Source organism: Telmatherina bonti (genome assembly GCF_933228915.1).
Source record: "Telmatherina bonti genome assembly, chromosome: 13".
Classification (NCBI taxonomy): Eukaryota; Metazoa; Chordata; class Actinopteri; order Atheriniformes; family Telmatherinidae; genus Telmatherina; species Telmatherina bonti.
Genome location: NC_136611.1, coordinates 27,033,699 through 27,177,877, shown reverse-complemented (window position 1 = coordinate 27,177,877; position 144,179 = coordinate 27,033,699). Strand labels below are relative to the sequence as shown.

The 144,179-nt window shown below is 40.7% G+C and overlaps 2 protein-coding genes across 3 annotated transcripts; one reads left to right on the top strand and one right to left on the bottom strand.

The window, feature by feature from the left end:
• Positions 1 to 29,521: 29,521 nt before the first annotated feature.
• ncor2 (nuclear receptor corepressor 2) lies at positions 29,522 to 97,082 on the top strand. Of its 2 annotated transcripts, none has more exons than XM_079251084.1 (45): positions 29,522 to 29,628; positions 30,489 to 30,604; positions 35,096 to 35,273; positions 42,472 to 42,654; positions 45,113 to 45,226; positions 48,702 to 48,758; positions 49,029 to 49,081; positions 52,688 to 52,754; positions 54,402 to 54,574; positions 54,735 to 54,834; positions 57,225 to 57,403; positions 57,944 to 57,998; positions 58,117 to 58,215; positions 61,624 to 61,784; positions 63,237 to 63,397; positions 64,411 to 64,473; positions 70,128 to 70,270; positions 70,443 to 70,581; positions 72,949 to 73,378; positions 75,723 to 75,843; positions 76,289 to 76,559; positions 77,486 to 77,647; positions 77,795 to 77,931; positions 78,082 to 78,178; positions 78,338 to 78,448; positions 78,957 to 79,060; positions 82,784 to 82,934; positions 83,116 to 83,259; positions 83,385 to 83,477; positions 83,560 to 83,762; positions 83,845 to 84,190; positions 84,424 to 84,627; positions 84,766 to 85,017; positions 87,866 to 88,018; positions 88,124 to 88,351; positions 88,455 to 88,632; positions 88,748 to 89,130; positions 91,192 to 91,310; positions 91,474 to 91,649; positions 91,761 to 91,898; positions 92,750 to 92,883; positions 92,978 to 93,031; positions 93,173 to 93,355; positions 93,753 to 93,932; positions 94,040 to 97,082. In XM_079251084.1, exons 1-45 carry the CDS (start codon positions 29,524 to 29,526, stop codon positions 94,234 to 94,236), a joined length of 7,095 nt encoding a protein of 2,364 aa, XP_079107210.1. In that variant the 5' UTR covers positions 29,522 to 29,523; the 3' UTR covers positions 94,237 to 97,082. The 2 variants fall into 2 exon arrangements, with proteins under 2 accessions (XP_079107210.1, XP_079107209.1); XM_079251083.1 differs by having other exon boundaries at positions 92,750 to 92,892.
• A 3,051-nt stretch (positions 97,083 to 100,133) lies between these two features.
• On the bottom strand, positions 100,134 to 106,676 carry rflna (refilin A). Its single transcript, XM_079250888.1, has 4 exons — positions 106,473 to 106,676; positions 105,976 to 106,351; positions 102,066 to 102,175; positions 100,134 to 101,966 (listed from the first exon to the last, which is right to left on the bottom strand). The coding sequence occupies exons 2-4, from the start codon at positions 106,192 to 106,194 to the stop codon at positions 101,633 to 101,635; spliced, it is 663 nt and encodes a 220-aa protein (XP_079107014.1). The 5' UTR covers positions 106,195 to 106,351; positions 106,473 to 106,676; the 3' UTR covers positions 100,134 to 101,632.
• Positions 106,677 to 144,179: the final 37,503 nt, after the last annotated feature.

Below are 144,179 nucleotides of genomic sequence, written 5' to 3'. Positions count from 1 at the left end.
ACAGGACAGAATGTCCTGCAAGTGAGTAAGGCTGGAAAGACTGATATTATGTCTAACCAGTAACATTTAGTCTACATATGATCTTGATAAAAAGGAAGGAAGGAGGGAAGGGGGGAGGGCAATAGGTTGGCGGTCGGCCAGGTGTGGACAGACTCGGGAAGTTAAGCTGGAATTCCAACAATGCAGGCAGCCACTGGGCTCTTCAGTGAGATGCTGCCATTTCTGCTCACAGCGCTGTCTTTGTTGTGGCGGGGAGGCAGCAGCTTGGTGAAGCTCTGCCACCAAGCCTTGGTTCTTGCACTGGTGTGAGAATGAGGAAACGGGGAAACTGTCACTAGATATGTAAAACAAACAAACAAAAAAGAAAACGTGCTGATCTCTTACGTTCTGTTTCCTCTCCTGCCTCTGATATGAACTACAGAAAATTACACACCATGACAAACCTGGCGCTTGTCAGTCTTTTAAATATTAGATAACATATTGTATCCGCAAAAATAAATAGAAATAACTTTATAATACAAACACACAGTTTCTTTTTTTTTAATTTAAACATATATTTGTTGAATCTTGTTGCATTACAATACATAACAACAAAGTCAACAAGACTGTATCATCCAAACTAATTATACCTCCATCCCCACCCACCCTGTATCTCATCCATCCAGGTTTACAGACAAAAAATAAATCAATAAAAACAAACAAACAAAACAAAATAAGAACATGGAAAACATCAAAATTCTTACAGAATGTCAAAGTAAATGCATAGTGCACTGTTGTTCAAATTAAAATGTATACAGACAATAGAGCAACACCAACCAAAGGAATATAAGGTCAGTGTTGCTCATAGCATATGCATTATTGCACTGTAACTGGTGGCATTTACGTTAATGGCACACACATGTACTGACTGTTAATCATGGAAACCCACAGTTTAATTTGAAAATATGATATGACTTGCAAAACATTTCTGCATTAACTCTGCTTGAATCTTATCAGTTTAAGTCTAAGTGATGAAACGCAAGAGATTAATAATCTGATCTTAATCAGCCATAATGTTACACGGATACGAGAATTTGAAATCAAAGCAGCCGCAGTTTATCTTTTAGGAGAGCCGTTCGGATAAGGATGTCTGTTCTGAGAAAATTTCTGCTGCTCTTTCGTCTAATTTCCAATCATGAAATCCTAATGATTATCTAAAAGCTCTTTGAGATCGCCACAGTGTGTGGAAGTGTCACTCACTGGTAGCATTGATGTGAGCCATGGATCTGTTTAAACTATCATCTCCAATTATTTTAGTAATTTGTTGAGGAGATATTTGGGCTGTTGCTAGTGTAATCATAACACTTATCTTTGTTTGGATCTTAGGTATTTATTACGTGTGAGAATTTCAGCTCTCTGGACAGTTTTTCTGTCCATTTGGCCAATGAAGCTTTAAGTCAATGTGGAATCTGGCTGCAGATAAACCACAGCTGTGGACATCAAAAACTGGCAAGTGGGAAACCCTTGTGTTTTATCGCAATACTGAGAAATTGGGCATTGCAGAGATAGAGGAGGACATTATTCAGACAGTTATCTTTGCTGAACTGTGATCACTGACTGAGGAGTTGGTGGTGGTTATACAGATGGTTGGAGGGTCTCTCAAACCACAGAGCTGAAAGAAAAACACAGGGCGGAAAAACAAACCCATCTGGCGGCACAAAAAAATAGGCTATTGCTTAGATTTAGGTCAAGATATTCCCCCACCTGAAGTGTGGTAAATGGTTAAAGAGCAAACACCAGTCTTGGCTGAGTGGAATAATGCACAACCCAAGTTATAGTGTGAGATGAAGTGTCACCTTGTTCAGCGAGCTTTGCTGATTTCACATGAAAAGACAGAAATTGCGTTTGGAATGATTTATTTGAACACAAAACTATCTACATAAGCCATGGTTTTAGTAGCTTCTACAGCTGCGTGAGGCGGAAAGAAAGGTTTCAGACCATTAACAGGGTACTGGCTTCAGCCCAGTCATCAACTATTTACACAGTATGAGATGTTGTGATCTCCCAAATACTATCCTTCAATGTTAAGGCAGTGTATTCACAGCTTGTACTTCTCCATGGGAAACAAGCAGCACAGATGTAGACTTCCTGGAGAGTCGATGCTTGAGTTGACCCTGAGTTCAGCTTGAAGCAGGGCTGTTGCTGTATTAGGAAAGGGACAATGTAACATTAAAATGGCAATGTGCTATCCATCTATCTATTCTTTAAACTGTTGACTCCATTCATCGTTGTGGTACTAAAAGCTGAAGCACAAGTCTTGCTGTTTCCAGCAACTTTTGCTGAACTTCCCAGATTACTCTTGTGAGGGGTACTATAGTGGCAAAAGTGAGGTACCCTTTTCAGGAGTCCAAAGTACCCAAACTGGCTGTGTCAGTCTACTCTTAGCTCTTCATAGTATTTACATTTTTTTAATATATAATTTTGGAGGATAATCTAAGTCACTGAGATATTTTCTGGTGTTTGTTTGAGTCACTTTGATTATATTGTAATTACTAAAGCTTATGGTCATAGTGAGAGTAAGATGTAGACTGACTAGTAAACGCACACATTTGCCTTATGCCTTACTTTCCTTTCAAAAATTAAAAATAAAATTCATTGGGCGATTACTGGTGAGTCTCTAGGTACTTTTTCCTCTCACCTTGAATCACTAGACATTAGATTTTTATTTATTTGAAATGATTTGCCCAAAATAAACTTGGTTTAACTTGAGAAACCACTATGCTATGCCTTTAAAAAAAATCTATAATTTAAAAAAAAAAAAAAAATCTATAATTTTTTTAGAGAGGTAACTGTAGCCTCAGCTTTGGAAATTATGACTCAGATTTAATTTCCAAACCTTTTGAAACTAACTTTGAACCCCCCCCCCCCCAAATCATCATCATGATCATCATCATCCTCAAGAAGAAATGAAAATCTATTTGTTCTCATGCTTGTGTGAGGTATTATTAAACTTCTTTAAGATGCACCAAAGTCTAATCAATCTACTTATGTGGTTTAAATACATTATGTAACTTAGGTAATATGTGTTGCCATTTTTTCATATGTACGCATGTAGAAATATAGGGCATTGCAGATTTTTGCACTCTGTTGTTACATTATGTTATTGAATACATAGCACACACACTCATATATGAAACGCACATGTTGAGATAGACACAATGGGCAACAAGTTGTTTGCAAGGTAAAAATGACATGCTGAATACAGACAAAACAGAAAAGAACCAAATAATCAGAATTTTGAATGGGTCCTTCGTGTAAATCACTGATTTTAACAAGACATCCGTTTAACAGTGAGTTTGTTCTGGGCATGGGGAATGTGTAGTGATTGACTAAAGAGGAGGGGCAGGGAGCGCGCGGACCTATGGAAAGCCAGAGAAGCGGTTCAGCCCCGCGTTGGTCTCAACAGCAGCGGTGGTTCAGGGAGTAAAATCAGACCGCTGTGTTGTGCAGGAACTGGCACGGCATCACCGAAAACCGCCAGTACAACAAATGAAAACGAAAACTACACTTCTTTGTGGATTAATTCTGGGGCGAGACATCCAGTCGAAGCGAGAAGAGCGTTAAGCAGAAACAGGATCGACTGACGAGCATCGGGACATTGACTATTATTCGTTTTTTACCACCGAGTGGTTTCTCCTGCCCCTCCGCTAAGGTTAGTTAGCTTCCATTACTAGCTGTGTGTTGGTTTGGTGGGGTCTGCTCTGTTGTTGGATGACGGGGTCCGGCTATTCTTTGGAAGAGAAACACATTGCAGTATTGACCTTTTCGAGTATTTGTTACGATACAATCAGAGGGTTAATCAAACCTATTGAAAATAAAACATCGGGAGAACTGTACAACTCAGTAGTCACATACCTCATTACACTACTCATAGTTGGCTGGCTATAGTCAGCTAGTTAATTATTTTATAAATCAGAAACACGTGCTACATCGGTAGGCTAAACTAGCAAATAGCTAACGCGGCTAGCTAAGCTAGCTGTCATAGCTGTCGAATAGCTAACCTCTGTTCTTTTTGGGAAATAATTTGACATTGGTCTTTTCTCTTTACAATGCCATGTTACACACATTATCATAAGTATTTACTATTAATAATTAATGTCAACTTTCCAAGGTGTTAAAGGGTGTTTTATTTGCTGTTTAAGGCACGTCGCTTGCTAACTTGGCTATATCCATAAGAATCCAGTTTACGTTTGTAAACACAGTTTTACATTACGTAAACTAAAAACGTTTTAGTAATAGTAAACATGAATTGCTCAAAAGTGATTTTGTTGTTAGGTGGGTGATAAATAGTTATTATTGATGATGATCAATCAAGTAATAACAGAAGTACACGGGGACGTCAGGGAGTTAGCATTGTGATTGGTTGTCTCAGACCGTATACATGCTGGAGCAAAACTGGTTGTGAATCACAGATAAGTGATTCAGAAAAATGTTTAAAGTTACGTTGCTTTACCATAGTTATTCATCTAACTTTAATTGTTTAAAAAAAAATTTTTTTTTGGTTTTAATAATGTCTTTAGTTCTTGGGTTATTATTGAAGAGTAGGTTGTTTTTCACTCTGTATTCATTTTAATCTGTTATGCTTTACTGCTGATAACTTGACACTGTCAGATAATTTATTTCTTTGTCAATTTCTGTTGATATAAAAGTCGCCATGAGGAATTTGTATCAAACCCTTTTGCAGAATTAGCACCAACAGGTTTCATTCAAGCATTGAATGAATACCGTTAAACTCTGGATTTGCAAGTTTGAGTAAAAAGACACATACATAATATTAATGCACAAAGTGAGTCCTTATGCTGAGCTGTGTGCTTTTGTTACTGCGTTGATATTATTATGTTTAAAAGGATATTTCAGAGAAGATGCTGACAATGTTTATGTGGAAGGGACATTTGGCATCCACGACAGCTGAATATGTATAGTACAACTGCATTTCAGTCATATCAAAGCACATTTGATCCAATTCTGTCCAATTCGTTTAATGTAATTAAAACAAATATACATTGCTCCCCATTTATAATAACTTGTTTACATAAACTAATTATATAAAAAAATGAAAACTTTTCAGAGGAAACAAACAGATTAAATATTCGTTTTAATACCCCGTTCTAAGTATATAATAGTTGATGGATGGCAGTGGAAAGGTAAAACTTACTTTTAATACAAAAAAAAGCCTCCATTAGAGCCAAACTCTGGAAAAGTGGCCATCTGCCTCAACTAATTGGAGTGTAGAGGACAGGGAATAGGGGTAAACAAGCACCTTAACTCTAACATATCTGTAGAAAAAGAAAAAGGGAAGCACAAATAAATGAGAATATCCTACAGCATTAATGGGAAGTAAAGAGTGGAGAGAAAAATCCAAGGAGGTTTCTCGGCGCATCACAGGACATCCTTCCAGCAGTCTAATCCTACAGCTGCATGTCTAAAGGAACGACTCAAGCCCACCCTAACTGTTAGCTTTATCAAAAAGGAAAGTTTTAAGCCTAATCTTAAAGGTAGGGAGGGAGGGTGTCTCCTTCCACGAACTGGCAACAGGTTACATAACAGGGCCTGATAACTAAAGGCTCTGCCTCCTATTCCACTTATGCAAACTCAAGAAACCACAAAAACCCTGTCGTCTAAGAATAAAGGGCTCTGTTGGGAAGATATGAAACTCTGAGATCTTTAAGATTTGACAGAGCTTGGTTATTAAGCCAACGCAGCAGTTGTTTGAAACCACAGTTAGATTCGTTCTAGCTGTTTGGGCACCCAGAGATTAAAAGGTAAATAGTGAAAACTGCCTTCCAATTGATGGAAACTAACAGGGTATGAAATGAAATGTGAGGGATGAATACTTAATTACTCGCTTAAGAGGAATTGGGATGGTTAACAGTAAAGCTGTCGTGATTATGACACTTTTAATAAACGATTATTTGCTTGACAAACGATTGTGATTAAGGATTTGTCACTGTTTATATGTAACTCTAACAGCCTCTCAGTCTTGGACATTAAATATGCTATGCAAGTAAACCTGCCTTGCTCAAGCCTGATCAATATTTCATCATACACAGGCAAAGGTGGTGTGTATTATTAAGCTTCTGTTTTTCTTTATACAAATAAATGTCAGTTTCTTGAAGATTTTAGGTTTTTAACCCTTTGTTTTTCCAAGGTGATTCCTACTGCTTATTAAACTCGTGTAGCATTTATTTAAATGCTCTTTTCTGTTTACTTTTAATGGTTGCGTTTCTTGATACCGTCAGGTGTAGTGTAGTGTCAGATACTGTTGCATTTTCATTCAGTCACCTCTCTGAAAGCTGTGGCAATAGCCAGTTACAAAGAGGGACATGTAGCTGTTTGTTTTCTTCCAAAATGGACACTAGCTGGGGTGGTGGATGGGAAGAATATTTTTGAGGTTGGTGGTGTTACATCTCACTGCCACCTTTGTGTTCAAATCTGTCATATAAACTCTTTCAAGAAAATTGGCTTTCTTTTTTGTGTGACTCAAAGCAAACTGTTTCCACACTTGTCCTGTGGCGTTTGGCTGTGAAATGAGGTCTGTACCATTAAATGCCACTGAGTGCTTATCAGATTGCAGTTGATCTTATGCAAATGAGATACACTGAAATAAACGATGGGTGGGTGTAAAATCTCCTTCACTGCAGAAGTCAGGCGTGCTGAGATATTATTGAAAAAATGCCAGTTCACTTTGAATAATAATGATTATAAACAATAATTGTAATTTTCTCAAATGACCGATCAGATGATTATGAAGGAACAAGTCTCAGGTGACGCTTTTGGTCTCTGGCATCAAAAAGGAAACCTCGTGAAAGTTTCTCCCATGCCTGAGTAATGATGTAATGGCCTGAATGAATAAGGATAGCTGAATATAACTGGAAATTAGGTTAGTTTCTACATAATACAACATTACCACATGGATATGTTAAAAAAAAAAAAAAAAAAAAAAAAAAAAAAGGGTTGGGACCCAATTAAAATAATTTATTTAATTAATTACAGGCTTTGTAATTAATTAATCGCATTTTAATCACATAATAAAATTTGTCCCAAAAAGCAACATTTTTTCATTTAAATGGATTTTAAAGGATGATTAAATCAAATAATAGAAAAAGATTAATATTGTAAGCTCAAGCTCTATACATGTCTGGAAAAATGCATTTAACTTTTAAAAGTAATAAGGAAATAGAAAACATCCCTGGTCAAAACTGAACTGACCCAAAGTTAAAATGTCATTTTAAATACTTTAATTTACAGCTGCAGCTCCAGTTATTCTCTAATTAAGAGTCTACAACTTGTTACAGTAATTTGAACTTTTTATATATTTTATTCACATTAATAGACATTAATATCTGACAGTAAACCAGGACGGGATCACTTAGTGGGAACTTCAGAGTCTGATCATGCAGCAGAGGTGATCACTTCCCTGCTATGACAGCAGTGTGGAGCCGTCTGAGGACCGAGCTACATGTGGAGGGCAGAGGCGTTGCTTGCGGAGAAAAGAAAATTACTTGTTTTTTTAGTGTTACTCACCAAAAGTCCTCCATATGACCAGAAAGACGCTGAACCTGTAGATGCTTGCTGTGTCTTTCCGTAATCTCACTGAAGGGTCTGAAATGGCACCAAATGTAGTGCCAGTGTGGCTAAGTTAGTAGCGAAGGTATCGTGTGCATTAGTGTAATTGGCATACCTAGAATTTGTGCAATGACAAAGGTTCTGCAATTAAAATGCGTTTTTTAATGCGTTAATGTTTCTGTAATGAATTAATCCCCAGTAAAAAAAAAAAAAAAGCATGCCAAATACATGGGTGTCTGTTAAATAAATTGTCAGAGCAACACTGTTCATGATAAACTGATGAGTCCATAATGAAATGTCCAGTGTAATCGTATTGGTGCTGTTACAAGTACAGAGTTGGATGTCCAACCCTCATAAGAGCTCTGTTATGCAACAGGTGAATTGTTACCCCTTGACAACAAAGGTAACTACTGAGACTGAGAGCAGCTGCTCCTGTTTCGGTATCTGTGCTCGTCCTGCAGTATATAGTGTTATGTTGGTAGCAGATCAGAACGATGGGAGATAGTAAGTATTACACCATGCAGCTTTGCATGTGGAAAGTCAGTGCTTAAATTCATACAAGCCAAACACAAAAAGACAATTTTACATTCTACATAGGTATGTTTCACTTGAATAGATAAACTAAGGCTGAATTTATACTTCTGCAGTGTCTGCGTATGTACGCATTGTCATCCATACCTGACTCTCAACGCGCTTACACGGAAGACCTCTCTTGTGATTGGTCAGTTTGTGATTCTGTGTTTCTGGATCTTGGATTCTTGCTGAAGTTGTGTGATAACTGTCTTAAAAAAACAAAAACAAACCCAACACACAGTTGATGAGACTATTTGAGGAGGTTAGGAACTTTGCCTGCAATACTGCACCATGTTGGCCAGCAGTGTTTTAAAAGAGGAAATCCCTGGCAGAACTCAAGAGAAGCATCAAAAATATCCACCCTGTGGAGTTTTTCCAGCCAATACCAACCTTAGTGCCACCTTTAGATTCAGAAGAAATGCTTCAACACAACACCATAAACCTATACTTGAGTGCTAGAACACATTTCTCCAGCGTCAGCTCTGTCGGCTCTACTGTATGCAGACGGCACATAAAAATAATCCATCTTAACAATCTGATCACAAAGCTGATGTAGTTTTTGATTATGTGCTGTTTACATTCACTCAAGATATGAAAGAGTTTGTGTCAGGCTTACATAAAGCATTGATGCATAGAGTGCCGAACACAGTTCATGTATTTACTAGGGCAGTCCAGAGAGCATAACATCTGATAATGCATTACACTACAACATTATTGACTCAAGAACTCAAATCAGAGCTGTACAGTGTTTATCTGAGCAATAACGCTTGTAAAGAATTAACTGTGTGTGAGGAGATATCCCTGCCTTATCTAAGAGGGTAATGGGAGCAGAGATTATTGTTTTCTATGTGTGCTGCCTCTGGGAGACTGGTTGACAGCTTTTTCAATATCTGCTCCTATTTGGAGAAAAAAGATGGCTATGACACTGGAACGGAGGAAGCTCTTGTTTGTTTTTTTTGTGAAAAATGAATTAATTTATTCCACCATTACCTTAAATCTGTAGCTGCTTTTGATAATTGTCTTGATGTTGAATAGGTTTTAAAATGGTTTGTGTTTGTTGATAACTATTTATCAGCAAATAAGTACAGGCATATGAATGCACCAGTGGTGTTATAGTTTGTCTTTGTGCTCACAGCATGTCTGTTATAAAAACCAGTGGTAGTACTTAGAAAAGATCATATGAAGTCATTAACTTCAAAAACCTTTTATGAGTTATCCTTGTATATGTAACTTTTTAATTTTTTTTTTTTTTTTTTTTTAACAGGAAATTGTCTGCTTAAACTGCAAACACACATTACCTTACAAAACAGCAAGTTATGACAGTGATCCAGTTAAAGCTATGGCTTACAGTGATTACATTATTGTCTGATTGCATTTATATGAGATAATCACTATTAGATTTTATAGTTATCTTTATTTATCTGCAAAGAAACAGCTGAGTGGAACAAAAAGGAAATATATTTTCAATCCGTTTCTTGCCATTCAATAGATGGGCAGACTGGTACTCTTTCAATGATGTTGACTCATCACGTATGTCCTCTGCATTGTGTGAGAGAGGTATGGGGTGTGAATCCAGAATGCAGTTTTACAGCTATGTATTTTAGCTGTAAAACTGCATGTTTTGTCCCAGTGAGCTGTTATTGTATGCCTTTGTGGAAGAATAGGCAATAAACATTAAGTATAAGTGCAGGATTTAACAGTACAACAAACAGTTTTTTCCCCCTTTGCTCTACTTTTCCTAGGCCAGAGCTTGACTTTTAACTGTATTTTAGTGTTCTTAGAAAAGAGAACTCTGTAGTCTTATTAGTAATTTCTAGTTGATTATTTCCAATGATCAAAATGATAATTATCTTAGAAACGAGCAATTAGATGTCTGTTCTTGAGGTCTTAGCTGGCTCTACCTAATACAGTTTAAATGGTCTCTATTATACTGGCTGTGACTGTTGTGTAATGATGGCAAGAAGTAAATTATGATCAGCATTTTACCATGTTAAAAACTATTAAATTTCAACTGAAACTAAAATGAACAAAATGACACAGACAGGAGGAAGATTATTTAACAGTAATGGGATTAGAGATGTATAGGTTGATTTATCTTTAACTTAATTGTTTTTCTTTCTTTTTTAAACCAGACTTTGTGGTAGTTGAGCAACTTGCATTTTGTTTCCTTATAACTATAGGTTGAGAAATGGCAGATATGTTGATGAGGCTCTATGTGCTCATGCTTCCTAGTCACAAGCTTGGATTTGCTTACAGTGGGTGGGCGCTTGGATCTTAGGGCCTGTAATCCTGTCTGGTTGCAAAGCATGCTTGTCTGGTGTAATTTTTTTTTTTGACAGAAGTTAAAATACTTCACACAAAATGACAGTACCGTGACTTCATATATGGAAACTAAATGCAAAATGCTAATGTGTGTTTGTGTGTGATTGGTGAAATTGACAGTACTACCATCTGCCATAAATTCCACAGATTTGGATAGTTTGTGCAGAATACAAACATACAAAATAATCACGGCCAACGGGTGCCAGCAGCATTTCACTGCGTTCAACACGGATCAACCTTTCTGTTTGTGGGCCAAACAAATTTGAATGTTAATTGGTATTACACATAGTCTGGTAGTTTACATACTTGGACGTTTTCTTCAGTATATGATTATTTTAGGATTATAACCAGATGTAAGTGTTCCGGCAGTTGAAAATGTATATCTACTATAATTCCAGCACACGCAATGGTGAGTTTTTGGACATAAATGACACTGTAGGTAGGTGGTGCACCTAAAGAAACCTTAGAAGGAAATATGAGGCAGCCACTGCCTCCTTGCTTGTTTCCCTCCTCCCTCTTGGTTTCCCTTGCACTGAATAACAGCAGCTGTCTTACATTTCTTCTTCGCTAGTGGACTGCACCTGGTAGGTTTTGTTTGTAGGGAATGTTATGTGTGACTCAGTGTGGCAGAATATTATGATCAAACACGGCTGGTCTGTTGCGTTACCTCCAATAACACATAGAACCTTTGAACTGGACACAGTGCCAGCTCAGATCTAGTGGTGACTACTTATTGAAGTCAAGCAGTGTCACTATTTTCTGAGAATGCCAAATGAAAAAGCTGTGGTAGTGTCATGCTCAAGAAAATGTCTCATATTGGCTCTTGCGGAACCCACACAGACCCTGCAAGTAACCAGGCTTACAGGCTCAAGATTTGGCCGTCTTCTTAAATACACTCCTGTTTTTATAGTTACAATGCAGTCATCAAAAAGGAAGGGGGATGGGGTATGTTGGGCCTGCTGGCCAAGGGGTTTATGGGGTCTAGAGGTCAGACAGATTTTACATATGTCACAGTCTAGATCTCAAAAGGAGTGCAAGATTTATCATTCCCTCCAGGAAATTTCTTTATGTAAATATGTAAGACCTCTTAAATTGGCCTAGCTTTTGGATATAAGGATGTTTTGTTTATTTACTATGATTCTGGACTTCACTGTGTGTGTGAGCTTCTCCAGAGGCACCTCAAAAACCTTTCATATGGCAGAAGTTTCTCTGAGGTGCTGATTACAAGTCCTTCTGTCTAACAACCTAAACAACTGTGAAGTCGTAGTTTTGGAAGTGGTGTGTATTAGTATTGTTCTGCGTTTGTGCATGTGTGGCAAAAAGATCAGCAATGGTCTATTAAGCTGCTATGTTAGTCTTATATAATTCAATGATAAAACAAGAGGATAAATGATTATTCAAATGAGATGCTGTTAATGGACAACACAGTTATGAGTCATTACTGTTTTCCAAAAGACTATTAAATAAAAAAACTCAACCCTTCATTTGCATGTGGCGTTACATCATTGGCAACTGATTGTAAATCCCCCCCCCCGTTTTTTTTCTTTTTAAATAATAATAATTTATAATTTATTGAATTTTGATTTGCCTGGCTAAGAGGTGAAGTTGCTGTTAAAACCAGTAATCCGTGTTCAAAGCAAATAAATGAGAGGCAGCCAGCCAAGAGCTTAGCAGAGATTAGAAATGTCTCTGTGGTAAGTGATTCACTTGGCTCTGTTACGTAACGTAGATGACAGCGTGTTATATGACATTGCTCTTGTTTGTGTGTAGGATACAGATGTGAGTGGCATTTATCTTATTGATAAGTCTAACATTTTTACTCATACTGTTTGTGTGCGCTATTTTCTTCCCTTCATAATATATCAGTAGTGACAGCTAAGGGCTGTTGATCTTACAGTGAAAATATGGCAGTGAAAGGTATGAAGGTTTAATTACAGACTATTTCGGAGGATCGCACACAAGTCTTGACATGCTCACTAGACCCATGAGTTAAGTTTAACCCTATGAATGTAATTAACGTCAAACCAGTGATGCTATGTCTGGTCTGTTTGGATCTTTCTCCAGGAAAATCTTTTTCTGTTCATTATTCAAACAAGATTTATCATATAATTGTATCAGATTTGTGTGTATGTAATAACATTGGAATGTATTTGTCCATTCATTTCTAAGAATAAACTGGCATGCACACTGTCCAAGTGTACACACACTTTGGCATCCTGTCAGGCATAAATGGGAGATCTGTGTGAGGCTGCTGCCATGAGCTGCAAACAGAGGCTCTTGGGTTGCATGCTGCCATACAGAGGAACATTTCAAAGCTCTTGAATAATTAAATAGAAGTGCGGAGGAAGTAGGTCACCTCAGTAGACAAGTGCAATCCTCAGTTTTATTTCCTGGTACTCCGAATAAACAGCTTAATGTCAGGTGGGCCACAGAGCCAACAGATAAAAAGGTGCATTGGCTATGGCCTTATACAGTTTGTTCCATGAATATTTGGACTCTGATGCAATAGACAAAATATTGTTACCACTGTCATTTGTTCACTCACTTCATACACCCAAGGTCACATTGTTTAACTCTACTCCACCATTATTAATTTATTTATTTTTAATATAAAACAGATATGGCAAAAATGAGAAATTAGTTATTTATGTTATTCTACCCATTCAGATAATCTGTCTCTCACCTACACAAACTGCTAGGAATATCCACAATTAGGTCAGTTTTGCAACAACTTTTCTAAAGCAGTGGTGACATTTTATAACATGTTAGTCAGTTCTGGTCCCCGCAGGATCTGGTGCCCTGCATGTTTTAGATGGTTGTCTTATTAAACACACCTGGTTGAAATGACCGGCCCATAAGCAGGCTTGATGATGAGGTCCATAAATCTGAACCAGGTGTGTTTAAGCAGGAAAACATCTAAAACATGCACATCCGTTTTAAGGATTAGGATTGAGAAACATAGTTATAATGCACTGCTCCAGTACGACTTGGTAAACTACAACTAAATATTGTGGTAAAGACAGATTTTTACAGTTTTGGAAATTCAGGGTCACTACACTGCAAATTAACTTCTGCTGCAGCAGTAGCTGTTGCATCGAATAACATTAAAATATTAAAAATAAAATTGAAAGGGAAAAAAAACCAATTTATTTATTTCAAAGACAAAGAGTAAAGTTTTAGTTGTTTTTCTTTTTTTTCCCTCCATTTTTTAAATTAAAAAAAAATAAAAAAAATAAAATGAACAAATATCTAGTCTCCTTTTTCTGGAGGCTAATAGCTGCTGGCAGGAAGGCTCTCCGGTGTCTCTGTCTTGCAGTGAACTTGAAGAAGCCTCTCTCTGAACAAACTACTTGTCCTCAGTGTTTGTCCTACATTGATTCAGCCATGGAGGGTCACCACGGCTATATTGTTAGCATGTCTTCAAAATAGAAAAAATAAATCCTTTCACATGGACGTAGTTAGTTTCTTAATTGAACCTGCATTGCTGTCTCCAGAAGCATCGCAGTGGTAGGCTACTCAGCTGACAGACATCTGCTCTACACACAGCATCTAGAGTGTGGCAATGGGGAGAGGGATGGGGCCTAATTAAACATAATTAGTTAAGCCCACAAGCAGGGTTAATCTCAGTATCTGACAAGCTTTTTGCATGTGGAATGCGGAGCTACTTATATTAAGTTGAATAGACATTTCAGTAAAGATATTTGATGTTCAAATCAAATCAAAATTCATTTGTATAGCACCTTTCATATGCGAAGGAGTGCAAATACACAGGAATACAGATATATGGACACATAATCATTCACAAAGACATACAGACCTTGTTAACCAGTAGAAGGTAACCAATCACCGAACCTTATCCCCCAGGACGTCACAAGGATTTCGAAGTAGAAAAAACTCTCTATAACGACGCGTTTTTCATCACCATGGAAACCGAACGGAGAGCGTGCTGGAACTCAAACTCAAACAGGCGTTTAGGTGATAAAAAAAACAGTGCCGTTCACATGTCTGATGAGGATTCAACACTGTAACACTGTAGAAAGCTCAGAAAACCTGAAATACCGTAATAGGACCCCTTTAGGTTATCCCGATTGCAGAACCAGCCTTCTTGATAATCTTTTTTGTTATTTGAAGTCTCTGATTCTGATTCTCTTGTCCCAGTAGATGGCTGCAAAGCTGATTTGCACTTTCCACAACAGATTTCTCAAAGATGTGCAAACAGTGAATTCTCTTGGCTTCCTTACTAAGCAAAGTTTTCTTGTTGATGCACTAATGCCATTCTGTAAAAACCAAAACAGACCCAAACCGTGTGAATGGAATCTAAATAAGAGTTTATGGAATTAAAAACAAAGAGACGTGTCTGGTTAGTTTTGTGATAGCAGAAGCATCTTTATGCATAAAATGTCCTCTTTATATCCTGCCTGAGGTCTGAAACCTGTGGTTTGCACCAAAGAATTTCCTCTTCTGTGTTAATGTAAAAAGCCTTCTCTGCAGATGTCTTTGGTTTGGTTTACTCCCATGAAGTCTATTCTCAACAGTAGACTTGGATGATGAAGTTTCTACCTTTTTAAAGGGTCATTTTTCACCGTTGTCCAGTGATTTTTCTGCATCATAGAATGATCCTACGATCATTTACAGCCCCTTTTATGTGTAACTCACAAGTACATTTAACTTTCTTCTTTTCGATTCCTAAAAATGTCATTTGATTACTCCTAATGATCATGTAGTTATTTATTTTAGAGGACTATCCTGTCTTGTCTGTACTACAGAGAATACTATTACTTTGTATCCCATAGAGATGAGGAGTTGGGTATCCTTTGAGTTTTCTTAATCTTTAAGATCTTAATTTGATTTTTCTCATTCTCATTTACCTTAAGTGTGTGAACTGCTACTTAAAAATGACTCTAGTCTTGTTAACTCTCTTTTGTTAACATCAAATGTACATTTTTAGAGCTGCTGTGAAGATACAATACCATAAGAAAGTGGGAAATAATGGTGTTGATTCTGTCATCCAGGTCATGGTCATCTTAAACTCTCGGCTTTTTTCCTTGTGTGAGAAATAACTACTAATGTGAAAATATTTATAAAGCCTTTAAAATGTACATATCTTTATGATCGTTCACAATCTTAACATTAGCTGAGATGCTCGTAAGAATAAGAGCTAAAAGGAGAGGCAAGGTTTGTAAGGAGAAAACTATTAACCAGTCTTTCATAAAATGCAGTAAAGACAATTCTTAATATTTTAATTAATGCATTTTGGAAACAAGGAGATTATTTGTAAATCAATGCATTACATTTTTATTTTTTTAAATTTTTTTTTACTAGATTTGCGTATGTGTACAAAAGCACTGAACGGTTTCTGAAGTCAGTGGCTGATGGGTAAACAAAAATATATGTATTTAGGTTTTTGTTTAATTAACCTAATCTGCATAATGAGACTCATGAAGAGATTATGGAGTTTAAAACTTTCTGGGAATTGTAGCTGGGATTACTTGCAGACTCAGAGTGAATTGACAGTCTATGTGTAGCTGCTGAAAATGTTTTGAGCGAGCTGACAAAATATGCAGAGCGTAGGGTTCATTATGGGTTCACTGCAGAGATAAAAGAAAAATCTGAAAAAACTTCATTACTAAGTGAAATGTGTGCTGTATTAATTGGGCAAGATTGACATTTTTCTTTGTAATTTTCCTAATTGCTATTTATATAAATTAGAGATGATGACTTAGCTGTTTTCTTTGTCTAGATATTTAAGAGGAACACTACAGAGGATGTCGTGATCACCACTTGTTACCAGTCATACTTCCATATATAGAAATATGTCTTTCAGCTGCCCTTCCTTCTGTCAAAAACTGCAGTTAGGTCACTCATCCCAAGTATGTGGTCACACCTATGTTTTCAGGCACGCAGTGTGTTTTCATGCGTTGAAAAGAAGTTAAGCTTCTACGATCCTTCAGTCAAGAAGGAAGATGTTACACTTGCAGGGCATTGCAGGAAGCCTTTTGTTTACAGAATGCAATTAATGTTTGTGCCAGTAAGTATTGTATTTGTCACAAGGGGGTTATTGACAAAGAAACATTATTTTTTTATATACAGTTGCTAATTCAAGTAGGGCTGCAACGATTACTCAGGTAACAAAAATGGATCGAGGCAAATTATCTGCCTCGAGGCTCCATTTAATTAATGTCACGTGGTGATATATTTTAATTTATGCATCATCGCGGCATTCTCAGACTACTGCGCTGTTTGGAGGGACTACATCACGGTTTCAGTAAACATATAAAACATCTAAACATTTATAAAATATATAAAAACAGAACCTGTCGCCTACGGTATGTCTGTACAGTATGACTGTTTCACCCGGACTGTTGACGGACGTTTCAGACATCAGCGGCGAGCGGTTTGCTTTGCTGTCTGAAGATTCTCGTTGCTTTGGTCTCTATTGGCACAGAATGAAGAAGAGGGAAGGGAAAAAAACGAAAAAGTCGCAAGTGTGGGACCATTTCACACTCAAAAGGGCAGAAAATGTAGTGCAGTGTGTGTGCTGTAAAGCACATCATCAATGTTGCAACACCTGAAAGGAAAACGCCCCCACTTCACCACTTCAAGTGAAGATTCAGCTTTAGTATTTATATCAACAGCAGCGGCTGTTAAAATGTACAGTGTTAAAACCCGTGATATTAGTCAGCAGTGACGAGACATGGCAAGGTGTAGGCTGCTCATTCACGTGAACAGTCTTTTAATCCATCCCTCATTTGTCACTCCCGCACACACGCAGAGTCAAAGCGCATGTTTTAGGCAGCGTGTGACGGCAGGTGTAGCCTCTGTTCCTGCGTCAGTCTGTTACAAGTCAGTCCTTCTTACTACGTGAATTCTTCTTTTAAATCTTTAAAAGGCTGAAATTCGCCATTTGTTGAAAATTTTTTCCCCACACATCAAGTGCGTGCACAAACACATCGGCTGCACCAAAGTATCACATTTTGAAATATAATCGTTAAGAGTACTTGATTACTCGTAGAAATAATCGACAGAGTACCAAAAGTACTCGATAGTTGATAGATAGCTCTAAATTCAAGTTACTGCCTTTACCAGTGTCGCCGCTTGGAAAAGATAGCAATCCTTTCAAAAGTAAATATGCATTGATAGTTTTTATTAACAAGTCTAAATTTTGGTTAGAAGTTGTCACTTTAGATATTTGTCAGTTTGTGTATGGCCATCCAATAAACAAACAAAACAAAAAAACAAATGCGAATTTACTACCATTAGTTAGTAATGTAAATGGGGGGGGGGGGGGGGGGGGGGAATTTAGTTCTCCCAATTGATGTGAAAGTAGAGGAAACTGCCATTGAGGATAAACTTGCATTATCTTCCCAAATAGTTGATGTAATTATTTTTTATTTCTATCCAAATCAGCAGTATCCTCTTTTGCAAACAACACATCTGTTCAGTCCTTTTTTCTGTCTTTGGTGAAAAGCCAACACACATTCAAAATAAATCAACCCCTCCCCTATGTTTTTGTGCAGAGATACGCCATCGGATGTGCAGTACATCACTTTAAAGTGAAATAAGACTTTAGGTCATCATATGTAAGTGGGGGAAAAGCATTAGGACATGCATTCAGCCAGGCAGTGGCCCAAGTAAAGATTGTGTGGACATAATTATACAGTATAAAAAAGCACACCAACTTTTTATTCACATATGGTCTCTCTGTGGTTTGATGCATTCTAGATGTGGTTGTATCTTGGAAAACCTATTTATAGGTCACAATGTGTTGTTGGATTTGGAACTTGGGAACAAGTGTGATTGAATGTCAAGGTAAATTGATCAAAGTAATTATGTGAAATGGGTTTTAATGTCGCCAGAGTCTGTGAACAGTGGGAGTAACTTTCAGATCCTCTGGTGTGTTTTGGTACAGTGCCTTTGCCTCCATGGTAACAAGGAGGCGTAGTTGGCGGAGACTGTTGCTTGAAGGTTCCACTTCTACGCTGGCCAGGAGGGAGGGGGAGGAGGGGAGTGCTTTTTGTAATTTCACACTGTGTCACTGAGGCAACGAGGAGTGAGGGAAACTGTACACTATATGTACAGCTTATATACAGCTTGATGGCTACATCTTAGGGCTGGACGATATATTTAAAAAAAAAAAAAAAAAAAGCATATAAAATTAAAAATCATATTGATCGATATGGATAATGATCAGAACATTTTAAAAGTTATATTAAGTGTAGCCCTGGCCATTTTATGCTATTGCATAAAAGGCCTGTGCATGACTGGTCTCACGATTTGATTTGATTCAGCGATGCATCATGATGTATCACTGTGTTACGTCCTCAGTTTCTTCTCACTGCACAGTAATTTTATTTTTCCACTGCTGGAAAATCAAGAAGGAGGAGCGATCTAGTTGTGAGATTTGTTGCAGCGCAGGAGTACATTATTTCAATTTAGAAAGAATATAGAGGAATTTGAGATTTCTTTCATGTTAATTTTTTTATGGCAAGGAAATGTTTTCCTGCAAGTATTGTAGTCAATTTGTAATAGAACACAGATAATATTGTTGAGGTAAACATTTGATTTTAAAAGTAGGTTTAATTCGTAAAGCCTATCAATGGTATTTTGTATTGGCGTTATCCCTAACATTTTGATGTTCAACATTAATGTATTTCCAGTAAGACACTTATGTTTTTTACTCAAATGCAGTTGGCCGCATTTTTCTTTTTGGGAGTTTTGTGGAATAGAAATCTATTTTACAACTAAGTTGTTATTGATATTTAGTTGCCTTAGATATCCGTACAGTCTGGCTAATTTATAACCATATATTGTAGGGGTCGGAAAATTAATTGGAAAAATCGAAAATCTGGATTTTTTGTTTCACAATTTTAAATTCTATTTTTTTAACCAAAAAAAAAAACAACCTTTTTCTTTTTTCAAATAAATAGAATTAATTCATTTTAAAATTTTTTGTCATTTTCATTGCTTTTATTGAGCTTTTTACTTGTCTTCTTGGGCATTAAAGCAGCAGAATGATGGTCTGGTTACTGTGTTGTTTTTTCCTGATTGAAATCAAGAAAAATTACTAGCAAGAAAAGTTTTATCAATTTTTTTTGGTTTTAATCTCCAAATATAGCAATATCAAATAATTTTGAGAATCACAATTTAATTCGAATCGACACCCAAAAAAATCGGAATCTAATCGGGAGAAAAGCATGTTGTCACAGCCCTAATATATTGCATATTCTTTCTGTAGTCCACATTGTAACCCCACTAGTGTTGCCACAGATGATGTAAAATGTTTTACTTGAATTGTTTATCTTTTCAAGTAAAAAAAAGTTTGATCTAATTGTTATACTTCTGTCTCTTAAGTTCTTGTATTTGGCAGCCACCACTGCAGTAAACTGCAAACCTTCATTGTCTGAGTTCTTTGGGAATGCAGGGCTGTTTTTTGTTCATTTTCTTTTCTTTCAGTAAAAAAATGAAGAGCAGATCAATACAAATCGTAGACTGAATTATTTTCTTTAATCACCTTACAATAATTACACAGTATGCATGAAGATGTGGTTGAATGTGACTTGCTGCACCAGTTCTGGTAGTTTGAGCACCAAGCAGAAAATCCTTTGTGGCTGCCACCTCCTTGTGAAAAGCAGTCTAAATAAAATAGCGCTAAACTCTTGTCTAAAGTTAAACTATATTTGCTTCATGTTATTATTAGTAAATATGTAACTGAATTATAAAAATAAATATTAAATAGTTTAATATGAAATTGACAACATTATACTACATTGTGATCAAGACTGAACTAAGTCAGGCATATATTTATGGTATGCCATTTTGCCCACCCCGAGTGGAAATCATTTGGTTAAGATAAAGCAACAAGCTATGGTGGAAAAAAGTAAATCCTGTGCAGGAGTGCCAAAAATGACAGTTCAGCCATTATCCGCTAGGGGCTGGCTCCAAAAGGAAGCCAATCTTCTTAGACTCCTATGTTAAAAAGGCTCATCTATTTAGATCAGGTGTCTCCAGAGGACTCCGGGTCTCATGAGCTACCATCCTGCAGGTTTTAGTGTTTCCTTGGTACAACACACTTGATTCAAATGAAAGGGTTCTCCAACAATTTCTGGTCATCTTCTGTACCTGCCTGTTAATGACCCATTGATTTGGGTCAGGTGTGTCACAGCGGCAAAACATTAAAACCTGCAGGATGGTAGCTAACGAGTGCCGGAGGGGGAGACCCTTGGTTTAGACGTTATTTAATCTTGAAATTCTGTATAATTAGTGGGCATGTCCTTTTGATTGATAGGTATCTGATATCGGGTGGCAAAAAGAGAGAGTGTCTGCCTTAGCTTGAGCCCACTTATCTCCATTAGCTGGTTTCCTCCTGGTTAGCTCGGTTAGCTCTTGACAAGTCAGCTACAGGCAGCTCGGAATTCGATGCTCACAGCCCCCATCTTTGCCCCATGTTTTTGTTCATTATTTTTCTTTATTTTCCCAGAGTTATGACACATGTGGCGATAGCTAGATGGTGACAATGGGAGCTGACACTAGGTTTCAATTCAGCTTTGTTGGAGTAAAGATGTATCCAAAAGCTGCAGGACAGTAGTTCTCAAGGACCAGACCTGGGCTATTCCATTTTACACCTTTCTATTGGACAAATGAGTAATATGTCAAAATAAGCCCTGTGTTTACCTTCACAGTGTTTTCTGTTGCTGACTACTTGTTTTGACCACAGATTTCCTTTGTGAAAGTTGAACTAAGGTAAAGCAAGATAAGTGTGCTGTGTTGGGCTAGCTAGCCTCTCAATGTTCAGTAATAATATGACTAGGGCTGCAACTAGTGATTATTTTAATAGTTGATCTGTAAATAATTTTTTGAATTAGTCACGATTATTTCTGTCATGCACATAGGCTTCCAGTTGACGCAAGTCTTTTTACAGCCTCCAGTATACTTTATCACACTCTATTCATTTGCATCATATGAATGCCACCCTGATTCCCAGTAAGTCACAACATAATGTCCTTTAATAAGTTAGAAGAATGACCCCTGAACCAGTTGAATATTAAATTTAAACTTAACAGCTTGTTGCTAATTTATTTTGAAACATTCAAACTTAGCTATAGTGTCATCCAAACTGTACAGAATTTGCCTTAAAAGGAAAGCAAAATAAATAAAATATTTCAACATCTTAATTTTCGTAGAATTGCATTGAAATTATTATTTACATCTTGAAAAACGCCTGTTTTGTAAGGTAAACAAGGGCCAGAATCCTTTAAAAATTCCTTAATCCAAACGATGATCCGTATCACCTCCAAAATTAAATCACTTCTTCCTTTTCACATTTCTAACTCCTGAAAATGTCATGAAAATCTATCCATAACTCTGAGTTATCTTCAACCCAAACAAACAAATAAACGCAGGTAAAAACATGACCTCTTTGCCAGAGGTAACAACAGCACATCGCTACTCTCTAATGCTAACTTTGCCATCTAGAATACTGGAAACTGACTCGGGGGTGCTTTCGTTTCAGATGCTCATGCATGACTGTCGTGCTGCCGTGGTATACCAAACCTTGGAAATAGGTTGCACCAACGTCAGTTTGTTCCTTGTTGTTTAAACAAAGACGCTGCACAAAATGACAATACTGCCCCCAGAACTTCCTGTGGTGCTTTGTGTCATTTACTTGGGGTTTAAAGTTCTTATAGTGTCTTAAACTTAACTTAAACTTAGCCATCACTGCTTAAAACAATGATATTTGCTGCATTGCAAGCATTAATTCATTTGATTTTTCTAAACACGTATCCAGTATATAACTTTAACTCTGACTTCTGCACTACAGTGCTTTAGGATATATTGGATATTAACCACTTTGCAGTTGAAATGGCTTCCCACTGTGGTTGTGCAGGCCAGTGAGCCTTTCACCTGCTGTTCATGCTCCAGGTAATTTAAAGTTGTCAACTTGCCATTTTTACTTTGCAGTCATATGCTGACTACCCGCTCTTTCCCTTACTGGGTTTTAATTGGTTTGTCATTTGCTTTGCTGCTGTCAAAATGCAGGCTTTTTTAATGAACCTTTTAAAATCCATATAAAGAGGTAATGAATGTGCTGAGGTTGTCAAATCATTCAGGCACAAAGAAATGTACATTAAGATATTCATAGTCTTGAAAATGTGTTGTTGCCAGTGGCAGAATTAGAAATACCTGCTTTTTTTTTTTTTTTAAACAAGAAAATCAAAATCTAATGTCAAAATGCAGAAAACTGAATTATTTGGAGGAAAAAAAAAAAGAAAAAAGAAAAGACATTGTGTTTTTCCCTTTGTTTTTAAAACCAAACAGAAAAAAGGAATTATTGAATTCTAATTTCATGATTTTTTTCTCGTCATGCTTAAAGAAAACTATTTAGGCCATACATTAAAGCTTCAACAGTTTAATTTCTATTTTCTGTGGGGTGTGTATTGCCAGGAATCTGGCGATAGATATATATCACAATACTGGCCCACAATACATATATTGTGATATATGAGGATGCTATACGCAAGATTATATATTGCAATTTTTCTTTGAGTAGAAAACACTGAACGCTGTTGCATGCTTGACATTAACTCACTAAAAAGAACCCTAGGATCTACAATTCCCTGCAGAATAAATAACAGCACTGATCTTTATGTATGAGATGAATAAATAAATGAAAATCTGCCTCATCAGTAAAGATTGATTGTTAGATAAAATCGATAGTGCTTTTGTAAGTTGATATAATTTTGTCACACTAAATATTGCAATAGTTCAATACATCAATACCCTACGCACCCCCACCTTTTTTGTTAGATTTGGTGGATGGTGAGGAAGGCGGAATGGGAGAGTTGAACTGCCATCACCTACATAAGTGATAAAAGCAGTGTTATAGATTTGACTGCAGCCTTGCTCTGAATAAGACTGAACGAACATTGGCGAAAAAACCATGAGGACAAGTTGTAAAATAATAGATGAATAATATAATCAATATCAGATGATGTTTTGCTTGTGGTTTGTCTGCAACGTTTTGGTCTGTTGTAAACTTGAACTTATTTCCTTGTTAGTAATGATTTTGTATGTAAAGGAAGGAAATTGATTTGGTCAACAAGTGTTTTATGTGCGTTTATTGTTTCCGAGTTGCTCACTGTCGAGATTTACTATGAGTGGGAGGAATAAAAAGAGGGTGAGGAAGCACAAACATGCTTTTTCAAGGTCCTTCTGTAATGAGCCTCCAGGGAGATAAATCCTTATGAGACCTGACAGGGTGCCACATTCCTTCACTGAGTCTTCACATCCCCCCTTCACATGAGTTCTGCTCTCAAGGGTGCTGCTTTATAAACTTCTCATGTTGTTCCCAGACTAAGTCTTTTGCCCATTAGTTCCATATTTAACATTTCCCGCCCTTTAGTAGAACCACATTCTTTCTTAGGCTTCGTAATAGAATAAGTTTGCTCTGATGTTTCACTGTACGCAATCTATCCTTTGTCTGCAAAGCTGGCTGAATATGTTTCTGAGCAGTTTGCATTACAGAGCTAATGTAGGAATTAAACTTGTGGTTTTGGCCACGTCAAGTTTCTAAAATGTCTTTTACTATCAGGCATTGATTTACTTATGCCAGAGCAGGCTTGAAGATGTGCTCTTGATCAATGATGGCAAAAGCAGACACATTATTATAGAAACTAGAAAGTTCCACAACACTAGAATAAGCTGTAATATTCAATAATTTACCCAAAACTAGTCTTTGCAGGCTTAAGTTGTGTGGGAATAATATGAAATAATACACATGCACAACACATTTTTGGTTTTAGTGATAGTTGAAACTCCTAAAACTGCAGCCCCCCATTTCTCCGGCGTATGTCAGGATGCTGGACACTGCTGCAGCCACGCCAGTGACTTTTTGCTAATGTCACACTTTAGTCAATACTTATTAATGTCATTTATTCTATTTAACCGTCAACTCCTTTTCTACTGCTCCTGTGTCTTTGCACCATTTCAGCTATGTCAGTTTGGATTTTACTTATTATGCACATGCTCCTTAATTTTTCATCAGTCAGTAAAAAAATTTGAATTAATTCCCCTTCAGAAATGTATTACTTAATATGTAATGAATAACAACTTGTCAGTCTTGGGTGCAAATGAAAAAAATGAAAATTTTTTGTAATATTAAGCACCAGTGGACTGATTATATCAGTCTTATAGCATTAAGGGATGGAACTTTGTCCTCAAGTTAGCTCAGCACTGAAACTTCACCTCTCTTGTTGAAATATATGTATCAATATTTTCAACAGCTTTCATTCATTTTAGTTTTTAAAAAAAAAAGAAAAAAAGCTAGGTGTTTATTTTAGAGCTGCAGCTATCGAGTACTTTTGGAATCGGGTACTCTGTCGATTATTTCTATGAGTAATCGAGTACTCTAACGAATAATTATTTTAATTATAATTTGTAAAAAAAATACTAAAAACTCAACTAAAGTAAATCTAGAAATTTACTCTTGTGAAGCTGTTGCATGTGTTAGTACCTAATGCATGAGGAAAAGGTTTTAAAATCTGATACTTTGGTGCAGAGAACGTGTTTGTGCACGCGTACAATGTGTGGAGAAAAAATTTCTGCCTTTTAAAAGATTTAAAAGAAAAATTCACTTAGAAAGAAGGACTGACTTGTAAACATGTCCAAAGAATCTAAGAACTAGCCTGTGTCTTTGAGGACAACACGCCTGTTAAAAGTGTGTCTGTTTAATACGGAATAAAAGTTTGCTGCGCTGGAACAGAGGCTACGCCTGCCGTCACACGCTGCCTGAAAATGCGCTTTGACTCTGCGTGCGTGCGGGAGAGACAGATGAGGGATGGATTACAAGAGTGTTCATGCGAGTGAGCAGTTTACAACTCGCCATGCCTCGTCACTGCTGACTATTATCACAGGTTATAACACGGTACAATTTAACAGCCGCTGCTGTTGATATAAATACTAAAGCTGAATCTCTGCCTGCAGCGGTGAAGTGGGGTGTTTTCGTTTCAGGTGTTGCAACATTGAGACCTGCTTTATAGCACACACACTGCACTACATTTTCTGCCCTTTTGAGTGTGAAATGGTCCCACACCTACGACTTTTTCGGCCTTTTCCTCCCCTCTTCTTCATTCTCTGCCATTAGAGACCAAAGCAACGAGAATCTTAAGACAGCAAAGGTTCTGGCCCCTGCTGCTGTTTGAAATGTCCGTCAACAGTCCGGGTGAAACAGTCATACTGTACAGACATACCGTAGGCGACAGGTTCTGTTTTTATATATTTTATAAATGTTTAGATGTTTTATATGTTTACTGAAACCGTGATGTAATCTCTCCGAACAGCGCAGTAGTCTGAGAATGCCGCGATGATGGATAAATTAAAATATATCACCACGGGATATTAATTAAATGGAGCAAATAATTTGCCTGGATCAATTTTTGTACTGTGGTTACTTGAGTTACCCGAGTAATCGTTGGAGCCCTAGTTTATTTGCATTCAATAAAAGATTGCACTTTTTTGAGTTACCATACTGTTAGTGTCGTGCAGATGACTTCAGAAATATTCTGCTTTGTTTTAAGCCACCTGGCATTTTTTTGTGTTTATGAACAATAACAACCAGAAGAAGTTTCTTGTACAAATTGTGTATTAGCCATTTAATATGTTTGACTGTCAAATGCAACACAGAAATCTATTATTTAAATAGATAATTCAAAACTCACTCACAGTGTGTGTATTTCTGACTAAAAGCAGCCTTAATTCTGTGCTTTATAAGGCATCCTGACTGGAAAATGGCAGGATTATAGTTTGTTTTTTTACTACTTATGCTATGAAATGATAAAAAGGCCTTTTAACTGTTCATTCATGGGTTGTTCATATTGGCGCGAAGTGGCTAAATAACAGCAGTTTTAATACCTGTTGTTTCAAGGTTTTGTGGACGAGATGGTCAACCTATTCAGATATTGGTTGAGATTGGACACAGTAATGGCCCAGTCACATTATTTGATGTGGAGAGAATTCTGTTTTTAATTTGGTTAGTATATAAAGCGACCTAGTCATATTGTGTGTTTTTTTTTAAATTTTTTTATGTTTAACTGTGAAGTTACCAGTTCATACTGGACAAAGACTTAATTTACTGTTACTGTCAGTAGAATTAAACTGTTGTTTGAAGTCTGCCTTCTGCTCTTCTTGGCTGCGTGGAAGCTTTGTGCTCTGTTAGTATTTCCACAGCCATTCCTAAAAAGGAGAGGGAGGGTGGGGGATAAGAGGATGAGATATTGGCTAGCACGGCTGAAAGCTGAGGCCCTCTACTCCCTGGAAAAGACGAGAGTAAAGGAGAGCACGCCAGAGCAAGGGAGTGAGGTGACTGAGTTCATTTGCAGTATTGGCAGTGAGCCATCGACTTGCCTGTGGGTGTCTGTAGCAGTGCCAGTGCATATGTTTAGCCTCTTGTCTGGACGGTCCCGTTCACCTTAGAGTTTTTGTCAAAGCTCTCTTATTGTGCTGCTTCTCTCACCTTGATTCAGGTTTTTTTTTTTAACTTATTTTCTGTGGATCTTGTGACTGTACTCTGATGTTACTTTCGTCCTTCTTAAGGGGAATCTCTCTGAACCAGACGGTCATCTGCGAAAGATAGCTTAGTTTCCTTACTTCCTGCATATTGCTTGGAATTATGCAATTTATTCACACATATTTGCATTTTAAACATGCTATACTTCAGTTTATAGTATTTCATCATAATTGACTGTGACTTCCCTTGACTACAAAGGTCTGACTGACCTGAAACAAATGTTTCAGTTTCAGGAAAATATTCGAAGCCACAGTTTAGACTACTAGATACGACAGTCTCTAGTCGGTGTGAGACTTTGAGCAGTGCTTTCCCCTTCTCCTGGCCTCTGTGAACTTATGTTTACAGAGCTCTTCTGTCTCTTAAAGCCAGAGCCATGTTCAGCCTTTCGTAATAGAGCCCTTTGCGTAACTGCAATCAAGTGACACATTGTTGTTTGTGACAGTCAAGCAGAAAGGAAGGGTAGATAGTGCCCCTCTCTGTGCTCAGAATGGGGTCAAAACTAGAGTTGGACAATGTAGACTGGCACTCTATCTAAATTCATGCCATGTCATCAATGAAGCACACTTGTGTTATCACAAAAAGATTATTTTGTTTATCTGATCTCACCATTTTGTGCGATAACAAGTTCTTGTTTAGTACGGGGTGGACAAATTATATTGTGTACCTCAGGCAGGGAAACTTTAAAAGGCCAGATCACCAACAGCAGCCGTAGCGTCAAATATCTAACTTGAGGCAATTACAGATCACCGCTGGATCAGTGATGGTGATATGTCTCTACATTTGACATCTCACTGCATCCACTGATCCAAAGTGTGACATTCTCTGGACTGTAATTGTATTGGACAGGATCATGTTTCTAAGGGGCTTGAGAGTAAAGCAGTTAAGAGAGCCTGCGATGCCTCGATGCGATTGTGGAAAAGCCAGCTAGCTCTGCGTCTGCAGATTGACTTTCATATACACATTTTTATTCCAAAGTCAATTGATGAGACTTTGGTTAAATGTGTGTATGAAGATTTTTTTAAAGGAGGTTTAACCTTCATTAATTTTCATAAACTGGAAGATATCAGAAGAAAAGCTCACAGCAGCAGACCTGTGACTGAAACAAACAGGCTCGCGGCAGTAAGGACTGAGTTGCAATGAGCTAATAGCACTTGGCTATCCTGTCGGGACTTAAGTCAGCGGCATGGCGAGTCCTTATTTCTGCCACCATGCATCTTGTTGTGTTTCACACCCGGTGCTGAAACCTAAGCATTTAGAGAGAAGCGTCATTCCTCGGAGGCCCAAAGAAATGGCAGGAGTCCCAATTTCTCTCTTGGCTAGTCACAGGGACACATGTCGCAAGTACCAGTCTGCCTGCTACTACTATCACAAGCATGTTAGGTTGCCAGAGTGTGGTATGGTAAGCCAGTTGAACTCAGCACAGCATTGTGTAATCTGCAAATTTCAATAAATCCATGAACTAAAAATTAATTTCACATGTCCAGAAGAGCTGCAGCCATTTAAAGCTGAATGTGAAAGTCAATAAATATCATTCTGCACATGTTTGATCTGTATGGTACTCTGAGATGCTAACAAATCTGTCTGCGTACATCTTCAGACTAAATGAGAGGATCACACTCTTTAAAAAAAAATTTTTTTTATTTGTAATTATTCTTCTTCTTATTATATTGTAATAATAGTCTTAAAAACAATATATTTTGCAACCACCCAGATGTCCAACATGCTCTTCCTTCCTCAGTATTTGTTTTGTCTCCATGTGTCGTCATGTGCATCATCATTACAGAAAAGGATCATGGTGATTTTTGCTGTATTGCTGGTCTTTTCTTATCGCAGGGTGTTTGGGGTTGCATCTTAAAGTTTGAGGCCTGGCTATGTAATACAGAACAGCACAGACATGACTCAATCGACCGCATCCTTATCAGGAAAAGAGTCAATTATAACACCTCAAAAAGTCAGAGAATTCTGTCCGGGTAGCTGCCCGGCTTGGCTGCTCTTTGAGTCCTCAGTTTGAGGACAGTAGGCCTTTCAGTAAGCAGCAAAGGAGGAGTTGAGTCTAGCAGGTGCAGGGGGCTCTCACTCCTATACGATGAGCAGTGGAGGGGGTTGGGGAGCAGCTGTGGTAGGGAGGTGACGATTTTCTGATATCCGGAGAAGATGGACACACGTACTTAAACCTTTTGAAGGTGCTCACCAAAGAAAACATTAAGCTGGCGCCTAACTTCCAAGTAGTTACACATTACATTTAATGCTTTGTGCTTTCCAGGTATGAAAACACCTAAAGCATTTCAACAGAAGCTGCTTTACTTTAGATGAAATGAAAAGTATCAGTATACTAATGTATATAATTCATTTTTTCCTCCCACACTTTCAGGTTGCAGGCTAAAGGAAACGGCCGATAATGTGCGGCATCTGCTATACAGCCACACCCTCCTCCTGCTTGTAGAGGAAGAGGCTGTGCCAGCATGTCCTCTCATCCCCAGCCTGTGCCGCCGGGCCGGAGAGCTGTGGACACAAGGCACCTGCCCAACCCGGCCACGCTGCCCCTGCAGCTGCAGCGGGCACACACGGTACGAGGCTCTGCAAATGACACGTTTTGCTGTTAGAGATTTTTTGCTGCTTGGAGAAGGGTCAGGATACAGCTACATTTTTTTTATAGAACACTTACATCATATAAATTATTTTTTATCAATACTTTCTAGAATACATCAAAATAAATCAAATAAAAATTAAAGTATTATCAATAAACAAAAAGTACCATTGCATGTGTTAGCAGAGGCAAAATACTTGAATGCATGCATGAAAGGGTTAAAATTTCACACTGCTTTGAGTCGCATTTAAGTCTGTCTCATTATTTCCATCAACATCCCCTGATCAAGATAATGTTGTTCTGCAAACCCGGGAGGAAGCAGTCTTATCCTCAAAGAACAGGCCTGATCTCAAAGTTCATTCAATGACCCGCAGTCATTGTAGATCCACTTTGTTATTGAATAGAGAATTCAAGGCCGACCCCCCAGGACGCCCACAGCTGCACCTGTTGTTAATCCTACTATTCCCACTTGTCACCACATTCAGCAGAAGATGATGGTTGATGGACTGTGTCATGGGATCCTGATTGGCAGATGAGCAGGTTTACATTAGCTCCTTATGTTACCGCGTCTATCTGAGAGGCAGATGGGAAGGAAAAAAAGACGAGACCTGATGAAAAGATGATTGCATATTACAGGAACAACAAGGCAGGAAATTAAGAGGGGAGTTTGTGTGTGTGTGTGTGTGTGTGTGTGTGTGTGTGTGTGTGTGTGTGTGTGTGTGTGTGTGTGTGTGTGTGTGTGTGAGTGTGCAAGTTTTTTTGTTAATTCTAATTTGTAGGAAGGGGTTAATGCAAGAAATGCAAATGATGGTATATTAAGACTTATTGTTTGTGTTTCAGGAAGTGGGACTTGTGGACTACCACTCTCAGCATGCCAGAGACTACAGCTCCCACCTGGGTCAACCCCATCGGCGTCGGCCCTCCTTACTGCCAGAGTTCCAGCCTGGGAATGAAAGGTGGGAACACTGTGCTCCTATAGATGGTCCTTCCTTTCATGAGCTGCACAAAAACATTTCCATTGTTTTTAAAAAGCATTGTGGCCAGATCCTCTGTCATTTCCTACTTTACTGAATTCTGTTTCTGTGCATGTATTTATACACACATGTACATCCATGTGAGGAAAAATGACTAAGTGATCTGCATGAGATGCTGGCCTAAACCATAAAGTACTTTACAAAATTATTGCACTATAATGAAATTGTTTTGGATGCCTATTGCTGCTTTTACACCTTGTGGTATTTTTTATGTCTAAAGCAGGTTTTCATTAACACTAAAAGCGTTATAGCAGTGAATGGAATTTATGCCTTTTAGCATTAGTGGTGCAACATGTGATGCAACAGTCGTGCAGCCAGTTAGGAACTGATTAGTGTATGCTGAGGCTATGTAGTATGTTTGTGGTGGCCCTTCAATATATTAGTTTGTTTTGACTTTTGACAGTTGAGGGACAGAGCATGCTCAGTGAAAGCCTCATGCGGGCTGCATTTTACGCAGTATTATTCTTCTAAAGCCTCTAACTGTTAACCCTCCCCCAGAGTAATCCTTATGTAATTGGCAGCCGCAAGCCGTTCCTCTATAATGTTGTGTTAAACGGTTCTGCAGGGCAATGGAGCCTGCAGAGCTTTTCCATCTTCAATAAACCAACAGTAAGTCAGGCGAAGCATTGTATGAATAGTACTTTGTCTCTGGAGACTTAAATCTTGTAACTTTGAATGTGCTGCATTATTTATATAGTTATGTGTTTTTTGAGGATGAGACTTGATGAGTATGTATGAATGATTTGTGTGCATGAAATGAATTTTGCATGATGCACTGAGAATAGGTCACAGAAATATGTTTTTCTCAGTTGATTGTTATGTCAGGTTGTTTTGCATATGTTAAAATGTACAATGAAAACAAAACTTAGAGATTCATAGTAGAAATGATCTCTCAGAAATTACACGCATACAGTGCTAGGTTATGCATGCATTACTTACATCTTAGCAAGGTGGCTGCCTTTCAAGATTTCTCGTGTATATGAGATGCAGGAGTAACGTAACAGCAACACAACAGATGGGAAGATGACTCCGCAGCTTTTTGTGTGAGCTTGGTGTCTTTAACCATCGGTCAGGCAGAATTATTGTACATTATTGTACAACATAGGGCTGTGCACTGGCCCTGTTAGTGGTTATCAGCCTAGCCCTCAGCATGGGAACACTGGGTCATGACTCGATACAGAAATAAACACGCCATACTTCAAATGCTACCCACAAGCTCCTGATTTACTGACACACTTCATTCAATGAATGGTGCTTTGGCAGTTTCTCAAATATGACTCATTCAACACTTCTGCAGGACAGAAGCCTCCCGTAACTCCTCCAGCTGAGCGCTGAATTTCTGTTTTGCAGATAAAAGATAACCATCATACCAAAATAGAGACTGCAGATGTTAACCTGAGTTTTTTGGGGGGAGAGGGGGGAAACTGTGAGACAATCTCATAATTGTGCAAGCAGCCATCTGGGGGGTGTTTTCTTTTTTTTTTTTTTTATTTAGCTAAACTCACCTTCATATTTCCTTTTTTGTTGAGTATCTAAACCGAAGCCCACAATCTTTCCCTGCTCTGTTCAGACTGAATAGTGTAATTTTGGCTTTGGCAATCCTTCAGTCTGTTATCTGCTTAGATGTGTTCCTCTCTTTTCATGAGGCTGAATAATTCTGCACATCCTATCTCCTTTTGCCGCAGTCTCAAGGTTTTGACATTCTAACAGAACTTGGAAACTAATATGGCCTTAGAAAATGTCCTTTTCTTTAAAGATGACATTATCAATTTCTGAACAAGGCTGGTCTCCTTCTGCCAGTCTTTGTACTGAAGGCAAACGAAATGAGCTATTTTGCTAATGCTCTCAATTTACTGTAATTATGGGTTTGAATACCACAACAGTATAATCACTACCTTCGTCCTTGTTAGTTTCATTGTTATCTTTACTTCAGGCAATATCTCAGTAACTCCACCTCGACCCATCTGTCTGAGATTATTCCAGCTTCTTCAGAAAGGGGGAGATTCCATTTTACAGCAAGGATAAAAAAGCAGAGAAACGGCATAGCTGAATTTTTTTCTCTCTTCTTCTTGTTGAAAGAAAAAAAAAAAAGAAGAAAAGATGACCAGTGCAAACTAAGGAAATGAGTTTATTATTTTAGATCAAATAAAACAGATAAAAAATGTACTATAATAATAAAAATTATGTCCTGTTTTGTTTAAATTGAAATTCCATAATGAGTTTTAGCTTTTTATGGTTATTTCATCACCTTCTGAAGCAAACATGTTTTTAAGTTAAAATGCTACCTCTTTTGATTGAGTATGGCAATTTACAGTAATAATAATTAAGCAAAGGCCTAACATAATAATATTATCATTTAAACATCTGATCACCTGAAGCCAAATGAGGTTGTATTTGGATCTTTTTTGCAGTAGGTAGATGTATATACAACTCAAGTATACCATTATGTTTTGCTAGAGGGTTATTGCATCTGATGACACACACTGCTTCTTTTACAAAGCATCCCTTAAGGTGCTTTTGTTATTGCAGGACAGGATGAATAGCATTTATAAGAAGACTTGTACTTTTTGGAGAAAACAGAGTAAAGCTCTGTGCTTTAAAGAATATGTATGTTAGAAATGTTTTGGATGGGCACAGCCATTGCTCTGACTTAGGGGAGCATAACGCAATCGTAACTTATTAACTAGTGACATCTAAACAAGAATATGTATCAAGTAACTCATCTACAGTTCCTGTGAACACCAAAATCGGAATGTTGTTCCATTTAGATCATTAGTTAAAACATTATAGCTGTGTTTGTTAGAAAGGTGCTGATGTAATTCAGCATGCCTGCATTAAGCATGCGTAATTATTCATTAGGCTTAATTTGCTATTACTGCATCTACCCATAAGCCACAAACTATATTGGAGATAATATAGTTTGTGGCCTTTTTGGTTGCCTTTTTTCTTAGATGTAAAAATAAACCTGTCGAGTAAAATCTGCCAGAAATCAACTATCCGCTACCTCAATGCCCTTTGTTTCTACTATAATATCCACATTCGACATTACATATCTTTATTTTATTCATATCTTGTGTCGCCATGGATGGGCTCCATTGTTTCACCAGTCCTCTGACGCTTCTCTGGACAGAGATGGGCTCTGTGCTTTTGGCACATAGAGAAAACCACACACTAGGCCATTGTGGGCCTGGACTAGCAATTATGGTTGTGTTTTCCCTCTTCTCTTCAGAAGCCACTTCCATTTTGACACTGGCAGCAAATTACTGACTTTCTGGCATCTTTTATTGCAGACTTGGGTAATAAAAACAAAAAAAAACAAACAAAACAAAAAAAAAAAAAAAACCCAAAATTTCTGTTAAAAAAACAAAAAACTGTTAACAAGTGGGCTTGTAAAATTTCTACATCTAAGTACCCGGGCACTTCATGTAACAATCCTGAGCTTGAACATATGCTGTTGTACCACAATCTATGGTATTTGGCATTTGCTCCTTGAAATGCACATCTATGATGACTGAATTTTGAACACCAGCATTGCTCCAGGACTCATCATGTTGAAACCAAGCGGCAACCTCCGGTGGTTAAGTGAAGCTGATGCGAAAGTTCAAAATGTTGCAGTTCCCCCTTCATCCACTTGGGGCTCCAAAACAAAGCAAATCTCCATAGACTATCATGTTAAAAAGACCAACTTCACAGCAGAAATAAACATGTTTACAGCCTGGTTCAAAAATCCATTTTCGGTTTAAAAGGTCAGGTTTAACTTCATGACAACTGTGGGAGGATTGAATTTTTTTCTAACTCAAAATTTAGCATACTTAGGGGCGTGTCCTTTTGATTGATAGGTACCTGATCTCCCTCTTCAAGTAAGAAGAATGTAGAACAACCGCGCTTTTTAGCCGGTTAACAGTGTGACTTAGCTTCAGCCCGCTTACCTACATTAGGTGGTCATCTCCTGTTATATCCGGGTTAGCTCGGTAAGCTCTAAACTACAGCCAGCTGGGAGTTCGCTCGATGTCAATCATCCACCATGACGCTTACAGTGCCCCTCTCAGCTCCACCTCTTTACCCATATTTGTATTTTCCGGGCGAGACAATGCGCATGCCCCCGCCACGATGGCGATGGTAGGAACCGCCCACTGACCTTTAATTTAGCTCTTCAGAAACCTATGGGTGACGTCACGGAGGGTCCGTCCATCTTTTTTTTTTTTTTTTTATACAGTCAATGGTTTAAACACAAATGGGGTCATGATAGATTTGATTAGTAAATATCAAATGGCCATAATGATCCTTCATCAGAAGCTGTCTTAAATGAACAACCTTAATACAAACCATAATTAGATGCTTTTTGTTAATGGTGTATTTAGGGTTTTTGTTTGTTGTTCAATTGTATTTTTATTCTTTTTCCTTTCTTTTCAGAGGGCAAGAGCAACACATCCGCTACGAGCAAATGTACCTGCCAGAGCCCATCAGCCAATCAGAGGTGGACTATGCTGAGATCAAACGCCCTCGTTTAGAGATATGCCCTGACTCTCTGGTGAGGTCTTCACCCCACCGACAGCAATTGACTCTGGGAGGGACTGAGGATCTGACAAAGGTCAGTGTACACAAAGAAGTATGTTACATCATATCTGTAGTTTGTTTATCTATAGATTAGTGTATATTACACTAAAATGATCAACGAACCCAACAGATTAAGTAGTTGTCAAATAATAACCTCTGAATAACTTGAAGCTCTAAAAAATGTTAAGTGTGAACTGTATATATAATAATGTTTTGTGCTGATGACAAGCTGTGTTACAGTGCTCTTTGTCAAACTTAATGGAAATCCTACTATTCTGGGATGCTGTTGCATTTACAAAAAGACTAATTTTAAATTTTGATACATAATTTAGGTCCTGGGACCATTTTCCACTCTGAAATATGTTAATTTATTTCTACCAGATTTTTTCTTCTTGGTTAATCCTCCCAGCCTCTTTAAGGGCCCCAAGGATGTTATTAGACGCACCACAGCAGAGGTTGTAGAAGGAGATTCTGCACTGAAGCTAAGCTGGATCTCTGTGAGCAGGGTGGGAAGACTTAAGAGAGTTGGGAAACCGCAATTAATAAATAATAGAGCTGACCTAGATTTCAAAAGACAGAATAAAGCTGTGAACTGCAGATCAAAAAGACTGGTTTTCAGCATCGAGGTGGTGATTGGGAGACGTTTCTGACATTAGAGTGCCTCAAACTGCCAGGGAAGGCACACAGCCAAAGAATAATAAATAGCAATAACAGAGGTTTCAGGAAGGGAAAAAACTTGAGCGAGCAGGGAAATATTCAGGAATGCCAATGCTTCCCCTGAAAGCTGCAAGCGCTAGAAACCCATTATATAAGTGAAGTCAGATGCAATCACTACATGAAAAAGAAACACCATTTGATAGTGGCATAGAAGGCAAAATGACTCAAGTGTCGAAAGACAGAGGCCTCTGGTTCCAGTACTGGTTTGGAGCCAGAGGCAGACTAAGCCCTGGTTCTTTGGCTTTTGACCACCTAAGCACACGCTCCTGGCTCTCAAAACTGGTTCTACTTAGGCACCAACTCTTTACTGGGCCAAAGTTTAGAACTGCTTCATGTTGCTTGCGTCAGCAGCTGGGGAGGGGTTACCTGGCCAAAATAAGAGCATAGAAACATGCACCAACATCTTTATGACAGCAAAGAAATGGACTCAGAGAACAAGCAGAATTGGGCCGAGGAGGAGAGTCAGTGTTTCCCAGCTTTATTGTTTTCTGTAAAACGGACGAAAGTTGGCTAGAGCCTATTTTCGAGCAGCTAGAACAGGAGATTGCTGCAGCTGCCTACAAACGGAGCATCAACCATGTGGTTAACAAAAGCTTAAAAAGGTTTGCGGGGACCAGAAAAGGGAGCTGGGATGCAGCTGCAACAGGAGACACAAAAGAAACCCATATTTAGAGATCATGAACTCTGTTCTTGGTGGCTGGCCAGCAAACCAGACAATCTGAAGTTAGATCCAGCATTAACTATAAACTTAAACTGGACAGGACTTAACACTGTTACTCAGAGAAGTCAAAATCATCCCTCTATGGTCTGATATAATCTTAATTATATGGTCATATTGCTCCTTTATAGTCAGTTATTTTACTTGGATAGAAAAAAAGAAGAGGAAAAAAAAGCAAAAATAAACAAGAACAAAAAAAACAACAACAAAAAAACCACAAAAAAAAAAAACAGATTTAAAATTGATGACACACTGGTGTTAGTAACTTTGGGCTTTGTCATCTGGGACAGCTCCAAAACATCCTCAGGCACTGACATTTTCAATCACAGCAGGTTTACGGTCCTGTAATGCCGCCTGCCTAGTCCAGATTAGCCCACTTACATAACCTTTATTTCAGACGTTTAAAAATAACGCAGAACAAAAACCCAAGCTGGATGTCTCTCTCACATACACACACTCTGAGTAGCACACAGGCATTTATGGAGGATTAACTCCAGAATGGTCACATCCATTCAGAACATGACACATAAAATGGATTATCAAGAACAAAGTAATTCTGCTACAACAAAAAAGTCCAGTTACATCCGTTACTGTAGTGTTGCCTTGACAGACACATGCACTAGAAATGATGTTTTATTCATCAATAAGCTTTTATTAGGTCATTTTATATTATTAATCTCTTTTCCCATTATAACTCCCAGTAATTAGACTTTTATGGTGTTATTGTTGACTATACAAATAATTTGAACCTCGTCATGGTCACTTTTAACTCTTCATTTAACTCTTCTGACTGGACACTGTCACATCACATTTGCCAACTTACACAGTGCTGCAGATTAGTTTTATTTGTTTGTGTGGTTTTAGACTAAACAAAATGAAGAATTCAAACACTTTAATTCAATTAGAGGTCCGCAGGTGTCTACCAACAAAATGTTGCTTTGTAAAGACAAGCTTAAAAGGAATTTAAAAAAAAAAAAAAATTTTTATAGGATGTGGTTATTACTTCATCATTTAAAAGCACATAAACCTCTTTAGATAAACGTAAATCTGCAAGTGTGTAAATGATCCATTTTTCAAGAAATATCACAGTCTTCTTAAGAGATGATCAGCTGTATACACACCCAGGCAATATCTTTAGTCTGTATGTTATCTAATTCCTTTTGTAAACATTACATTCTCATTATTATGCTAAGTTTGGCTATAATACTTTGTTTGTTGTGTGCTAGATTTAATAATAAATTATGCAGAAAAAAAAATCTGCAACTCAGATATGGTAATTTAAAGTTTCAAAATCTTGCAGTTTTCTCCTCCTACTTCCATTATTAAAAATATTTCCTGTATATTCAGGCTGTCTGGTGCATTTTCAATGGAAATAACTGTTCATGCCACAGGAAAACAAACTGGGCATTTATTTTGACTTAATGAATTCCAACTGAATGTTGTTAATCAGTTGTGCAGCTGCTGTTTCTGGCTTCCTGATCTTATTTGGACATTGGTCAAATGAACTCATTTGTGAGAATGCATCTACCTTTTTATGCCTCACATATGCGGAATACATCTTTTTGTTGGAGGTGTATACGAGCCTGCTGTTGATATATAGGCAAAGTCCATCGTGAAAATATAATGAGAGCTAAAATATGACACACAACACTGAAACATTGTTTAGAGATAATTCTCAAGTAGTGCTGAGGTTTTGAACTTTCAGTGCACAGACATGCTCTTGAAGCTAACTGGATTGTGGTTTTCATCAGATGCCATCGCTGTGTTAAATCTGGTTAAAGTGACCGGCATGGAGTCATAGGAAGCATGAACACCCAGGTAGTTTTGGGGACTCGGCTCAATTGGGCAGAGAATTATGAAGAATTTTGCACTTTTTGGTTTGGTTTGCTTTCTCACTGCACTTATCTTGAGTCTGCCAAACTACCTGGACAATGTAACTCAGCACAACACCTGCTCGCTGGGCGCAATATTTCCTGAAATGACTGCTGACCAACAGGAAAAAAGAAAAAAATCCATCTCATCGATCATCAAGGACCGAAAGTGACTCATTTACCGCTAGTAAACAATGGAGCAACGCAATACTTATACAGTCAAAGGATTTCTGGTTTTACTTCTGTGCAAACCCGAACACAGTTTTAACCAGTCAGTCCATTATGAGCAACAGGAGAGGCAGAAAGCTATTTAACATGTTGAAGTATGTCTCTTCCTTTCTTTGGTTTAGAAAGTGTTCAGTCTCGGGGACCATTTGAGTCTAATTAAATGGATACATACAGGACTGATCTGCATCTGTTGATACTTTTTAGTTGCAGAACATGCTTAAAAATATTATATATAAATGAATGACATCCCTTATTACACCTGTTTTCCCAGTTTTTAAGTCACAATTTCTGTTTGCAACATTTGCACATTTATAATGGTGTTGTTTGGTTCGCTTTCATAGAAAGATTAGATTGTTTGAAGTGGCGTGAACAAGTCTTTAGACTCGAACATGCAGATCGAACAAGTAAACTCCCATCTGGTTAAAAACTGGGGGATATTTGTTCACTTGCAAGTGATTCCAGGTGCAGGTTTCTTACAGTGTGAACACAAATGGACCATCCATTGACCAAAGCATAGAGGAGATGCTCACTTCCTTGCTTGCTGTCATACTATGTGCTTGTTGTGGATGCTGTATTAGATTTGAACACCAAACTGAAACTTTAAGATTGGATACATTTCGTGTTGCTCCACTGTTTACGTGTGATCGACGAGTCACCAGAACAGAACGGGTTTTTCTTTTCCTGGCCAGTCAATGAGCTAGAAACGTTTTAACTCCCCTGAAAACGGCAGAATGCATAAGATTAAATTAAGTCATACATAAGATGCACTGTATTTTTGGGTGCCTGCTTAACAAAGTAACAAAAGCAAAACAGTGAGTTTGGTTGAACTTTATTCAACTACAGTATATATTTAAAAATACATACATTATTTTTTTTTTATCAATCTATTGTCACAAATCCACCAAAGTCCTCATCTTCTGTATTTGGATTGAACAGCTGAGCAATTTCACCATCAAGCATACCGGGTTCTCTCTCATCATTATCTGGTTCAGTCTCGTTGCTGGGTGGCTGTTAAGCAGTGATGCTGGCTTTTGCGAAAGCTAAGACAACAGTCAAAAGAGATTTCTTTGCCCAGGCATCCACAATCAATTCACATATGGTGGCTAAACTCGCCCAATTCTGTCTTACAGTCTTCGCAAAGCTGTGTTTGCCGTCTCTCACCCAACGCTCCCATTATGTTGTCAACTTCACTTTAAACACACCAATGTCCAGCGGTTGAATTTCTTTTGTTAATCTTCCCAGAATGATGGTAAACTCTGAATTCATTTGCTTCACTTGATTTTTCACAACACATTTTAAAACTCGGTGAACACATAAGGCACACAGGTTCAAAGACGCACCCTCAATTTTTGAGAAAATAAAAGGCTTTTAAGTGTTCCTTGTGGTGCGGAATATATGGTAGTATATTTACCATTTGCATTGTTGTCATACAGCTGATTCTGCTTTTCTGGCTTACTCTGTAAGCCCACGATGATGTGGCGCTGAGCTGTGTCTGGTTGGTCACGTTGAATTACAAAAGGAGAGCTGGACCAGCTTAACCAGGACTCCACTAATTATTATTATAATCACTATATACGACTCATTTGCCACAAGAATCCACAATTTGCATTTAATAGCTACTTACTGTGTCTGTCTTCACCAAGGCTATAATTTAGCTGGCGAGTGCAGTTATAGCCATTTCTGGATAGTAAAGATTGTGATGTGTATTTTTGTTCCACATCTTCAGGGTCTTTAACAGCTGGCATTCTCTACAACAGAATAAGTCCCTAGATCTGCTCTAAAACCTGCTACATATTCTCTTCCCCCTCTGGTGAAAACTCCTCTTCCTTGCACAATCACACTATCTGCTTGGATTCAGATCCTAGTATGTCTGCTTATAAAGTCTGCTTTGTTTGAGGAAGTCTGAAAGCATAAAGAAACTGATTAAAATTCAAAAAGCAGACAGTGGTCGCTTACGGTCTCTGTGTGCAACAAGTGGATTGAATACATGAGGCGGACTAGAAAGCAAAGGGGAATATGTGTTCACTGTAGGGATATCTCGATATATTATTTTCACAATAATCACAATATTAAATGGCGCAATTAATATTTTCCTCTCTTCCTCCAATGATACCTTATTCAGGAATTGGTGTGTTTACAAAGACTCTGTGCTGAGTTCCGTATGCTAGCATGGGATGCGATGTATGAAGTGAAACTCTGCTGCAATGTCACGCAGTGTCCAAGAAGCAAAAGTTGTGCAAGGCAGTTTCTCAGTCTCTGGAAGCTGTTGAGCAGCAGCAGCAGCTCCAGAAATGTACATAATAGATGTTACTGTACCATCAATCTAGTCAGCAACCCAGAGTTTTTCAGTTGGGAAGTTGCATAATATACTTTTAATGATGTCTATGCAGATGTCTGCTTTAAGAACATGCACCAATCTCCTCACCTAAGTCCTAGAAACGTTAGCTGTAGACTGGACCTAACAGATTGATTATGCTTGACACATATTCAGGTGTTAGTAACTGAGTGGGTGAACTGTGGCGACAGCACACAGCCGTATTATTTAACTCTGGCTGAACTAACTCCTGTTCCTAAAATTATCCTTGTTGCTACTGAGAAAATGACACTATTACACAGCAGAAACGGCGCTTGAAATCCTTCAGAAAGGGCATCATTTATACAGAAATAACCGAAAGACTCCAGGCGCACTAAGTATCATGACATCAGTTGTAGTTGGTACTTCTGAGTTAGGTTACACGTTCCATAACGTAAATTCACTTTCATCTCATTCTTGCCTCCTTTTTTTTTTTTAAATGTCTGTTGAAAACCTAAATTATTAACAGAGCTCTGCAACTTTATTGTTCTGCTGAAAAACCAACTAAGGATGAGTAGTAGACTAAAGTATAGGCTGCTAATACTCATTTATATGGTCTTGAATGTCTGCATTGAGATGTTTCTGAGAAGCAAGAAATCCTACACTAAAAATGAGGTTTAAAAGTCCAAAAAAGGGAGTAAAAACGTTTCAACAAGCAGAATTTACTCCAGGGATAAACATGTATATTTGTCCTTCACTTGGAAGGATAGTTTATTATCTAATCACCCCTTTTATCATTATGACAGTTGATGAGTCGCTCTGTGTATTGTCTGCTCATCTGAGACACACGCTTCCATTTTCCTTCCAGAAGACGTTTTTAATTTTCTCCTGAATTTAATTATACACACTTTGCATTTTCTGTCAGGTTTCATTATGCAGCCCCCAAAAAAACAAAACAACATTTCATACTGCAGACAAGGTTTGTCAAGCAGAGCCAGCTGTCAACTGTTCTGTGCAGCCGTGGCCACCGAGGCCTTTGTGTAACACTGAGACATTGCACTGACTGTCATTACCCAGAGGACTTAATTACTTTGTCCTTTTCAAAGGACACTTGAAGATTTTCTTAAAGAGTAACCTGCAGACATTGTAATCACAGCAAGACGTGATTGCTCTCAAGAAAGAAGACTAGAAACGTTCCAGTTAATTTCTTTTAAGACTTTTAAAAATATTTTGTTTTTATTACTGTACGCTTGCATACAAGATCTAATCTTTTGACTTGTTTTCAGTCTCACCCAAACCTTTTAGGAACTTCTAGACACCATTTGTAATAGATTAAAGTGAAAATACAGAGTGGTAAACCATTGCACCTCACCCCCTTTTTCCTGTCTCTGTTGGGCCTCTGCAGGAGCGTGGAAGCGCCATTGGGAAGTTGGAGCCCATCTCTCCTGTGAGCCCTGTCCATATGGACCCCGACTTGGATCTGGTTCCAGCTCGCTTTTCCAAGGAGGAGCTGATCCAGAACATGGACCGTGTGGACAGGGAAATTACTATGGTGGAGCAGCAGATCTGCAAGCTTCGCAAAAAACAGGTTTGTACACAAAAGGATGTGACTGTACTTTGAGATTACATTTGCTTGCCTGGCGGGTAGAGATTGCAGATTGATCTTATCTTTTCTTTAGCTCCTTCATCCTTTCTCTGCTGGTGAATTGTGACATTTTTGTTGTCTCCATCTTTTTATTTGGCATCCCACTGTCATTGCACTATCAAGGTACTCATACACGATGAAAATGGGAATGTGGACACCAGAGCAGACTTTTAAAGTTAGTTAGTAAACATACATGTTTTTAAGTTAGTAGAAGAAAAATTCAGTCAGTCTGGTGAAGCTGATGGGAGGCACTGAAGTTTTTATTTTGCCATGCGTGTTAAAGCCTTTGTCATCACTGGACTGCTGGTGTCTTGCATTCATTTTCTTTGCGTAATGTTTGTTAGAATTTGTGCTTCTTCCCTAGAAGAAATGGACTGTTTCTGTGGTCTAATGACAACATTCAAGCGTGTAGCTGTTTGTTGTGCAGTGTGCAGTGATAATGTGCATGCGCCTTCAGGCATCAGCTCCCCCCACCACCATTCTTTTTTTTTTTTTTTTTTTTTTTTTGCCTTTCCTCTTTGGCTTTTTATTTAGGAGAAAAGACGGTTAAAAATATATGAGGCTATAAATAACCACTTCCCTTGGGGAAGAGTAAAATTATGGTGGAGGTTTTGTGACTGCGAAACCACTCACATCCCTGCCAGAGCTGTCACAGTTGGCTGCTTACCATGTTTAGTGAAGACACTGTAGGGACAGTGCCGCTTTCATCCATGTGAAGTTCTCTTTCATCATACATGCCTTTAAAGCAACATACTGGTCAGGCTAATGATTCAAACGCAGCTTTGGGTTGCTTTGCGTTTCTCACATCCAGTTGAGTTTCTGTCTAGTCTGAGCTGCAGCTGTTAAAACGAATCATAAGACCTTACCAAGAGTTTACACCACTGACTCTTCTTCGTTGTGGCAGCTTGAGATATCATTCAGAAGCTACTTTGAAATTGGGTGTTTCTTTATTGCCAATGTTTCGATTGTCACCCAACAACCTGTTCAGGAAAGCCCTCCAGGTGATGTACTAATAGGAGAAATACTCAGTAAGTGCAGCTAAAGAAAAAGTAGGATTTGCTGGCGTGAGTGTTAAATTGAAACCTTACTGATCCGGACTGTTTTGAGCAATGAAAACCCCCTGAGCTCTGCCTCTTCCAGGGATAAGTCAAGGGCCACTCCCGCCTAGAAACCTTTCTTAATATAAACAGTGTTTTTTGGGATATTTTTACAGTCCAGCTTTTTTAAGCATGAAAACATCTGGACTAATTAAGATGCATGATTCAACATTATTTAGGCAGAGTAATTCAATGAGCCGGGGTGGGGGCTCAGGTTACGGTTTATTTTATTTTACTCTGAGGTAAGTTTGGGAAAGGATAGCTGGACTGCACAGGAATCTCTGTGCTTGCCTGACCAGATGCTTATCAGTGCTATCATGAAGCTTTATAGATATAATGATCCCCTTGACTTTCTGATTTTTTATTTTATTTCTATGTTTATTTTGTATTGTTGTTTGAATTGTAGAGTTTGTACTGCTGGACCAGAGAGGACAGACAAAAGACAGAAAGAGAAAGGAGAAGATGATACAATGATAAATTTCAAATGCCTAATCCTTTTATCTAATCCTGATTTGATATATCATTTTTAAATTCATCGTTTCTGCTCACTGACTGCCTAGCATGCCCCATTTAAAAGAAAAAGTAAAGTTAAGCTAAGTTAATGTGTCACTTACTAGGGCTGTGACGATACGCTTTTGTCCCGATTAGATTCGATTCAGATTTTTTTGGGTACCGATTCGATTTAATTTGCAGTTCTCACAATTCTTTGATATAGCTGATGTTAGTAGACTAAAAAAAAAAAAAAAAAAAAGCCAGACCATCATACTGCTGGTATAATGCCCAAGAAGACAAGTAAAAAGGTTAATAAAAAAAAAATTAAAATGGCCAAAAATTTATAATGGAGTATTTTTATTTATTTGAAAAAATTTCAATATTTTTTAACCAAAAAAAGTCTATTTTAAAATTGTGAAGCAAAAAATCCAGATATGTGATTTTTCAATTCAATTTTCCCACCCCTATCACTTACAGACTTGTAAACACACTGGTTGCAAACGGTTAAGCTCTCTTCATATCGGCTACGTACACAGCAATACCTGATGTTTAAAAATGCATGTGTTTAAGCCCCAGTTTCCTGTGTCATATTAGAAATTTCACTTATGAATAATTAAAGCATTAAAATGATTACTGTTCATCATTAGCAGTAGGAAGTGGTTACTTCTAAATTTTGCTCATTTGGTGGGCGTGAGATGACCGATTATCCTTGGTAACAGATGTACACCTTTCCTTACTTTTCCCCCCCCCCATTGTTTGCATGCTAGACAAGTAACACCAAGTATTTACATTTTTCTTTGTATGTGCTACAGCAACAGCTGGAGGAGGAAGCTACAAAGCCCCACGAGCCTGAGAGACCCATCTCACCACCACCCAGTGAGGCCAAGCACCGTAGCCTGGTTCAGATCATCTACGATGAGAACAGGGTTAGTGGAAGAGAGACATTTACACCCATCCTCAGTCTGTGGCCAAACTTTTCCACCCAAACCAAATGCCTGTTCATTTCAGTTTGGTTTTAATAGGCCACACTTAAATTTATTGAATCCCTTTACAGATGAGAGTAGCTACAAGGTAAAGTCGATGACTCAGCAGGTTCATCTTTTTAATCTCAGATTATACCAAAGCTCCAGACCACTCCTACGTCGGTCTTTAATGAAGTTACCTGACAACAGCTAGACAGTATGAAACTTGTAGATCGCACAATACAGAATCGAACATTGTCTGTCTAAGGTGGATCCTGCATTGTCTTAGAGGCCTGTCATTTTCATTCTACTTGTTTGATTAAATTCATAAACAAAAAACCCTGTCAACACGTCAAAACGCATTGATGTCATTCCTAACCTTTCTACTCTGTCAGGCAGAGCAGAATTCCTGCCTAAGAGAATAAGCCTTCAGAGGTCAACATAGCAAGCATGATGAATCACACGTTAGACTTTCAAAAGCTTGCAGTCAGGAGAGGGTGAATCACTTTCACACTGACACAAACCTTCTTCTTTCTTAAAGTATTGCAGATTGATTGTGCCTTCAAGAAAAGCCAAACAGCCGATCCGAGGTCACGTAAAGCCATAAGAAAGTGTTTACTTAATCCCATTGCTGTGACTGCAGTAGAGATCTGTGCAGAACATATACTCTTATTATGCAGTGGAGGGGTGATTCTCAGTGCTGTCAGTCCCCCCTAGTGGTTAGAAGCATGTCTTCTTTTTAATGGAATTGGCATTTAAAAGTGAGAAGTCCTTTTTCACTGTATCACACCCCATAGTTAAACTGTGGGGGGGGGGTATGTCAAAGATTGCACTCGAGAAATATAACAGTGTAAGATATTGAAAAAAATGTAGTTGAGCACAAGCCAAGCATCCACTCTGATCATCATTGAGCAAGAGGCGAAATCACTTCCAGTTCTGGGAATCTTTGCATGTTACTTTTTGCTTTGACTTGCACAGAAACTGTTGGGAAAGCCGCCGAAATGCAGAAGCTCAGAAAAAAAGCAAAGCAGGAAAAAACAACAACAACACGACTTTCACTGTCATGCACACAGCATAAATACAGCACTTCTGTGCAACACTGCAAATGGCTCAAATTTAAGAGTGACTCAAGTGTGTAGGCTAACCTCTGTAACACTTCCCTCTGACTGCCAGGATGCACTCTGGCCTACTGCCCGATTTACACAACTTCTTTTGAAATTTCACACTCCCATTTACTCAATCATAGACTTTTCATACGCATTGCTCAACTTGGATATCCTTTTATTTTTATTCCATGTCTGGAGCTGTTCATCTGATATACTGTACTACATAAAATATGTGTTGCGCAGTTGGCACATGTACTGTTTTAGGCGTGTTCACCTGGAAACATTCCCTTCACTCTCAGCCTCATTGATCTGATGTTTCTACAATGTTGTCAGTCCCTTCTCAGTGTCACAAGCTTTCTCTGACAAGGTTAAAGCCTATTGTCACACCCCAGGGATGTTTCAGCTCATGTTCACTCTTCTCATATTTAGAAAGTATTAGTTGTGGGCACAAAGACGAGACAAGACAGGACAGTCTTCCTGCGATTGCATTATCATAATTCTGTCGTGGTATGCCAAAATTTTATGCCTTTAAGGTGTTAGTGTGACCCTTCAGCACTTTTTTTGTTGCCCTCTCTTTGCTTTCTTCCCTGGTTGGTGTAGCTTGGAGTACAGTGCTGCCATTTTTATTGTTACTTTAGGTTTTCTCATGCTGAATGTTTTAACCTGTTAACCTGCTGCAGGAAATGTTTTTGTTAGCTTTTAATAGCTCTTAGCTTATAATGATCCTGCCTTTGTGGGAAATCTTTGTGAACCAACTGTGAGACACGATGGAAGCGGTATAGCTATCATCACTCCCCGGTTCATGTGAAGTGGAGGACAGTTAAAGTATAAACATTATGATTAATTAAGCACACTTTTATGAAAGCATGCACTCCATGCAGTTTGTTTTGCATCCTGTGTCACCCTCCATTCATTATTAAATGCAGAATTTGGAGTTGTATCGCAAGAGTTTTGAGGTCAGCATCGTGCAGCCTTGTTTTCAAATTTGCTTAAAGTGTCACAGCTATGAAATGAAGAGAAATCCCTGCGGCCCCCTACTCTCAGAGGATGAAAGTCTGCTTTTAATAATTGCTGCTCATTAACTGCTGCTGTAGTGAGCAAGCTCTCTGAGGCAATACTCTGCAGCCTGTTACACCTACTCAGTGGTGAGGAAGCAACATGGAGCAGTATTTGCATTCAAATGATATGTATAGTATGTGCAAATGTACAGCTCCAGTCCTTCCTTTTTGTTTCGTGTCTGTCGTCATACGGTTTCCTCTCAGGTGACCCAGTTATTGGTGTGTGTTAGACCGTGTGTGTGAGTTCTTTTTGGGTCTTTCATTCAATTAGCTTGAGCCGTGTAGAAACATAAAGAGGGTATCCCATACACTCCAGCTAAGGCAGCGTATGGATAAGGAAGCAGCATCACATGGTGGGTGGAGAGCAAAGACTGGCACGCAAAAACACACAGTCAGCTTTTGTTCCTGTTGTCACGTCTTAAAACTTGTACCATATGTAGCTCCATCATGCTGGTCTTGCTATAAGCCGACTGTATCAGTCTGGGCCTGTTTCACTTGCTATTGAGGGAAATGAGCTGAGATGGGAAGCAACAGAGCATGTGCTGTGTCACCAGGGAGGGTCTGTTTTTGATCGATGAAACAGGGAGAGTGTACAGAGTGGAATGAGGGAAGAGTGCATTGGGAACGTTGAGGGTAGTAGTCTGGGAGAGGGCTTGCACGTTTTGTCTGGTGGAGCTAAATATAAATGTATGAAGGAGTAAAGCTGCAATGAGGTCATCTAAAGACACAGACGGGGGGGATTTTGGGTCCATCTTCATGCCCAAAGATTCTTCTTCTTTTGGTTTACAGTCTTAGCCAGAATTTTTTAGTATGAGAGACAATGTGGGTATTTAGGGGAGATTTCTTTCAGCAGGTGGCATTTATTTGTTAAACACCTGAGCCTTACAGATCCAAACCCCCCCTCCCCCCCTTCCGCCCCACACTCTTCAATTCCCACTCACTTTTTGCTCCACTCCAGCTTCCCTGCCTGCCTGCCTGCTCTTTCTCTCTAACCTCTCTCTGCTCATGGGAGGTGAGTAATCTTTTTTTTTTCCCAGCGAGAGAGTAGAGGGAGCTGAAGCAAGGAGCTGCAGGCCAGCTTGAGTTAAAAGCTCTAATAATAGTCAGTGCATCCATCTCTCCATCCATCCACGCATCCAGCCGTCCGTTCGTCCGTCCAGCAAGCAGCATTGTAGCCTCAGTGATCAAGTGAACATGCTCGCTGCGTTGCCGTGGTGATGGCAGAGGCGCGGGCTGCCGGCTAATGTGCTACTTCTGTTTGTCTTCTCTCACTAGAAAAAGGCAGAAGAGGCTCATAGGATACTGGAAGGACTGGGACCCAGGGTTGAACTGGTAAGTAGAGACTTGGATCTTTAGATTTCTGTTTTAGCGTATGCTTTCTTTTCTTCAAACGATTTTTGTACATTAGAAAAAAGCAACCAGTATAACTGATCCCTGTTGCTTTTGCCAAATAACAAACAAAAAACAGTCTACTGAGCCATCAAATGGTGCAACAGACAGTCCCGTTGTTTAGAGCAGGACTACGAGCTTCATGACATTTTTTAGGAGCCAGTTTCATGTGGCCTGCTGTGCTTGATGTGATTGTTTCTTTTCCTGTTCCAGCCTCTGTACAACCAGCCTTCTGATACCAAACAGTACCATGAGAACATCAAAATGTGAGTCTGACTTTACACTTGGATAACACTGGTAACTTTGAAGTTTGATTTTAAATGGCTGGAGATTTGCAGCTGTAGTAAAAACCAGTTACCAGATTATACTTCATCTTGGTTCTTGGTGGTTGTTATGGTTATTTAATCTTATCTTGATTGTATTTTACCTTTGTGAAAGACCTTACCCCCCTTTTAAAAAAAACACTGTCAACTGTCTTGTAGCTTTGGCAAAAAACTGGTGTTTCAGACGGAGGATGTCAAACTGCCATTATATAAACTGTCCCAAAATCCCAATCTTCCCAGTCAAAGGCCCAGACCTTAAAGAGGGTTCTCATAAGGAGCTTTAGGGTTCAGGCCAGTTTCGCCATCCAGTCATTAAGGGTATCCGGGCTCTGATGCAGACTTTCCGTAGCTGTTCTGCTTTCACATTTAGAGACCATCTTGTTAGAGACCCATAAAATGTACACAAACCAAACACACAAATGTCTCATACACACAGGCTGTTGGGGGAGTTGATTCCAAGCAATGCGTGCTGTCATGATGACTTGTCTCATTCCTTCTGTTAATATCATGTCAAGCCCTCATCAACTCCCACACTGGAGCACTGCAGCTGGGATGTCAGTTAGGTCTTTGGTGATTAGGCCTCAGGATGGAGGTTCACTGAACTCCAGTTTGCTCCTGATTGCAGGCTTGTGCCTTGCAGACCAGCCATTTCTGATTAAATGTATGTTTGTGTGTGTGTGTGTGTGTGTGTGTGTGTGTGTGTGTGTGAGGTGCATTATAAATTTACTTGAAACAAGTAAATGTTAAATGGTACCATACTGGATAGAACATGATAAAAACATCATTGGAGCTGGATCTGCATTGAATGAAACACCATGGCCGTCAGCTCTTTAATAGTAAATACAGGGCAGCAAATTATAAGATGTGTTTACAGATAACCGTGTTCTACAACATCATGTAAATGATCTGTGAAGTTTTTTTTTTGTTTTTTTTTTTTTGGCTGAGGAAAACCAATTCTCACTCTAAAATCTCATGAGATGGGAGCCACAGAGAGACGGCGGTCTACATGTGACTGTCTGATGTGGCGACTGGCAGTAGAGGCAGTTACCCGTGTAAAGACTGTAAAATAAACACTGATGGCCATTTAAATGCCCCAACAAAGATCAGCTAAATGCTCGGCAATGACTAGGCTAAATAAATCAATGCCAGCAGCTTTATGACATTAGCTTTGATTTTTTTTAAAAGAAAGATGTATTGATCTTATTGGAATTGCCCTGAGTGCTATTTCTGCAGACATGATGGTCAAAGGGATTGCAAAACAGAAGGCAAAGTATCAAAATCTGTTAATTACTAAACTTTTGAAGCCATCAACGATGGACAAGATGTGAAATCCCAGGACTTTTCTATATTTGGAAATATAGGAAATATACTCTACTTAAGATAGCATACTCTCTCTAATTACTCTGTCCCATGGTTTTGTGTCTGTGTTTTATTTATTTATTGTTATTGTGGTTTTTCTCCGTTTTTATTATACAGTGACCTTGAGTAACCTGAAATAATAAAAAAATAACCTAATAATAATCATAATAATAATAATTATTATGATTATTATTGCAAGTACACAGATGGATGTGAAAAATTTGGTACTCTAAATATATATTGCTGCTGTGCAGAGCTTCAGCTCATTCATCCACCTCTTTGTTTTCAAAACCAATAAAGGCAAAAAAAAGTTGTAAGAAAGAGAAGTTCCACCTCCTGCCTGTGAATATGGATGATCATTTTACCTCTAATGATATAAGAAATAACTTGCAGGATGTTTCTTTCAGCAAGTTAAAGGCTTCCTCAGGGGAATACTAAATAAATCATAACAATTTCACATGTTAGTGGATATCTGCAGTGAGGAGAGCAGAAAGTCGACAAGCACACTCACATGTCTGTTGGTAAAGTTCAGGTTAGCTATTTGCCACTTTTAGGGACATGAAATGGTTGAAGTAGTTTCATAAACCTTTCCTCTACTGTTGGCATTGTAGTTCCAGCACAGTAGCATACCACGAAATGTGCCCGACCTATTAACTGTACACTGCTGTCTTCACTCCTTTTGATCCTTTCACCGTTTGATCAGTATTATTGCCTCAAAGCATTTAACTGAAAACTGCTCTCACTCTGTGTGTGTGTGTGTGTGTGTGTGTGTGTGTGTGTGTGTGTGTGTGTGTGTGTGTGTGTGTGTGTGTGTGTGTGTGTGTGTGTGTGTGTGTGTGTTATTAAATACCAGTGTGTCAGTTTGACCGAGCTCAACTGACTTCTTTGTTTTTTTTGTTGTTTTTTTTAAACTGGTTTGATAACTTTGGCATTGGTCCCTGCTGGGATAGATGACTACTAATATCTCTGTGGATCTCTGAGCCCCGTCCCAGTTCATCTTCTTGCAAACACAGTCAGCTGATGATAAATGTGCCAATATCCCCGGCTTATGGAGATACTGCAAAGACACATTTGGCTTTGAAGCCGAAGCGTTTACTCGGTGTAGCCGTACCACGAGAGTTCGTCTGTCAAAAGTATGTGGATAATGAATCTTTCAGCCATCTTGTTTTAGAAGTATTATGCCAAATTACAGTGTTCTCCGATATCTCAGAAATGGCACAGGCTTAGAGCAGGACAAAGGAAACCTTTTGTTGAGTTTCAGGGCTGCTAATCTTTCCTTTTGCCATCTGGTGTGCAGAGGACAATACCATCTCTGTCTTTAAAGAGCTTACTTTGCCGCTCCTGCTTTTGCTTAACCAAGTATCTTTTCATCCATAATGTGAACCCCCACACTATTTTTAATACAAGTCACCTTGCTGCTGCAATAGCATGATTAACCAAGCCTCTGTGCAACACTTTGGACTATGTAAATTCAGATAGATCCTCCTAGAGTTAAAAAAAAAAAAAAAAAAAGAAGAAGAATGGGTCGTGTCATTGTGCGTCTGCCAAGACTAAATATTATTTTGTTATCTGCAAACTTTCACAAGACTCGCACACAATTGACAGCCAATTTCCCAGTGTCCTGTCCTCGCCTATGTCCAGAGGGAACCTGCAGCTCAGCTGAGGTGTCTAATGTGGAGTAAGATTACATTAATCAGCAGGGGGAACGTGACCTTACAACTGACAGATTAAGTGTCAGGAATAAAACTCTGTCTTGCAGCAACAAAAGAGACAAACTGAGTCGCTGCCTGTGGAGATTACTGGCCCTGACCTTTATTTGAAGCTCTGTGTGTCTGGCTGTTCCCAGCACATACAAGTTTTATAAGTTTGGCTCCCCTTGCTGTCCTTTCCACCCAGAAGTAGAATTGAGTTTATCGAGCACTGGCACTCATGGACAGGCACTGTGTTTATGCGAGTATGTGTCTCAGCTTGTTTTGTTTATATATTAAGTCAAGAAGGGATGCTTAGAAAGGGCTGAGGGCTGGGAACATACCAGGAGAGCCTCGGGACTTTGGATCTAATATTTGGCAAACATTTCCTAACAAACACTGCTGGATGATGCATGTTTGCTAAATGTTTTCATCTTATACTTGTCTTTCTGTCCCTCCACCTGTCTCTTGTCTCCACGCTTTTCTTCTCTTCTCATCTTAGAAACCAGGCAATGAGGAAGAAGCTCATCTTGTATTTCAAAAGGAGAAATCATGCTCGTAAGCAGTGGGTAAGTAGAAAACTACATTTGTAGCTGTCTACTGGGACTCAGCCTGTGACAGATGACTAGGGTGAAACTGGGCCAGCTGCTCCTTGAAGTGAGTGGCCATTTTGGGCATACTAAAAAGGAAAAGAGCTGTAAGCTTGATCTGTTGTCAGTATGTGCCTTGTATTTGTTTAAAAAAAAAACAACAACAGACATTTCTTCTAGTGACATCTGAGAGAATGATTGTAGATGTCTGTTGAACTCACTGCCAGCCAAACACAACTACAGAAAGTTGTGTAGCAGTGGTTTGTGTCTTTGCCTCCCAGTGGCTGAACCATAACACACATCTATAAATAAAGCAGAGATCAATGGGGGTTTTCTGATTTTAAACCATAGGCCGTACATCAAATATAGACGGAGCCTTTGGCGGTAAAAAGTGAAGCCTTTGTGGAAGTGCATAAAACTGCAGTTCCACCTTCATCCACTAGGGGCTGCAAAACAGAGCAAATCCCCAAAGACTCCCATGATAAAAAGACCAACTTCACAGCAGAAATAAACATGTTTACAGCCTGGTTCAAAAATCCATTTTTGGTTAAATGTCAGGTTTACCTTCATGACAACTGTGGGGGGAGTGAATTTTTTTCTAACTCGCCCGTTTAAGAGTAATTTAATCTCGAAATTTGGCATAATTAGGGGGGTGTACTTTTGATTGACAGTTACCGCTTCAAGTAAGAAGAACGTAGAACAACCGCGGTTTTTAGCCGGTTAACAACGTGACTTAGCTTTAGCCCGCTTACCTCTGTTAGCTGGTTAGCTCCTGTTATCTCCGGGTTAGCTCTTAGCTAACAGTAAGCTCGGAGTTCGCTCAATATTAATCATCCACCATGACGCTCACAGCACCCCTTTCTCCTCCGCCTCTTTGCCCATGTTTGTATTTTCCGGGTGAGACAACTCGAATGCCCCTGTCAAGATGGCGATGGTAGGAACCGCCCACCAAGCTGCAATTCAGCTCTTCAGAAACTTACGGGTGACGTCACGGAGGCTCCATCTGTCTTTTTATATCCAGTCTGTTTTGAACCCAGCTTTGACAGAACATCAGATGTGCTGGTTTTCATTAAAATGAAAACCAGACAACAAAGGTCTCTTAGCTGTGGGAAGGTGTTGAAGGGCAAATGGTGTCAGGGCAGCTCTTCATTTTATTTTTTACATTTTTGTGAAGCAGAATAAAATAGCTTCAAGGTAACACCTGTGGGTTAATCTCTGCGCTTGTGTCATGTTGTGTTTTAAGTGGGGGAGGTTGCTCCATGTGGAGAGACATCGCCTTGTGGTTTATGAGTCCACTGAGGGTCGTGTCTCCACCAGGGTTAATGGGCTGCTTTACAGCCTGCGTGTGAGGGAGGAGGGGGATTGTTGCTCGCCAGAATTAATGTTTAAAGTTCCACTCTTCTTGTAACATCTCAACATGTGTCTTTGTGTCGCCCGATGATCCAGAGATGGAGTTTTGGATCGCCATAAAGACTAAAAGTTAGATGACATTAATAGGAGGCATTTTTATATTTATTTTAGTCTAATTTGAGTCTCATTTTGTTTTAATGTTTAGTGAGATTTCTCCAGACTTGGAGAAAGGGGTTCATGTTGACCCAGACCTGGATTTTCTCTGTGATCTTCCAGGAACAGAAGTTTTGCCAGCGCTATGATCAGCTAATGGAGGCCTGGGAGAAGAAGGTGGAGCGCATTGAAAACAACCCGCGGCGCAGAGCCAAGGAGAGCAAAGTGCGGGAGTACTACGAGAAACAGTTCCCCGAGATCCGCAAGCAACGAGAGCTGCAGGAGCGCATGCAGAGGTGTGATGCTACTGCAGACACTCAGCAGAGCTGATTCTGTTGCTTTGTTATCGCAGCTTCTGTAAAGCATTACTGGTCATTTCATTGTGTAATGTAGGCGGCTCAATTATTGTGATTTGTGTTCAGTTTAGAGTCACAGGGTATATGTATTTTTTTCCAGCCGTGTTGGGCAGAGAGGAGGTGGACTGGCTTCATCTGCAGCCCGCAGCGAAGTCAATCACGAAGTCTCCGAAATTATTGATGGAATATCTGAGCATGAGGTGAGCTGATCCTGGAAAAGATGCTTTCTGCCTCCACCTGGTCTTTGACAACATTTTTAGTGGCCAAAAGGTTTCTGAAATCATAGATTGCATATGGAAATGAGAGAAATTCTGTGTAAAAGAAGCCCCTCCCCGTAGGCCCCTGCTTTAGGCCTGTTCACGCCAGATGCTATCCTGAACCAAAGTTTGGATACAACTTTTGCTTTTCACTCTAAAATTTAGAAACATTTAATATTGTTGTAAGTGTAGAAGGTATATAATCATAAATTGATTATTCTTCATGCAGAAAAACATGCACACACCTCATACTGCAGAACTGTGTGAGTGTGCTTCTCTCCTATTTATTGCACTTTGTTTGAGGTTGCTAAATAATTCATTGAAACAATACTGCTCACATCCTCATGTTTGCTGGTATGCCTCTGTACTGCATATCTGCATGTGTGGAAATGCATAAATATACATTTAGGTATCCTAAAAATCATTTATTAAAAGGTATAACGTCATACACCAACATACTGCAATTCTACACCACAGCAGTACAGGAAACATTCTTTCTCATGCAAAGTTAGAGATTTGTATTGTATGTATTTAATCACATTTGATTGAGTGACCTCATTGAGACATGAGCCCTCACTCCGACAAGGGCGGCTTTCAACGTAGAATATAACAAATTAGTTACAGAGATAATTATCAGTTCAGGACATAGAGTGTTTAAGTATTGCGTGAGAGCATTACAATCAGATACAGGGACACGCTTCCTAGGTTGCTGTGGAAAGCGAAAGAAATCTGTGCTGTTGTTTCCTGTTAGATGATCAGTTCAGAGCAAAATCACTTTTTCTTTTTTGTCTTTTTTGTTAACCCCCCCACATAATGCACAGCTGCTTCCCGGTGGAAGCCGTTTTAACTGTTGCTTCATGTTTGTTTCATAATTTCGATTCAATTCAGCTTTATTAGTATAGCGCCACTTCACAGCAATGTTGTCACAGGGCACTTTACATACACATCATTTCGAGCCTATTCATACATATCCTATAATAGAAACCAACTGACTGCATCGAGCCATGACTTTGATCCAATCCCCCATTCTGAACATGTCCGAGGCGACAGTGGGAAGGAAAAAACTCCCCTTTAACGGGAAGAAAGCCTCCGGCAGAACCCGGCTCAGGGAGGGCAGCCATCTGCCTCGACTGGTTGGGGTGGAGACGACAGGAAAGACAGAACAACATGTACAACTGCACTTATTCAGGAAGACCTGCGGAAAAAAGTAGAAATAAGTTAGAGATGGCAATATTGGCATATATTTATACGTTAATATATTAGAGAAATAGAGCGAGGTACTTCTCAGTGCATCAGGTGACGTCCCCATTGCTACATAAGTAATGGATGACTAGACTACCCATAACTATAAGAGCAATGAGCATAACCTGGACAGTTGGGTCCCGTACATGCAGACTCCCACTCAGGAGACGCTCATATCCTAACTATGAGATTCATGAAAAAGGAAGGTTTTCAGCTCGATCTTAAAGGTGTGGAGGGAGTCTGTCTCCCGAACCCATGGTGGGAGCTGGTTCCATAAGAGAGGAGCCTTATGGAACCATAAGTATGCGGAAGTCAGTTTTTGCCTTCTACAAAGTTTCCTGTTGTGTAAAATGTTAATAAAACCCGATGCAACAGTTTGCAAACCTTAAATTAATATTTAAAATCATTATGGACACTACAGTAAGAACAGAAAATGTCTTAAATGTTGAAATTGTGGCATTTTATAATTTAATTAAAAGAATATTGGCTCACCTTGAAGTTGTCAGCAGAAACCCAACTCAGAGGTTGGGACCACTCAACAAAAGCTAAATATTGTCTCCTGAGGTACAGCTGCTTTGACTTGGAGTTCTTCCAAAGCAATGTTTGTTTTGTTGTTGCCCTTTTACCTCATTTTTTAAGTCCACCTGTCTCTTTCCTCCATCTGTTTTGTGTACAGTCAATACATCGCTTCTGCTGTTGCTGTAACAGCAAATGTTTGTGTATTTGTGTTCTTGATCCATGATGAATATTAAACATGAGGCTGGAGAGCAGTGAGGTTCTTCTTGGGCTCATTCATGCTATTCTTTATGTTATACATTCTTTAATTATAAAGACTTTATAATGGTCCTCCATATCATCCTGCCTCGGTGTGGCACAGCACCTTTCCTTGATCCCCACGCTGTCTGAACCTCAGACACCATCTAACGGAGAAGATTTTTCTTTATTTGACTTGGAGCGACGTCACAGAGTGTTTAGTCACCAAAGCAGCCCAAATGACTCATTTCTTTCTTTTTGTTCTCTCTACAATAAAAAAAAGTATAGTTAACTTACTCCAGGATGCTGGTTTCTGTATTTTGTCTGCATGTTTACAGAACACAGAGAAGCAGATGCGACAGCTGGCCGTCATCCCTCCCATGCTGTTTGACGCCGAACAGCAACGCATCAAGTTTATCAACATGAACGGATTGATGGATGATCCCATGAAGGTGTACAAGGATCGGCAGGTCATGAATATGTGGAGCGAGCAGGAGAAGGACACCTTCAGAGAGAAGTATGGAAAAAACTCTTTGTTAAACTAATCTTTTTTTCTCGTGTAAGGATTAGTTATTTTTGTTAAAAGTCCTGTTCGCTTTAAATTCCTCTTATGTTTCTTTAACCGAGTGCTCGGCAGCCTCCCTTTTTAAGCAACAAGGTAAAGTTTAGTCTTTTTTTTACTTCCTGTGAAATTTATGCAACTGATAAAGGGTCAGTGAGTTGTTGGTGAGGAAGTAAGTCTTCCCCTTTCGTGAGAATTGAGAGAGCACTTTTAGAGCTGCAAATCCAATCAAGACCACAAAGTGAAACTGGTGACTTTGTACAGGCTTACAAAGAGCTCTTTACATCTCGCTCATCGAGAACAAATATACAGAAATACCAACACAAGAGACTTTGTGTTTGAAGTAATGTCGGATAAATTTAATTGATTTAAATATTTATATGCACTTTTAGAGCTCCTTTATCATTTTTGTGCCATTTTGCTTTTTATTGAGAGCTTCTCTGCAGGTATCTGTGATTTTTGACTCGTCTAACTGGATTTCTTTCACTTCCGAAGGTTCATCCAGCATCCCAAAAACTTTGGCTTGATTGCATCATTTCTAGAGAGAAAGGTAGTAAACCGTGTCGTGTGTCTGTGTGTGTGTGGTTTTTTTTTTTTTTTGGTTTGTTTGTTTCAACGTGATCCTGTCTTTATGGGAAGTGAAAAACAATGTTTCTTTCATTTTCCAGACGGTGGCAGAGTGTGTGCTCTTTTACTACCTGACCAAAAAGAATGAAAACTACAAGAACATAGTGCGGAGGAACTACAGACGCAGAGGAAGAAGCCAGGTATTCTCACCTTTCCAGGTCCTAGTCTAAACAGATGCAGAGCGTTGTGATTGGCTGAGTTCGCAGCTCTGTGTGGCTGATGATCATATGCAGACCTGCTCACACTGAAACTCCCCTTGTGTTTTTGCTCAGCGACCACAGTCAGCTGCTGTCTGTAACTCAGCTAATTTAATTCATTAAAAGTAACTAATGCCATTAAGTAGTTGAAGAACAACTTGTCATTACTCTTCAGGTCTGAGGCCTGCCTAGGTTCTATCAACATGCTTGGCAGAAATCACCACAACCAACTTTTACCTTATTTTTCTCTCAGGCAGAAATGCTTCAAATGTTAGGTCAGATGTGGCTCATCCAACCTCATTCAGCCTGATGAAAGTTGCTTTTGATATGTTAACAGGGAGCTTTAGAAGTCGTGTAAATTTGGGAAATCATGTCCACAAATCCAGAATGTAAATAATCACACCTCTTTGAAAATGTGCTCATGACCGTAACTATTTATTTTGAGTTATAGTGCATTATATAGATGTCTTTTCAGACATAAATACTACACTAAAAGATATTCAAAACCAAGTTCATACAAAAAAAAAAAAAAAAAGACTTAAAAACTCAAGTGCACAGTATCTAGATTAACACACCCAGATAATGAAGTTAGAGCTTGATTAACTCTTGCAAGTACAGGCTTAACCGGACTCGTATGAGCCTGTGTTCGCTCGCTCGCTCGTGCTCCAAAGTCCCACCGTTCTGTTTCAAATGACCAAAGTGTGGACTCGCCACCCCTTCGCCTTAGTTTTTGTTGTCAAAGATTTGAGGAGATGTTGAAAAAATATCTGAAAGACTTTGATCCACTTCAACATGATGGCATAAAAGAGTTGCAGCAGATTTGTTGGCTGCACATTCATAATGAGAATCTCCCACATCATCCTAAAGATCCTCTACTGGATTCTGATTTAGTTATTGTGGATGTATTGTGGTATTGCAGTGAATTTATTGCTATGTTCAGGAACCCAGTTTGGCATGTGATGTGATGCATATGTGAAGATATGTAGCCTCTAGCCAGGAGTCATGATCAGAAACAATACTCAGCTTGGCCGAAGATGATGTTCAGCTGGTGCTCATGGACCCAACGTATGCAGAGAAAATATTCCCCACACCATTGCATCCCCACCACCAGCTGAAAGATGTAAAAGCCAGGATGGATCCATGCTTTCATTCTCTTTGTATCCACTTCTGACCCTGAAATAAAGGCTTATCAATACAGTCAGTGGTGTTCCCAGTCTTACAAGTCTCTGGGAATTATAGCCCTTCCTTTCTGGACTTAACTGGTAGGAGTAGATCCCGATGTGGTCTTCTGTTGCAGGAGCCCATCTAGTCTAAGGCTGGATCAAAGACTCTGTTCTGTATACTTTTTTTTTAAAGTAACATTGGCCTTTCTATCATCTTCATCCAGTGGTCTGACACCAGCCAGCCAGACATTTTGGTCAAGATAGCTGCTGCTCACTGGAAATGTTCTTGTATCCAGAACATTCTCTGTAAATTCTAATAGATCAGCAGTTTCTGAAAACTCAGAGCAGCCAGTCTGGCACCAACAACCATGCCACACTAAGTCACTTATCTCCCCTTTCTTCCACCTTCTGATGCTCAGTTGGAACTTCAGCAAGTCATCTTGTCTACATAAGAAATGCTCAGAGTAGTTGCCATGTGATGGACAATGATTAAATATATTGTTATTAGGGCTGTGGTGATATGCTTTCGATTCGATTCAGATTTTTTGGATGCCGATTCAATTTAAATTGCGATTCTCACAATTCTTTGATAATGCTTATTTTTGTAGATTTAAAAAAAAAAAAAAAAAAAAAATGTATAAAACTTTTTTTTTACCTAGTCATTTTTCTTGAATTCAATTAGAAAAAAACAACATAGTAACCAGACCATCATTCTGCTGCTATAATGCCCAAGAAGAAAAGTGAAAAGATCAATAAAAATGACAAAATTTTATAATGGATTATTTTTATTTATTTGAAAAAAAAAAAAAATCTTAAAAAAACCAAAAAATCGATTTTAAAATTGTGAAGCAAAAAAATCCCGATTTTCGATTTTTCAATTCGATTTTCCCACCCCTACTTGTTAGCCACTATTGAAAACAAAAATCACACATGAATTTACAGATGACCTTTTTGTTGGAAAAGCTGTTCATACTACAGTTTACCTCGCATGTCTGGGCAGCACCTGGCTGGTACTGTTAGATTATAGCGACCAAATCAGTCATATGTAAAGGAAGAACAGAAAGTTCATTGTTATACAACAGAATAACAAGTTTGTGTCGTTATTTGCTGCTTCATCTGCCTTTAGATCACTTGGTGTGTTTAGACAGAGTGCAGATCTCTGCTTTGGAGATTTAGCAAATGTGTTTAGGGAAAGAAGAAGTCTATATGCAGCACATGAGACTGGGAGACCATGTGACTTGTATTTGCTTTCTGCCTGAGTTCTTCTCGAATGGAGGGAGAACACATTAATAATTTCAAAGGAAAGAGACAGGGCATTAGTGATACTGTGCAAATGAAGGAGAAAAAAGGAGTTGGGTCTTAAAGTGCTTTTTGATTCAGCTTTTCTCCACCATCTTATTCTGCTTTTGTTTACTCAACAGCAGCAGTCACACACGTCTTCATTAGATCTTTTTATTTGTCCCGAGCAGATAAGTAACATTAGAACATCCAAACAGGCTTACGGTCTGCGGATGAAGCGTCGAGTTTAAAGCCCTCAAAAAGAAAAGAAAGTCTGGAGCTGAATCAAGATCTGCTTCATCATTATGAAGCAGTAATGTAGGTTTTTGGTCTGGTTGCGTGTCTATACTAGTCTGAACTCTCACCCCAGAAGCCCCAGACAGGCAGGAAGCTGGTAAGGAAGTGGTTCTGGGCGTTAAAAGAGCAAAAGCTATACAGCAGAAATACGCTGCTGTAATTTCTGAACTTTCGTATCCTGTTTTGTTTTGCTTCTTCTGAAAATGAGTGAGATTTTTCAGGTTAGTATTACTCTGTACTCTCAGCAGAAGAAACGTCTTGTTTTGGAAAAGACACATGTTTGTTTTAAGACCTCCACGAGGTAATTATCTTATCAAAACGCCATACAGCCATTGTGGTCCTTAAAGTAGCGTCTTCAGCATCAGATCAGCCTCTGAATACACCAATTTTTGGCTGATGATTAGATAACAACCTTAACTATTGGCCACTTTCATCATACAGGGCATTCTTCACAAGAAGAACAGATGCTATGTTGTTTAGTCATCACTTATCCTGACTGGTTCATCTATCAGAAATACGTCTTACAGGCAACATTTAGTTACTTGTAATTCTGCGCCACTAAATTTGGATTATTTGTCATAATCCCTTGTTGTTGCCGTGTGTTTCTTTGCAGCATGGCCAGCAGCAGCAGCAGCAGCAGCAGCAGCAGCAGCAGCAACAGCAGCAACAGGTGAACCGGAACAGCCAGGAGGACAAGGAGAAGGAGGAGAAAGAGAAGGAAGGAGAACGTGAGGAAGAGAAAAATGAAGCTGAAGACAAGGAAGATGGAATGAAGTGGGTTGGCTAAAACTCCTCAGCATGTTGATCATCATCTCCAATTTTTTTTTTTTTTTAACCAGTTAAACCAACAATGATTCAGTGTAAAGGCACACCGGAGACGAGGAGTGGAAACTTATGCATCAGTCTGGACTTGTACAAATTCCCTCGGTTTCTCAGATTTAAAATTTGGTCTGTATGCAGGAAACGGCTTAGACTTTTGAGAGTTGGTTTTAAAATCCAGTCATTACTTTTTCACCTCCAGCTGGATTTTTTTCTTCTCCTGCAAAATGAAGGCATTGGTTCATTCCAACACTTAGCACAGCAGTTTGGCTAGTTGTGTTTCTCACCTTCCCAATGGGACATCAAACCTTCTGCTTAAAATTAGCTGTTTATTTTGATGGTCTGTGCTGTTTTGGGGTCCGGTCTGGGGTTTGGCAGGTGGGTGCACAGCTTAAAGAGGGGGTGTTTTCTGACAAAATGACAGAGAAGTGATGCAAAGCAGCAGATGGAATAGTGATGCTTCTTGATGCCTGAAAATAAATAGTCTGTGCCTGTATTTAGCTGCTATGTTGTGTTGTCAGACGAGGCTTACACTGGAGTTGTTTGAAGCAGTGACAAGTCATATTTAAAAGCAGTTGGGTCAGACCAGATGATGATGATGATGATGATGATGATGAGCTGTCGCCTACTGCTTTCCTGCTCTGAGGCAAGGCCTTGGGACTCTCTGACTCTGAGCACATGCTGCTGCCTGCCTGTCACCCCCTGGCACAGCTGGCTTGCCTATATTTAGAATGCCACTAGCTCCCTCAGCAAGATTAATGGAGTTGGAGGAAGATGAATGGAGGAGCAGAGGGTTCAAGCTCACTGGCGATCTCCTGGCATGCCATTGTGCTGACACTCGATAAATTATCTTGAAAACAAAAGAATGAAAGAGCAGCGTCTGCATACAGTACACAGTCGCATCTCATCTCCCAAGTTGTCTTATTCTGCAGAACCGTATCTCCTGTCCAATGTTGACAAACATGTCCGCCCTCAGGTGTGTGTGTGTGTGTGTGTGTGTGTGTGTGTGTGTGTGTGTGTGTCTAAAGCCAGTGCAATGCAGCAGACTGGGGCAGGATGCTTGTTTGTTTCGGTTTTGGGGTTTATAGAGCAGAAAGATAACTTCTGCTTGTATGTTCCAATACGTTGGTGTCTGTTTTAGTGAAATCTACCATTCTTTATAATTCCTTAACATGAATATAGTGATCCTCACTCACCTACGATAATGAAGCCTGCAAACGTTACTGATATTAGCAGACTGCTTTTCCAGTGATGGCTGTGTTCCTTCATTCATCTTGCCATCCTCTCCTTGTTAACATGATCTCAGAAACACTTGTCTTACACCACCTGCAACACACATTTAGAAACCTATAGATTTTTTTGTTTTGTGTGTTTATTGCTGACCGTGTTAACATTTGTGTTACGCAGGGACGACACCTCTGGAGAGGATGCAGAGGACAAAGAACCCACTGTTGCTTTCAAAGGACGACGCACAGCTAACAGCCAGGGCCGCCGCAAAGGCCGGATTACCCGCTCAATGACCAGTGAAGTGGAGGACACCTCAGCACCACCACTCAACAATGAGCTTGGTGAGTCTCACTTGCTTCTCTCTAAATTAGACTTTTTTCTATTTGTGCATCATTTTTAGCTCAGTATAAAAGTTTAGGACTATAATATTTAAGAAAAAGTATGAATATTTTTTTTATTGAATCTGCTTAAGTAAAACAAGAATATTGGGATGGTTAACTTAAACTTGCATCATGCAGGACTAGCTTGGACCACCTCTGATCTAGTTGTGACCTCCTGTCCAGTACCACAAGAGTGCAGTGTTGTTCTCGTCATCCCTTACTTCACATCTAGTGTTGGACTCGCTATTTTTTGCTAAAGAAACATAAGAAATAATAGTAAGTTAGATGTTAATTGACTAAAACCGAATTATTTTGGCTACAAACAGTGTCATTATTTCAGGACTGAATAGTTTGTATCACAGCATTTGGCTTTCCTCTTTCCCCTCCTCAGATGGTAATTCAGCCGTGTTTGCCCACTCTTGCTGCAGGCTGTTGTAGGATTTTTGATGTTTCAGCAGTTGAGCGTCCATGCCGCAGTCGTTCCTGCAGCACAGGTTTAGTCACAGGGAATCCCCAGGTGACTCGCACTGTAGGGGCTCTCAGTCAGCAGCTCCACCCCTGCCATTGCTGCTGGCTGTGGTGCCGACGGCCCACTCTGCCCTTCACAGGTCCACATAGAGGACACATGAGCTCCGCTGCCTGCCACGCAGGGACAGCCGGGCTTATGGCCTGTGCAGGGAGAGAAGCCAGTTGTTATGTCTATAATCATTAACTAACTTCTCTCCTTGGATTTCCTGCTTCCTCCATCTAAAGCAAACACTCCCTAGCGACCCATGCTGCAGTGCTTCACTGGCGAGCAGCACATACTACCCTGCCCCCCAGCCACTTATTCTTTTTTTCTTCTCTTATTTCTGTCCTTCCTTTCCTTCTGTCAGTCACTCCCTAACTGACTTTGTAACAACTGCCCACTCCCCCTCCTCTTCCTCCTCCTTCTCCTCCCGCCTTCTCTAACCTAGTGGTTCTCTTTCTGACAGCCAATCTGGAGATGAATGAGAGCTCTCGCTGGACTGAAGAAGAAATGGAAACTGCTAAAAAAGGTAACGCAGGGTGAAGCTCTTCTTCCTATGAAAAGTGGTTTTATTGCATTTCTTGCATCCTGTATCACAGTTGTCAAACTAATGAAGATTAGCAGCTCTAGCGCTGTTTGGAACGCGTTGACAAGTGATGCGGCTGTGACTTCCTGTTAGTGAGGCAACAGCCGCCACGTGCTGCGAGGTTGTCTTTGCGCGTATGTGTCAGTCCATCTAGATGGCGTTTGTTGCTCTTTGCATCTCTTTTCCTGTCTCTCTCTGGGTCAAGACGGTCTCTTTTTTTTTTTAATCAAGGAGGCTGTAAAGTCTGCTCCTTATCAGCCAGCCAGGGCAAATACAGCAGTCATTAACTCGGGCTGTTTATTGTCGCTGGCTGAAGACAACCCAGAAGCCTGTTCCTGATTGTCAGAGGTCACTGACACTTCCTAGCACCGGCACTCTGTGTGCATTTCAAGGTGTTTTTTTTGCACGTGGTGCATGGACATCAGTTACTGATTGAATGAGCTCTTCACCTGCACTGCTGTCTTGTCTTCGGGATTATGTAGTCGTCTGCTGGACCTGATTCATGGCCAGATCTGATTCTCATCACTCTGTTTATTGAAAGTAAAGATGAATGCCTCCGTGAGTAATGCTAAGGGAAATTTTATGGATATCTTTACTTTTCATTCTCTACATTACTAAATTCCCCATCCGAGCTGTGTATTTGTTGTACTTTGGCATGTTATCGACAAATGACCACAAACAAAAATCACCTACAATTCCTTCTTATGTAACTGAAGTTATGCTGCGGACTGTTTTAACCTGTTCTTCTTTGTGATTACCGTCAGATGAAATGCCTTTTGCAAGCAGTGATCTGCAGAAAGTGATATTGAAACCATATTTAGTGCTGGAGTTTGCATCTACTTCTGCAAAAAAAGTGGTTTGTGTGAGTGGGCAGATTTGTGTGTTAAGAGGTTATTTTGCGATAACTGGCGTTGGTCTGGCTTGAACACGGTCCTGTGTAGTAATCCTGGTTAATGTCTTCAGTTCCATTCTCCTGCTGTGGGATTAGTGGGGCACGCCATCCCAGAGGATTAGCCTGGCAGCTCAGCAGATGCAGGGCTTCTATGAAGGGCTTATGTAACCACAAACACAGAATTCCAACCACAGTACAGTGGGGCTGAAGGGGGAGGAGCTCCTCTTATCGTTATTCATCAGTCCCAATGGAAAAAAAAAAACACCCTCTCACCTGCCCAAAAGGATTCCCCTTCCAAGGAACTCTTTAAGATCATCACGTCTCCTCCTCTGACTCAGTATTGATTTATCCTGTCATGGTGCTTTCCCTGGCAGGTGCTTGACATGTGTATGTTTTAAAGAGGCTTAGGTGTCCTGATGCTAATGTGTTTATCCCCCTGAGCTAACCAGATCTGAATAATGACATTTACCGTGCTTGGCAGGACTTTGGCACTTAAGCATCTCCGTGCCAGTCAGTTTTACCCTAAAGGATGACACGGCCTCACTGTTAATAAAAACTAGTTTCCCAGACATCCGACAACGAGGCTTCGTAACATTTTGATTCTTACAGCCATCAGCTTTGATTGACTGTGTGTATGGATGGCTGCAATGAGTAGCAAAGGTTGTGTGTGTTTGTGTGCATTCGGTCTACGTTGTGTTTGGTCGCATGTGCAATAGTCTTGGCTGGGGTTTATGTAAGTGCACTAATCTGCCAGGCTTTGCTCGGGTGAGGGCAAGCAGCTGGATAATGGTCTCTCTGCTGCTCGCTGGAGAAACCCATTTAAAGAGGCAGCAGGTAGAGAATACCATACCATTTTTTCTGCCTTTGCTCTGTCTCTCACTCCCTCGTTTTGGAAGATGGCAACAGCCCAGATTGGCAAGAGCTGCGGAAGATTTGGCAAATGCCTCTCTCTCTCTCTCTCTCTCTCTCTCTCTCTCTCTCTCTCTCTCTCTCTCTCCCCCTCCCCAGTCACCTTCTTTCTCCCCCTCAGCTGTGTTGTTATAAACTGGAGAGGTCACATTCAAGATGAAAAGCAGGTCAGTCAGGAAAAATGTGAAAGCCTTTATGCTTTCTCATGGTATCAACATCAACTCCCTCTCAGTCCCTCCTCCCCTCATCCCACCCCTCTCTCTCTCCTCTCTGTGCTTACTCTCCACTTCTGTATCCTTTCCTTTCCTCCATTGTCTCTCTGGCTCAGTGGCTTTGCTCCCTCTCTATCTCTTTCCTCTCTCTTGCTGCTCTCTGTTTACTCTTGGACTCCCTGAATGTGTGTTTGTGTCTGTGTGCTAGAGTATTAACAAGAGAGACGGAGAGAAAGAGAGCGAGAGAAGGTTTGAGTGAGTTTGTACTCACTCATGCGTTTGTGTATTTGTGTGTGTGTGTGTGCGTGCGTGCCGCTGTGCCTGCTGGCAGAGTGAGGTAGGGGGGAGGGACAGACCGACTGAAAGAGGGAGGGAGAGAGGGAAAAAAAAAGAGCGAGATAGAGGAGAGATCAGATGAGGCGAGAGAGAGGCTGAGCATATAGCACCGCCCCACAGTCCCACTTTCCTGTGGAAGTCTTCCCAGACGACCGCCATTGGGGAGAGACACGGTGAAGAAGAGCAGACCAGCACTCACCAAAGCACAGAGGACGCTGGGAGAGGAAAAAGAAGGGGAGAGGCCAGGAGCATGTGTTGTTTTTGAGCATGTCAAGCTGACACCGGCTCAAGTATCAAGCCAGCTGGCAGGAAGAGCGCCGAGACTGAGCTGTTTTCATCTTCTTCGCTGTGGAACGAGAGGCCCAGCCCAGCAGAGCTTCCCGGCTGGCCCTTTACTGATCTGAGCGCCTGGTAGTGGTATCCAGAGCAGGGGCCACAAAGCAACGGCTGAAGTGACAGGCATGTGACAGACAGGAACAACAACTTTCTGGCTGCACCAGGTGTTGATTGGACTTTCTCTGGGAGGAGCTAAAGGAAATACAGTGTCCTGATTGGGTGTGAGGCTACCACCTGTTTCAGTATTGCTGCTGCTGATTGGATGTTTGTTCCTTGTGTGTTGCTCTAGCAACTAAGGCCTTGAGTCAACCAAAGCTGTTTGGGATTGTGCATTGTGTGTTTGGATCTGACAGAATAAACCATATGCTGCTGGGCGTCATGGCAACGTGACCTTTGACTATTAATGACCTTATTTTTGAGCTTGACTGCGTGCTGCAGAAAGTCTCTTGCTTGTTTAAATCGCCAATCTGATGCCACTTTCTGTTCAGCATGCGCTTGTTTGTGTGCACTATGTCAGGCTGGAAAGTGTCTGACTCCTGTGGCAGTGTAAGCCCCCTCCTTTCCTGTTGTTAGATGGCTGTTAAAGGTTAATGGGTGTTGGTCACATGCCTGTCCTCTTGGAGAGATTGGACTGGTCTTCTCTTTCCTGGAGAGGCTTTTCTAGCAATGCCTGTTCTGGCAACAGTCTTTTTTTCAGCTGAAAAACCTGTGTTACCTCACTTGACAGGTTGTAGAAATGTCACAGCTTTTAGACTTTTTTTTTTTCTTTTCTTTCTTTTTTCACTTTGGAAGTGTTTTCTCGTCGCCGATCAGTGGGTTTGTGTGACAGATGTTTTTCTCAAGTCAGTGCAAATATAAAACAAACGTAAACAGCTGCATTGAACTTAAACTGTTACAGTGCAGACAGTTTTATGGACACTTTGCCATGATTCGGTTGACATTTTTACATTGGTGTCTATTTTTAATTTTAGTGTCTTTGGACACAGACATTTAAAAGAAATCACATTTTGACTTATGTCCCAGACTTAAGACATGGAAATGACCAGTAGAGCCGCTTTTTATTGCAGCTCTTAATGAGTCTTATTACTGACTACATCTTTCAGCTTCAGTGTTTGTGATTTAATATGAGTCGGAATGACAGGGCTGTAAACAGCTGTCTCCCCTCCCCCCGCGGCTGACTTCTTCCTCTTGTCCTACTACTTCCATTAAGCGATGAGATGCAGAGACCTATGAACCCATGTCCAAGGTTATCCCAAGATGTGTTGGCTCTCTGCCTGTTAATTACACTCCTCCCACCCACCACCACCACCACCACCACCACAACAACCTTTCAAGAGGCTGTCCTGTTGCCAGACCCATCAGGCTGGCAGAGCACACAACTGGGTGGTGTAAGCTAAGCCTCTTACAACACACACAGTTAATGAGCTGCCTTTAGTGAACAGCAGTCTCTAGGAGGGGGAGCACCGGAGCAAATTCTACGCTATCTGTCTTGCTCGCCGACTGCTCCCTAGATCTCTTCTTTTAGCACGCATAAACTTTGACATTGTGTGTGTGTGTGTGTGTGTGTGTGTGTGTGTGTGTGTGTGTGTGTGTGTGTGTGTGTGTGTGTGTGTGTGTGTGTGTGTGTGCGCCTGCTTCTGTGTTTCATGACAGGTTGATCTATCACAGCTCTCGCCCAGCGGGTGCCTGCAGACTCTTGTGTAAGACACAATCATGTGCTTGACTGAGTAAAGGACCAGGGTTTCTCGGAAGTGGGTCACATCAAAGTCAGTTAGATTATGACAGAAAGTGACCCTAGTGGTGAGAGATAGTGATGTCATTGGTGTGAGTGATGGTTCACCTTCCACATTAACACCCCGCTCACTTTTATTCTTTGTTTCTGGAGCTGTCTGTGTAGGAAATGTGCAGCATCCAGCCATCCTGCTGCTGCTCCAATAGTGAGACTGTTTGTGTGTATGGGGATGTTTTTAACTGTTGTGCCATGATGAGTGTTTTTTTTTGTTTTGCTGTACATTTAGATTGCTGTCGGAGAAAGTTTTGGTTGTTTTTGATATTCACAATAAGTGATCTTTGCGTCAGGATTTTATAGCTGAATAGTGAATGCCATGTTTGGGTCTTTTTTTTGTAGTTTTTATTGAATTAATAAGGCATTGCATATTAATCAACATCTGCAGCAAAAGTTGTAATTATCCTGGATTATAGCTAGAAAGCTAATTTGCGTCTAGTTAGCAACTATCTTGGGGTGCGTTCACATCAGGGTAGTCTGCTAGACTCTGTCCGATTGGGGTTCAGTTTAGTCCAACATTATTTTGGACCAAGATTGCATTCACGCTGCACCTCTCAAATGAATCGGACCTTTTAAAAAACCATATTTCACTCTCCACCAGAGGCAAGAGAACATGGACCTGCATCAGATCCTAGAGTTCTGGGTTGATCAGAAGTTCCACGTCTGACTGGGAGCCATGTTTCCTGTATGTTTTGGTTGTGTTTACCGGCAATGATGTGCCCAGAACCCAGAATACTTTATTTTGCAGTACGCTTCCTGTATTTGGTCCGCTTGAAATGGACCGAGACCTGCATCTGTAGGCAGACTGAGTCTGCTTCTGTGATCCGAATCAGAATTTGTTTGCATGTTCACAGTACCTCCAAATAAAACGGACCTTCTAGACAAACGGACTGCGGTTTGAGTCAAAAAGACTGATGTGAATGTGTCCTAAGAGGTACATTACCATCAACTAGCGGTCCTAAGTGTGCTGAGGGATGTATAACTCTAATGCTTGTCACAGAGATCAATATAGATTTAATTGTAATTTTCTTTTAGATTATTTATAACCCAACTCTATTTGCCTCCATGTCTGTCTGTATTTCTATCCACCACTAATCCTTTTCTCTGTCCACCTGTCAACTTTTAGGTCTTCTCCAGTATGGTAGGAATTGGTCCGCCATCGCCAAGATGGTGGGATCAAAAACTGTGTCGCAGTGCAAAAACTTCTACTTCAACTACAAGAAGAGGCAGAAACTGGATGAGATTCTGCAGCAGCATAAAATGAAATCTGTAAGCAAGGACTCATTGCCTAACCCATGATACTTGCCCTGCGTAGTGCTGTTGACATAAACGCTGTCATGTTTTTGTACACCATTACAAGATAGTCGTCTTTCTTTTCTGTTTTAAATCTAAAGGTCTCTGGAGCATTTTTAAAATTCAGTGTGTCCTTGTTTTCCCCCAGGAGAAAGAGCGAAAAGCCCGCCGAAGAGGCAAAGCCTCCCAGAATGAAGAGGCCAGTGCTCCTTATACTGCAGAAGAGGAGGAGATCGAGGGTTCAGGAGCCAGCTGTAATGAGGAGGAAGCACCAGAGGATGGAGAAGGTATACTAGTTCAAGAGCTTTGTTTTGTATGTGCTCATTTTTAGTTAAAATATTTTTGTTTAATTGAACCTGCTTTTATCAGCAGCTTTTTTAGTGTGTAGAACAGCTGTTATTATTTAGACACACCCCTCCTAATAATGCTTGTTGGTAAATACCAGGAGGCATATCTTCTTTGCTACTGTGAATTCAGTCTTTATAGGTGTTAAGAAAGTCTGTATTGTGTTTCTATGATTTTGGCTGGTCTCTATCAATTATTTCAGTTAGCCTGTAACAAGCTTCGAGATTATTTTCCTGCATTTTCTCAGGTTGCTCTGTACAGGTGCATGCACACTGGTGCTGCTTGGCCTGCTTTAAACGGTTATCGCTCATTTGCACCCTGGTGTGGACCGAAGAAGCGAGATCTGGTCCTCTTGATCACTTCTAAGTAAACTGGTGCGGTTTGCTTTCAATGTAAACGCAAACGAACCATCTTGTGAACCAAAGGGAGGCTGTAATGTAGAGCAACGTGGTGGATATTATTGTGGAAACTACAGAAGGTTTAAACATCACAGTAAAAACAGGAACCCCAAAACAGCTTAAATTTATTGTAGCTCCTTTTTTTTTTTTTTTACTTGTGGTGAATGAGTCGTTTTTAGTCCTGGCTAATCGATGAGCTTGATTTTCTTCCTCCTTTGTCTTCAGTGGCTGTTTTGGGAAATATCCCTAAAAATCTCTTGCAAGTTCCCTGGACTATCCTGATGTGTGTGCACACAAAGTTTACTATATACACATATTGTAGACAAGTGAATTCAAGATGATATTGATTTATTTGAATGAAAAGACAAGTCTGCACAAAGTTTTTGGGATTTGTGTTGTCCTTTTCCACCCATCCATTATCTATAAGTGCATCACACAGAGATCTGTAGATAACTGGAGCCTGTCTCAGCTGACAAAAGACCAGAAACAGGTTTACACTTTGCAGGGGTCATTACTCTGTCACACAGCAAAGTAACTGTGCACTTAAACTCACGGCTACTGCAAATTTAGGGGGCTTTCACCCCAGTCTAGTCCAGGGGACTCGGTCTGATTGGGTGGGGATTTCTGAAAAGTTTCACACCTTTAGTTTAGTTTGTGTCTGCCTCTTTGGTGCAGATCAAAGTGTGGCTGGTGTTCAGACTGCGCCAAACGAATCATAATCATACTATCTTTGCAGGCTGACCATGGTCCATTTAAAGCAGACCAAACAGCAGCAGTGTGCGCTCTTAAAGTTGCCAGATGAACCTACTATCCATGTCTTTAGACTGTGGAAGGAACCCATGGAGTTTGCAGAAAAACCCGTTTAGGAAGAGCATGCATACTCTCACACGGGCCCAAGCTGACTGACTAGCAGCTTTGAGACCACAGCCTAGTTGCGGTGAGGTGATGTGTCAATGTGTATTCTGGTTACTACTGGTTACCACCTCAACAGTTTTGCAAAACCTTTTTTTTAATCTATATATATTGCATTTGAATCCACATTAGCTCCAGCTGAGGTAGTATCTACTCTTCCTGGTGTCCTCATACTGCATACGACTGTTAGAAAAATAAAAAAAAAACTTGACGTGTCACATACAGTATAGTAAACAGTTTTACAAAGCGAGACACAGCTGTCATCTAAAATCAGATGTAAGAAAATTGCTTTAACAAGTCAGATTATTATAAAAACATTTCCTCTCTTTTAATTGATATAATAGTTCAAACTTGCCTTGCTGCGTGAGTTGATGATTATACCAGGCAACGTATCCCACAGTGTAATGGTCCTGTACACAACAGATCTGCATGAAGCATCTGTCGGGGGTTTTTTGTTTAGTAATGTGGTATCGTGACTAAAAGGCGGATTATGTTGATCTGTCACATAAACTATTTGCTTTCTTGCTGAAACTGAAATATCTAAAGAAACCCAACAAACTGCCTGCCAGCATCTCCACTGTGGGCCATGAGAGACTGGCATGAAAGATCTCTGTCCACAGAAAATTTGTCTCGATTATTTCTGGCGAAGTTGGTCAGTTTGTGACTCTGGCTTCTGGGTTTGTCAGTTGCCAGTTGTGTTTTTGCAATCCCAATCTGAAAAGTGATTTGAAAATCACGCTGCAGCTTGTTTATAGAAATATGCTGCCAATGCTGTATTTTCAAAGTGGACTGAAGAATCCTCAGGGGACTTCATCCATCATGCCAATTGGTTTTATGTTCCTTCTTATTGTAGGGTGAAACCCGATTAGTCAGAAGACTGGCACTGTGAAGAATCTGGACTTGCAGATGGAGATTGGGGGGGTGGCAACGGCACCTAACATGATTTACAGTATTAGCCCTAATCTCTGTTTTTGTCTTTTTTATTTTCGTCCCTGTCAGGTGGAGCTAATAACAGCTCGGACACAGAGAGCTTGTCCTCCCCACACTCCTCCGAGGACAGCAAAGCTAAAGAGGAAAGCTCGGGCAAGTCGAAGAGCAGCTCCAACCCCGGAGACAAGGAGGATGCTCGGTCAGACACGAGCCAGGCAGGAGATGTGAAGCCTCCAGTCAAGGAAGATGCAGACTCAGCCATCAAGCAGGAGATAAAGACTGAGGCAGGGGAGCCCAACAAAGAGCTGCCACAGCCAGCGCCACCCGACGATGCCACAGATAAAAAGCCTCCCGCAGCAGAGGGAGAAGAAGTCAAAAACTCCACCAAGAGCTCCAAGAAAGAACTCGCGGCCAAAACGGGCTCGCATGGGGACAGCGACTCTAGTGCCACTTGCAGCGCTGACGAAGTGGAGGAGACGGACAATGCGGATAAAAACAGGTGGGAAGTCCTGGCAATGAATATAGTAGGAATTTTGTTTTTAATCTTTTTAAAATCCATAAACTGGTGCAAATCTTTCGTGCATCTTTCCACATCTTTAGGCCTTGTTGATCATCTGTGTCAAAGCTGGTTTTCCAGTTTCTTAAGCGCTGTCCTACTTCTCTGGTCTACCACAGCAGACATTAGAAAACAAAGCAGCGAGGCTTTTCAAGTGGTATTAGTTGCCTAGCTACACTGTACAGCAGTGAACCCATATTTGGCAAGCCCCTCATGTGTCTACCACAGGTTGCTCTTTTTTTATTTTTATTAAACAGGGATTTTAGTTGCTCTGTGCAGGAATAAAATATAAGTTCAGCGTTTCTATATGTTTTGTATGTTTGTGAATGAGGACAGGAGAAATGGGTGTCAAAGCGTGTGGGAGGGATGATTAGTCCTGTTAGCACAGTATTTGTTCAATTTTTTTTTTCCATGACAGCAGACTGCATGTACTGGCAGAGCTGAGGGAAACGTTGCCCTTTCTGCCAAAGCAAACAAAGAGAAGGAGGGAGTGTGTGTGTGTGTGTGTGGGTGTGTGCATGTGCTTAAATACTCTTGAAGCGTGTACATGGATGTGTGTATGTGATTCAGAGCATGTTGGGTGCTTTTAGCGGATGTACACTACTTGGATTTTGTTTTCTACTTAGATTTTTTTTTAAACAGTCACACACATCCATCATAGATACAAACTCAACATTTATTACATAACAATGTAAAGTTTACATGTTTTAATATCTGAAGTAATTGAATCAGTGTTGTTGTATGTTTAACCGGTGTGCCCACTTAATCCAGTAGTGAGAACACAAGTAACCTCCAGAATCATGCCTGTATTATAGTATTTTTTTCATTAATTTCATTCCTTTTTGTAGCAAACATGTCACTAAAAAGAGCAAATCAATCAATCAATCTGCAAATTCAGCTGCTTTTATGATTTTTCCAGCCTATGATTCAGTTTGTTCTTCAATCATGTTATGAGGTCTTTGCATGGATCATGACTCATGCAATGGTTAAGTTACTTGTCAATAATAAAAAACATGTTATCTGGGTGTAACTATACATCAGTCTACACTAGTTGTGTTGATTGGATGATTAACTCAATCAGCTCACGATTCAACGTGCTGCAGAGGGCTGCAACCCAAACACAAAATGATCATCAGTGTATCTGGATTTAGATTTATTTTTATGCAAAGTTTCCTTTTTCACTATGATAACTTTTTATTTTGAGAGCGACGTATTTCTAACAATCTATAATTAATTTACTTTCAGTATCATTTATTAACTAGTCAGATGATGTCTGTTTGTTTTGTTAACTGCAGGGTTATGTTTGCCAACAAATTTCTCAGAACTGAAAAAGAACCAACAGGGACAAGTAAAGTGCACCCGTGGCCGCAAACACAGTAAATCTACGCAGATGTCTGCATATTCTGACCCACTAACAGAAACGATCAGTTTCTAACCTGCTGTCTGGTTTTATGTGCAATGAGCAACACAACCACTCCTCTATTGCTCACCGTGCACGTAATCAGGGTGTATTGTGCTGTTACGATGACTTATGATTCTGTAATGATATGGCGTGCATCGTGTTTGGCCGTCCCTCGTTGTGTCAATAAAATATTTTTAAAGTCGGATGTTGCATCGTTGCTTACAAATGTGCAACATAGAGTATGAAAGCTGAAGTTCTGAGCATAGATGCAAATCCTTGGCAGTATTAGTTTTGATAGATTTTGCAATTTGCTTCCCCTCAGTTGAAGTTGAAATACTTCACATAGTCTGCTCAGTGGTCGTAAGCTTGCCAGCAGCTGCGTGTTTTCATCCTTCCACAGCTGGAAGTATGTGGTCTTTTTTCCAAAATATTTTAGTTCAGCTTCATAGAAGTGGAAATGCTTCAGTGTGCTCGCTGTTCACACAGAGGGAGATGGTGCGATTCCTCTGTCATCTTATGCAAGTGCTTCACTCGGACCTTTTACTGGAAAGTTCCTGCGTCTGGGAAATTAGAATTTTTTTATTTTTTTGACACGTGGAATTGATGCATAATCTTCCATGTCTGCATCTCGATGCGTTTTCCACACTTCCACTTCAAATGACATCAAACCTGCTTGTTTCGGTATCATCTAAAGTTTTTCTAGTAAGTTGTTGAATTTGGTTTCAACTAGTCAAAGCAAACAGCTCCTGGCAGGTTGTGGACATCGTGAGTTGCGTCATCGCTTTGCAAAATTTGTACACAGGAAATGTCAGACCCTCTGTCAGCCTCATCTTTGTGTCCACTAACATTTCTGTATATGTGCGTGTTTTTTTTTTTTTTTTGTAGAATGACATCTCCACGCCCCAGCCTGCTGAACTACACTCATGATGGGGTCATATCGTCCCCGCTGCAGAAGCCCATGGATCTGAAGCAACTCAAACAGAGAGCTGCTGCTATACCACCTATTGTGAGTTCTTTCAGGGCAACTGTGTATTTACTTTTTCCCCATTGCACATAGTAGCCTCTTGAGCCTTTGAAAATGTCTTTCGCAGACTTTTGTAACCAAAAACAGCTCAGTCAGCTGCAGGCGCACACACTTTTCTGTTGCAGTGGTGTCACTGCTGAGCCCGTCTCTCTTCTTACAAAGATAACAGTATAGCAGATGAAACCGTTGTCATATTTATTTAAGATAAGGAAACCAGATGGAGGGTGATGGGATAGATTTCTTTGTACAGACGAAATGAGATGCCAGGCATTAGTGAAATTTGAACTTACCAAGAAATAGGAGATGCGTATTTGCCATCATGTCGATCAGATACAGTATGTGGCTAACCATATGTCAATGATCAGTTCAGGTGGTCTTGTATTGTGTGTGGCATGTATGCAGACTGGTTATTTCCTTCTTATCCTAGGTGCAGATGCCAGAGGCCTCCGTGCAGGGCAGTCAGAGGAGTGGGAATGGGAAGACGGTGCTACCCCCGCACGCCCTGGCACTGTACCAGCAACAGATCACCATGGCTCATGGAGAGTCCTCTCAAGAGGTCAGACAACAACAGCCGCAGCCTTCAGGCCAGCCAGGAAAGCAGCAGCCTTACATCCCGCAGGCAGACAGAGACCGGGAGGCTCCTCACAGCAGCAGCCCCCACATCCGCCCTCGTAGCCCTGCTACCAGCGAAAAGGATGGTACGCTACTCCATCTTGGCAGGAAATGATCCGTAGAGCCTTGTAGACTCATTTAACTGCTTACATTTTAAATCTCACAATTTCTGGCAGATTTTCCCGTAGATTATTTATTTCTGAATAATTCTAAGTGCTGTTTTTCTGCACAATGTGTGTTTGCTTTCAGTTCGTGTTAAATGGATTTAGAAAACAGTAGTTAATGGAAATCCTGCACAAAATGCTCTTTCTGGAGCAGCTGGTCTAGTTTTACTTAGTTGGTCCTTGCTACAAGCGCTAACCTTGAGTTTCCTCTCCACCGGTGAGGGTAATAAAGTGTTTCTGGGACACTCGTGAAGAGGGAACTGATAAATGATCTTGTATTGCTATTGACCCAGAAGGAAACGTAGTCTAGCTAAGAGGATTTACTGTAAGTTTCTGAAATGTGAATGTCTGAGAACACAGTGGAAGCATTTCCAACAGACCAGATAAAAAAGAAAGTCTTTTATAAACAACTTCGCCAGCAGCTCTGAACTTCCAATTACTCCAGCTTTTGACTTATTTATGTCCAGAAAAGGGGAAAAAAAAATGTCTACAAAGCTTCTAATACCTTGCCCAGGGGGAAGGTGCAGGAGGGGTTAAATAAGTTCACGTGTTGCTGCTTGTGTGTTGTTTCTTTATGACGCTGCCTTTAGCTGCACAGAATGCCGTTACCTTCCATGCAGGATTTTACAAATGCATTTTGGTGATGATGTACATGCTTAGAGGTGTGGCAGGAAACTCTTTATGTTCTCTTAACGACAAGCAACAACAAGGTATATAAACTGGGTACTTTATCCCTAAAGGGAAATTTCAGTGTTGTAGCTCCAGTTTATACAAATATGCCAAAAATGATGACATGTTGGATTAATGGAAGTGTGGCTTGGTCCTGACTGTGTGTGTTGATGTCGCAGATTGGTCCCAAGCTTTCTCTCCCCATGGTGAAGCCAAGAAGCAGGGACTAGGCTCCGACGACCCGAGGACCTCAAACTTGGGTCGCCCAGTTCTCTCCCCTTACCCCATGTCCCCACGAGACATGGCCAAGATCAGTCACGAGCAGCATCTCCACTTCAGCGGTGAGTCATCTTCCCTGTGAAGCGCTTTCTTTATTTTTACAATCTCATTTTTTTATTTCTGTGGGCAAAACCCCTTGGTGACCCTTAAAATAATCTGCTAGCCCTTTCCCAGTAAATACTCAAGCGGTGATGCGTTTTGTCTTGCAGCTTTCCAGCAAGCAGGCCACCCCTCACTGTCTGGTCTGCCACAGGACAGTGTTAGGCTAGCAGCAGTGAGACCTATCTCCATGCCAGAGCCCCCACCTCTCATTTCCTCCACCAAACCTGGAGGCTCCATCACACAGGTATGCTAACGCACACAAAGGGCTTTTATGTGGTGGATTTTTCACCTAAAAAATACAATTTTTTTTCCCCCATGCTTTCTGTCTCCAAGATATTAAATACAGAACATGACAATGTAATTTGCAATAATGACTGAGTGTGTCTTTCTTCAGGGTACCCCAGTACAGTTGCACAGTCCCGCTCATGAGTTGGACCACACAAAGATGCCCCCCGCACCGATGGGGCTGTCTTGGATGGATAAGAAAGTCGGTGAGTAAAGTCAGCTGGTGAGATTTGTGTTTCTCTGCTGTTTCTTCTCAGGAAGTTGGGTTTTTTTTTCTCTTCTAATCATGTCAGAGTAGAGATTTCAGCATCATTATCTTCTCTCTGTGTGACTTTCTGTTTGTCTTCCCGATATGTGCTGGACAGCAGCTACTTTCCCAGTGGTGAAGCAGGAGCAGTTATCTCCTCACAGCTCGGCCTCTCAAGCTGACAACCTGTCCACCCAGGGGATACTTCATGATGGTGCTTCTGGACGTGGTGGGTCTTTCATTGATTCCTCTCATTCTTATTTGTGTACATGTACTGTCCATTGTATTTTTTATCCTGTACAGCGCACACTTTTACTAAGATATTGTATAATCATCTGTTACAGTTCTTTTTTAAAATTTTTTTATTATTATACTAACAATCAATATAAGAAGGTTGAATCAGCACATTAATAAGAAGATTTACCTCCATATCCGTGACTTGAGGAAGTGTCTCTCGGTGTCCTGGAGTGACCCAGATTAGATTTAAATTGCAGCTGAAAATCGGCTAGGAATTCACTTCTTTGAAGCCCATCTAATCTGACAGGACTTGAGGGGAGGTGAAAAATGAGAGAAAATGCCCAGATTTTTGTGTGTGAGGCTGGTTGATGCACAGTAAAGTAGTATGTAAAACTGCTATTCCACTACACAACGCAGGTTTTCTGTTTTGTTTGTTTGCACACAAAAACATGTCTTTTGACCCAATCGTGACAAGAATTTGTTTGCTCCAATCTTTCCAGCTTCTATCCCAGCTGTCCAAGGAGGTAGTATCACTAAGGGCATCCCAGGGACCAGAATGCACCCAGATTCTGCAATATCCTACCGAGGGGGCTCCATTACTCAGGTGAGCTCAGAGCTGTGAGCGAAGCTTCTGGTATTTGTTCTTTATGACCAAGACTCCAGAGTATCCTAATTTATTTCGTAGCGACTTTTCCTTCTAATTAACCCAGAACATTAGCACGCTGCAGTCTCCACTTGTGACAGTTACATTCAGACTTTTATCATCAAATACTTGATAGCAAAGACGTTGTATGAAATGTTTCAAGTCGCGGTGAACGCTTTGCTTTTCCCATTTCAATACGCTCCCAGGCTGTTGGTTTGAAGGAATCTACAGACAATCCTCAGCCGCTGTTTCTTTTTGCTCTGCCGTATGTGCAGTATGTTACTACAGTGTTGGATGGGGCAATCCTGAAGTTGGTGCATTATGAGTAATCTGCTGACAAAGTAAAAACGTGTGGAGTTCATTACAACAGACCGCTACCAAACGTTTCAATTCCCTTTTTAAGCTTACAACTACTTCTTTCATTTTTTTTTTTTTAAAATGTCCATGTTTTATAGTAAGAGAGGCATCAAGCTGTTATCACTCAGATCTCCTCATGCTACGCTGTACAAATGTCAACTTTAAATGTGATTTGCCATAACCTGTTAGCAACAGGACAAGTGTGAACTGAAACGCTGCAGACTCTGCTATGGTTCGTATTATCTTCCACAGACATACTACACCCCCACTTCGTCTGGTGGTTAACGCTGGTTTTGCATAGACTGATGCAATCATCAGTCCATGAACTCACAATATAACACCGCTGCTCTCAAATTAAACAACCGTTGTGCATCTTTGTGTTTGCGATAAACGAGAAGAGCAAAGCTGGCGAGAGGTCATGAGGTAAACCAAGTGTTAAAGGCTGCTAGATTTCTGGTTCGCTGCGACATAACCACGGCTCTGAATGGCTCTGTTGCCTTAGCAACGGGTACACACTGTACAGCATCTGTTCTTTCTTTTATTTATCTGCGTACTCTAGATGCTGGCTAAACCCAGTTATTGATATGCCCACGCTTGTATTGCAAACCAGAGGAAAAGTGTGGTAGAAGCCGTTATTCACCATAATGTATTAATGAAAGATTAGTGGATGATATAATCTGTAAATCCTGTTGGATAGATTACAGCTAGATGGGTTGATACTGTTGCTGTGTAAGCACTCCAATCTGGCACAGATGCAGTTTCTTAAAGAGCAGGTGAGGACTCCTTCAGTCAATGCCATCTTAACATGTAAACAACTACTCATCCTCCTCCCTCAGGTAAACACTTCTTGGAAAAGCAGCAAGCAACAGATCTGAAATGTGCTCTCAGCCTCTGCCGGCTCCCGCTCACCCCTCTACTACTGTTCTGAGCTCTTCAATATTCAGTGTTGAGATGTGACTCATACAGAGTACAAATTGTGTGATTCGAAGTTTAGGCAAATCTACCTGCTGTCATCTGCTTCCAAATGGATGCACACCCGCTCCTTTCGACTGTAATACTTTGTGTTTTAAAGATGGGCTTTTAAGTGCCTGTTTGCCTCATTTTGAATTCTGTTGTGTCACCGTCGTAACACACACGCTTTCTGCGGTGAAAGCAAGGATATGAAATGCACGTGTTGTACGCAACTCAACCTACAACATGCATTAAAGCCAAATCAACAACTTATTACTGTTCTTCCCAGTATATCCAGTAGAACAATACTAAAAGGAAAAACACTTCCCAGTTACTTAATCAGAACTTATGATCTACACCAACATTGTTTTGTCTTTTCCTTTTTTTGTTTTATTCTTTTTTGTGTGTGTGCGTGTGTGCGTGCGTGCGTGGTAACCTGTCCAGGGTGTACCCTGCCTTTCGGCCAATGATTGCTGGGATAGGCTCCAGCTTCCCACAACCCTGAATTGGACTAATCAGATTGGAAATTGATTGGATTGATGGATTTTTTATCTTTTGTCATTTATTAATTTATTTTTTAACATTAACTCTGGGTTGTCATTAGGGATGCACCGATTCACTTTATGGGAGTTCCAATCCGATACCGATATCTAAAAGTTTCAATCTCTGCCGATACCGATATTTGCCGATACCAAATCTGTTTATGTGAACATCATTATGACTATAGTTATTATTGCTATTACAACTGTGTAAGATTTCATTAGGTTGTAATAAATTACCCATCCTTTCTGAACTTACCTCACCAATGCAAAAATAATAACATTGCAAATCCAACAATTTCAACAAGTTTTATTTCAGTTTGGCACATTTTACCTAAATAAAACTATAAATAGTCTCATTCGGACAGAGACGTTCTAAGAACTGCGTTCTGAGAACTAATAGCGTTCTAAGAACTGTCCTTCGCCAGAGAACCGTGTCACTTTGCATTCGGACATGAGTCGGAGACCCGATCGCTACCGATCTGACGCAACCATCTGCGACAGTGACGTGTTATTTTAGCGCCACTCAGCAACAAAACAAACCGCGAAGAGGAAAACACCACAAAGGAGCAAAAATGGAGAGCGAAAAGGCCATCGTGTTCTTTGTGTGCTTTCGAACCCCCTCTGGATTTCCTCGGCTGAAAAAACGGCCAGCAGGGCTCTGACTTCGTCGTCCGTCCACTTATCAGCTGCGTTCTCCATGCTTCCGTAAACAGTGGTTTTTAAAAATGGCGGGGTCTGACGATGCGGAAATTAAGTAGCGGCGCTCAGCGCGAGGGCGTAGCTATCACCTACGTCAGCCTGCTTCGTCAGATGCGTTCCTACAGAACTAAGGAAAGACCCGGAAGTTGAGTAGGCGCTGAAATGGTTATAGGAACTAATGTGTTTGTTTTTTGTTTTTTTTTTAAACAAAGCTCAATCTTTTAGTGCAGTGTTCCTTATTGCGCGGCTTGCGAGCCGCATGCGGCTCACTGACTCTTGACTTGCAGCTCGTAAAGCAGCCACTGGCTTTCTGAAAATGCTATCTAAACAAGTCGCAATGATCCTCAACGGTGCAGTTCTCTCCACAAACAACAGCTGCAGGCTGCTTGCAGAAACTTTGCTGTCATAACGGCCCTAACTGACCCTGTCAGAGTTGCCAGTTTTGGCTCATTTCAGCTGCACCGAACTCCGCCAAAGAGCTGCTCCGTCGAGCTCCATATATATATTGAAAAAGAAACACCCACATTCTGGAAGCATGATTGTATTTTCACCATATACTGTTGCATAAGAATACCATTGCTCTGTGCAATATTTAGGATAACCATTCCTAGCTAAAAAGCTGAATGTTACTGATTTGGCAACGTAGCAGGATACGTAGTGGGGAAACGTTCTTTTTGGGCGGGTGGTGGCTCTCCTCTTGTCTTAGTATGCTGAGTGCGGCTCTTGTTGAATTAACAGTGAGGACCACTGTTTCAGTGGAACAAAAAATGTCACATTTAACATTCAAGTCTTTTATTTCTTTTAAAACCTGTCCGAAGCATGTCATCAAACACATCTGCTCCAACTTAACTAGTGTGGTATCGGTACGTTTTTATTAATACCAAGTACGAGTACACACGCTTGGTATTGAGCCGACACCAATGCTGGTATCAGTATCTGTGCATCCCTAGTTGTCACTGACCTGCATTTTGACTTGTCAAAGCCCATTAGTGGAGGCTTACTGGTGGTCCAGATGTGTATGGTGTACATGATGCTGTGGGGTATCTGCTATCAGAAAGCATGACTTTTCACAAGCATCACTGCTTTTGTGTATTTAGATGACAATAAAGTTTGTATCATGTTTTAATGACCTTAGGGGACACCAGCCGATGTGCTGTATAAAGGAACCATAACGCGTCTAATCACAGAGGACAGCGTGAGCCGAGCTGAGAGGGAGCGCGACGAAGCGCTGTCGAAAGGTCACGTGGTCTACGAGGGCATCAGCGGGCACATCCTCACATATGACCGTGAGTACAAAAGCCAAAGAAAAATGGTTCCCGTCTGACCTTGCTAGCGCTAGCACCCTGCCGAATGTCGAGATGTTCATATGAAATATTGATCTAATTTAAAAGCAGAAGGGAACACAGAAAAAAAATCTATATAAAGTATAGATTTGTGTGGTTAATGCATTGAACTTGTCATTTGTAGGCCCTGCATCTCAGACCCCAAAAGATGAGAGCAGAGGGTCAGGGCAGTCTGGAGAAATTCTAGGCCTGAAGCGTCCTTATGATGTTATGGAGGGAAGCAGAGGGCTTCCTTTGAGGGACTCGCTGTCTGTGGCCAACTGTGAAGGTAAGAAATGACACCACATAAATATCAAGTTTAGCTTTTCTTAAATGTTAAAACAACAAAACATTTAACTTCCTCTCCTTGTTTGCTCTCTGGGATCTCACCTCCTCGCTTCACCTCTGTTTCAGGTCTGATTGGTCGGGCGATGCCACACGATAGAGACAGTCCACACCACACACCTTACAAAGATGCTCATCACATCCGTGGTTCAATCTCACAAGGTGCTTTGGCTAAAATTTCTGGCATAAACATCAGATTTTTACATCTTAATTCCATTTTAATAACATATTCGTCTGATTCCAGGTATACCTCGTCATCTGGAACCTCAGGATGGATATTCAAGGCGGGAAGCAAAGCAGATGAAGCGAGAAGGCTCCCCACCACATGGCTCCAGTTCATTATCTGATCAAATGAAGGGCAGAGAGGCCATTGTCCCCACGGTGAGGGAGGCGAGGCGCTCCATCCATCTCATTCCAAAGGAAGAGCCCAGACAGTCTGCCAAGGAGGTACATACATAACAAGTCCGCTTAGAAGTTATGTAAGCTTTATGCTTCTTTACCGTTCAGTTCCTGCTATGTTTCTCTTCAGGGAACACCCATAAAGCAGGAGGCAGCTGGTTCAGGGAAACGTCACGATGTCCGTTCCATCATAGCCAGCTCGCCACGCTCCTACCACGGTACACCCACCCACTTAGACATGCGCTCCGAGAGGGGTCGATATGAGGAGGCACCTAAAGGGCGGCCCAGTGCAGTGGTCAGTACTGCCAGCCCCATCGCCCGCTCATCACCACTCACACTGGGGTCAGAGCAGGGAGGCAAAGCTCATCACAGCCCGGTGGGTTATGACGAGAAAGGCGTCTTAAGGACCCCTTACCCTGGACCTTCGCATCGGGGGTCTCCGCTATCCAGGGAAGCAAGCCAAAGGCAGCACGAGGGTGGGTATATCTCAAGAAGATGCAGCAGAGATTCTGTCATTTTCTAGAGAAAAGATGTAAAAGTTTTGAATTTTAATTTGTGGGTTTAGAATATATGTTGTATGTAAAATTAAATAAATAAGGTAAAATGAAAAATAATTATCAGGAAACTTGATTGAAATGTATTAAAACGTGACGCATGATTCTTAGTCGGAAGCTGCTCTTCCATGAAGTTCCTTTTCTGCTTGACTCAGGTTCCAGTAAGAATCCTCCTCAGGAGCGAAAAGCCACACCGACCCCCCGGGAGATGAGTGCCACCAAATCGCCTCTGTCTGGGGTTGCAGATCAGCAGGCCTATGAGCGTCTGCTGCAGGGTCTCGGAACCACAGACATGTACCGTCAGATTCCTTTAGCTTTCGACCCTGCGGCACTGCCCCGCGGTATCCACATTGACCCAGGTACATCCAAAGCCCAAATAAGATCACTTCATTTTGCTGGCATGAATCAGGTCACAAAAGAAGACATCTGTGCTGACTTTCTCCTGTCCAGTATAAAAAGTTTCCTAACAGATGCCGTTTCCTGTTCTTCACCAACAGCAGCCTACTACTTGCCTCGCCACCTTGCTCCCAACCCGGCATACCCTCATCCCTACCCCTACCTCATCCGCAGCTTTCCTGACACAGCAGCCCTGGAAAACCGGCAGACACTTCTCAATGACTACATCACCTCTCAGCAGATGCACCAGTGGCCTGCAGCGGCTGCCATGGCCGCCCAGCGCTCAGACCTGCTTCGGGGCCTAGCTCCTCGAGACCAGCCCCTGCCTCTGCCCTACTCTGCGGCCCCACGTGGTAAGACTAAAGGAACTGAAAATCTACATACTCATCTTTTTGTTTTCCAGTCAGACTGTAAGGATGGTTATCATTACAAAAACGAGGTTAAAGCAAGAAATCACACACCACCTGTATGCAGTGTTTTACAGCACTTATGTCCCTGCAGGATATAACAGCACCTGTGGGAAGGTGCTGCATTGTTTTTTTCTTAAAGTTTCTGTCAGAATGGGTGTTTAACATAAATATTTACCCTAACCTGTTTTATTTCCTTTATTTTAAAGCGATATAAAAAGCTTTGATTAAAAGGCAGAATTTAATATCAGAACTGGGTAAAGGAAGAAGGCAGATTTGACCTGATGAGCAGGGTTTTTATAGTCATCACACACTGGAACTGGCTGGTGGCAGCACATCCTCAGCCCAAACCAGTGACAACTCTTTTGATCAAAACAGTTCCAGTGCTGGTTCAGGGTCAGTAGTAGAGCCTGTTCCTCTGCCAGAGACTCACAACAGAGCTTATTTGCTTCAAATATGTCATCAGATGCATGCTTGATCCTTCTTTTACTGTACGCTGCATGTCTGTGTACAACTATAATGCAGAAAGATGGTTTATCTTCACAAAAACAAGAACACACTGCAGCATTTGACTTGGTTTCCATCAAACAGATGTTTTAATGTCACCGGTCTAAAACAACAGTTGCTGTTAATGACCACTGTGCAGAGTTGATGGTTTTTCCAAATGCTAACCAATGTTCATGGACAGAGGTTCAAATGGAATTTAAACATGCTGTTTGAAGCTGCAAGTTCAGCTGCAAACTGGACCTATAGGTGCCGCGCTACACGGCGCATCAAGCAGCATTCATACATACAAGTTACATGCTTACTCATTTAGATCACTTGTATTTTTGTCAGAGCAGCTTGAGTTGGATAAAATTTCACCTTTAAAGTTGAACTCGATGAACTCTTTTCATTCTCCAGCCACACAGTGAAACACGCTGAATTGTAGTTTTTATATAAATTATTCCAAACTGTATGAGCTAGTAGTTGGCAGGAGTGGGTTTTTTCTTTAATAACCAATGCAACTAATGCAGATCATTTAGAGAGCAGGTCCACTGGATTGCAGATGGCTTTCTGCTAGGGGTGGGAAAATCGAATCAAAAAATAAAAAATCTGGATTTTTTTTGCTTCACAATTTAAAAAAAGATTTTTTTGTCAAAAAATGGATTTTTTTCCCCTTCAAATAAGTAAAAATAATCAATTATAAAATTTTAGTCATTTTTATTGTTTTTATTGATCTTTTTACTTGTCTTCTTGGGCATTATAGCAGCAGAATGATGATCTGCAACTGTGTTGGTTTTTCCTCATTAAAATCAAGGAAAATGAAAAACAAAAAGAAAAGTTTTATACATAATTGTTGTTTTTAATCTACAAAAATCAGCAATATCAAAGATTTGTGAGAATCGCAATTTAAATCGAATCGGCACCCAAAAAATCGGAATCGACAAAAGCATATCGTCACAGCCCTACTTTCTGCAGATCTATGTTTACTAGCCTTATAAATGAATTAGCAGCAGTTTGCTGTGAAGTGATCACCAATGCTGATTTAACTGAAAACAAATAAATAATTAATGGGCCACTTAATCAGTCCACATCCAGTCTTATCTTTTAGTTTTGGTGGGTACTACTACAGTCACGCCAACATCTTGGGAGTTAAAGGCACGTTGACCTGATGAGGCTTTTACACTCGCTTTAAAAACAAACAAGTACACGTGAGAAATTAGAATAACAGCTTATAACATTAGACGAGTAATCTTATCTTGTTCTTTGAAAGTTTGTTCTATGAAAGATAATTTGAGAACTGTGATAATGACTTTTGCAACACTTGGATGTAGGTCATAAGTGTTTTTGAACTTTTCACTGCAAGATCTCACAGCTGAGATGTTATCTGTCAAACCTGCGTTTCCACTGGCTGTCTTTGACAAATATTTACTAAAAACATCCAAAAATCTAAGGATTTTTGTACTTTTATCATTGTGTGCACTTTTTATGAAGCGTTTCTGAGCCAGTACACGAGGTAGTGGCAGAGCCACCTCATCTGTGCATCCTGGCTTCATGAAATCTGACAGTGCTGTCGCCACACAGCTGATTAAACAGCGCCAGCTTGGGATGTTTTGCTTTCACACATGTCAGGCATACAGATGCGGGTCTGAGCCGTGTCCGTTCGACATGTGTGCTTTACAATAGTCCACACGGCGCCAAACTGCAGCCAAAAATCCTTCAGGTTTTCTTCTGGTAATGTTCTTTTTGACTTGATGGGATTAAATCTTTCTCATTCAGGATTTAAATGCAAGAATTTAGTTAAGAAAACTTAATATGCTACCTAACACGAGTCTTTTTCTGTTGATGCAACTGAACTTAAGGTTTAGTTATTGTATGGCACCGATCTGAAGTGCATGGATTTACTACCACTAACCCTGTGACACTTAACTCTGCTGAATAGGAGCGCTTCTAAAAGCTACAAACAGGCTAAAATATGAAGCATAGTGCTTTTGGTGCCATATTAACTGGTGTACAGTATTAGAAAACAGTTGCAGAAAAAGTAGTTAAGCATTAATGGAAGGGAAGAAAAGTAAAGAATTCATGATCATTTATCTTCATTTGTTCAAGCTGGATTCCTTTGAAGTTGCTAACCAGTTGTAATGCAGTCATCAGTGTGTGACAGGCTTTGCTGCCTGTTGACTGTAATGAATTAGCAAATTCTTAACAAGCCAAAAGTGACACATTCCCAGGAATAATAAGCAAATTGTAACTTCATAATGTTGTCTTTAACTGTAATTATTTACCCGATTCTCTTCCTTCTGTTTTCTAGGGATCATCGATCTTTCTCAGGTGCCACATTTACCTGTCCTGGTGCCTCCCTCTGCAGGGCCGGCCAGCTCCCCAATGGATCGCATCACCTACATCCCCGGGACAAGCACCACCTTCCCTGGCAGACCTTACACCACCTCCCCCATCTCCCCTGGTATGATTCATCTCAAGAGCATGTTGCTTCACGACTGGAAGTGCTGCACTCATAATGTTGCTTTTTAAACTTTTTTTTTTTTTCTTGCTTTTTTTCCCCGTTTAGTTGGCTCCTCACATATAAACAAAATTCAAGGTGCGCCCTCGTCTTCAGAGCGCGATCACGAAAGAGAGCGTGAGCGTGACAGAGAACGCGACAGAGAGAGGGAGCTGGAACGGGACCGGGAAAGACGAGAAAGGGAAAGGGAGCGGGACCGAGAGAGAGAACGGGACCGTGACAGAGAGAAGGGAGGGTCTCTAGGAAACGTGGAGCATGCGCCCATTTGGCGACCAGGTGTGGAGGAGATTGTTGTTTTCTGGATGTAAAATGTGACACACATGTAGTTTTTTTAGTGGAGATCTTTATTTAGAGTTACATCAGTCTGTATGTGTTTCAGGTACAGAGCACAGTTTGGCTAGCAGCAGTGGAAGACCAGCATCCCAGCCATATGGCCACCAGCACTCGCCTGTGTCTCCTCGTACGCAGGACAACGTGCAGCAGAGGCCCAGTGTGTTACACAACACTGGAGGCAAAAGTCTTTCGGTCAGCGAGCACTCCAGCTCATCCGTGTTACGGTAATTTACATTTTAGTTACGTCTTTTTTTTTAATCAAAAACATCAAAACATTTATATTACAGTATCAATAAAGAAGCTGACTTTGATTTTGTTTTTAATGATGTGTCCTTCCAGGTCCATGCCGTCAGGGTCATCCCGCTACCAAGGTTACTCTGGCCACCTCCAAAGGACAGGTGTGCCACCTGACGCCTACCCACCTGCTATGGACTCAAGTTTAGCCAAAGAGCAGACTCGTGATGGAGGCAAAAACAGGGGAGGTCTACCCAAACATGTGCAGGACCAGCACGGGATCCTGGGTAAATCTGACCCTAAGCTGTCCAGTCCCAGCCCAGGAGGAACATACCCCGGCTCTTACCCCCTGGCTTCAGGCCGCGCCCAACACCTGCTGCCTTCACAGTCGGATAACCCTTCTGGCCGTGGAGAAAGCGGTACACCTGGTAGAGAAAAGACTCAAAACAAACCGATGTCCGTTCAGGAACAAGAGCTCCGATCACTCGGTAAGACCACCATGACTGCGGCCAACTTCATAAATGTGGTTATTATGCATCATATTTGTTGTGAAACAGGATGCCAGTTTGTTGCAAACAGCGCCACTGGTGGTAAGACGCTCAGTTGTCCCCCTCCCCACATCAGACCCAGACTTCCTCCTGCCAGTCTGTGGCCTGTTGCACGCTGTGGCGATCGGCAGCATCCAATCAGCTCAAGTCCTTTACCTTCTCATTTCAGTGCTACAATCAGCTGCTTTTTTTTTAGCTTTACTTAACAAACTTAAAGACCGCCAAAGGCGCCCTCTTGAAAATCTCACATGTAACAAGTCAAATTTGAAGCTGACAGATTAAAATGACTGGTTACACCAATATAATTGAGCGTTGATAAAATAATAGTGACTTGTATCTTAATTTTCCTCCTAAAAGGTTCTTGGTGTCCCTTAAGGAAGCTGGAGCTGATGGCACATGGACACAGAGACAAACTATCCTTTGCTGCTGCAGTTCATTTTCTTTTTAGTTGAAGATGTGGCGTAAAGTTGCCGTGTGGCAGCCCTGCTTCTTCCTGTTAGGCTGGCAGCAACATTTCCCCTAATGCAACAGGGCATGTCGATGATATTTTAAACAACTTTGAAGGCAGTTCACCACAGGATGCTTTTTAAATAGGTCTGACACATTTTGGTTTCATGGTTACAGTAACTGTCTCCTGCCTAATGTGGCACTATTTCCTGCACCGTTTGAAACTCTGCGAGTTGGGAAAGGTCTGTGGACGGCACGCACGTGTAACCCAGACAGCTAAATTCTAGTTTCATCCAACATGTCACAGTGCTGCAGCAACCTCCAAATGGAGTCCCGGGGGTCCCAGAGAGGACTGGTGTTGCAGAGGCAGGGGATGGGAAAGGTGGGGACATGGAAAACACTGAGAAGGTTCTCAGGCAGACAAAGGAAGGGGGGGTTCTCCAGCATTAAGCCCTCCCTGCATGCTCCTGTTTATGGCTCACCCTAATTAATGCTGATGTTTCTCCTTTGTCTTTTATTTATTGCACACTGCCATGTCTTTACATTTGTCTCTTAATCAAGCCTCTGCCAATCGGACTGTGATTGTTGTTTTTTGTGTGCAGAGCAATGTACCACATGTGCATTCATGCAGTGCTTTAAGGCAGGTGAATGCTGCACGCTAAATTTAACTAAGCAAGCTAATGTATTTATTTATATGCATCAGTCCAATGAAAGCATGCTTTTCTGCAGAGATTAAGGACCTTTTTTTTTTTTTTTTTTAACTTGCTCGTAGCATGCATTGACAAACTAGTAGAACCACAGAGAGAAATGCAGGATACACAAGCTGCTGTTGAAATGAACCCAAAGTTTCATGTCATTTCTTGCCAGCAAAAAAAACCCCAAACGTGCTCTCACGGGAATCCTGCATAAAATCAGTCCTTCAACTATTATCATCTTCTAAAGTTGCACTGCAAGAATTGTGCAAGAAAATGCATAATGAGACACGAAACGGAGGTCTAGAAATGAGCTCAGTGTTCTCAGGAGTGTGTGGACATGATTTGGTAGTTTTACAGAAGTTTCAAAGGTGGAGTGTTTTCATGGCAAGCAGAAAATATTTTTAGATTCTACTTGTCTCTAAGTACATTTTCTACAATTTCTTATTTAATTTTAATTTCAATGAACTCATGGCAACATTTATCCCATTTTTACTTTTTGAACTTTTTGATCCGGTGAAGCAGAACGAGTCGGTTTTAGCATCATTTCTGGTCGGCGCTCTGCTGTTTGTATCCGTTTATGCAAAGTATCCACTAAAATAATTAGATTTGTTTTGCAGCTCATCACACACATTCAGACATGTTTACCGTAGGCTGCGCATTGTTTTTCTGCACCTCTTGAAACGCACCTGATGGATTAACTAATTTCCTGAACAAAGTGCATTTTTTATTGAGACATTTAAAACTTTTTGAAAAGCGACTTCAACCTGGAAAACAGACAACTTTCACTCATGTGGCTGTGTACTTGTTTTTGCATGTGTGTGTGACTTTCTGTTATTGTTTCTTTGGATTTTACTCACAGCTGCGCCACACGGTCTTTACCGTCCCCCTTCTGAAGAAAGACTGTCCCCAGGCCAGCAGCCACTGTCCCCCTGTGTAAAAGGCAGCCAAAGGGTGGTCACCCTGGCACAGCACATCAGTGTAAGCCCACTTTGTGACATCTTATGAAATGAAAACCCAAACAGACGATCATGCTGATGAAATACATAAAAAAAAACAAAAAAAACAATTTTATAAATCTAAATAACAAGATGCGACGTCGTGCTGTGTGATGTCTGACGGAGAGAAATCTTTATGCAAACAGGAGGTGATTACTAAAGACTACACCAGACAGAGCCAGCAGCAACAAAGCTACCATGGCTCTCCTGTCCTGGACTTGACCCGTCCACCCAGTGCCTCCCAGCTCCCACCCACTTCACAGGAGTCAACCCAAGGTTCCCGCTATCTGGAGGGTCTCGCTGGAGAATGCAACAGAGATCGGTAGGAATGGCTGTCCACTCACCAAATAATCCGATTTTTGTAAAGTGGTCAACAAATAAACATTCTGACTCGGGTGCATACGCAGTAAACATGTCTGTGTGTTCTGTCCAGGTCGCCGCCTCAGTCCAAGTCTTCACCTGTCAGTGTTTCAAATGACGGCATTGAACCAGTGTCTCCTCCTGGAGCCAACTCTGAACCTGAAGTTCAGGGAGGAGGGGCCTCCTACCCTAACGAGCCGGGAGACCAAGGGTAAGCATTAGGGCTGTGACGATATGCTTTTGTCCCGATTCGATTCCGATTTTTTGGGTGCCGATTCGATTTAAATTGCGATTCTCACAATTCTTTGATATTGCTAATTTTCGTAGGTTAAAAACCCCCCAAAAATTATAAAACCTTGTTTTGCTAGTAATTTTTCTTGATTTCAGTAAGGAGAAAACAACCCAGTAGCCAGACCATCATTCTGCTGCTAGAATGCCCAAGAAGACAAGTAAAACGATCAATAAAATCAATAAAAATGACAAAAATCTATAGTTGATTAATTTTATTTCATTGAAAAAAAACAATTTTTTAACAACAAAATCGATTTTAAAATTGTGAAGCAAAAAATACTGATTTTCAATTTTTCAAATAGATTTTCCCACCCCTAGTAAGCATGCTCCAAGGTTGTGTCGAGTCGAGCCTCCTACTCACAGCAAGCAAAAAAAGTTCATACAGTTCAACCAGCTACACTCTCACATAACAGTCTACCAATGACCAATTCCCATTTCAGATCAGATCATCATGGTATAACAGTAACCATTTATCCAAATTTCCAACGTTCGGTAAGTCACTCAGTACGTTTCCATGGTTTCGGAAGATGTCTTGCCAAAACTCCTCATTTTGCTCAGCTTGAAAATAGAATTTTTCAAAGCCACCCAGATAAAGTGGCTGGGAGTCGCTCCTGTATGCGTTTGCTTGTTCCTGTTCGCTTCGTGCAGGTCAAGTCAAGTTTTTCCCTGCATGTAGTTTCACACATTTAACCTGAGCCACACTTTCTAAAGAATGAAAGTACTGATCAGTTTGATATGTTTGTTGACCTGACGCTGCTTTCCTGCTCGCAGACTGGGCTCCCGTTCTCCTCCCAACACCTCCCAGCGGCCACTGTTTTTCAGCAGGCTGAATGAGAGCACCTCCGCTATCGTGAAGTCGAAGAAGCAAGAAATGATCAAGAAGATGACGGTGACTGGAAATGACGGTGAATTCAGTAAGCCTCACCTCACCACAGGAATAAAGAAACAATGAAAACAAGTAGGAGACAAACTTACATTCCCCGTCTCTGGTTGTTTCAGATGCTGGTCAGCCAGGAACAGAAATCTTCAATATGCCGGCATCAACCACTGCAGGTAGTTAGATTTTCTGTCACAACGCAGCTTTTCATTAAAGCAGATGTTTTACTAACAACACGATAGTGAATGTATGTTGGGGCTGACTCCTGAGTAATGAACAACGTTAACATTTATTTGGAACAATTCCTCCAATCACAGGACCCGTGAATGTGCGCAGCCATCCAACGCCAGAGACACCGGGCAACTCCATCGGTCTGGAGGCCATCATCAGGAAAGCCTTAATGGGCAAATACGACGATCCATCTGAGGAGCGCTCTCCATCCAACAGTGCCAACCCAACGAGTGCATCTGCTGATGGACGGGCTGAAGACTCATCACAAGGTGACTCTTCTACAAACCTTTTAACACATTTAGCATTTTGTCGTCTGAGCGTCGGCATCACTGAGCATCGTTTTCCTGCCGTTTCAGCCCAAACTTAATACTTTATTAATCCCCAAAGGGAAATTGCAGTGTGTGTGTGTGTGCAGTATTTAATCAAGTGTATTAATAGAAAAATTGACATCAGTTTATATTTGAAGATTTTTTGTATAGATTTCTATCCTCTTGTAACACGTAGGGTGTTAGCACAACTCCTGCCACAGCGTTTGGGAAAGGTTTCAAAGTACCTGCCCCTCCCCTCTGTATTTTATATGCTGGTTAACTGGGCCGACGCTGCTCCTCTGCAGCAGTCAAAACGGTTGGAGCTGTGGTTTAACGTTGAGGCTGTGTCTGTCTGCAGGAGGCTCGAAGCCCTCGAAAGGCAACGGGCGCTCCAATGGTCGCAAGGCTAAGTCCCCGGGACCGGGTCTGTCTGGGAGTGAGAGACCTTCATCTGTGTCCTCTGTTCACTCGGAGGGAGACTGCAATAGACGAACTCCTCTTATCAACCGTGTGTTTGAGGACCGGCCTTTATCTGCAGGTATTTACTTTCATCTTAAAACCAATTTTTCAGCCTCAAAAACTTTTATTGGATGTTGGGAGCAGTTCTGAGTAGATCTTTCACTGCTTTTTTTTTTTTTTTTGCAGGTTCAACACCAACCCCTTACCCATTTAACCCACTGACGATGCGTTTCCCCAGTGGTACAGTTTCAGCTCATTCCCCCTCCTCTGGCCATCAGGGGGGCCAGGGCCCAGGGTCAGGACCTGGACACAGTCGCTCCTGGGAGGACGAACCCAAACCTCTGCTCTCATCCCAGTACGAGACCCTGTCTGACACAGAGTGACCAGAAATGCCACTGCACAAAAGGACCTGCTAAAAAGTCAGCCTCCTCTGTGCTGCTGCAACTACACATGCACACACACAGACTGACACACACACAGACTCACACAGACGTACTGCTGAGGCATCTGCAGTCCTTCCCGCCCCTTTCCAACCTGCATCTCCTCCAGTCACAGATAATGTCCCTTCACACACCTGAGATGCCAACAAGTGATAAAGTGGAGCTTTGCTTCTCACTGTACGTGTGTTTATGTGTGTGTGTGTGTGTATGTGTGTGTGTGTGTGTGTGTGTGTGTGTGCGCGCGCACATACATGTTATGCATTCACTCCAGGACTACTCTAAAGGACAAATCACTCACTTTTTGTTTGTTTTTTTTCTTTTCATTTTATTTTTATGTTTTTTTTTTAAACTTTACTACTATTCCTCACTGGCCTTATCGATACAGACACATCGGTCTGGGTGTACTGGTCAAATGTGTGTGAAGAGGACTGGGATGCTGGCTGCTGTGATGGCGGATAATTCCACTAGCATGTTGACCCGTGAGCAGCGGCCCACGCAGTGAGGACCCTTGTGTTTGTTTTACAGTGATCTTCAGGTGCAGGCAACCTGCTACCACTACAAGAATACATTCAAGGAGACGGGAGGAGGATCAGAGTTTTGTTTTTCTCGTTTTTGCTTTTTTGTTTTCTCCTTTTGACTTCTGTCAGTCCAGTCCTGTGTTTTGTGAGCTGAGACCTTTCGTACATTTTGATGGTGAAATTTTGACATTTGTTGTCTCTTATTTGCAATGATGTATCTCTTTGGGGCGGGATTAGAGGGCAGAGATTACGTGGGAGGGGTCATATCATTGGTTTACAGGGTAAACTTGTGGTTCATTGATGATGTCGTATGTTATGGGGAGGGTCCTGGAGAAAGGCAAAGCCTTTAGGAATCTGTGTGGGACGCGGATGATTTGCCAGATGGATGGCACTGAGACAAGTGACACTTTCTCACTGTTTTTATATTAACCATGTCTGTGTTTGTTGAAACGGTTTTTTGATATTAAGCACTTAGTTGTCAGTCTGTTCACAATGGCATTTTAAAGAATCTGTGTTTCCAGGGGCGAAGCGAAAGTGGACTCAAGAACAGCTCAGAAATCAAGATGTGGAGGTTTCCTGTTGATTTTCGGTCTCGCTGCTTGTATTCTTTAGCGCTCCTACACTTGAAGCGACAATCGCATTAAAGTGAATGATGAGTAAGCCGCTGCGAGGAGGTTGCAGACCAACCGCTGAAGCTGCTTACATGCAAATTCCACCGTGTCACTCTTCAGTTTCCTTGCATTAAAGAGATGACAAAAAAAAAAAAAACCCGGAGAAGCCATCTTTCTACGACCCCCTGGTCTTTGGCGGTGTCAGCCCAAGCTGGTCTGCTACAGTCCCGTCTTGGAGCTTTTGTGACAGTCTGACCTCTGACCTTTACTGCCCAGAGGACGCGCTGAGACTCATCTCCTCATCCCGGCAGAGTTTGTACAGTTATGAGATATTCTTAGTGTTAAGTGCCATTTATTTTACATATACATGAATTACTGAAGTTCCCAAACGACACACAAGTTTTCATTTAACCGCCCATGTGACGAGTTATACTGTCCATACAGGGAAATCTAAAACAAAGTAAAAGAAACTTCCAGGGTTTTTTTTAATTTTTTTTTATTTTATTAATAAATGTGTGCATTTTTTTCATCTCTTCAGAATCTGTCACTGCCTTATCTTTTAATTGATTCACTCATTATCCTCCAAACAAGACGAAACTGTCCCAGCACTGCTTACTGGGGTCTGCATCGGATGTTTTCTGCAAACAGGAGGTGCAGTGAAGTGGGCTTCATTGCACCTCCTGTGTTTGTGTGGGAAGAGGAAGGCATTCTGGTGGTATTGCGTAACATTGGTTGACATGTACTTCCACTCCGGCAGTATTTTAAACGCTGATCTGTGTGAATTAATGAGAGAAGTCTGGTTTGGGACTTGGCACAGGCAGGGAGGTTTAGCTTCCCCTGGCTGAACGTTTCTGAAGGGACAGGAGTGAGCTTGTTAAGAAAGACTCCAACTCTCACTTGTTTTTATCATGATGGCTTATAAAAACACAGATATGACTGTTATCGGACTACCTCCTCTCCTCTTTCATCTGTCATGTCAGCAGTGAAACGTGCAGCATGCCTTACCTGCAGATGGCTCATCTCAGACATTTTAATCTTTTTTTTTTTTTTAATCAAAACTGATGGAGTCATTGTAATTTCATTCTAAAAGACAAAAATACAGCCGGGCCTTGTACTTTACTCTGTATGTATATCATTTTTCCACTGCTGAAATGTAAGAATGTGACGCTGAACAGACTAAGCCATATCCAGCTGTTCCCTAAACCCATGACTAACATGTACACTGAAATGAATTTTTTAACATACATCATTTTTCTTTTTCTTCTTTTGTTCTTAAAGTTTGTTAAATGCACACCTGTATTATCATGAATCAAATGCATTATTCAAACCTAAAAAGGAAAACAGCTGATTATTGATATGTTCCCTGGACTCCTGATGATGTGTGGGTGGGGATTGGCAAACAAGACATTGTTCAACCATTTTGTGCATTTTTTTTTTAATTATTATAACCCACTGTATAATAGCAAGGATTGTATATACAACCGAAGAGATGTAAATATTTATGTGGCTTGCTTCAAGGTTGGTATTACGAAAAGAAATATTCACATGGTTAAATTCTACATGCCCACCAGCAAGCTTTGTGGATAGCAGTGTAAAAATGAAAAACAAACAAACAAAAAAAAGACACTGCCTTAATGTTTAAATAAAAAGCTTATTGCCACTCATGGTGTCAGACTCATTTGTTGGTCTGAATATTTGCTTTATTTGAAAAGTTGATTAATCTGCTGTAATGATGGTTAATCTCCAGCAGGGGGCGCTGTGAGTCCATGTCATGTCACAAAAAGTTCTGAAAGGATTCTGATTAAATGTTAAATGAACCCAAAGAAATAGAAACAGCAACAAGTTTCTCAGGGTGATCCGGTTCACCGCCTGGATCCAGAATTTTTGTTTCAATAATATTCTTTATTATGATAACATGGGAATCATTTTATCAGCAGAGCTTCTAATCTAACAATAAGGTTCACAATAAGTGACAAAAAAAGAAAGTTTAGTTCTTAGTTAAAAGAAACAAACATCTGCAGGATTTAGTTTAAACAATAAGTGACATGTGCTTTAAGTTCTCCTCACATCCAGACCATTTTAGTTTCTTTGTTACAGATTTATATCCGGTTCCTTTTCTGAGATGAAGATTGCTGAGACTGAATGACCCGGCAGCTGTAAAATATTAAAATGAGAACAAGTGCTACCAGCTGAAGCCTAAACCCAGATTACACATTAATGCATCCATGATCATTTTCCTTTACTTTTTAACCCTTTAACTTCCACAGTAACAAAAAGGCCCAAGAAAAATGTTTCTCCGTGTCTTTCTGTTTGTTTTGGACAAGAATAAACAGAATACATCATAAGGGTTAAAGAAAAATGCTGCACTCTGACAGGGATGGATTTTTTTGTATTTTTACTTATCTATGATGACTATTAAAGTAAAAATACTTAAACAAATGAAATGACATGTATTCAGTTTATTTCAAGTCTGTACCTCAAACAGACAAGTCTTTCATGCATGAATTATTTTTTTTAAAAAACTGCAACATTTTTCAAATACATTATTTTTCCTCTATAGACGAATGCAATGATACTTTTTTAAAATTAGTGATACTTAGAATTGATCATGATTTATGATTTATTTTAATATATTCTATAAAATATTTATAAAATATGTAGTATTATGCAAATATTTTATCAAATATAGCGATCATTTTCTTTTCCTATTTATCACATAGGCAAACTTGCATAATTACCTTATGTTCAATTATATACTTATTTATTCTTCAGTGAGTGGAAACGTTTTGGATGACTCACTAACATCCACTAAAGTGGTTTATTTACACAAAATACCCTCTTCATTCATTAATATGCAAGAAAAAAGATAGGTGCCCACTATATGGCCACTATGCATGAAAGGGTTAATAAACAAATCTTCCCAAACTGCAGGGACTAAAAATGCACTAAATATTTTTACATACTTTTTTTTTTTTTTTTTTTTTTTTACTATCTAAAGACAATAAGTATTAAAAAGTCAACCTGATAATAATTCCAATTCAATTTAATTTATGTATTAAGAGACTTTAAGCAGTAATATGTACTAGTTTTTAGAAATACTTCTCTCATCCTACTAGTGTGTTATATCCATTCACATGGAGCTAAAGCGATTCGATCCTGCAGCTCAGTTTGTGCATTCATCAAGTTGAAGTTTGTTTAAAATAAACCTGCATAATCTGTTGATTCTCACCTCCTGAGGTTTGCTTGGTCAACAAAGCTGAACAGATTTACTCAGAGGAAACAGGACTTTGTTAAACAGAGAAGTGTTTGGACCCGTTTACAGTCTTGCCATCAGGGGGCACCTTTGGCTTTATCCAGCAGACACAGCTGGGGTGCTGAATGACGTGAGCTGCTGTAGAGAAACCCCGAGGCACCGCTTCAAAACCCTGCAGCAATGCTGGCTGCAGGAGCTGCTGTTATTTTAGTTGCAGCCTGATATTTAATCCTGTGCATACATGACGACTGGCACCTTAATATACAGTCTGTGTTCTTGTGTTCATTGCTTTTTGCGGGGGGGAGGGGGGGCACAGCTCACAATAGTGGAAAGTGAAAAACACTGAACAATCGTTTCATTTAGAATGAAAGTGTGTTTTCTTTCATTCTTGATTCATGCTAGATTAAAAGGTGTACCTTGTGAGCCTTGTGGTCCGGCTGTCTCCTGACAACTTTTCTCTTTTAGAATGACAAAAAAAAAAACGCTGTGAACAGAGGAGTATAAAAAAATCTGAACGAAAAAGAAGAGGTCGAAGAAACAAGTCCAAAAGAAAGTGTGAGTGTTTGGGAAATGTCTTTCTTTTTATTTAGGATATACATCTTTTTAAATAATTTTCTTTGATCAGAACAGAAAATGATTGACGTACAAAAATATAAAGAGAATTATGAAGTGCCTTGATGCCACATATACAATAGGAGAATATTTTACAATACGTAAGTAAAATCAAGTGTTAGAAAACACAAAAGTATCACACATTAAACCACCAAAGCATTAAACTTGACACCCATCAACTTTCTCTCATCATCCTCAGACTTTTCACAGACCATCAACACATCACTCGTCCAAACCAACTCCCACTTTTTCACGGTTTTTGTAGAAAAAGTTATTTTGCAACTATTTCCATATCTCATCTAAAATTATCTCTCTCTCTCTCTTTTCTTTGTTTTCACAGAGCAGGTCTTCCCTTGTCACTCTTTCACACACTACATACTGTTTTTCCCTCTTTAACACCCCTCTATAAGTACAGATGCACTGTCTCGGCATCAGCCTCCAGTTCCAGTCCCTCCAGCTCTCCTCTGAACTGGAGGGAACATCAGACTATGAAATAAATCAAGAGCACAAGACTTTCACTGAAAATCAGGAATACTAATATGCAATGAGACAAATGAGATACCAAAGGAAATTTGAGGTAAAGTCACAAGTTTCAATATTTGCCACGTTCAGCAAATATATATTCCATATGTGTATATGTATATATATATATATATATATATATATATATATATATATATATATATATATATATATATATATATATATATATATATATACACACACACAGTCCTTGTACCAGTCAAAAGTCTCAACACACTTCTGTAAATCCAACAGGAAAGTGTCCAAACTTTTGACTGGCAGAGTATGTATCAACAGATAGATAAGACAGACACAAAATGCAGTGGAAAAATATTCTTACATCATCAACAGGGAATCTAATGTGTTGTCATGACTTGAAACAGAAGTTTGATCTAATCCTGGTGACAAAATGTTTAGATCAGAAAACAGCATGAAATACTCCAGATATACATGTGATGAAACACAAATGAGATTTTCTAGTAGTGTTAGACCTAATGGTAAAGTCAGCTGCAGTCAGGTGATGGTACGGCTTTACGTCTGCCTCAGTGTTGCATTACAGATGTTGTTGCAGAATAAAACCTTTCAAATGTCTGGTTTCCACCCCATCCAGAGGAGTGTCGGCCATGTTTGGAGACAGAGCTGAAGCAGACTTGTCTCGTAGCACGAAGCCACCAAACAAACTCCAGCTGGAAATGCTTCTTGCTTTTGACTTGCAGATGACTACAGAGAGCAGTTTGAGTCAGGGAGGGGCTAACTACTTCCCTCTGATTGTCTAGTTTTTTTCTACAGCGGTAAACTCCCCCATTTGGCGCTCAGGCAGATTAGAAATGAGTCGCTGCACTGATTGAAGACAAACAAAAGGTTGCCACCTCTCTGGAAGGCCTTGTTCTCCTCCATCCTCTGCCTGCAGAACCCACGCTGTTCAGATTAATTACACTTTCTAAGTTTAACTACATCTACTGACTAAAAACTAAGTATTTCTGTTTTTGTATTTTACTCTCTACATATCATCTTTTGGTTTTTGATCTGCGGGTCTTCAGCATCGATTAAAACTCCAACAAAAACCTGTTCACATAAAAAGCCGAATCCTGAAGTATTCCCAGCTAACAGCTGCTGTTTTCTGCCATGGCTGAATATTTTACACATTTTTCAGGGGACTTTTCAGACAGCTTTTTCTGTCTTGTTCTAATCGGTCTTCCTACCAAACGAAGCGAGCTGATGATGTGTGGCGTGCTGCGAGCTTTCTGTCTCACTAGAGGGAAATAAACTCTTCAAACTATCTTTGGTCCAATTTTTCAGATGCAGCACAGAAATTCCCCACCGCAACGGCAAGTCCTCTGAGAGAACTGTGACATATAGAAAACAAGTGCAATAAAGCTATATTTAGACAGCTTTGCATTGGTGTGACTGGGCTGAAATCCATGACGGGTCTTTTTTTTTTCCCTTCTTTACTTTTCCCTGTACACACAGACATCTATGACCTGATTGTTACCTTCACTGAGGCCACAATCCCACCCGAAGCAGAGGCTCCCACTTTGCCAGCTCTTGAATAAAATAAGACATTAAACTGGTGAGGTGCAGCTTTAACTTGCCAAAAGGACCAGCAGCCCTTTAAAAAACTGCAACAGCAGAAAATCTGAATACGCCCAGGTGACTGGTTCCCAGAGTTTCAAAGAAGGGTTTGTCGGGGCTCCCAGTACTTCCCTTTCAGTGTGGACATTTCCAAGTTCCTTGTCCTCCATAAAAAAACAAAAACAAACCAAAAAAGTAAAAGAAAAGTAAAGTAAAGATGATCGCCATGCAGCCCTCTAAGAGTCTGGGCTCTACAGGTCTTCTGTGTAGATGATACAGGGGCTGATGTCCTCGCTGGACTCCAGCTGCACCGTGGAGACGAACCAGCGGCGGGAGCTTGTGGCGTTGTAGTTGAGTGTGGTACGATAAGTGTTCTTGGCGTGTTTTGGGTAGATAATAGTGGTGCTCTGGTAGCTGATGGGCTTCTGCCGTGGCTCCAGGTACACCTGGGTCTTGTAGCTCCTCCAGGTGCAGTTCCGCACCGCCACCACTGTCTCGCTGAAGGAGGTGGGTGTGGCAACGGGGGCGCACAACACCCGGTCTCTGTAATGCTTGTCGGAGTCGTACTTGACTTTGGAGTTGCACCTGGAAAGAAGGTCGGCAGATGTTACAGAAATTCGACCGAACCTGATCAGCAGCTGTGAAAAGGGGCTTGAAGCAAACAGCACGTCAGGAACGTCTTACTTGATCTCTTGCTCTGGTTTGGGTTTGACTTCGATGCTCTCTCCGAAGAACACGGGGTGCATGCGAGTCTTTGGGTCTGTTCCTGTAGAGTTCAGCAGCAGGTAGGGCAGCTGCACAAAGGAAACGCAAGAGTTACAATCTCACAGCAACGTGCACAACATCCTGCACGGCCTGCAACGCGCCCTTTAAAGGAACTCCACTTTACAAAATGCCAGCATTGTTGAAGGGGGTTTCAACAGAGCCAGCAACCCATATTAAAACCACTGCAGACCCCACCCTCTCAGGGAAAACACGCTTGATCCTCCCTCGTGTGAAAGCGCCTTATCGATGGTTTGACTGTTACTGCAACAACAGTTAGGCATAAATCACAGCAGTCAGGGCAAGACTCCTGTTTTAATTCAAATAATTACGCTGCATGGGTCCAGCCGAGTAAGTTGTTGGTGGAAAACCTTTCTCACTGCATTCCTCTGCAGTTCAGGATAGAGACGTGTGAGCCAGACACCGCCTGTGTGTGTGTGTGTGTGTTCGTGGATGTGTTAGGACAACAGGCTTAAAGTTGTTAGAGGGAAAAAGGGGAGGAGACAAAAACAGACCCAGGATATGGAGGTGCTGGTAGCTCAGCTGCGTGAAGATGACACTGTTTGAAAATGTTAGCGAGGTGATAGTGAAGGGACAAAGCCAGGATCTGGAGAGGAGGTCAGGAGTCAAGTTTTAAATCACTTTAGTTTAACCAAGCTACACGGGCAGCATATTATATTTCAATGGCTGCTTAATCTGCTGTTATTTGATCGATCAAGTAGGTATAAACACCTAGAAAGTCTCCCCACATCATCTGTTTTTCACGGACAGAACTGAAGATTTTCAGCTTGTGTTGAAGTTACCCAACTGTTAACAGCAGCTCTGTTTGGACTCTAACCCTTAACCATCAGCACCGTCCTCTCTGAAACCGTAAGAAAACACACAGCAGCACCTGAAGCAAAGGCTGTGACTGGCTGTAATCTCCACAGGTGTGTTTCCAAACACCAACCACCCAATCTGAATCAAACGGCTCCTCAACCAGAACTCCTCCACCTCTCACGTTACAGGGGAGGCTGTCACATGCTGCAGTCTGACTGCACATGCCACTGGAGGGGACGCGCAAGAGCAGGCCAAGGACGCAGCAGACTACGTGTAGCTCGTCTTACCTCCAGCCCACCATCATCTGCGCACACCGAGGCACTGAACTTGCACAGCTGTTAGTTTTGCAACGCAGATCTGAATGAGATGAATCTGCAGGTCGCTCATTTTCTGTCCCTGCTCCCTCACAACCCGGACACGCTGTGCAATTGTCTTTCCCCTATCCTGCCTCAGCACAGAGGGTATCCCAGGTGTCTGCAGAGAGCTCTGGCAATGTCTGCAAGGCAGATACTCCAGGCAGGAGGGCCAAGAATATCCCCCAACAAACACACAAAGCATGAACACAGAAGAAATAGTCTGCAGCTGAGCAGCCCACACAATGTACAATGCAGAGTTACTGAGAGAAACGCCAACTCGGACACGGGTTTCCAGCTGCTGGCTGTTTGTTATGGCAAAGCCTGGAACTTAACATCCTGTACATGTATGCATGTTAATGGGAATGCATCTGTGTCACACAGTGAGGCGGATATAGAAGAGGTCATAGGATCTGCCTCCTCTCTGTCTCTGTGGTAGCTGAGCCATCTCCTTACACTGGACTCAACTTTATCATGATTACATGACCACGTGCATATTGTTCATGCAATGCAATCCTTTTTCTTCAATTTCTAAACTTGTAAAAAAGAAGACAAACAAAGAAAAGGCATGCTTAACAATCATTATTCAGCATCTTTCTAAGATGAAACAAGTTTGAAAGCAGACAGGCAGTCTGAGCATTTATCCCTGTTTAATTTAGAAGTGAGAGGTCATCAAACACTTACGCAACAGTCTGCTGCTGCTCTAACAAGCCTCCTGCACCCCAAAATAGAGCTGGAGGATTGTTCTAAGGTAGCATACAAAACAACACAAAAATAGACTTGGAAAGAAGGAAAACAGCACATGCACAGGACGTTTGCAGAGAGGAGCACATCTTTGAAAGAAAAACTGAGACTAAAAGGGGTTCTGTTAATCTTAACTCCCAGAGGATTAGAGGATATTTTTTCTCTCATTTGGGTGTGTGTGTGTGTGTGTGTGTGTGTGTGTGTGTGTGTGTGTGTGTGTGTGTGTGTGTGTCAGGCTTGTGCAAAACAATGCAACTGCCAGGACTCAGCATTGCCTTTCTGAAGTCTCCTTCAAGCCACACTGACCTGTGCAGACATGTTCTAAATAGTCTTGGAAATGGGTGTGACTTGAAAATGATTTGAACTTAAATCAGCCGTGTCGCATGTGACACACAGGTCAGAGCAGGATGTTTCATTCAGAGGCAGTTATCATGTGAAAAACAATTAAACACAATACATTTGCCAATATTGATCTAGAAAAGGTTCTTCTGATAAATACAAGTTAATATTACAGAAAGGGAAACCAACTATTTGGATGGATTTCTTTATCTCGTAGCTCTGTGTTCATGTTGCCGCTAATGAAGAACGCTGTTCAGAATGAAAAATGTGACCACAAACAAGTGATGTTGTTAAGAACCTCTGAGCAGGAACTGACTGAAGCTGGTTTCTGCATATGAATACACATGCAGAGTCATCTGCAAGCGTCCCATATATCCATCCATTTTCTTAGTCTAATCAGGGGTCATGGGGAAGCTGGAGCCTTTCCCGGTAATCGTTGGGTGAGAGGCAGGTTCACCCTCGTGAGACCATCACAAGGCTAAAATATATTTGGAATAAATTGTTTGTGTATTTTCTTTTACTTTGAGTCTTACATACCCAGCCGTTTTACATCTTGACTTTTAGTCATAATCTTTCAACTCATATGTTATGACTTAGCTTTTTTTGTCTTCAGCAATGATAGAAAATTGACTAAAAACAAACTAGGCTTGAAAAGGTATGTCTGGTAATGTCTCATGTTGTTCTCTTAGCTCAGTTTGAAAATCTGAAAGTAAAAGAGAATCTTTCTTTGGTCAAATAACTAAAATACAGGCAGCATGATGACACTGAACTGCTGCTGTTTCTCTTTTAAAAAAAGTCACAAGCCAAACAGGTTTGGAAAATACCATATAGTCCCGGTTTAGAACCATTTAGCCCAATTAAACTGGTTTTTAAAACAGACCTGCAGCAGAGTGCTACTTTAAGGTTTTTGTGTCTGAGAGTCTGGCCTGTACTCAACATAAAAGGCTAGGCTGTCCACCGTGTAAATCCATAACAAGATGTCACAAATATGATGCCATTTTTATTGCCTGTGCCTAAGAGGTGGGACAAAATCCTGATAAAAAAAAAAAATCCTGATAACACCAAGAGTGATTGTGGTGCAGTTATTTGCCAACTGATATGCTACTGAAATAACAATATTCATCCTGCTGAAACCCCTCAAAAATACTCAAAAATGCCCTTTGAGAGTTTCTGGGCCCTTATTTGGAGACACAGCTGGGCCCACGCTACAAAGTCACCGGGCTCTGTGACACATGTGTAGTAAAAGGCCAGCTGAGGCACTGCAGAGAGGAAAAGTCCACTTTTCTGTAACCTCTTAATGAGGGCCAGTGGCATCCCCAGCACAGTGCAACATCAGAGCTCTGCAACTGAGGAATTCCTACTGGGAGAGACAGCTTCCAGATGTTGTGTGAGAGAGACTGATCTGAATCTGGCCGAAGACTAAAAATGCTCACAGATTTTCAGTTTGTCTCTGGGCAGAGACTTTATTTGCTATCAAGTCCCATTTGTTTTTAAAGAATGAAAAGCTCAACGAAGCCACCAAATTATTCTGAACATAAAAACTATTCAGGTGAGAAACTAAAGTGAAGCTTTCTTACCAGTTTGCCCTCCCTGCTTTCCTTTTTGTAATCTCCATGCTGGCTCTCGACAGGCGTCGTGCAGCTGCCGGAGCGCGACTCGATCAGACCCGGAGACAGAGAGCAGAAGGGCGGACTGGGACTCGGCGGCAGCCCCGAATCCGGGCTGTCGAGTAGTCCTTCCCGGTTTTTTCCTTTCAGACTATCATCCATCGCTTGTAAATGTAGGTGCCCCACCATTTCTGGGACGGCTCCAGTAAAAAAAAAAAACAACCACCTTAGACCGAGTCCCACTGACAACTTTTATTCTTCCACGAAGCGCTCCAAGCCGCTGCGCACTGCTGCGTTGACAAGAAACAATCCCGGGGAAAGCTTTTCCACTCCTGATCTGGGATTTCTGAGGGCAAAAAAAGAATGGGAAAAGATCAAGACACGACATTTAACCATTAAACCATTAGCTGTGAACAAAACTCATTGAACAAACATCCTCAAGTAAATCAAGCGTAAAACTGCTGTACCTGCGCGTTGGAGACGATCCCCTTCAACTTGGAGAGTTTTAAAAAAACTTTCAGGAAATCTTGAAGAAACTCCAACAAACACAAGAGATTTGGCTACAGTGTTAATTATTATTAGAGATCCAAAATGTAAATACCAAAGAAAATAGTAAAATCCTCAGAAGGAAGCAGAGCCGACTGCGCGTCTGGCGCCGATCTGGATGAGAACTTCTCTTCTCTGCTTTGCTCTGTTTAAATGTCTGCGTGCTGTGTGTGCGCGCGCTCCAGTGGAGAGCTCCCTCTTGATGATCCTGCCAGCCCCCCCACCCCCTTTCTGTTTTTTTTTCCTCACCTGGACCTAGTCCAAGCCTTATGATCTGGACCACTTCCACGCACAGCCAACAGGGGCGAGCACGTCCCTTCTCTCCCGCTGTGCAGTGGTTGGCTCTGCAACGCAGCCAATCTCCTACCTGCTGCAGCTGCTGGGCTGGTCCCAGTTCAGACATATCAGCTGAGCATTTATTATATATAATAATTACCTGTACGTGGGACCAACCCAACTGGAAATATAAGTAGCAACTTGTTACTTGATAATAGTGATGAATTTACCAGTTGAATGTAAAATCTGCTAATTTGCAGTTACTTTTACACCAGTAGTTATCAGGTGGTAAATAAACAATGATTATTAAGCTGTTGTTGTTAATTGTGGCTAGCCTGAATCTTTATTCATGTATTATATTGGTGAACAGTTTTAATAACAAGTTATTATTTAATAAATAACTGAACCATCCAGCTTTATTTTTCTGACTTTAGTAAACTCCTAAACAAGCAATTGTGAAATAATAATATCATTTTTCAATGGGTGAGACTTCTGTCACAGGTCACATGACTCTGCACTAGTTGACCCCCAGGTAGACACAATGATGTTTGCAGGGCTGCAGATGTGAAAGCAGTGAAAGAAAGACACACTTTGTGGTGCCTGAAGGAGTGTGTGCACTTCAGTCAATGCTCTAACTTTTTTAATAGCCCGTCCAACGCAGTCACTGAACATACTGAATTAGAAACAGCAGCATAAAATATGTATTGGCATCTATGTTGCTGTTTCTTTTTAACTTTTTTTTTTTGTCCAGCCGTATTTGCATGTAACCCCTGCTGCTTGAAACCAGAGCTAAAAACCTCAGGCATATAGCAAACCAAGTCATCCACTGAATACACCAAGCTCTGGCTGTTCTGACAGACTACCAGCAAATTACTGAAATATGAAGGATATTAGCTACATAAACTCTGCACTAAACAAAATCCACTCATTAACCAAACCATCTCACACTGAAGCTCCAGACTGACAGGAACACCAGGCTGCAGATTCATTACACCAGTCTGCGTAGCAGCAGGCGGCTCTCTTCTTTTCCCCACAGTGTAGTACTGACTTTTTCACGTTTGTCAGGAACTTTTTATTTATTTATCTTTCTTAGAAGGAGGGTCAGTTTCAGACTGTTTAGATGTTTCCAGTTTGAAAACAGGAAAAAGAAAGAAACATGCCAGAAAAGACAGAAAAAGCTGCAGAAAGCTGAATCAAACCACAGTAATCGTGAGGCAGTAAAGAGGTGCACAGCTGCCTCTGTGAATGTAGTGATGTGCAGCTCAAGCTAACCAGTTAAAACCATGATCCATGGAGGGCATCCTCAGTTTCACATCAGAATTCATTCATATAAAAAAAACAAAAAACCTGCAGTTTCATTATAAAGATTCCAACAATGTCTCTTTTCAAGTTAGGACATGCATCTTCTGTCTCACCACAAAATGATGTTGACTTTCAGTACCTTGCTTTGCAAAGACAGAGAAATGTGAAGTCTCGCTGCGTCCGTCTTAATGTGCACGTTCCACATGATGCACATGTTTGATGCTGCTGATAAGATCACAAATGCTCATAAAGGTGTAAAAGAGGGGTAGATGCAGCTGTTACTGTAAGAAACCTGCTTTCAAGACCCATTTGGTTGGAATTTAGTTAAAGCATGAAATAAACATTATTCGGGACATAATTTATATACATGCTTATTTTTAAATGTTACTAAATATATGGTTATAAAAATCATACATGGTTATATTATTTCTGGTTCTAGGTCATGTCAGGAGGAAGCAAACCTCTGCTAACCTACAGGCTAGTAAGTAATAAGTTGCCTTATGAATGGTAACCATGCATTGTGACACTGCTTTGTTTTGGTGATGTGGAAAAATGTAGGTGTTAGACATTTCCTGGTAAAGACAGGCAGACTGTTCATAAAGTGTGTCTGAGAGAAACTTCACTGCCGTACAAAGTTACATCATCTGTATAAGGATTATTATTATAACCGTGCACTTTAACAGCTATTACTGATGTAAACATTTTTTTATTCAGGTAAAAAAAACTGGTATTTCACCTCTTCTAATATAAAACGTCATCTTGTTAAAGTTACGCAACAATCTTCAGAAGCAATCATGTTTTTTCAGATCGTAGATTATTAAATGAGGAATCAGCTGCTTTTGGGTGAACATAGTATTTAGTCAGTAAGAGGATGATTATAAGATGGCTATGGTTATTTTTCATGAGCTATATGTGTGTTTCACTTTGTGTGTCTGTAACTATCCTGCCTTGTATATTTCAGGACAGGGTGGGTATGGGTGGGAACACCATCCACCAGCGACCAAATGAGTTGTGCATGCACAGCTCGCACATAATCACACACAGACAGAGCAGACAAAGTAGACCTGAGTGCACATACGAGCAGGCTGCAGTCATTTAGGTCGCCACGGGAAAAAGAAACGAGTCCTTGTTGCCCCTCAAACTCATGCTGATGTGCATGCTGTTGCCCTCGGTTCATACTGTTGTCCTGTCAACAGCAGCCCTGCAAAAATAAGCAAATAAAAGCTAGTACAGAGCTGCAGCAAGCTGGCTGATTGTGCTTTTGATGGTCCACCAGTTCTCCATGGTGATTACCACAGACTGACAGGAGATCATGCCTGATGTTTTTTTGTTTTTTTTTTCCACTTCACATATGAGCTAAGATAAATCTGTGTTTGCTTATGTTGTCTGAAACATATACTTAATGGTATCCGTCTTAAGAGTGTTCAGCTGTAATCATGTTTGCTGAGAATGGTTTTCCCTCGTCTCTGTTATTGTTTGGAAGCCGCAGCAGGAAGCCGCAGAGCAAAGTTTTACTGCTGATCCCGCATCAGGTGTGTTTTTGTCTCATAGTGTCTGTCTTAAACAGCCCATCATGCTGATCCCCAGGAATTCGGGAGATTAGCGTGGAGCTCTGGTACAGATTAGCTTTAACACACTGGGATGATATTTGTGGGAGGCATGTTTGTGAGCATGCTGAAGGGGAGCGTTGCTCAATGTCAGTCCATGTGAAGACTTCAGAAAGCCCTGAAAGTCATCATGGAATAGTCAAACAGAGGCATTTCATTTGATCATTTTACATATATGGCTAGTTTTCACACTTACACACACACACACACTGCCTGTTATGAAAATGTTAAATAATCACTTAAATAACAAACAAAAATGTAGCACGGCAGACATGATGGAATTAATTCATTTCATAATTACCATAATTACCATAATTAATTCATTTTAAGCCTACCTGGTAAAGTTTAGCATGCTGTCATTGTCTATTAAGACATGATGAACTGCACATTAAAAGAGCCTTACAGACTCATTTACAGACTCCACTAAAACAGCTTCATATGTGTAACCAATAAACACACTCTTTCTCACACTGTACACACATCTTCTCTGTCTTCTTCTGCCTGAAATCCTTCACTTTAACTTGTGGCGCCTCCGAGACAAACGGCCACATACGTTTTGTTTTTTTTTGTGATTTGAAAAATCTGAGAAATAACATCAGAATGATGAAACAAGCGGACTCTGCTGCAGCTGTTTCTCTATTTGTTTAATGAGTGTTTTCAATGTAAACCCTAATAGTTTAAAAAAAAAAAAAAAAAAACCTTTAAAAGCCTCTGTGTTTATTCAGAGCAGGTTGTTTCAAGGTGAATGTCTTTCTGATCCTCACATTTCTGCTGTGGTGACTCCATGACTCCATTTGACTGATGATTTCATTTTAAAATTCACCATGGCAACTAAAAAAGAAAAATCATCTGGGCCGTTTCCAAGTCTGTGGTTTGGTTTTGTGAGTTTTGTATCAAGATGAAATCAGTTTATCTAAGTAGTCCAGTTGGAGAAAATGGTTGTATTGTGTCTGCGCCTGCTCAATGTTTCCTCCATGTGCTCTCATTCATCATCTGTTCCGCAGGACGGATTATTCTTTTAAAGACTGCGATCATTAATTTTGGGGACGACTGCTTGTGTTTCCGTTTTAGACTTCTCATTCATTCAGTAATGTCACTTTGACACTGAACATCAAAACTGTAAGCTTTGCATTGTGGCGTTTTGGATGGCGGACCCAGAATATTATTGAACAGACACTTTTACCGTTTGTAAGAGTTGATTGAAGAGTTCTGCAATCAGGGTTCTGCTTCTGAGAACTCAGAGATCCCTGGAGGCTTTGAGACGGACAGAGAGGGGGGAGGACCGCCAAGCTGCCTGTTGATGATTAATCTTTTAGTGCTGCATCATCCTCCCCCCTTGTAGAGCAATCCTTCTCCACATCCTGCCATGCACACACACACACACACACACACACACACACACACACACACACACACACACACACACACACACACACACACACACACAGACAAAAGTAGGAGAACCCAAACATGTTTGTCTGCACGGACACACACTGACACACACATTTATGATCTTTTAAAATCTCTTGCTCATTCTTGCTGTGTTCGCACAGCCTTGTCAAGGCAGCTGCACAAACTGGATCAGGAGCAGAGGGAGGTAGTGTCACAGGTGTGTGTGTGTGTGTGTGTGTCTGTTCATTCACATGCAACAGAAAGAAAGATGTGCACTCATTTCTCTCTCCAGTTTTTCAGCTCGGAGCTACACGGGTTGTCTTGAAGCTCACCGTGCACGGTGGCATGTGCACCTGCTGTGTGGAATAGCTCTCAGTGTAAACAAACCACAGAGAGGCTGGTCCTGGCAGGGCTGTTGTTCTGAGCTGGTGGGAGCGTCTCTGCAGCTTACACACACACACACACACACACACACACACACACACACACAAAACGCCTATCTTCAGACTCCCAGGCATGAATGTTCTTCTCACAGATAGGTGACCATTCCCCAGTATGAGTTTCACACACTGTATGCATAAATAAAAACTGCTTGTTCAGCGTATTCAGGTGAACTGGCACCTGTGTCATGATAAGAACATCTCTTAACTGGATGATGGATGAGCTTAGCAGATCAGTTATGCACCTCTGGTTTTATTGTGTGGGTGGAAGTGGAGAAAACAGCAGCAGGCTTCCTTCTTGTCTTTCATCTTTAGTTCCTCCTGCAGAACAGAGATAGATGCTCGGATGTCATCACTGAGCGCCACTTCTCCAGACTTTGGCGGTTTACAAACTTCCTGTCAGATTCACCTATCTCCTTGCTGAAATGGGATCATACTATGTTTGCCTTATCTTTAAAAGAAGAGAAACAAATTACCTCCTCTTTACCTGGGATCATCACTAAGATTTCATTAAAAGTCTCGTCATTTGAGTCCAAGTTGTTTTGTTGTTTATATTTTTTTATCTGATCTTCTCTGACAGATTTGTTTATTTTGCCATTTTCTGTTGGTTGGCTGTGAGCGGTCCTACGTTGTTTTGTGTGGCAAAGATCCACAGTCATAAGATCACCTCAGTGTTTCATGTTGGGATTCTTAAATGTCCACAAAATTTAGAATAGTGTGTCATTCATTCATTTTCTGAATCGCTTAATCCAATTCAGGGTCGCGGGGAAGCTGGAGCCTATCCCAGCTGGCTTTGGGCGACAGTCCTGTGTGTCTAACTTTTGAAAATATTATGTTGTACAAATGTGTTTTTGAATATGAATTTTAGTCTGCTGGCACTATTTATATCTAAGAGATAGTTTTTCTTGTTTTGTTTTTAATCTCACTCGGCATGCTCAAGAAGTGTGACTTAATCAAACTGAGGACATGATGCCCTTCTTTGGTTTCTTTATCAAATGACCATTTTATATAATTGCAATTTGTGAATACAATCAGATTGAATTGGAGTTAATAGGATGAAACTAGATCGTACGCATTTAGACTGGTATTAAACAAGTTTGCTGTTTTTGGGATGACTGCTGTTGTGAATCCAACTAAGGTAGATTAAGCTGGGATGGGCTCCATTGCTTTTTATTAGGCCGTAAAACTGCCTGGTTGGGTTTGGCAATCTAAAGCATTTGGTTAAGGTTAGAAAAACATCATGGGTTTGGAAAAAGCACATTCATTTATATCACATAAGAAGATCACAGTTTGTAGGTGTAAGTGTCACGAAAGCAGTGGAGATGTGGTGTGGACCCAAACGCGGAGATGAGGGAAGCCGGTATGCAGAACTCAGACAGATTTATTTTCCTCAGAGGAACCCAGGGAACTCAGAACAGACAAACTAAACTGAGGTACAAAATGATCCAGCCAACAATGAGTGAACATGAGTGGTATAAATACACAGGAAAAACCGAACGAGAAACAGGTGAAACAAATGAACTAAATGAACCCAGGTGAACCAAATCAATGAACAGGAAATCTAAGAAGCTAACCAAGAACCAAGACAGGAAAAACTACAAAATAAAACAGGAAGCCCAAAAACAAAGCACAGAAAAACCCAAATCATGACAGTAAGTGCACATGCACTTGTTCACACAACTGATTGCATATTTTTGCATCATAAATATAGGTTAGACATGTTTTGCTGTTAGCTTATACTTTATAAATAAAACTAAACCGAAATAAATAACCAAAATTGTGGGTTTTCCCTTAACCTAACCAAAAAGGTTTTTCAGGTTAAATCAAGCCAAAACAAACAAAAGGAAAATATACCTAAGCTATGGAAAGGAGTGCAAATTATGGAAACGTTTCAGTGGGTTGTATTCAGAAAGTAAGGACCAGCTGAGTCACACGCCTAAAAGGGAAACAGCCACATTTGCTGCACATCCCATAACTGCCATGGATCAGTGTTTTTGATGTAAGAAGCCCCTTAAAGTCCACCCAAAGAGACAAAGGACAGATTGCTTTCTTCAGGAGCCCTCGAGGGGTAAAGTTTGACATCCCTGGTTTAGAGCAACATAGCTGGTGTAGATTTTAACCCATAAAGACCCAACTCGTGAAAAAAATGGTAAGATTTGTCCAATTTGAATATGAGGTCTTTATTTGCCCCTTTAACAAAATGTAAAATAAAAAATGACCAACATTTTTAGGGATATTTACAATTTATTACCATGTAATATGTCAACATTTTACTCTCCTAATCTTCTGCTTTCTGGCGTCCAGCAAGGGGCAGAAGGCAAAAAACCAAGTCGTGTTCCACAGGATTTTGAGCAAAGTTTATACTGTTTAAAGTGATGCCAAGTGTCTCAGAAACAGTTTGTATCATAAATACCAAGCTGAGTTCTTACGGTTTAAGTAATGGAGTGATCATGTGGATATTTTCAGGATGATATATGTTTTATTTTTAAAATAATTTTCATCCTGAGGTCGCATCTCAATCATGAAGTAATCCAAAACAGTGCATTTACTTCCTATTTGTTTATTCATGAGAAGAGCCATGCAGACATGTGTTCTTGGACTGAGTTACTCGCTAAGGTTTGCATACCGACTTCTTAACTGGGACTACCCTGAGGCCCCACAGCTGTTGCCTTTGCATGCAAGTTGCTTGTTCACTCTCGGCTGTAATCAGCGTGATTCACCTGCATGCTGCTTCCTCTGACATTTACTCTTCCACGCAGCTTTGTGTGAACAGTCAATAGGTAAACAAGAGAATTGCTTTTGTTTAATGTGTAACAGTAAGATATATGACTCTCACATTCTGCAGGATACACTTTTAGTGTTTTCCTCTTTATCTATTCATGTGTGAATCCATATTATGTTGGTCTCATTTAAACATGAAATGTCATCAGAAGTCGACTTTGTGCGCAGACAGTCAATAGTCTGTCTCTGGTGTGGATGTTCCCGGTGCCAATAAGTCACAGCTTCATCAGACAAATACCACAGAGCAGGAGTTTCAACGATAACCACCATGAGAATAAAGAGATAGGGGCTTAGATATAATCAATGCTTTGTCACCGTGTTGGTTTTCTGTGTTATTTATTGACTAATCAAGGTGTGCAGTGGTCACAGGGAGAGTCTGGCTCAGCAGGGGAGTAAACACAACCGAGTGACAGAGCCACAGAAGACAGGGAAGGTCATGGGTGGGGTAGAGAATGGAGAGATAACAACTATTTATGTTTCTTGTCACATTCATCTTCATTCAGATGTATTCATCTGCACACTTTGCCTTTTGCCCTGCACTCTGCGCTTTTGTAGCATAAACAAGCAGCTCTCTTGGGTCCAGACAGCAGCCCTGCCTGTTTGCTCAGTATGTTTGCTGAGGCCTGTGGTTTGGACTTGGGTATTAGCAGAGCAAAGGTAGTTAAAGGAACCAAATCAGATGCGACACATTGTGATTGATGTCAACCTGTCAGCAGCTCGCCATGGAAACGCACTATTTATCACCTTGTGATTAGACCAAAGTTATTCTGCCCAGGTTATGGAAAGATTAAACAAAAACTGTGACTTCCTCTGCTGTATATTTTTACTGCGGCTCTTCGTTTTTCTTTTTTTTTGCTGCCTTGGAGACAGTTTAAACTCCCACCTCAAAGTGATTTGTGCTTCACTCAGAGTTCACGACTTGTCTCCTGTCAGACTGACAGCACCTCTTGTGCTTTGCCATCATGGGGAGATTCATTTCCCATGGTGCTTTGTGTTTGCCTTCTCGCCTGTGGGGATGAAATGACAAGCATGGACCACCCATGTCTGCTTAGGCCTAACTGGTGTTAAAGAAATCCCCCTACCTTCAGTGTATGTGTGTGTGTGTGTTTGTGCAACCATAAGCTCTAGTCTGCATGCTTACACTTTAGTCAGTTTAATGAACCTTTATTTAATAAAGGATAACACAAAGACTTTAAGTGTATTTGGTGATAACTGATTCTCTTAATTTTCATCACTAAAACAAACATTTACTTAACGTACGTGACTGCACAGAGAGAACGTTAGAAGCAGCTTCTTTTGCCATTTTACGTTCAATCTTCTCATTTACTCTGTAATTCAACACTGTTAAATGTAACAATCGCTTACTTGTTTGGATCTTTTCTTGTTTGAGAAAGTCACTGGTTTGTAGTGGAATAACAAAAACCGTATGATCCATGCGTTTCAACAGAGCTGAGCCAGTTTCTTCCCACTTATGGGTTACAATGTTACGTGCTGTACAGAAGATCTGTAATCAGTCTCAGTGCCTCTGTCAAAACCAATCAGCATTGCCAAGGCCCCATTTTCTCCGTTTTCTCTCTAAGACAAACACCAGGCACTGCAAAGAAAGCAAAAGCTGTAAAGTTCAGGTGGGGAGTTTTTCACGAGCTGCCCATTCCCCAAAGGTCAGAGGATCTGCAGCGGAGGACAGTCTGCTGCAGTCTAGTGACAAACCATGTCTCCAGTTGGCTCCAGTCCAGTTGTACAAGCTCTTTACCGTGTCAGCGCCTTATATATGTCACCAGCTTCCTGATCCCAGTCGCTCAGATAGTAAGACAGCTTTTTGGTTGGATATGTTCACTCTTTCTCCTTCAAACAAACTCCCCAGTAGTGGAAACTGCTGATGAGATGTTCGGGAATCTGTTGCAGAAATCTTCACAAAGTCTTGCTTTCTACATAAACCATTCAGATGTCCTCCAGTTGTATCAGGAGTCTAAATATTTTGGAATTCCTACTGCAAATTATAATATTGTAATTCTTATTATGTTCCACAGTTTATTCTATTTAAAACTTTCCTTATTTGCGTTCAGGTTTTGCTTTTATGTAGCAAAAGGCTGTTGGTTGGGATTTGGAAAAATCCTGCACATCTGCATAATATGTAACTATGATACAAACAGTAAGAATAAAACAAATATGATGAATACAGAGTTTGCATCTATTTGCATGATTCAACAGTGTTACAACGTTTTTTATATGGGAAGCCGCCATGTGAGAGTATCAGGTCGAACTGAAGATCTTTTTAACCCATAAATAACATCCCCAATCTGGGAAAGCAATCAAGCTGAAATTTTCCATTCAACTAGAAGATGAAGACATTAGATATTAACAAATGGTAGCTGGTCTGTTTACAAACATATGGGATGCTAACAGAGATTAATCATGGGAATAAATGGAGCACTGGCATTGCTGTAAACAAACTGGTACAAGGACTTCAAACGGGTCACACTGGTAGAAACTGGGCAACAGAATCAATAAACAAGTTATCCAAATAAATGAAATCAAACAAAGAGAAACTCCTTCATCAGGCGACATCCTTTTAACACTGTTTTATGTTTAGGCAGAGGCTTCCAACCTATTTTCATTGAGGACCCCCTTCGTGCAGCTACTGAAACTCCATGGGCTATTTTTATTTATTTGACTGAAATTGAATGTTTTAATTGATTATTTTGTAGCAGATTGGGGGGATCAGGTACCCCAGGTTGGAAACCACTGACCTGATGGGATTATAGGTGTAAATCATAGACTGTATATAAAGAGAAGGTGTAAATATACCTTTCTCTCTGAGACATATTCAAATTTGATTTTGCCACTGAGTCTATGAGTCACTTGTCAGTCGCTCAGTTTGACTCATTCATATTTACTTTCTCCAGGGATGCCCAAGTCCGACCCTCGAGTCATACCATCCCGCAACTTTTAGATGCAACCCTCCACCAACACAACTCAATGACATGGTTGAATTCCCTCATCCGTATGCCTTCCAGCTCTGCAGAGGCCTGGTAACAAGCTACTCATTTGATTCAGGTGCTCTGGAGAAGGGATGCGTCTAAAAGTTGCAGGATGGTAGATATTGAGGACCCGACTTACTCATTATCTTGTTGCCAGCCGGCTCATTCACCCTCACAGTACCTCGTCAACAAAGCGCTGCTTTTTAAGCTCTTAGAAGTGGACCTCTCTTCACTCTTTGACAGTTTCGCTCCAGTTTCATTAGCTGATGTTAAAACGTTTGTCTGTGGCCTCAGCACATCAAACCTCATTCCTCTCCTTTCTCAGTCATCAGATCAGATCATAGTTTCAGTCCACTTTGAAACTACTTCCTGTCTGTCATTGATGGCACAGACACAGACTGCAGCACTGATCACTGCTGATAAGGCCTTAGGAATCTAGTTGATGGATCTCTGTGAACCAGACTTTCCTGCCGTGACACACGCTGACGAAGCTTCATGTTTTCTGCAGCCACTTTCTGGCCTCAGGCCTCAAGGAGGATACATTTCTGAGCTGTTGCTCAACACAGCTGTGTGTAAACAAGCTGTGTTTAGATGCCCATGTCTCAACCTGCACACAAACACGCACGTGCACACACACACGCAAACACAAACCAGCATAGATGGGCTGGGTGTATTTGGTGCCACACCAAAAACCTCTTGCCACAACTTGTTAGATTGAATGAAATTGCTGTCTTGCACACCCATGCAGTACAATAACATGCAGACAACTAAGCTCAGACATATAAACATGTGTGTCAGTACGGAAGTGACAAGTGCAATTAATATTTTGCAGAAAGGTGATGGTGTTTTTTTTTGGAGAGCAGGGCGAGACAATGAGCTGGTTGCAGCACAGAGATGATCTGCTTCATTTCAGTTCTGATGATGACGATCCAGAATGAATCACCAAAAGTTCACCAAAAAGGACAAGACTCTTCCATGGCAGGACTCCTGCCATGGAAGAAGAGAAAACGGTCGTATTTCTACACATCAAGACACAAATGGTAAATGCTTGCTGGAATTAAAGTTATGTCAAAACAAAAAATTTATTGTCCTTAAACAAAGATACTGAAGCAAATGTCATGTCATTCATGTCAGTGACTTGGTTCTGATGTTGCATGGCTCAGATTTCCAGGAAGTTAAAAAATTGGGTAATGAGGCCACAATACCAATCCCGAGGTCACAGTACTAATTCCAATAAGAAGCTCAACCTGCAGAGTATCACAACTTTAGTTTTATTTTAGGGATAATATGAACACCAACTCCAACAAAAATTGCATTTGTTAATACCCCTGGTCTTTTACCTGTTGATCGACACACTAAGAAGAGTTCTTTTACCATTAAAGTGTCAATGCTGTTAAACATCATATGCACAACCGTCCTCAACAATCATCAACATAAGAAAATACAAAAATGATGTGAAAATCTAACTTAACATGGCTGCAATCTAAAGAAAGGAAAACTGCTGAAATGTTGTTTCCTAGAGTCCATCCAGCAGTTATTACAGATGCTGCTTCTTATATACGTGGCTTATTTTTACACAGGATATGAACAATCAAGCTTGGGCTCCAGCCTGGGTTTTGTGGTGGGTTTGTTCAGCTGTGGCAGGCTGGACTGAGGTTACGACCTAACCATTGTTCCACCGATCCATATTGACCCTAATTGACCTGTGGGTGGCTTTAAAATGCTGCCCACAGCAGCAGAGCAAACAGCTACTGCTTTCAGCCTCCTTAAGACTGCTGGACAGGTATAGCCAGTCAGACGGGAGTGGAAAGCTTTTCTAGTCAATCAACCGTGAGCTTTTTCGCAACATAATTGTAATCTTTTTCTCTAATCAATTGTAGCCATATTCCCTCAAACATCCAAACAGAGAGCAAATATTTGTGCATATGTAAGCTATAAAGAACTTTGCAAGTTGTGGCAAGTGCAGCGAATGGAGTTTTTTTTTATTTATTTTTTTTATAGTAATGTCTTATTATTTGTTGCTGTGAGCCAACTGGTCCATTTTCCCTGATCCACTTTCATGGACTTCCTTTATCCTTCACAAAGCCTAAATACCGCAAAGAAAATGGGACAGGCGGAGTTCAAATGACAGCTCAAAAGTTTTATGTTCCCAGGAATTAGAAATGACTTTTTAAATACCACTTTGTGTGTGCTGCCCTGCTATAAGAACTCTGCTAATGAATTTAATGTGCCGTTTTTGGCACGAGATGTTCATTTTTGCTCCAGGGCTGATTAAAAGTACAACTGACTGCAGAGAGGGAGTCTGGGCTGTTTTATCGTGCGGGCATCTTATAATGATTTTGGTTCCCCTCATCTGCATCGCCACAGCATCAAATTGCTTTTAGCATTTTGCTGAACATACGGTGCTGTAAGTGAAATAGTGTTTTGAGTTGTAATTTGAAGCGAGTGGAGCTTCAGCCCTGGCGGATTGGAAGCTGCCATGCAGAGCATGAGGTTTAGATGAGAGCTTTTTATACTCACCATGTTACTTAACTCCTTCTCCTGAGACTACTCAGCATTTTTTACTTTCAGAGAACTATTCATTCAATTAAAAGAAATGATCTAGAAGACTTTAATTTCCAGTGGTCTGCCCTTTATTTATACAAAGCGGAAAGAGAGCGAGACATGAGGAAAGTTAAACACATCCTTTCTGCTGTGATGCTGTTCTTTATTTGTTCCCGTGTATCAGTTCTTGGAAATTTCCACACTATCTGCTGAATTTACAAAATGAATGTTTTTCTTGACAGGCTGCCGTGAAACATTAATTTCCACTGAAGTCTGTAGTTCGAACATAAGACGCTTCATTTGGATCCTCTGTGTAATTTAAAGTCTTTATGAAGATTTTTGTGGACAGGAGTAAAGGAAGTGGTGGCACTTATCTCCAGCGGTGGTCCCACCTCAACCACAACCTCACGGCTTCTCAGTTTCTCTTTTTTTAAGTAAAACCTAAACACATTTCTCTAGCAAGCTCAACAGCTCTAATGAACTTATTTTCTTCTTAGATCCAACTGTAATATTAAGGATTTTGATTAATTTCCACAGCAAAGAGCTCCAATAACAACAACAAAAAAAGTTCTTCTGGATATTTTCTTTCCAGTTAAAATGTGCAGACATGTAGTTGTTGTCTCATTTCACATGAACTTTAAATTTGTTTGATTTTTTTAGGAACAGGATGGACTGACTCAGACTTTATGAGACTAAAAGAGACATAACGGGAAACTGCTGAGTCAGGGGATTTTGAAAGACACATTCCTGCCCCTCTTCTCCCTCATCACCGGGAGGCCATAAACATGATGAATATTTACTACTGATGCTGCTGATGGATATATTTAAAGCCATCATTCTTCCACTGCCAAGTCGCTAAAGTTTCATTTGGGGTGCAGCTCAGTGAAGTGTTGTGTTTTAATATCTGAAATTAGTTAATGATCAGAGGTTTTCTTGACCTGTACGGCCTCATTACCCTTTAACAGCAGCTGTTAACTGGACCCAACGTTTTACAAAGGTCTCAACCCTTCATTCACTTGTTAAAGCCATGACTTGATCAGAAACATTTATTGGACAAATCATTTTGTGGAAGATGCAATAGTTTCTGCATCCTGAGTAGCAATGTGCCCCTCAAAGTAGGTGCTTTGCAAAAAATTAAGGTGTTCAGATTATATTAGGATATGGGACAAATTAAAACCTGCCCAGAAGATTGATCAGAGTCTAGATGTGTGATGCTCTGGCTGATTATACAGCAGTGATTGCACAAATGTAGTCTTCTATAATCATCATCAAAATGAGCTTAAACAACAAGCAGAGGCGTTTTGGAAACAAGGTGACTGATGAGGTTAAAACTGAACTTTTAAGGTGCGATGAGAAAAAACCATGTTTAGACCATGTGTAGCCGGGTTTTTGTGAAACCGAGTATCTTCCCTTCTCCTGCCAGTAAAAAACATAGTTCACTTAACCTTGCTTTTAAAAAATAAATCCATCCACACATATCTGCATCACCGCGTTGTTAAGCACACTCTTAAGCATATCAAACCTTTAGGCAGCAGTAGCGCCTCTAATCCTATCCAATCAGAGTGACCTTCCGTATCACGACGTCACTTCCACAAAACACAAAACATACCTCGAACGTGATTTTGTTAGGTGGTGGAAAATAACTGTCTTTAATCTCGTCCTTTGCCTTTGGTCGTCTATGTGGAGCGGTACTGACAGCAGTGTAAAAACAAACGCACACAGAGCGTCAGGACAATGGATGACACCAACACAGTTTAAACAAATGTGACGTCATGGTATTTTTTGTCATTGACAGTGACATTTTAAAACATAAAACCATAATTATATGTGTCCACATGCAGACGTGCAAACAGAGGATTCACAGATCTTCACTTAGTCAAAGGTTTTTATAAATAATTGTCTTTGATTGTATAAATCTGGGTTTTTGTGTGAATTACAGGGCAAATCGGAGAAAAATAATCTTCCTTTTTTTGTGAGATACCTTGCTACATGTGGACAAGGCCTTAGAGGGAAACATGTATGGATCTCTATTGAAAGAATAGTTTTCTAACTGTTAAGCCTTGGAGTCAGTCAGTCATTACCCTAACTGCTTAATCCAATGAAGGGTCTTGGGGAACCTGGAGCCTATCCTGTCTTTGGGCGAAAGGCGGGGTACACCCTGAACAACTCACCAATCCATTGCAGAAGCCTCAGAGTGAATTAACCATTATGTGTATTATATGTGTTGTAACAACAGAATTAACCAGTTGGTACAAAATGGCCCATGGGCAGGATGTGGCAAACAAATTTGTATTTTACTCCATTCACCATAAGAAAGCTAAGATTCTTGGGATTTAATAGAAGTAAACTATTCTCTATTCAGTCATAACTGTAGATTCAGTGAACACGTATTTCTGACCAGTCGCCAACGCAAATTCATCCTGAACTTCAGTAAGAGATGCAACAAAACTAGTCAGTTCAGCAGGTGTCCGGTAAAAAGTTGGTCCACCGGGTGAAGCACCAGACTACCCAGGATGCAAACATTTAAATCTTCTGTTTAAAAAAAAAGATGAAGTAAAATGTCATCAATAACTGAATATTAAAATGCATCCACATCTTAAAAAAGCACCATGTAACTTTCCAACTTTGAATCTTTGCTTTCCTGACTTGGTCAATGGCACAGTGGCATTTATTTTGTACATTTCCGGATCCCAGCTGGATGAACAAATTTCCCAATTTGCTGAGTGATGTCGCCGTTCAGTTTTGCTTTAACATTGTGTCACATGCTAGCAAGCAGATGTTGTTCCACCGTCTGTTTGGAACATGCACAATGGCAATTTCAGCAGAAATTTAAGATGAAACTATCAGTGAAAGAGAGAAAAAAGAAGGAGAGAAAAGAGACAGAAAGCGACGAGACAACATTTGACTGACTTTTACTGTCCAGAGAGATCTCAGAGAACAGGTAGGATGCAAGATGGATGTTGAATTAGCCATTGAGGGCTAATTCACTGAGTAAAGCGAAGCACATGTGACACAACTCAACCCTCTCTCAGAACTACAAGCATTTTGAAAAAGGAAAAAATAAAAATCCCCAAAACAACGTTTACAAGCTGTGGTGTGTTGATTTTAGCCACATTCAGGATACCCTAAATTTCCCCTTAGGTTATTTTCTTTCTTATTATTCCAAAATATAATCAGTGAAATGGGCAAGCTTACTGAGAACACCAGAGAAATAATACGTCTTTGTTCTCTTCCTGCATTTGTCTCAAACAGTATTGTGATTATTAGAGGAGCGAGAGATAACATCACTATTAGTACTGTTGGATGTTTTTCTTCCTCCTAAGCACAAATTTGATAGTGTGTAAGTGTGCACACTTGAACATGTCAGCACAGGCACGGAGGGAGCGTGTCGACTGAGCAGATTTAATGTTTTTGATGGGTACTCGACACAGTGACACACCCCCGGGTTGCTGGGTCAGAGTGACTGCGTGGAAAGGGATGCAGACTATGACTCACGGCACGAATGCGACACCTGCGCTGTCCAGGCCATCACATGTCACCAAGGCACACCCAGCTTGCGCAAAAAAAAAAAAAAAAAAAAAAGAAAAATCTGCTTCTGACGTCAAGACTGCAAAAACAAATTCGAGCTGTTCAGCCCTGAAGGGACCAAAAGCGCTTTCAGGCTAACAAAGTTTCTGGGAGCATTTAATAGCTTCAGCTGTGATGCCTACAGTCCCACTGATTCATTGATTGATTTCCCCAGTCGTTAGCTGATCTAAATGGACCACGCTTTTTTTGAGGGTAAACATTTCCCCCACATGTGTGAGTCTATTGATGGCATGTGGCTCCATTTAATGCAGACACATAAAACAACAAGCAGGAAGCATTAAAACCATGTGAGGCTGGTTTTTGCTGCTCTGCAAGGGACTCACATCTCAATTCAGCCTGTGTACTCCAGACCCAAGACAGGGATACTCACTCACACACACACACTCACTCACACACACACACACACACACACACATGGCTGTTCAAGCAATTAGACACGCCTGTTCTCCATATTGGAATGATAAATACAGACTGAGGGGTACTGCAGTGCTGTACCCCGTTAACGCTGCTCTTTTAGCCTCCTGCGTCTTGTTAGAATAAACAGAAGTGGTCTGCAGGCTTGGGAAAGTTGACAAGTGGCAAACAGACCTGCAAGTCAGAGCAGTTTTCAGATATATTTCATGTGTTGTTTTTTTTTAACTTAATTGCAATGGGAGTTTTCACAGGATGAATGCACCATATGGAGAGATGCAATCAGTGCAATGAAGTTTAAAGTAAGTCGCTCATAAATGATTAACTAAACTCACACTCATTTAACACACTCTTGAGGAAGAAAGGAGCACAAATGCTTATGTGAGCTACTGTTTAAGCCAGCCTTGGCAGTGCATATCATTTATTTGTGACATTCAATCGTGCGAAGTGCTCTTAGCATGAGTCCCTCCATGGTAAACAGTCATAAAAAGCCTGGGATTCAGTTGCACAAACACAAATAGCTGTCTATTCTTAGCACTAATGAGAGCTGCCAGAGACAGCAGCAGGCCTTGAAAAGTACTGTCGGCACTTGTAGAATTATGGCACAGCTCAAGGTAGAAACCATGGTCAGGGATGTAAAGGCGTTCCAGTTTAACGTCCTTTCTCTTTGTGTTTTCTTCTTTGTCACTGCTTTCCTTTCAGGTCTTTTCTTTTTTTACAAAACGAAACACTCCTTTTTTCTCTCGCTGTTTTTCTCCACCCACTAATTCACCCTCAAATAAACCTTTGCTCTATCCATCAGTGCTACAAACTCAATATGGAGGCATTTGCACCGTGACAAAGATGAATGTTGCATTATTTCTTCTGTGGCATGTTTGGACATACAGTCAGAAGGCCTTGCATAACCTTGTCAGGTGATCCATGCATATGATTAGATTACATTGGTGTCAAGTCTGTCCCTGATGGTCACAGGCTATTTTCCGAGTAGGACATTAACTTACCATTACCCCCCACAAACCGCGGTGCAGGGGTGTGTAATTTAGCAGTGCGCTGATTGATTGGCTTGTTTATTCTTTCGTTTGGCCCAACAGGAATTTCGGACTTAGGCTTTCAAATTCCTTACAGATGACCAGCCAGCCCTTTGAATCCCCACTGTAATTAACCTTTGGAGGAGAATAACAAACCAGTACACAGGGGCACTGTGGCCTGGCTCAGCTGCTTTGATGTGGTTCCTGTATTTGGAGGTGAATGGAGGTGAACTCTGCCGACATGTCCAGGACTGCTCGAGTTGTCACACCTATGGGGGGGAAGAGGGTTCTGCCTGTGCCTGTTGCTCCAGCAGCATTATGGAAGAAGCTGTTATCGGCTTTCTGAATTATTGGCTACAAGCACGTACTCAAAAGAGCTGGCCCTTTGCCATATTTTTATAGCACATGCAACACCTTACTAGTCCTCTTGCCTCAACTGAATCTTGAAATATTAGTGATTACGACAACAAGCGTTGGCTGCCTGAGATAACCTGCAGTCAGCAGTGGTGGATGAGTTCAGATAACCAGTAAACAGTTTATAGGTAAACAACAATACAAGAGAATAAAAAAATGGGGTACCAATATATGTCCTACTTGGACGTGATGACAATGTATTATTATCACCATTTAAGTTGATATGGGAAACTTGTACAAAACTTATTGCCACAGCAGACACAAAGGAACATTCTTGCTTGTTGCTGTGTTTGTCTTTTCTCTCCCGTTTCATTAAAATAATCCCACAAACATCTGGCTTTTGGGTGCAATGGAAGGGTGCGTCTGGTAGACATGGGTATTTGTCAGATTGATAGGGAAGATAACACACTGGCTTGCATGCTAACCTCCTGTTGGGGCTGCTGCACTCTGGGTTTTTACAAGTGGACACCACTTTAATATTATTATTATATTTCTGTCTTACTCTGAATTATCTCTAGGTGTTAAGTGTGAGTCTGAATAGTTGTTTCTCTCTCTGTGTTGGCCCCATGATGGACTGGCGACCTGTCCAAGGTGTACCCTGCCTATTGCCCAATGACTGCTAAGATAGGTTTCAGCTTCCCAGAACCCTGAATTTGACTAAGTGGTTAAGAAAATGGATGAATATTTCTGTGTTCACTGACTGTAACTTCTCACCTGAAAGCATGAAAACTGACAGCAACCACTCAGACAAAAAGAGAAAAGAATAAATTATTTTAGAAGTCAACAAGACAGATGATGGCCACAAATTATTATAGGAAAACAAGGTTTATCAGAATCAGTGGAACGCTACCTGCTGCTTATTACAATGTAATGGCATACATCCATGTTGTTCAGAAATGCACATTTTGGCTTATAGTTATAATTACTGGACAAAACTGGTAACATTTAGAGTATTTTATATCTTGTTGTAGAGCAGGGATACTCAGTTTGGTACTATGAGGGAAGCAGTTCCACAGGTTTTCATTGTGTACCTGCTCCAACACACTTGGCTCAAATTACATGGATCCAACAGCCTATGAAGTTCCACACAATGACTCAAGTGTGTTGAAGCAAGAAACACTGTAACCCTGCAGGATGTGTCCCTGTGTCCAGTGAAGTGGTTTTCTAAACTAAATAAACATTTAAAACAGTGTCTTCTTTCTTAAAGTTGCCGTTATTTTTATGTTAAAAAAAAAAAAAAAATTGTCATGAGCCTCTGCACAATATTTCTGAGAGATTAAAGTGTCCTAATTCTGACTGAAGAGTGCAGCCTGTTTGATTCTACAAGCAGTGGATCTGGAGGCTACTTTAGCTCTGTGCTGTCACGCTGTGGTGGATTTTAATTAGCTGGGGCTTTAGTGGAAGCTTAATTGTCAACAGAGTGAGTGGTGTACATTACTGTTTCTCTCTCATCAAACCTGCAGTGTTGCTTTCTACTCAGCCCACTGGACGGTCTGCAGACAGGTCTTATGACTCATTGTTTGCATGACGGTTTGAGAGGCTGCTGCAGTGGCTTCAGAACAGGCACATATTTCTGCTTCTTCATAAAAAAAACCAGAAACAAAACAATTCATGTGGAGTTAATGCTAAACTAAACATTGATATGTGGATTTTGGATTCTTGACCCAAGGCCGTTGTTCTGGTTGTACAAACCTGCATGATATGCTTGCAATATCTCAGTTCTTGTAAGCTTATTCCTAGTGCTTGTTGTCTTGATTCATGACAATGCTTTAATTTCTTTTTCTTTTCTCATGCGCCTATGCATGACATCTGCACAGTAACTTTTACTTAATTCTGCTTGTCATTATTTTAATATAATTTATGATTTTATTATGATTTTGTTATTTGTATGATCTTTTATGCTTTTTTTCTGTAATGCGTTTAATGTTTCATGTAAAGTACTTTGAATTGTCTTGTACATGAAAGGTGATATACAAATAAACTTGCCTTGTCTTGCCTAATTGAGTTCATTTCAGTTTTATTCATATAGTGCCAAAGCAAGCAAAGTAATCTCAGAGCACTATAAAAAGATACAGTCCAATTCAATCCAATTACTTGTAATCCAGTTATAATCCATTCCATGGGCAGGATGAGTCCAATTTATAATCATTTCATTACTTGGTTTAACTTTGTATCATGAACATGCACAGGGTGACAGGTGACAGACCAACAGGAAGAAAGGAAGGAAAACCTCCAGCAGGAACACTGATGATCTGTCTGGATCAGTTGGGTGGTGAAGAGCCAGGGATACCTGCTGACAAAGAAAAAGAGAAGCACAAATGAATGAAAGGAACAATGCCATGTAGTTTGACACAGATAATAAAGGACAGAGGAAGAGGGAAAAATGCAGTGAAGAGCATGTGCATTGCATCATTGTGTATCCCTCAGCAGTCTGATCCAATAGCAGCATTAAGTAATGGTGGAGGGTCACCAAGCGAGGCCAATAAGCTTTATCAGACAGAAAAGTTTCAAGCTCAATCTTTTTTCTCATTTATCTTTTTTAAAAATGACACATTATATATATGAAGAACTGTAACTGTGGGCAGCGTTAGCGTTACTAATGTAAAAACTCACAGACATGAAAAATAAAATGTAAACTGGGTGAAGTAAATATTGTGCAACATGCATGATTTTAGTACAAGGAAACAAAGCTGGAGTGTATTTTTTAGAACACAAGATAAAATACAAACACCATAATTAAACCAGTTTTAAACAGTTACCGTTCAATCACACAGGATAAGTATAAAAAACATGAGTGCTGCACATATATACATACATGTCCTGCAAATGTAGAACAGGAACATTTATACATTTATTCATTTAACCGTTTAGTCTGTTTAAGGGTCGCGGGGGAGCTGGAGCCTATCCCAGCAGCCTTTGGGCGAGAGACGGGGCACACCCTGGATAGGTCGCCAGTCCATCGCAGAAAACTGGAACAAAACACTCAAATACAGAAGTAAGGCAGATGTGTACAGCAGCATGTATACCGCATGTATCTGTGTGCTGCAGGGCATCTATCTGGCTGTCAAAGCAGGTTTGGTTATAGGCTGGTTTTTGAGATAGGATTTATAAGTGGTGTTTGTGGTATGTTCTCTTATTAGATGTGATATATTTTCCCAGATGTCACCCCCTCATCAGCAGCACAGATTGTCCAAAAGTGGTTTGTTTCCTCTCACTAGTGGTCCTTCCAGTGAGAGACCTTAGTCTGACATATTCCTTCAGTGGTGGTAGTGCATATCCATTTAATATTCTGTATATAGAAGAGGTACATTTAAACGTCTTTTCATCCTCAAAAGATAAAAGCTTGTTTTTGTTCAGGACATGGCAGTGATATGAATAAGTATTTGTGTCAGAGATCGTCAGAGGCTTTTTATACATCGATTGTCCAGGTTTTGACAGAAGTTACCCCCATGAAAGACCAGTTTGTGAAGCAATAATCAATACGAGCAAAAATCAAGGCATGCAGGACATTCTGACACTCAATGATTGTCTGGTGTGTTTGAAATTCTGCAAGTTGAATTTGAGTTTGAGATTTTTAATGTGTTTTTTAAGGTAGGAGAAGAGTCTAAAATCATACAAGGGAATTAAAATTCTGTGACCAATTCCAGCTCTTTATCTTTATCTAAGTAAAACAGAGATTTTTCTGGCTTGTCTTCCAAACATTATGCATTTTGTTTTTACTGTGTTTAATAACAGTCTAGATTTACTGAGCATTACTGAAAAAATGTCTTCCTCTGGGGTTTTTGTAGATAAAAAAAAAATGATGGTATCATCTGCATACAACATGTGGAGATGAACATTGCTGGTGTGTTTGGAAAATAAATTGGTCTGAGTCTGGAACCTTCAGAGAGTCCTCCTGGACATTACCAGTGCATTCCTGACCAGCACTTACTGCTGTCTGTCTGGTAAGTAGAATTATATCCATTTTATACTTTTTTTGATTATTTAAAATGAGTGAATTTGTTTAGTATCACATTGTTGTCATCAGTGTCAAATGCTTCTATTAAATCCAAAAACACACCACATACACAGTTACACTGATCCAGAAAAGATTTTGTTCATAAAAGGCAGAGATGATGTCTGTTCCCATACCAGAAGAGATTAGCAGGATTTTAAAGAGAGAAGCATGAAAACAGAAGGTTCTGCCTCCCATTCTTCTTTTAGAAACTCTAGGAACCTCAAGTGAAGCCTGGATTCAGAGTGCTCTGCTGGGAAAATATGAAACAGTGAGATCTTTGACACACAATGGAGCTTTTATATGCGAACAGAAGAATTTTAAATTCCAATTTTGGATTTTACAAGGAGCCAATAAAGACATGCTAAAACGGGAGAAATATGAAGCTAATTTTATCAGAATCCTCATGGCAGCGTTTGAATCAGCTGGAGGCGTTTTTGGGACGGCCCAGTAAAAGATTTGCCGTAGTCCAGTCTTGATGGAACAATTAAATGGAGTCCTTTTTCTGAATCTTTACAGATTTGAGTGTATCCATTTACTCATTACAACTTTTTCTTTATTTTACAGTTTCTCAAAAAGAAAGGCTGTTTAAAAGTTAGAACTCTATAAAGAAAAAGAAATCTATAAAGAAATCTCGGAAATCAGCCCTCAAGAAAAGAAAGAGGTTTTTGTTCACCTACTTCTAAAGTTCTATTGATTGCTGGAAATCTTGCCTGCTGTGCTTTTCCCCTCAACAATGTGTCCGTGTGCATTTTAACACGTCTCAGGAACAACGCTGGCTTTGTGAGAGCTATCCAAGCCTCTTCTGTTGAGTGGCATTTCAGGGAAGCAAATTCCTTTCACTTTGTCACATCGACAGTAGAATTTCATGAGTCCATAAAGTGGGCAAAGTGGGGGTTTACTATCACAGATGAAATTTGGCTTAAAATGCAACAATAACCTGACGTCATTTCCATGTTTTTAGCATGTAGACACTCGCCTGCTTTTCTCCTCTGTGCAGAACTCAATGCATGTGTGTGGATTTTGTGTGTGCAGTGGGATGTTTTCCATTGGCGCTGGGTTGTCGTTGGGTGGGAAGAGGGAGAGAGCGGTGCTGCAGCTCCAGGCTGTGGACAGACCGGTGCTCTGTACTATCTGCTCTGTATTACTGACATTCTGGCTCAATGGGCCATTTCAACACCTCTGCACTCTCGCACTGCAGGCAAAACTGCCTTTCTTTCATCTCATTTCCATGTTTCCCCCCCCTTCTGTCTAGACATAAAAATATGCTTTTGCCTTTTTGTATTATTTTCTACAATATTATGATGTGAAGTTATCTTTCACCCAGTTTAGTTTAACATCCGGAAATTATTCTTGGCTCAGCAGGAGTTAAGAAACAAATCATTCAATATTCATTTCATGTGTGCAACACTGAGGTAGATTATTTTACTTCTTAATGACAAAGAAGGCAGGTAGACATCCTGTAATTACAGTCATCTACAGTGTTCCTTTATTTTTTTGTCACCTTTTTTGTGATTTTTTTTGTTTTTCTGTCTCTTCTCGCAGCTCTTATTGAGTGCAGAGGCGGTGGGGGTGGGGGGGTTATTAAAACCAACATTAAAGAGAAAAGTCAGCTTACAAAAGTGAAGCATGTAGGGCAGGGATCCGCAGTCCTGGTTCTCGAGGGCTGGTGTCCTGCAGGTTTTCCTGGTGTCCCTGCTACAACACACTTGACTCCGACTCAGACAAGTCTGCTAAATACATGTGGTACTCCACAAAATTGTGCAGTTTATGTGTATTCGATTTTATTTAATCAACAGGCATTTTATTAACATAACAGCTAAAGTTATGCTCCTGTGCCCTTAATATACCTGATGGGAGAACATGAGTGAATGCAGTACTAAAGCGGAACTGGACACAGGAAAAGAAATGTTCCAGGTTGTTTTGTTGGGGAGCGCCTCCGCCCGCCTTTCAGATGCAACCTGGACGACAGACTGTGTATGTGTTCCTGCTTGCTGCTCATACTTTGTTGCTGTGGTACCAGTCCTGGGACCCGTAACATATATATTGATTTGAATCAGGTGTGTTGCAGCAGAGATACTTGGAAAGCCTGCAGGTTTACCAGAACTGAGCATCCCTGATGTAGAAGGTTAAGCTTGAGGGTTTTTTTATTTGCCTTTCGATTATTGTGGAAACCAAAGCAGAGTTCAAGATGTTTAGATGGATGCAGCTCTGAGATAAAAAAGAAAAGAAACAAAAAACCTTAATGTTTTCTTTATTACACTCTAACCTCAAAATGATCCATGAAAGCAGCTAAATGTGTTTAAAGTGTTTCTATGCATCAAAAACAAAAACCTCAAACAGCTTAAATTCCAGCCAACAAAATTTCCATCAAAATCAGAAAAACACTTAAAAAGGTTAAAAGCGCTCACGTTTGAAGAAAAAAGATGTCATGTAATCAAACGGAGGCAAGAAAGATAGAACTCTTCAGATAATGGAACAAATGACGTTTTTGTCACAATGGATCGTTTTTTGGAGATTATGCACTACTTTGTGTCAGTATCTCTCAAGGTAATGGGGTGATTATCTTCATTTATTCTTATCAAACAAGGAGAACTTGGTTAATGTTCAGGTAAACCATCAGAAGGTAAACCAAATAACACATGTAGGCCTTGACTTACATCTGTAGATTCTTCCCAAACGCAAAAATTAACAAAGAAATTCAGATTACAGTGATCCTCTCATGATAACAAGTTACATCAGTGGAGAAAACAAAAAGGTAGATAATGGGAAAAATTGACAAAACAAGTGATTCTACTAACATAGCCACTATTTGTAGGTTGTCAGTTCATCACAGGGCAAACACCACACACACATCTAGGATGAATTCAGAGCGAACATGCATAGACAATGGGAGGAAACTGGAAAGGACCTACACACACACAGAAGGAACAGGCTAGCTACATTTAGGCAACTGTGGCACAAAGTTAGTGCTTGATAAATATATATTACATTCAAACCTATACAACATGATGTGCAGATGTACTATGAGTGATTCAGGGAGTAGACGGAGTAAAAGAGCCAGAGGGAGAGCTTGCTCTCGGTTGCACTGTGCTCTTTTTATAACTCTCCGTGGGTTCATGAAAGCTGGCTCCTGCATGGCTGCTCATGGCATCTGGTTACCAAGAAGGATTTTATGCGTGCAAGCTTACATCAGGAGCTACTGGCAGCAAGAATATGACAGAGTGGAATGTGATGTTGTGATAGCATGTGTCACCGTAACTGGACACACTTTTAGGTTGCACACAATAAAGCAGTAATGTTGTCCACTGGTACACGATGCATTTTGTATATAATGGGAGTTTTGCCACTCAGTATAAAGTTACTTGTTTGTTGATGAGTGTTGTGGCTCAGTGTAAAGTTGCAGGTTCACAGTGTACTGTAACTGCATGTGTGTCACTGCAGCATATAAACATTAATTTTAAAGAAGCATTACATTATCTTAAAACTCCATGTTTCGGACTTGTTTGATGGCACAGTGACCAGAACCGTCCTGAGGGTGAAAAAGCTAACTAACTTTTTCGTCTAGGATGCCGCTTGATGTTGCAGCAGAGTTGCACTTTACGCACTTAGTCACAAGCTAGCAAACAGATAAAAACACGCTGGTTGTTTGAATGTGCACCATGGCAGTTTCAGCAAAAGAGGCAAGAATACATTATTGAATGAAGAGAGGAAAAGCGATAAAGAGACAGAACAAGGCAAATATCAAGGTAAGACTGCATTTTACTGGCTGGAGAGCTCCCGGTACAGGAAGGATGCAAGATGGATGCTGAATTAGCCGCCAACAGGGGACGCGTTACTGAGAAAACCTCCAAAAGCTCTGTAGTGCATCTCTGAATATAAGGATTTGGCGCATTTCTTAGCAAACAATGAACTGATCACAAATTAAACTGACTCAGGGGAAATACTTCCTTTAATCTGCAGTTAGATATCTGTCCTCGTGAAGTCCATTCTGCCTTGCTTGGCGTCAAGCTGATTTCTCTGATTGTTTCTACTGATAACAGCTACCTGCTGCAGCTGGAAACACTTAAATTAACAACAATGAAAAAAATCACGATCGTCATTTTATTTGGGTACTAAAACTTGAGCTAACATTAGACAAGTTCCAAAACATCAGCACTGATTTATTTTCCTGGGAATACCATCACCCGAGGCCTGTACTGCAAAGCAGGGTTGATGTAGACGGGATAGCTGTCAGTACCTGGGTTGATGCACCCAGACATTTGCAATCCTGATAAGCAGTACGGTGAAGCTGGCTGTCAACTCAGTGATTGAACCCAGGGTTTACTAATTGTGATCAGTGTGCACGCAGATAAAAGGGGTTTGTAGTGTTTGCAAACATGAAGAAACCTTGCAGAGGAGGCTGCACCACTGTGGACAGGATGTTCACATAAGCAGGCTATTTTCCAAGAGACCTGGTTGATTGGGGGAGGTTGTGCTTTTATACTCGGTGCTCTCTATCTATAACTTCAACTGCTCCGGAGCAGGTTAACTGTTCAGCCTAAGTTGCCATTGTGATTTAACCTGGTAAGAGGGAACCAGATGAAAAACCAGAATTAACCCTTAACTTACTGTGACAAGAGAAAATCCAGTGTTGTGGTGCAGCCCTCTGGACAATCAAGGACACAAACATGAGGGTTTTTATTAAATAAAGAGTGGAAGCTTCCTAACCTTACTGAGAGAAAAGTAAACAACACTGAAAGCTTTGTTGCTGGAAAACACATTTTCACTTCCCAGCTGACAAGAGGATGCCTTTTCATTGATATAATTCACTGATGTTAGATGGTGATTAATGGTTTAGCTAAGTAATAAATGAACATGTCTGCCCCTTTCCCCACCAAAAAAAAAAAGCCTCAATGCCAGAAAACGTGGATTAGCTCAAGGCACATCCTATACAATTTACAGAAGTCTCCCCCCGGTTCCCTTTTGACCAGCTGTAATTACTGGGATTGTGTGGCACCACATGTTAGGAAACCAACCTGAAATGTTTGTTTTTTTTCCCTCCCCTTTAAATTAGAAGGTGTAAGCAGTCCACTTAAACTGGGGTCATGTTTGCAACTCTGACTTTAGATTCCTCACCAGGATGCTCTCTGTTGTGGCAGAATTGATACATTTACCTGTCTGGTTCTTTTTATCATCATTATTACTTTTTATTCTACATGCAGTATGCATGCTTCGTATGTGTGCATACAGTTATGCATGCAGGTTATTCTCTGAGGTTTTAGGTTGTCAGCAGCATTTATAAGGCGGCACATTGTGACCACTCACAGCAGCTCACAGGTCACCATTTTGACAAGGTGAAGGCACTGTGGGTGGTCTGACAAGGATCACATTTTGTACTGCTGATGCCCTTTTGCAATTACAGCCTACAGTCACAAAAAAGCCCACTTTACCTAATGTAGACCCTTAGACCATCAATCTCTTCAGCTAAGGCATCAACAATCAGAGCCAGAACCAACCAGTCAGTGTGTGTGTGTGTGTGTGTGTGTGTGTGTGTGTGTGCTGTCTTCACTGCCACCTCATCCCTCTATTTACACCTTTTTACCTACTTTTCAAGTCTCACTCACACTTCTTCATTGCAGCCATTCCTCTTGTCTCACGTCTTTGATGCGCCCCTGTGTGTATAACAGGAATCGTCAGCATGGCTCCTCTGAAACCGAATCCTTGGAATAAGAGTGGGGGAGTGGGCTTAGGGGGAGGTCATGTAGGTTTATGAAAGGGCATGGTGAGAGTCCAGCTGACAGTCCAACCCCTTCACTAATCAAACAGTGAGCTTTTGATCATGTGACTTAAGGTGCTCCACTAACCAATGCCCTTCTACAATTTCTGAAGTTATGTAAGCTTCACAACTGGGGGGGTCCATGTCCCACCACAATCCTGTGACTGTAGGACACAAAGATGGTGATGGGCATTAGAGCCACGTGGAAGGTGACTCCTGGTGCCAGTGTTGGGTTTCATACTCGACCTACAAAAGAGAAAAAGCGACCTTGCGATGTTGCTGCGAGTGAGACATGGGGGTCAAAAAGTGATGGAGAGACACTGAAAGGAGAGGTAAAGAAAGACGAAACAGCCGCATCATAAACACCCTCACTGCTTCTATGCGTGAACATATTTTACCAGCAGGCTTACATCCTAACCACCTCTGAACAGCCACAAACCCAAACACAAAGGGAAAGCTTCATTTTCAGGACCACGGTGGTTTCTGGCAAAAAAACTCTGAGATTTTATCAATTTCAATTTGGTGCATAGCTTGTTATTAAACACTGGCTTAGAGCAAATATTTTTTACCACACAAGCTTTGGTTGGGCTGATGTAGAAATGAAGTCCTCATATTCTGCATGTGGTCGCACAACTGGCGCCTCAACCAACAGCAGTTAAACTCTGCCAGCTACGTACGCGAAGGTTTTTCACACATTCAAGACATAATTCTTAACAGATAATAGAGACTTCATTGGAATAAGATTTTCCTCCAAACTTTACTAAATAGTTGTAAATCTGTCCAGCATCAGCAAAGGTACCAGAGTAATTGATCAAAATCCAAAGAATGAACATGATGTGAGTGGGTCAATAGTGCTGTATTTTATCAGAGCTTGTACAAACTTTAATATAGTTGGGAGAAATGGTTACACTACTGCGCCTGCATGCCCGAGTGTCTTTGGTGTGCCCACTCTCTGATGCATGACTCCAGAAAATAAAGTACATTAGGGGTACAAAGTACCCTCAGAGGTGCTTATTTGTACCTTTGCAGTTAAAAAGGTCTATATTGCATCTCTGGTGTCCATTTTGTGTAGTAATTTGAAAGCAGAAAAAGTTTTCCTATCACAGCTCAAAGGTTATAGTTTTTCTTGATCACACAAACAATCATCAGGAAACATAATTTTTAAAAAGAATTCTGAAATGGGTCAACTTTAAACTTACATTTAAACTTTTTTACTTTCCTTAACACAGCACAACTGTACAGCCATTTATTGAAATCTGCCTTGAATGAGCATAAATCTACACCAGTGGACAGTAATGTAGTCTGACTATTAACCCCTTTTTCTGATGGTATAGGGCAGGGGTACTCAATCCTACCCTACAAGGGCAATCCTGCAGGTTTTCCATGTTTTCCTGCTTCAACACACCTGAATCAAATTACATTAATCTAACAGCCTATCAGGTTCTGCATAATGAGTCAACTGTGTTGGAGCAAGGATACACAGAAAACCTGCTGGATTTTAGACCTCATTGTTCTCCGAATTGAGAACCTCTGGTGTAGGATGAGAACACTAGTTAGTTGCTCAGTTTATCTGTGTTTATGAGTCACTCCACTGCTGGAACATGAAATCAAATCAAATCAAACTTTATTTCTATAGCACTTTTTGTGCTTAAAAACAATACAAAGTGCTTTACATAATAAAACAATATCCATTAAAATAGATAAAACACACACACACATACACCCATAGTCCCCTTTCACCCACCCACAACCACCCTCACCCATGCCCAATTAGCCCCATAACAGTTAAAGGAAAATGAATGGCCAGGTGCATTTGTATCAGATGTGTACCAGATAAGGAAATGATATTCTCAGGGTGCATCAAGACCACCCAGGCTGTCACCATGGGAGCCACCCGGGTCCGGGCAGACAGGACCCACGCCACAACTGTAAGGCTGCAGCACTGGATCCCGACCCACCAGACAGGGACCGCCCCTACAGCAACACCCAGGCGGTCAGAGCAGGGGCAGTAAAGAGGTAAAGAGGACCCCAATGAGGAGAGAACTCGAGTGATAACTACACAAAAATAAAATCATACAAAAAATAATAAAATAATAACATTTATACTAATATGTAAATAAATATACATAACATGTGGGAAACCCTGTCATATTGGTGGGGTTTTCATTTCCTGGTTCTGCTTACTTTTCCAGGCATTGCAGAGCACCTGGCCAGTTCTCCAGCCAGTCCTGATGGAGTCTGACTGTTTCCTTCCCTGGTTTGATGGCCTCAGGCTGTAGTAGGTTGAGTTCTACGCTTCCATCACTCTGCATGGCACTCTTTAACTCTCGTCCAGTGGCGCTGACCTACAGATCCCATATCTTCATGTTTAGTTGGACAGTTTCTTGAGTTGATCAATAAATTTGGTTATTATGTTTGGTTAAAACTTGCCTCATTTCTGTTTCTATCGTGGTTTTCATGTTGGGGTATGACAAAGATAAAATGATTAAGAGTTGAACCTCTTTTGTGTGCATCTGAAATGGATGTCTGCTGTGTTTGTAAAGTTCATCTGAGCTGGTCTGAGATCTGTTCATAAGGACTGTAGCACATGCGCTCAACATCTCAAACAGTGTGATATTGATTTTCCAATGATTTAAGATTGCCTTGATTGATTTAAATATTCATATGTGGCTGAGTTGTTTAATTAAAAGGTAACGTGGCAGCAAAGAATATAGATTTATTTCTCCTTTACTCAGACTTTCTTTTCTTTTCTTTAAACCACAAACAAGGGTAATAAAATCTGATTGGATAAAAGGAGCATAGGAATGCCAGTAATAAACTGATAGGGACAAAATTTGCCAAAAAAAAAACCAAACAAACAAAAAAAATTACATGAATTCAGTCTAATTTTCAGATATTGCACATCTGCAATGAGGCATTGCTGGTCCTGACCATCTGACCTCTGAATGCCGAGGTGAGTCTGACGTCTGCCTGCATGTAAGAAAAACCAGAATCCACTTGTTCAGTCAGCTCTCACATGAGCACTTCATCACACGTTTTATTTATGAACAGCAAACAGTAAAACAGAGACTTAACAGTGTGAGACAGCCCTATGTCAAGTCTCTGTCCCTGACACAAGGGGCATTTTCTGGCTCGTGCTATCACATTCTTTTCCCTCTATATGTTTGTTGCTGAGTCTCATAGTTGCCAACCTAAGCAGGCTAAAATGAGCTCTCAGCCTACAGTGAATTTCAGACTTTTATTACCACACCCATATGCTGCTCTGTGTGTGCCGCCAAACCAAAGCAACAGTCACTGGAGAGACTGGGAAAATAGGACTGGCACATGCTGGTCACATATGAGAGAGAATCCATCTAAAAATATCCTCCAACTGCGTCCAATATGGGACCAGAAACACCCTTCAAAGATAAGTCCTACTGTAAAGGAGGACAGAGTCGACTGCCATGTATCTACACTACCAGTCAAAAGTTTGGACACACTTTCCCATTAAATCCAATGACAAGGTGTGTCCAAACTTTTGACTGGTAGTGTATGTAAAAAGTGATTTCCATCATTTGATGAAATCGAATTCAATAATTCCTGTCTTACTGAGCAAACATGGAAATGCATCAGTGCTAAAAGTCTGGACACCTTTAAGAACATGATAAACGGCGTGACTCTATTTGACTGTGTATGAAAGCAAAATTAAATTCAAACTATGTTAAAAAAAACATTTTTCATATATTAAAAAAGCAAAAAGTGCTTCATACATTTAAAAACAATCCAAGCCAGGATGACAGTAGGAGTGAAACTGTTTGCACATCCCAGACTTCTTATCAGAGGAATCAGCTGAGATACAGACCTAATGTCACTCTGACCTTAAACCTGTTTGTGACAGCCTTGTTAAAACGAGTGCCAACCCAATGTGCACACACACACACACACACACACGCACGCACACACACACAGCATAATATCTGTAAACACTTCTTATCTTTTGCAGCAAAGACGGATCCAATCCTCCAAGAAACTCCTTGTTTAACTCATGTAATGGCTCCTGATGACTCATTCAGTTCCAGCATGTTTTTACTTTTAAGTTTAGTTTGACATTAGTACTGCTTCAATATTCGTTTATTATTTAGATTCTTTTAATCATGCAGCTGTGTGTTAATGACAAGGATGGAGCCCAAATCCTGCTCAGACTTAAAGAGAACATTTAAACAAATAAAGAGAATATACTTTATGTCAAACCCAAATGTTAACCCTGAAGGGAGACAGTGCTAAGCTAACAGTTATGCAGAAACATAAATCTCGATGCAAACCACTGATTCAGCAAAGAAACCCAACAGAACATTTTTGGAGAAGATGAAAAGAAAGAAAGTAAATGAACAAGAAATCAGACAAGGTCGAACAGAACTCAAAGGTCTCAAACCAGGAAAAAATGCAGGGGTTGCATCAGAAAGGGCATCTGGCGTGATATGTGCGAATGCAGCTTCTGTACCGGCTCAGTAGGCGGAAGCACGACATTTGCTGTGGACACCTATGATGGAGACCCCCTGAGAAAGGGACAAAGCCAAATGAGAAGGTGCAGGGGGAGGACAGAACTCAAAGAAGGGACAAGATGTGAGACAAATGCTGAATCAGTCTTCATGGGGAAGGCTAAACTGTGAACATCATTCTGTGAAAATTTAAGTCGTGTTGCTTTGAACAAGGAGGTAAACAAACATGTTCAGCTGTGTCTAAAATACACATGAAACTTGGCCAAGACCCACAATAACATGGATGAATGAGTATCTCTGAGGAGAAGAGGACAAACAACCATGAGAACTTACCACTAGATTAAATTTACTCAGAATATGATTTAATTAATAACTTAATGCTGTTACCGGCTTAACTCAGTCGCTATTTTCTCATTGTAAACACACTGTTTGCATTTGAGGACAAAGTGCATTTTAAGATTTAATAAATTTAGTCATATTTAGCAGGAAAGACACAGAAGCAAAGCTGCAGCTGAAGAGGATAAAAAATAAATGGATGCCATTGTCTCCATTACAAACTTCATTTGTCATGGCGTAGCACAGCAGGTTAAAGAGATAAGCTAAAGGTCTGTTTGGAGATTGGGTTTTCCTTTTAAATCATTTTATTAAAACCCTTTCATGTGTTTACATTGAACATCACATCCACCGCTCTGCACCGTGTTACATACAGCAGCCACATTCATCAGCAGTCTCTCTGCAGAGCTTTAATCTGATGGTAAATTGGATCTTTTAGGCAGCAAGAAATAAAGTGTGCTGTGAGACTCGGTGCTTTTGTGGGAATGTGAGCTGTTTTAGACTGGGGGTAAAAGGGAAAGTATGCTTCCAGTGTGGACATCCTCATATTCCTCTGTCAACACTAGCTTGTCCGGTGCAACCGTGAGAGCGGATGTTCGGTGAGTAAGTCAGGCGGTGGTCATCCAGGAGCTCGGTGACTTGTCCTCGGCTGCTGAGGATGGGCTGCGGTGCAGTACCTGGGGAGCTTCTGTAATGTTTTTGCCTTGTAGTAGGAGAGAAGGAAATGGTTTTTACTGTGGAGAGAGGCTGGGAAAGCAGCAGCTGTGAAAACAGATTCAAGCAGCCTGCACCTCATGGGGTGCAAATATTTGAAGATTTGGTGAGAGAAATGTGGAGAAAGATAGAAGATTATTCTTTGCTACTTGATGCTCTGCAGTCTGCCGAACCTGAGGTCCTCCAGAGTTTAAATGCTAAGTTCAATCCTAATGTCCAGAATGAGGACAAAGTCTTCACTGTGCCTTTTCACGAGAACTGGATGATGATTGTCTGATTAGAATATCTCCAAGGTTTGATCGGTTTTCCATGCAGCTGATCTGTCCTGCAATTCTAGTTAAAGTCCGTCTCATTTGCTTGTTTTAGAATAAAGAAAATATGGAAGAAAAGGATTTAATTTACAAGTTTATGATAAATATTTCCTGTGTTGTTGAGTCCATTAAGAGGTTTGCTCATGATGTTCTGTAGTCTGATAGAAACAACAACAACAAAAAAAACATTTAAGGCTTTTTCTTCTTGCTGATTGTCAGAACAACCGTGACCACAAAGCGCTTTTTTTTTTCCTTTAATCATTTCCATGCATCTCACAGGGATTGAGAAAATTACTGTCATAAGTGGCACACAAACATACACTGCTCCCTCCACGTTAAAGTAAACACAGAGAAAACCTCCTTTCTGTTTACCCTACATTTCCAGCCACCAAACAAATAAAGCAAATTGATCTTAATGAAAACATTGCGAAAGGGTAAATGATTTTTGAAGGTAGCCATTTGAAACATGTGACAGTATGTAATGCTTCAAATCTCCAAGTCCTCTAACTCTGCAAGCCACTCGAAGGTTTCTCCATTTCCCTCTTTCTCTGCATCTCCTCGGCACAGCCTCTCATTTCCCCCCAGCTGCAGTCATTAATTAGTGCTCGCTTATAGAAAACAGATGACTTATAATGAATTAGAGTCATGTTTTGAATTGCTTTAATACTCTCACTCCGGTTCAACATAAAAGCATTCCAGTACTTTAACCCAAGGGCCAAAATTCACAGAAATTTGAGAGTAGTGGAGCAACTGGGATAAGAGTGTCAGACCCACACACACTTGCAGGTCCTCTTTTTCTGTCACCACTGCTTAGCACGTCTGTACTTTTTCCCAGGTGTAGAATGTTTTTATTTGATAGCCAGACAGACTGATTGATCAGGCACTAGAGTCTACATTTACAGTAATCAGTCCTTCATCTGCAGCAATACCTCATGAGAATTCTGCAGCAAGATTAAGCCCAGGCCCAGCTGCCATATCTTACCTTACCCCAGCTTTCCCCTGGACTCAACTACTTCCAGACATGCTGTGGTTTCTTCTCAAGTTCTCCACTTCATGAGATTTTCCTGATTAATGTCACAGAACAGAGTGGATAAGAGAGATTTCTCCACCTCTTTCTTCTGCTAGACTTTTAGCTCCTTTACAACTTCATCCTCCTGGTTGTTCATCATCTCCACAGACACAACGATTAAAAAGAGAAGTAAGAAATTATGACCTCTGTCAATTTTACCTGTTCATAAATCAGCTCATAAAGAGCAGGGAAGTGGTATTTGCCAGGTTTTAAAAAAAGAGGAAATACAACCTTAGGTACAAAACAACATTTACCATGTTATGTCATGTTAGTCCTTGTTGTTAAATAATTGACTGATATTAAATACAAATGGAGAATCAGAGGAACAGTATTTGGATTATAGTGATTTGGACTGATTTGGACCACACATATCCAAGGAGATTAAACTGAACTCATCTGCATAGAAGCAGAGTGAGGAGAAATAAATGCACCTAATGATTCAGAAGCTTATAGTAGGGATAGCTTTACACATTGTAATTTGTACAAAGCCAGTGTTCCACTATTGTGTAGGATTTTGTTCATTGTTCATTGCTTGTGTTTGCAGTCATTTATTTGTGTATCGGTTTATATGGGCCAGGTTGAGGTCTGGACTTTAACTGGGTTGTTGCTGCAACACCTTTATTGTACTTCAGTCATTCTGTTGTAGATTTTCTAGTGGTTTGGGGTAACTGCGTTCATGCACGGCTCAACGCAAACCCTGCCCATCAGACAGATCTCTTCAGTTTTTACTCTAGCATACAGTTGACTGAAAGAAATTACAACCAACACAATAGCTGTTGTGTGGCTGCAATAAAGCCCAAATCATCAAGAGTCATCATTTTGTCAGGGACTCATTAATAATTGAATATGTATACAGAAGAGAGTATTAGTATAGCATTGGAGGATATCACAAGACCTTATAACCCATGCATACATGAGTAAAACATAAATTGCGGCATGCGGCTTTGGCTGTTGCCGAGGCAAAAACTCGGGCATGGGAGGAGTTCGACGAGGCCATGGAGAAAGACTTCTGGACGGCTTCGAGGAGATTCTGGTCCACCATCCGGCGGCTCAGGAGGGGGAAGCAGTGCTCCATCAATACTGTGTACAGTGGAGGTGGGGAGCTGCTGACCTCAACTCGGGACGTTGTGGGTCGGTGGAGGGAATACTTCGAAGACCTCCTCAATCCTACCAACACGTCTTCCCATGAGGGAGCAGAGCTGGTGGACTCAGGGGTGGACTCTCCTATCTCTGGGGCTGAAGTCGCTGAGGTGGTCAAAAAGCTCCTTGGCGACAAGGCCCTGGGGGTGGATGAGATCCGCCCGGAGTTCCTTAAGGCTCTGGATGCTGTGGGGCTGTCCTGGCTGACACGCCTCTGCAGCATCGCGTGGACATCGGGGGCAGTACCGCTGGATTGGCAGACTGGGGTGGTGGTCCCCCTTTTAAAGAAGGGGGACCGGAGGGTGTGTTCCAATTACAGGGGAATCACACTCCTCAGCCTCCCTGGTAAGGTCTATTCAGGGGTCCTGGAGAGGAGGGTCCACCGGATAGTCGAATCCCGGATTGAGGAGGAGCAGTGTGGTTTTCGTCCTGGTCGCGGAACAGTGGACCAGCTCTATACCCTCTCTGGGGTCCTGGGGGGGGCATGGGAGTTTGCCCAACCAGTCTACATGTGCTTTGTGGACCTGGAGAAGGCATTCGACCATGTCCCCTGGGGGCTCCTGTGGGGGGTACTCCGGGAGTATGGGGTACCGGACCCCCTTGTACGAGCTGTCCGGTCCCTGTACGACAGGTGTCAGAGCTTGGTCCGCATTGCCGGTAGTAAGTCGGATTCGTTTCCGGTGGTGGTTGGACTCCGCCAAGGCTGCCCTTTATCACCGATTCTGTTCATAACTTATATGGACAGAATTTCTAGGCGCAGCCGAGGGGTTGAGGGGATCCGACTTGGTGGCCTCAGGATTGGGTCCCTGCTTTTTGCAGATGACGTGGTCCTGTTGGCTTCATCTGGTCGTGATCTCCAGCTCTCGCTTGAGCGATTCGCGGCCGAGTGTGAAGCGGCTGGGATGAGAATCAGCACCTCCAAATCTGAGACCATGGTCCTCAGCCGGAATAGGGTGGATTGCCCTCTCCGGGTCGGGAGTCAGGTCCTGCCTCAAGTGGAGGAGTTTAAATATCTCGGGGTCTTGTTCACGAGTGAGGGAAGGATGGATTGCGAGATCGACAGACGG

What these genes read in the sequence shown, in the direction of transcription:
- ncor2 (XM_079251083.1), top strand. Translation starts at nt 29,524, where the DNA reads ATGTCCTCTCATCCCCAGCCTGTGCCGCCGGGCCGGAGAGCTGTGGAC. An exon ending in ATCATGCTCGTAAGCAGTGG is followed by an intron (nt 52,755 to 54,401) that starts GTAAGTAGAAAA and finishes GTGATCTTCCAG; the next exon opens with GAACAGAAGTTTTGCCAGCG. An exon ending in CCCTGGCACAGCACATCAGT is followed by an intron (nt 91,311 to 91,473) that starts GTAAGCCCACTT and finishes TTATGCAAACAG; the next exon opens with GAGGTGATTACTAAAGACTA.
- rflna (XM_079250888.1), bottom strand. Translation starts at nt 106,194, where the DNA reads ATGGTGGGGCACCTACATTTACAAGCGATGGATGATAGTCTGAAAGGA. An exon ending in AAAGCAGGGAGGGCAAACTG is followed by an intron (nt 102,176 to 105,975) that starts GTAAGAAAGCTT and finishes TCCTTTGTGCAG; the next exon opens with CTGCCCTACCTGCTGCTGAA. An exon ending in AAACCAGAGCAAGAGATCAA is followed by an intron (nt 101,967 to 102,065) that starts GTAAGACGTTCC and finishes CCTTCTTTCCAG; the next exon opens with GTGCAACTCCAAAGTCAAGT.